Source organism: Mytilus galloprovincialis, chromosome 9 (genome assembly GCF_965363235.1).
Source record: "Mytilus galloprovincialis chromosome 9, xbMytGall1.hap1.1, whole genome shotgun sequence".
Classification (NCBI taxonomy): domain Eukaryota; kingdom Metazoa; phylum Mollusca; class Bivalvia; order Mytilida; family Mytilidae; genus Mytilus; species Mytilus galloprovincialis.
In genome coordinates, this window is record NC_134846.1 from 22,442,066 (window position 1) to 22,586,244 (window position 144,179).

A 144,179-nucleotide genomic window follows, 5' to 3' on the forward strand; every position below is an offset into this window, starting at 1 on the left:
GATGTTTTCTAAATGTTGAGTTACTTGGGGAAAAATAAAAACAAAACAATAAGTCATAGACATGATAGATGAATATAGTCAGATTTTGAACGCCTTTTTTTACAATTTTGATTTCGATTGTATTGCCGACTTGGAGGACATATCCCTCCATACAAATGCCACAAGACAGCTAAACAAATCTATTGCAATAAAAAAAAACTAAATTCAATAAGAAGCAATTATCCCCTTTACTATGCGTACAAATTCATATATTTTGATTTAAGTTTTCCTTTGATGCCTTTTGATTAAAAACAATGCAAAACCTAATAATAGGCACGGAAAAGTTTATAAGCATGTGACCGTGACTGAGAAAATGTGTCCAGATGAGATTTATATTCATGTGCTTACCATGAATACAAAATATTTGATGATGATTTCTCAACTGGTTCCGACAATACAGCATGTTCATATTCGGTGTGCATTTGCGAACATGATATATAATCAGAAAAATATAGAAATTCAAACAAAATCCTGTCTAACTATTTCTTTGGTAATTGGAATGTTGTAAATGTTTTCGACCTCAATATTTCATAATCTTTAAATGCTGTAGAATTGAATACCTATATTGATTACAAAACTTGTTTTGTATGGAATATTTATATGATAAATATGTGATTTTCGTGGAAACAAAGCAATATATATTTGAGAACTTATTTTTTTCACATATTTTCCAAAATGTTTACACATATTTTCTGTGTTGTTTCTGGTGGTAATGTACTGTCTCCATGTCATTGTCACTAAATTTGTATTTTTTCACAATGATACTTTGAAATTAAGTGTACTTTTTTAAGTTTTGGTTTGTTTTCAACGAGTTTCATTTCTTTATCGCATGCTTTGAATGTGTGTGTGACATATCAACGATATAAGGTTGAGGCTTAGAAACGGGGAAATGTGCCGAGCATTTTCCCCGTTTCGGGCCGAATCCTTATATCGTTGATATGTCAAGTCAATGGACTATTATTGTCTTTATACTGCAATCTTCAATTGTTGTTTATTGTGTTAATGTTATTTATTTGATTTAAATATTGGGAAAAATCCCCCTTTAAAAAGGCCTCATATCACACAGACGGAGAAATATAAAACACGATGAAATGTACATCATTACCGCAATCAATGATGAACGAATTCGTTGCAGACTAAAATATCATCAATAAACATAAAACATAATGATTTATAGGTTGCAAACAAAAAAATATTAATAAGTGAAATATGTTTTCCCAAAAATTGCAAAAGAAACAAGTTTGAGTCGTTAAACGCATCGTTGTTTACATTGGAAACAAGAACAGTTTGAAGAGGTCGTATGAATAATTAAATATAATTTCGACAATTTCTATTTAAATATTCATGAGGAAAAGTGATATCAGGTCAGTGACCGTATATGACATAGAAATATACAGTCAACGCATTTTGACTGCTCAAATAGAACGAGTGCAGTATAAAAATGATTAAGAGTCAATAACATTTGATTAATTTCAATGCGTACATGCTTTTCCACATATGTTTTGAATCTAAAAATTACCAGTATATTTAACAAAAGGAAAGTACATTTTTGAATGCATGTAATTATATACATACAGGTAATACATGTATATTATGCATACATTCTTATTCTAAATGGATACATGTCATATGTTAGTTGTGAGTCACATTTTCATTTACTTTGGCTATTGCATGGGGTACATAGCCTGATTTATCACAAATCTTTGCTGTTATGTATACCTGGGAGAATGGTATAGTTTTCATTGCTGGAAGAGCACAAGTCTTTTTATTCTGTTCCTTGCTGAATATGTACATGTGTAATCTAGTAAATCATGTTTTTCAGTACATATTTTTGACACCGCAATGTTTGGAAATCCTCAGAAAGAGTCGAAACCAGGGGGTAATGGTCTTTTCTGAGCTAGAAATTATTTTTTTGCGAATGATTTTATTTAGTTTTTCGACGCTACGTTAAAACATTTTTTTTTCAAAATTTAACACTATAAGGTATGGGGAAAATCTGGATTCAGAATACATTTTTTTGTCATCTGCTTGACCAGATATTTTTTTCATTAAGTTGGGGATCAGAATATTTTTTTCATTTCACCCCCCCTCCCCCCCTTTTCTTTGAAATTAAATGGTCGTTCCATTAGAAAAATGAAACAAAACTAACTTTAGACTCTCTCACTTGGTCAACTTTCGTTTTCGGTAAGGAAAGCCGTGTTAACATAAATATTGCGGACTTTCGAGAAACAAAGGCGTATGGCATATTTATATACTATATATTCGATGCGTTTTCGAAGTGTATAACATACAAAAACATGACAAATTATGTAAACACAACATAATACATTTGGGAGGTACCTAACTGGTAATGATAACGTTGAATGGTACAAATTTTACGGCACATCAGATTTGTATTCAGAAAATAATGTATCTTCAATAAGTATTACAAAAATACCGAACTCCAAGGTTATTTCAAAAAGAGGAATTTCATAAAGCATTGTAAAAACTGACAAGGTCAAACGTTTTCTACCAACGATACGCGTGGAAATGAATTGAAGTACATGTATGCCTGACTTGGTATGATGGGTTAAACCCGGTTTAGTAGCTGTCTTAATCTCCCACTTATGAATTATGAAAAAATGATGATTGAGAACAAAATGTATGATAATCCAAAACCAATCGTATCTCGTTTTATAAATGCTTTGCATTAATGGTTTTTATATCATAAATCAATGTATGCGTACAGTATTTTTAAGCAAACAAATGTCATCTGCTGATGGGCTGTTTCTATATCAAAACAGTACATATTCAAATGACTGTTTATATCACAGTGCATTTTGATGTTTTGTGTTCAAACAAAATAGATTTTTTGAAAGGTATGGTTATGAATGATAAAACAATTATGAAGCGTAAACTTTAAAAAAGAAGATTTGGTATGATTGCCAATGAGACAACTATCCACTAAAGACCAAAATGACACAAACATTAACAACTATAGGTCACCGTACGGCCTTCAACAATGAGCAAAACCCATACCGCATAGTCAGCTATAAAAGGCCCCGATAAGACAATGTAAAACAATTCAAACGAGAAAACTAACGGCCTTATTTATGTAAAAAAATGAACGAAAAACAAATATGTAACACATAAACAAACGACAACCACTGAATTAAGGCTCCTGACTTGGGACAGGCACATACATACATAATGTGGCGGGGTTAAACATGTTAGCGGGATCCCAACCCTCCCCTAACCTGGGACAGTGGTATAACAGTACAACATAAGAACGAACTATAAAAATCAGTTGAAAAAGGCATAACTCATCAGATAGAATTGCAGGATATAAACTTCTCATGCACTGTAAATCTACCTGACGCCTGACGCGTCCGGACGCGTTCAAAATTTGTGCACCGAATGTTCAATATTTTAACGTCATATGTTCATGCTTAGAGACGTGTTCAAAGTTTTAACGTTTGTGTTTAAAATATTAACATGTGTGTTCAGACACAGTGTACACCGGTGTTCAAATTCTGATCTGAAAAAGAGGATAGTTGTTTGTCCGATTCTCTATATTTTCTAATTGGCAAATTTACAAAGAAATTCATTTAAAAATATGAATGTACACGCAGGTGATGTTCTTGTGAATTTTTGACAAATAATTTAGTAATTGTGAAATATTAAACTTCCAAGCTGGCATACGTGTATAGTTTATGAACTTATTTTATTATTATTACTAGTTTTACTTATAAGTGTCATAATTATGCATATTAATGAGGCCTGTTATGATAATATCGTAATAAAAATATGTCGATGTTTATCTTATTTCATGATCCGTTTAGTTTATTAACATTATATGTTCAATCAGTGTTCAAATCGCTCGAAATTTTGAACACATCGTGTTAAAAAAAATATACCAGGGTACCAAATACCGGAAACAGATATCGGCTGGTGATTTAGGCGGTTAAACGAAGAAAGGATACACATAAGGTAGAGAACTGGAGAATGGACTTCTATCCCACATGAACACGAAAGAAGTGAGTAACAAGTTAGGATAATCTCCATAGGTAGTTCGAAGGCTTCCTTGTTATTTTCTCATGTCAGATATATATTTGTCAAATATTCATAACTGTTATATCCACATTTTCAATATTCAACATAAACGACGAATTAAAGAACAGTATTTAACGTAAATAACTGTCAGCTTTGTTCTGGTGATTTTCTAAACTGCTGAATAACCAGTCTGTGATCGTCTGTCTGTTATATAGGATAAATGATGATTTTTGACATCCACGTATATTAGCTGAACACTAAGTGTTAAGAACTCTAACATCAAGTGTTCAAAAATGAAACACAAAGGCATTAAAAAATGAACACCACACAATCAATTGATGAACACTAAGTGTTAAATAACTCTAACATCAAGTGTTCAAAAGTGAAACACAAAGGCATTAAAAACTGAACACCACACATTCAATTGATGAACACTAAGTGTTAAATAACTCTAACATCAAGTGTTCAAAAGTGAAACACAAAGGCATTAAAAACTGAACACCACACATTCAATTGATGAACACTAGTGTAAACATAAGGAACACCATTTTTGACTTAGAAAATTCACTTTTTTTTTTATTTTGCAGGAATCGTTAGATTGGAATGTTTGAATTAGAAACCGGTAGCAAATAAGCCCACGAAGGTCATTTCTGCATGCTATAATGTGTTGGAAAAAAGAAAGATGTCAAAAAGGTATGACAATATATGTATATTAATAGCTTATGTAGGTGTATCTTTTCTATATCTGTATACCTTAGGTCAAGAAATCGACTTATGTAATTTATAATGTCAAAACTTGCATTTCACTGCCATAGAATATCAATTTGTACTCTAGTATATATCGAAAATTCAATTAAACCCTAACAACTATTGCATAATTTGACGCTTTATGAACAACTCTCTTCTATTAATTTTAAATTTTATTTTGCAGGATATATTGTTGTGGAGGATTTTGACATTAGAAGTTGATGATTACACATAAATTGCCAAGTTGAACCAGTTGATAGCTTTTAGTGAAGATGCACTGAAAAGTTGAGCGTACATTGTGTGTGATCGTACTAGAACTGTTGGAATTTGAAAACTTTTAAACTTTCATTGTGACAAATATCTATATCATAAACTATCTACTTATCACATTGACATGCTTTTTTGGTCAGGATATACATGATGTAGCAACTATATCTTGTCATGTAGAAGAAAATAATTATTTGTGATATATTTAAGTCGGTTTAAAAACATTATGTATGTGATTTCACTGACTGTTACTTGTGATATCATATGGTATTCTTGTGCACTTTTCTTACATATATGCTCATTTGATTATATAAAGAATTACTTGTTAAAATATGTTTTATTGTTGTATTTTGCCTGATTCAATATAGTTTTTATAACAGTTTAATTAAGTTTAGTACTTATGGCAAATTATGTACGCTTAACTATAGAACATGTTCCACATACCATCAATTTGAACACCTATGTCAACTGTTCTGAATGTTAACGTCTGGTGTTCTGAATCTTAACATTTTGGTTTTTAAACATGTTCTGTGTGTTCAAAAAGTGTTACATGGCTGTTGAACGCGTCGACGTATTAAGATTTTGAACATTCGGACACGTTAAATCGTTGAACACTAATGTTAAGGTCTTTAACATCAAGTGTTCAAAAATGAAACACAAAGGCATTAAACACTGAACACCACACATTCAATTGATGAACACTAGTGTAAACATTTGGAACACCATTACACGTTCAAAAAGTGTTACAAAAAAGCGTTCAAGCAGTGTTCTATTTATTAACACTTAGATTTACAGTGTGTTTAATGTCGGATATTATTAATTTTACTAGCAACAAGAGAAAAGCTGTTATCTTGTTTTTGCTTGTTTGTTTTCTATTTACAAATGATTTTCGATCAACACATTTTATCTATTTTTCAGGGTTATTTAAAGATTTTGCATTTAAATATATTCAAAAGTGGCTTAGACGCAATCTGAAATGGCTGCAACAGGTTTAATCCACCATTTTCTACATTTGGAAATGCCTGTACCAAGTCAGGAATATGACAGTTCTTGTCCATTCGTTTTTGATGCGTTTTGTTATTTGATTTTGCCATGAGATTATAGCGGACTTTCCGAATTGATTTTCCTCTAAGTTCAGTATTTTTGTGATTTTACTTTTTAAAGGACCAAAATTGGTTGTTATTTATGAAGAACTTTTGCGGAACACAGTTAGTAAACTGGAAAAACTAAACAATTTCTTAAATGTTACAGTTTTAGATAACACGTATTCTTGTGTACTTAAAAACATAGAAGGTGAGTACCATCGCAGTTACAAATCACTGAATGGGACATCAAATCCCATGCAATATTATACAAGAATGCTTAATGCAACCGTGGAGTATGCAATTGAGCAGGTAAAAGAAAAGGTGAGATAGGTAACCGTTTTTAATAATGACATTGAACGTTTTGCTTCTGTATTGAAATGAAGCAACGTTAAATTAAAATGTCTTTGACATTGAAAATAAATCAACATATAAAAAAAAAGATTTGCCATATAATTCACATTCGATCAGATTTACATGATACATCAAAAATACATCAAATGCAGTGACATATGTAGCTTTTATGTGTCTGTATGTGCTTACTCCATATAACGTTTTATGAATGAAACATTTGTCTGGTGAACAATCAGTCCAAGTATTATCATCAGCTCATTAGTCAATATTTGGTACTGACATGATTTATTACATATTTCTTAACTTATCAATTATAGTATAAATGTTAATTATCAAGAAACTAAGGTTTCAACTCACAAAGGCAAAGTTGACCTTAGGTGGATTTTACAGCATTTGAGTCCAATGTGGTCATATAACTCTTCAACTGTGTCTATTCTTAAATATTCTTGACTTGCAAATATTCGGATTTCAGCGTTTCACTTGAAGTGGAATACAGACGCATCGAGCGAATGAAATTAACGAACATGATAGACTCGACGCAACGACATCCATTGAACTACAGGCCCCGACCGGTGACAGACACGTAAATAATAATGTGGAGTTAAACATGTCTGTGAGCTCCCTACCTTTTCGGGCCATGGACAATGTGTACCTACAAACTGTTAGAATCGACAGTAGTTAGCTATGGGTATAAGGCATTCACACAACTAATACAAAAAACATTGATATTAAGCACTGAAATGAGAATACTCGCAGTTGCTGACAGATACCCAAAAATCATAATATAACTAATACAAGTTTATTCAATAATGATTTTTTTGTAAGGTCGTTATACTGTCTGCTGCAAGTCAAACTTCCACCATACCCTAAATAATCTCTTTTCCTAGCGACACTCTTATATTTTTCACTGGACGTCAGGCAAATAAAAATCAATCATCATTTTTTTGGTATCATATTATATATGATAATTTATGAACAAAACAAAACAAATTTGGTATAATTTTCCTCGGATTAAAGTCTACAATTCAAAATAATGTAGTATAATAATGATGATTGATGTTTACACGTCCATTGGTAAATATTACATTTATATCAAGGAAAGAACATGTTATTGCAATAGGAAGATTAATTCTTCTTTGTACTAAACAGACACACGTAATACGATTTTTAACATGCTATCTTAAAAGGTTACACTATCAGTGACATCTGTTCTGCAGTCAATAATTCGGTTACGGCTTGAATTATAACACAGTTAATCTTTCTTAGTTTGTCTGTTTTTAAATATTTAAATTTTGTTGGGAAAATAAGGTTTAAACTCCGTCAGGAAAAGGCGACCTTAGAAAGATACGACAATCATTTTTGGTTCTTTTTGGTCCTACTACTCTTCAATCTCGATCGGTTCTTATGCATCCTTGGCTTTTTACATACTGTGGATTCATTAATATTCGTTGGATACCAATTTTCGTGGATTTCGTGGGTACAGGAGAACCACGAATTCAAATGTTCAACGAATTACAAATTTTCTAAAGGAATGAGTGTAGACTTTGCCAAAACCACGAAATGAAATATCCACGAATATGCAAGTTTTCCTCAAACCGCAAAAGTTGGTACCCACGAAAATAAATGAATCCACAGTATTATACAATTTTAATTGTTCATAATGAAAGCGTTTCAGACGCATGTAATTTATGAAGCATTCTAATTTTGTGTAACAGTCCACAGGTAGGCATGGCACACACCCTGAATCATTATTCAAACTTCGAAGAAAACAGACTTTTCTTTTATCCTCAATGCCTACCTTTTACAAAAGTCAGCAAATATCATTTTGGTGGTTTCATCTAGCTGAGAATCGAAACCATGAACATATTGAGATGGTAAAGCTCCCACGATACCCTACCATAAATATAATATGCAATGCACGTCAAATAACATTATGATAGTTGTTAGAAATTTGTTTTTCATTTTGTTGATTGATGTCTTTTGTAAACGTATTCATGATGTGTGAATCCTCCTTTTTAAAGTAAAACTTTTTTTTTTTTACAAATAGTTTCATTTATAATTACAGTTCGTCATGTACATAAGAAACACAGAAATTATTTAACTCGTTTCAATTTATTTTTATAAAGATTTTAACAAAAACCCGGAAAAAGTATTGTAAAGTTCAGCTGGTGCACCAAACAAATGGTGACCAGAATAAGATGCAGAGTCGTGATTTTTCACCCAAACAACGTCACCCTTTTCAAGAGAAACAATAATAGTTTGACTCATTGGCGAATACCGCCCTGCCTGTTCGTAAAAGTAAACGAGCGGATTTCCGTTTTTCACAAGTTCTATATAATCCGAGTCTTCTGCCTTGTTGAATAGTGTGACTGAAATGAGATAAAATCCTTTAACTGGTACAATCATGTGTCCATGTCTAGGGTCGTATGCATTTCCAACATTTGTAATTATTTTTTCGAATTGGACTGCTTGGTTAGGGCCCAGTGTTAAGACCCGATTTACGGCTGCAGTGAATGCCACTGTCTGTCCGTCTGCATCACCTGTGAAGTAATACAAAACATCTCAAAAATAGACTAAATGAAGGACTTTAATTTTAGGTTGATCAACAGCTTTTGAAGATCTTAAGTATTTACATATTCAGTAAATATTAAAAAGATAGATGTCGTAAGAAACGTTATGTGATTGATCGTCCTGTCCTATCCAGACTTTATTATTTAATTTTCTTCTAACCTGCTCGTTAACGCTATTTCATTAAAATTCTTTGCAGTTTTTTATTGTTTTTTTTTTATTATTGTATTGGTCCTTTCAATACAAATTTTTAAAGGTGCATTGAAATTCACATGTTAAATAGTCTTCTACAGAAAATATTATGACGTTTAAACTAATATATATGCAAATACAATAAGGGATGAACAAGAGAAAATATATGTACTATAAACGTTTTATCCCTTCTTTCATTCGGGTGCTTATTTGGAGTAGTTTGTTTTAATCCAAGCCGGAATCAATTCAAAGAAATACATATTATAAATTTATTTGTACCCTCACTTGGTATGCGGAATTGAGAAGAACTACTTTGCCCGCAGTCAGCATTTGTTTCAGATAAGTTGTATTTTCTTTCTGTTTATTATTACGGTGTTTGCCTTTTACTATTTTTTTTTAAACCGGTCAAGTAACAATCAGGTTATTTAATTTGACATTCTCACGTCCTGCTAATGCATTTACCATGTTAAAATTGTCTTGGAAGTTAAACATCAATTAATTGATCTTTTACTATTTGATGACATTCGAAGACATGTACCTCTTGTGTATTTTCCAAAGTGATTGTCTTACCATTATTTAACAAAAGCCGCTTAAAACTGGTCAAGGAATTATCACGTTGTTGCTCATGTGAACAACAACCTTTAATTTTGTGTATCTCTGCTCGTAGTTCGTTATTGGTGTCCACAATTTTACGATAACTATTCTGCAACCGTTTGTTTTCAAATTCTATCTCATTAACAGTAGATCTAAGCTGTTTGTTTTCTTCATATACCTGTTTTACTACTGCTGTAAGATGATCTGTAAATAAAGATAATAAGTTCGCGCAAAACATTCTGCCGAAAAAAAGTTAATTATTAGTGTATGATAATGTCTAGAATTAAAAAATAAAATTTTTAAAAAACCACAAAAAATACCGAACTCCAGAAAACTCAAAACGGACGATCAAAGTCCCTTATCAAATGGCAAAATAAGAAGCTCAAACACATTAAACAAACATTGCGAAGATTCTTTACAATAAATGATTGCATTTAACGCTCAAACACTATTGTAAGCTGCAATCATAATAGAGTAAAACTGTCAATAACTGAATAGATTTAGTAAAAAAAAGAAAAGTATCCAAATCATTGTTTTACATCTCCCCCTCTTCTGCCCTTACGTGGGCGAATTTGAATATCCATAACCTGCATTTCAGAGCCACTCTTAAATCAGTTCTTTACCACCAGAGTCAGGATACGTCATTATTTATGATGGTGGGGTGGAGCAGTTTTATTTCAATTTCGTTAATAAAAAACGCGAAAGGTTGATTGATATGACACGCTCAAACACAACACCCCCAAAGATTTAATTGGCAACCCATATCTGTTACTAGGTTTAAACTACACTGTTTTGACGTAGAAATATATATACACGAATAAGAATTGCTGGTGGAACTGCTTGCAATAAGTATTCAGAAGAACAATAAAACATCTAAAAACAAAAATTGGGGAGTTTAAAATCCACATATCACAGTTGGCAGATGCTACCACCTGTTTTCTGAAAGATGTCGTTTTGGAACGTGTTTTATTGAATTTATTTAATGATATTAATAAGTGTTTAAGCCCTTGTTAAACGTACGTTTTTTTCTTTCTTGAACCATGGATTGGAAGAAATATATTGAACACAATATTGTTACTCTCCCATTTAATTGACAGATGGCTTTCAAATTGTAGGTTTGAAATGTAACATGCTGGAGAGAAATTGTTTGTTTTAGTTTGTTATATGTATAGAAAAAATAAAATCAGTTATTAAAGGGGCACTAGCTACGAGATATAAAACAAATAGAATATGATTTCATTTGGTTCAATCGTTAATAAATGTGAAATAACGAAATATTAATTCGGAATTTTGGCAGTCAATTTGGTACAATTTTTTTCAAATTAAACAAAGAATTATCACTGATAAATTATTCACTTGCAAATCATATCATATGAACCATTCTACCTCATTAAATCCGTATTCACGTGACCTTCAATTTAACCCATAAACTAGGGAATGGTTACGCATGCATAAGTTTTGATCAGCCATTAAAAGGAAAAGAATGTCAACATTGAAAGTGAACCATATCGTTGACTGGTTTGATCCACAAAATATCATTAGTCTATTCATACTTATGTTTATGTTTATATCAGGTTATGTGATCATCGGCAGTATTCGAAGGTCGTCTCGATAGATAATAAGATGATGTCTAGACAAATATACACACGAAATTCTAATTAGTATTATCGAGTACATACTTTCTTAACTGTTTGTTTCAGATTTATTGTATTTCGGATATACTTTTTAATATATTATAAATAAAATATAAGAATTTGAGGCAAATTTGAGGCAAATCGGTAAACATGAATTTAACAGCTAGTGCACCTAAAGAGTGGAAAATCAAAAACCTTTCCTTGATCGGCATCATTTTTAAGTATCTTCCAATATCGAGCCTACCGAGTCTGAAACTCCTAAGTTGAAATGATTGACTACAGTAAATAAGAATCGTTTCTTTCTGGGTTTTTTTTTAACACTTTTTTTTAGTATGTGATGTAAAAGTCAATTTTATAGAAACCGAATTTGACTTTATAGCTACAATGAGTGAGTTGGAATAACACAAAATGATTTGGTTGAATAAATCCTTAATGATTTGTTAGGATAACACAAACTGATTGCTTGAAAACCCCTTAATGGTTGATTGAAAATCCCTTAGTGATTGGTTGGAATAACACAAAATGATTTGTCGAAATAGCACCTCATGATTGGTTGAGATAACATTAAATGGGTTGTTGAAATAACACAAGTTGTTTTGTTGAGATAATTGTACTGTTTGTACCTTAAAGCGTAAAATCATATATTAAATACTTTTCTCCAAGGAAAATTCAAAAAGGAAAGTCCCTAATCAAATGGCAAAACAAAACTTTCAAACACATCAAACAAATGTCATATTCCTGACTTGGTACAGGCATTTTCTTAGTAGAAACGGTGGATAAACCTGGTTTAAAAGCTAGCTTAACCCATGACTTGTATATCAGTTGCACCAAATTCCACTATATTGACAACGATGTGTGAACTGAACAAATAGACATACCGGTAATAGGTTGTTTTTTAAAAGGCATATAGACCAAGCATATTAGAAGAAATTAAAGACAAGAATACACAAATTTACCATAGTACAATAATTCAATGATGGAATGTACTGAGCCACGTCATATGTGTATCAAAGAAACATAAATTAATAAGACATAAAGACAAAGTACATTAGCATAAATGAAAGAAAAGAAAACAAAAATGTTTTACGATACTATAGTGCACAATGAATTGATGTACAAGTACAGCGCCATGTCATAGGTATCAAAGAAGCACCAAAAGGCATATAGACAAAGCACATAAGCAAAAACGAAAGACAAGAGTACGAGAAATACCATAGACCAATAACACAATGACGGGATGTACAAGTACCGTACCACGTCAAATGGATATAAATAAAAAAAACAGACTAACCAGTAGAAGTAATATGCATAAAGACAAATAAAATAAATAACACGTTATCAAGATGACAAACAATGTCAGTACCCAGAATCTATACTTCAAGACCATCGTATATTATTTGTGAAGTTGATACGGAATATTTATCAATAAGGTCTCGGTACCTTCCGATTAACTGTTTTTTTTGAAAAATGACGGGACGTTCTTTGACATACCCCTGGTTCATCAACTTTCTGCTCAGACACTGGTGACGTTTTACAAAGCTGAGTAGGAGATGTAAGCTCTAGAATACCGAATAAGTTGTGAAATGTATATATATCCCTTATGCAGGTCACGTTGCATGGTAAATTGCTAGTAAGGTGGGGGAAAATAAATAATTTCAAAATTAAAATCGTCGTTATTCATAGATTTTGGTACTGAGATGACAGTGAATGTGAAATTCCAGGTACAGATATGGTCTAAAAATGAGACGGAGTAAGTTATCGTTCCAATTGGTTTATTTCGAAACATTTATATTTTGTAATGTTCTTACCTAGCTTTCTCATAATTTCTTTTTCTTCATACTTAATATATAACTCATCCCTTGTAGCTCCAACTATTATTCCAGTGAATATCAAATATAAGACATACACAAATCCCTTCATTTTGAAGTGGTAAGTGTATTTTCTTTGTGAAATATGCCATCTGATTATGTAAGATAACGTATGAAGTATTCCTTAGAGAAGGCTTATAGATTCGTTGTTTGAAACAAAAGCAGTATAAAAATACCTGTGAAATGCGAGTCGAAAGGATGCACGAGTGCTGTAAACATACTTATTTTCGCGGATACTTTATTTCGCGTTAAAACCAATCTATTCCTTTTTGCGACAATTTAATTTCAGGATTTTCAAATTAACATGAAATAGTTGCATATGGAACGATCTAAGTTTTACATGTTAATGTGATGTATAATAAATGTTTGAGAATGTTTTTGGTTGAGTTGAATGTATGGATACTATTTTCCCTTATTAGTTATCAAGATTGCTTAAATATGTTTTTACCTTAAACAAATTTCTTCCAATCTTGATAAAAATCAGACGTATACATTTGTGGCAGGATAATTTTACAGGTCTGTAATGAAGGAAGTGAATTATTCCAAAATATCACTTGTGATTATTTAAAATCTACTCTTTTTATTGAAGTTAAGGACACTTTATATCATCCCTTCTATATCACGGTAACGTTATAGGGATTATGTTTTGAAGGAAGTCTTCATTGAATAAGTTAATAGTGAAGTTGAAGAACAGCTGAATTATATGACTTTTAAATAACTTCATATTAAGATTTGTAGTATTTGAAAAATTGCATAAGGAAGCAACAATACGATACATTTTCTGAATCTCGAATAAACAAATAAATATGAAAAAAAAAGATTTTCAAGCCTATATAATGATTCTTACTTCCGGCCTATATACAGTCACAAGTATTTCCGTATGGTCATTTGTTGAAAACCTTCAAGTTGTAAAACTAGCAACATGTGTATTCAAATGAAAAATAACAACATATTTAGTATACTTATTGTGATCTTAATTAATATATCAGTCACAGAAAGCGAAAGGGGTATGTATAGATAACTTATCGTTCATTTTCACTATAGAAGTACATTAATTTATGTAGGGAACGCCTGATGACCACCTCCGGGTGCAGAAATTTCTTGCTGCGTTGTAGATCCATTTGTGGCCTTCTGCTGTTGTCTGTTTTTTGATCGGGTACATTGTAGTTGTCTCTTCTTTGACATATTCTCCATTTCCATTCTCATTATATTAGTACGATGATGATTTACGAAAAATTCAAATACTATTTTAGGTAATTGCCAAGGCGCGAAACAAAACATTGTAAGGTGAAGTGGAATACTGTGAAAATGTTATTTCAAGTCGCCATGATGACCCCAATATATCACCCGACGTGATTTGTTATATAGCTCCTATTCATCTTTAATTATGACCATGTAATCTTTATTATCTTAAATCATAAAGATAAAATCCGAAATTAAGCTACTGAATGGTTGTTGTGTAATGAACATCAATCCTTTTTTTCCCCAGTTTTCCTTCAAAAAAGTTACTTGGCCTGAGATGTTAAAGAATTTATCAATGAATATGAGGTAAACCGCAGCTAATAACGAAAATTCGACTGAAACACGTGTCTTGGCATAGAACATGTACAATCGGAATCTAAAATGAGTATAACGAAAAAAAAAAACCAGGAAAGGGGTCTAAGAAGTTTAACACAAATCACGTAAAAAAAAATTGCCAAAATTTGGTGGGTATATGACATTATTTTTGTCTTTTGGCCTTTTTACCGAATATACACTATTGTAATTATTACATGTAGATCCATGCGTCAAGGCTACATGTATGACGTTGCTTTTTTCTAGTCAGCTCTTCATGGGGCTCAGAGTTACAATCAACCAAACATGTCAGTGATTGGCTGCCAATGCAATCTCAGAATGACAACATGTCACAGGTCGAGTGGCACCATGGGTTGAAGGAAATACCTGTTAAAGTAGACATACAGGTTAGACCCTGGACCACTGGTGGTGAATCGGAGTACTATTTTCCTGGCGTAGGTTCTGGTCAAAGGAGCGACGATGTAAACAGTCCTTATGGTGGAATTGTTTATAAATACAGCAAAGAGAGTGTAGTATTGTATGCCCCTAACAGACATGATGGATATCCGTCTGGATATGCAGTCTACACAGGTTAGTTATTTTCTCTCAAAAATTACGACAGATTTAAGAAGAGAGGCTACAAACTTGTTCCTTCTGTCTTTACGTAAATTTTCTTGTTTTACATATATGATATAATACAACAAAGGTTGTTGTCTCTTTGACGCATTATCAATTTCCGTGCTCAATTTGAAGAAAGAATATGCACGTCTTTTTATACTACAACTAGTTGTGTTTATTTCCTAAACATAGTTACATAGCTATATTTTGTATAATGTCAATTTCATCATGGAACACTTTCTCAATAGTAATCAGGGGTTCATTAAGGGATGAAAAGAAGTTTGACATTTGTGTTACTTTTTGAAAAGCTGTCAATGTATTTGTTTAAGTTGCAGTATAAAAACTATATTAGGTCAATGTCATAAAAATATAAACTTTTTTGTACTCGGCACAAAACTGTGGAAGGGCTCGGTAGAACCTCGCCCTTTACCAGTTTCTCAGCCTCATACAAAAAAGTTTATATTTTTCTTTCATTGGTCTAATATTGTTTATTTATTCCTTCCTGCAGAACAAATATTGCACACACAAGTCATGGTTTTTGTCGATTATCGATCTGCTACATGTACAGGAGAAATCATGAATCAGCATGAATTTTGTACTTTGAAAACTTTTGTTACTTACATGTATAAGCTGCTTTTACGCTTTATCGTTCCGTTTTGCTCATGGACAGCGATTTTTACTGTATTTTAAGAACAACATTTAAAAAAAAAAAACATGCAATGTCTGATGATTTTGATTTATTACAGCAGATTGCAACGAGTATGAAGCTACATGTAGATTCTTTGGTTAGCTTCCTTGCTAGCTCAACCATGACATGATTATTACCTTATAATTGGGAGGAGCATAGCACTTATTCGTCATCCAATGAAAACACTCATATCAATGGTCTGTTTATAATAATAATGTATGTTTCATACAAACAGGTTTACCTAAATAACTTTGCAAATTAAATTTTATTTCTTATAGTCGTTGATTGAATTAAAAAAATCTTTGTATTACAATAAATTAGAAGCGGAGTTACGGTTTATTTTTTGTTCAAGATTGATAATATTTAGTGTTGATTCAATGCTAAACAAATAGAAATTTTATAGACCACATCATTTCCCCGTTGTACTCTCGTAGTTGGCAATTTGGTACTTGATAGATGGAGGATTATTGCAAGCAGTGCTAGAATTGATTTCCTAAAAAACAAGTTTAGAAATTTAGATATTTGTTTAAACAAATATATATAAATATGGACCGATTCAAGTACACCTTCTAGGGTGCGCTCGACTTTCGTGACTTGGCACGCTTTTTTTTAATTTAAAGGTTGTAATAGGACATTTTGTAAACTTTAAACGCTAGCACATCATAGAAAATCAAGAGAGTAATCTATGCTTAAAATTTTATAACAAAAATATCTGTAAATTTTCTACAAAAAATCTTGTTTTTTTGCCACAAAATCTCGTTTACCTTTAAAAATGCATTGAAACTATAAATAATAATGCTTGCTTGAAGTTTCTCCTTTGTATATGTACAAAATGACCCATCTCTATTATTCATTATCTTTGCTGTTTTTATACTATTGCAGTTTGAAAAATTCGTAATTCAAAGGCAACAAAAGGATATTTACGCAGTGATTGTACCATTGTAAAGTATATACACATAACTGTATTTATAAATGAACTAAGTAATTGATTGAAATAAAATTGGCAATTCAAACACACCTACAACATGCTTGTGAATCAATAAATTTCAAATTTAAATTGAAAATTTATTTTTTCAACTTACTTGTAAAACTAGTTTTACAATGTTTATATTCTGTCACTAGTTCTGATTGGTTCTCTGTTTTAACTATTGACTCCACCCACAGGCTTGTGTACCTTACCTTATAATGATTTCATGGTTGAGCTAGCAAGGAAGCTAACCAAAGAATCTACAAATAGCTTCATACTCGTTGGAATCTGCTGTAATTAATTATGATGGCCTACAATATATGAAGAGTTTAACCATGATGAAAAATTAGCGAGATTTGATTTCAAAAAAAATATTTGGAAATATTTATGTCAATGAATATAAAAGTACAAAAAATTACACAATATAGTACAACATACTACAAAAATATTCATATTTTTTTACTTTTTTTTTCGTTTTCTGTTAGGTGGATCAAACTGGAATGGACCTATACATCAAGCCGAGTCTAATGTCTCTGTCCGAATAAGAGTATGGGGTCAACAACACTTTCCTGAGCCGGATTTCTTTACAAACTGGAAGTCTATCAATATAGGTACGTTTCAAGTACGCTTATGAAGTTTTCCTTCTTCTGTTTTCTTTTCTGTCGTTATCTAAGGTCCTAATAATTAGACAATTTTGGATTTGGACTAAGATAAAATAAGAAAAGAGGCTTGGTTATCCTTTTAAATATATTTTAACAGATATTCTATTTCCCCCATCTTTGTCTTTCATAAACCTTTAGTTATTTTTTTTTTTTTTTTTTTTGAAAGGTCAACAACAAAAAATGAAAATTGCATGGACATATGCCAATGTCACTTTATTTGTTTAACTCGCATATTTCAAGTTGTCAAATTCTACTGGATTTTATATTGGGGAGTCTTCTTCATAGGCTTAGAGTATTATTTCACAGTTGCATATTTCTATAACATCAAAATTTTATTCAGCGCTACAAGCTGTTGGTGGCATTTTGATACACATATGCAAATTTCACATGTCTTTGGCAAAGTTTCAGTTAAGAATGAATAAATAAATTTATATCGATCGAAAGAAGATATATAGCTTTAATTCCAACTTTTTTTTTTCGTTTTTGTGAACGATGTCTTTCTTAATCAATTCTGGAATAAAAACTGTACACGATGACCACTTTTTCTTAAAATTGCGGTGTTAGCTATAAGCTTTCTTCTAGTGTTTTTAATTCTGATAATTTTTTTTTAGGTAATGTAATGAAAGAAATTCACCATCAGTTGGATACGAAACCCGAATATGTTGTCCTACAAATCAAACTTGGAAACACAAAATATATAGCAGACGGAATAGGTACTTGTACAATGATAATTACGTCATATTTATACTTTTTGAAAAGGATTTTTGTCAATTAAACGAATATTTTCATTTTTTCCCTTCATTTTCATCAAGTACTATACTTAAATATTATAGATACAGCCCGTAACAGAGAAGTGATCGAATTGATGTTTCTTTACCGTCAAAATTAGCTACGTTATCGACAAACTTAACTGAGTAGTGACCGAACTATTGGTACTTTAACGTTAAAAAGATTGACAATGCTGACAACTTTCATGTGTCGATAATCAAGTTTAATACCGATAATATTGAAAATAATTCTAATAATATGAAACAAAATCTGTCCATGCACCATTTCGATTGGGCGAAAAGTAGTCATTTCTTCAAAGTCAGAACAGAAAAAAAAGATTTATGGAAGGACGTCTTGATAGTATCATTTCCTTTACAATTTTACCCAAAACTAAAAGAAATATACTGGTAAACAATTAAAAAGGTGTTTGATAGGAATGAAGTCCTTTATTTTTTCGGACTACAATGTGTACCGTATGTGTGATGGATTTGAATTCAATCAATAACTTTGAAATGTTTTCTCATATGTATACACAAAAGGGAAGACTGGTATTTGTACTTCTGTTAGAATATGTCTTCGTCCGTTTCACATGCCAAACTTTTTTCTAGTACTGTATGGGACGATTCTGTACTCATACTTCACGCGTAGTTGAGTACAAGTGTCCTCGTAGTGAACGCACCCGACTACGCGTGCAGTAAAAAGTGTACTCTTACGTCGGATACCGGGCAGTTTCTTTGTTATATCTGTATTTTATCAAATACATTACATGTTAATATTTACTTAATATTAAATAGGTAAAAATTATTGCTGAGAGCCTGTTCAGGGTTTCTTTCTTGTGTATGATTATATAATTTTTCACATGCCTGAACTCACTGACGATAATGTAAGGTGCTCTATTAGAAAACAAATAGATTTCTAGTTCGGGTTTGAAAAAGAAATTTCGCCTTTTCTTGAGCCTGTTTTGTACATTTAGTTTAACAGATATGATCCAATGGAAGTTTTCACATGGAACCTTCGGTAAATAGGAAAATGAAAAGATAAGGGGTAATTTACAGAGAGATCACACTCCATCCATGAGAAAAACGGAGGGAATTTAAAAATCTAGAGGTCTCCACAAGGCTTTCAACAAGGGTGGAATCTCACTCCTTCTGAAAAGCTCTAAATCGCCCCAACGTGTACATACGTTTGGTCATCTAGAGATTCTGGTTTCTCTTTTTGTGTGTCATAAACATTCAATTCGGATTTGAATTTAATTTACCGAAACATTTCCGTACATTAAATCTTAGGACGGTCAGAACATTTTAAGGACCAACAGATCGAAGTACAATTTTAAGTAGTTCATAGGTGTGCAATAATTCAGATTCCTGTACATGTTCATGAAGTTCTAAATTTTGAATGTTGATTTCTTTAAAAAAAAACACCATTTTTTTACAATAAAAAATCTCAAAATGTCCGTTAACAATGAAAAAGTTTGACCATGAAAAATCACATATCTGAGAAAAGCAGTCGTTTAATTGATTATAAGAAAGTTTCAGTATATCATTTCAAATTTCTTTAATTTGAGAGTTTTCCTTTAGTTACAAATTAATGTAGCTCCATGTCTGATGGTGAAAGAAAAATGAATATCTCAGAAAGTGGTGAATTAGTTTCCATAAATGACAGATGAATCGGGCCAAGCTTAGTAACTTACAGTAAACAGACTACTGTAACATTGACGCACTCGTCGAACTGTTTAAAAGATTTGTGTTTATGACCAAAACTTTATATACAACTTCATTTATAAATTCATCTGAAAAAAATCTATAACCAGCAGATCTATGCTTCTATAAAGAAAGTATTATTGTACAAAAGGGTATTTATTATAAAATGGTCCTAACTATAGAATAGATAGTTTACCACAGAAATCTTAAACGGAAGTTTCGACAATTTTAAACAGAAGAGATTTGAAAATAAATTTAACTTTAAATAAACACTGAAATAATTTTAATACCTCGAAGGTGTAAAGAATAAACCAACAATCTCAATCTTTAAAAGTGTCTTCATTGCACTAACCGACGAGTTCATGTTTACAGTAGAAACAGTGGATGTGACTCCAATAAATTCATTTTCATTGTAGTCATGAATATTTATCGCTTATATTAAATTGATAAAGATTATATCGAGGTCACACCAACTGTTTCTACAGCTAAAGCTAGGTTCACACTGCCGATCAGATCAACTCGATCAAGCCCGATCAAGACAAATTACGTGATCGGGAGACTGGTCTGACTCAATCGACAAGGATGTTCGGGTAAGTCTACCCTACTCATCATCGATCTGACTACATGTCAAAAACTCTCGGGTAAGGACCGAGAAGCAAGTCACTCGAGAAGAAATCGATAATTCGTCGAGTACGTAGAGATCGAGATTGATCGGGAAAGGATCGTGTAGAGATCGAGATTGGTCGGAATACAACGTAAATTTTGTTGTATTTCGATACACGATCCTTTCCAGATCAATTCGACCGCTACTCGACGAATTCTCGATCTCTTCTTGAGTGACTTGCTTCTCGGTCCTTACTCGATTGTTATTAACATGTCAAAAACTCTCGGGTAGATGGTCAGATCGATGAAGAGTAGGGTAGACTATCCCGAACATCTTTGTCGATTGAGTCAGACCAGTCTCCCGATCACGTAATTTGTTTTGATCCGGCTTGATCGAGTTGATCTGATCGGCAGTGTGAACCTAGCTTAAGATCAGTTACATGTAACATGATCTCGTCGATTCGCACGACGAAGCCATTGTTTATGACAGAACACACATTCTAGATTATGTATTTTTGTTTCCGTCAGTTCGAAAGTATTTGATCATTTCAACTCCTTTGTATTTCATAATATGTGTCATGAACAAAGACATATGTTCGATTGAATAATGATTTCCCACGTAACAAATGATAGAAATTTCGGAGATCCCGTATTTGATCCTTTACCGTTAAAATACTAGTGTGAAGCTAATGAAAATGCCAATGACAGAGGTTGATTATAAAAAATGTTTTACTGTGTTAGTGGGAGATATTATGGACATAATTGTGCAAATCGTGATACAAGCATGAAATTTGGTATAAAGGTTAACTAAATGATACTTATAAAAAATCCGCTGCTGGCCAGAAAAAAAAATCATTTTTTCAAGATGGCCACCACACATTTTGAAAATGGCGTCATATCAAATTAGCCATTATTTGTTAATCCTTTGAAAGGTGTGTTTTATGTAAAATCCATTATAAGTTTTGATAAAAAGCAAATGACAGTTCATAAATAACCACTAGACAATACATTAATGAAACTATAGGTGACTTAAGAGTAAAAAATTTCGATTTTTTTTACTTTCAAGCAATTTTACAAGGGGTTTTAATCCTTGAAAGATGTGTAATGTATAATCCAATGTAAGTTATGATAAAACGTTAAAAACAGCTCTTTAGTACGACAAAACAACACTTAAATGAAGAAAAATAGTGGTTTCCGGTTCCTAATTAGAGCCAAAAAACGTAGAAAATATTTTAATAATTTTCATCAACTTAACAAATAATTACACAAGCATGAAATACAAGCATGAAATTTGGTATAAAGGTGGACTAAATGATAAGTAAAAGAAATCAGGTGCTGGCCATCAAATATTTCCATTTTTTCAAGATGGCCACCGATAATTTTGCAAATGGAGTCATATCCAGTTGAAATCCTTGAAAGTTGTGTTATAGGTATAATCCAATGTAAGTTTTTATTAAGCGTTAATAACAGTTCCTAAAGTACGAAAAAACAACACATAAATGACAAAAAAGAGTGATTTCCGGTTTCAAAATGGCGGCCAAATTTTTTAATTTTTGTTAAGATTAAATGTCTAATTTTGATAGAAAGACAGGTTCGTTATCTTATAATTATCTGACAGTAGCCAATAACAAACCTCGTACAATGAAAGACAGAACGGTAGCATTTACAGTCACCAACACAACTGGAATTTTCGCCTCCGAATTTCAAAAGTTCCCGACAGGAGGATGCAACTTTAACGGCAGCCGTAGAAGTCCTTTTTGGTTCCCAACTGTCATCGATTTTTTTCTTTCATCCAACCCCAGTGTTCATGAATTGGTACATAAATCAGGCTGAGCCCAAACTTATCCGCCTTGATACGCTGCTCTTTGGATGTGCTCCGGAAAAAAAACTCTTGTAGGCGGAACGACATCACAATGCCGCTGCTACCTGGGTAAACATTTACATCGTGCCTCGTTAACAACAAGTAGTGATGTTGTTCTGTCAGATATGATGCAAACAAATGCTTCATTTATGTCCATGTATGTGTCCTTATACTTCAGTAAAGAAATAAGTACGTCCCTTACATGTTGAAATACTTCCCATGTCATCCAAACTGACTTATTACCTTAGTGTCACATCCACTGAATGAATGAAAGGAAGAGTAGCTATACGAGGACAAAACGCATTTGATATATCACGTACAGGAAGTCATCAAAAGTCTTCATTCCTGCCAAAACCTTTTCTCAGTTTGTTCCACCACATTTTTGGAGTGCTGCAATTCTTAATACTACTACATCTGTGTCGGTGCTACCTTAAATAACCGTCTTACAACAATTTTCATAATCATGCCGATCATGGACAAACATTCGTATATCTGCTTCTCCATGCTTACAAGGGGTAGCTGGAAAGTATCCTTATTAGTCTATATAAAAGCATTTCTGTCGGCAAAAAATTCGTTTCGTTGTCATCTTCATAGAGAAAACTACTCCAGAACCCAACTTTTGTCTTTTTAGTAAATCTAACACAATGTCTACTCTTGAATACTTATCGATGAAAGATTTTATTTAAGATCGTATGACACAAGTGCAAAATCATCCAATATTGTTGCCCTACAAGGTGGCCTGGAATTAACCATTGCTGACCCATCAACGGTAAATGCGTCAGAATTGGATCTGCAAATTGCAAAATGTTTCAAGTGTATCCATTTGCACCGATTTCATACCACTGTTTAAAATGACATCCGAAGACAAAAACGGAGGAGCAGTTTGTCTTTATGGATAAAGAAATATTCCAAATCAGTTTGTCCACTGCGACAAGAAATAAAAGTCTAGAAAAGATATCTACAAAACGTTTACAGTTTTATTTTACCGACATAATAGGAAGTTGTTCTTTTTGATCTGGTTATAAGAAACCGGTTCTCCTTCGTTTTGTATTTGCTTTAAACGATCTTCAAATTATTTGCCTTTGATCTTTTAAGAGAAATCCTTTGTGTTCATTAAGTCGTTCATCTATTATAAAATGCCTCAAACCACTAGATCTTGCAAATTTATCTGATAGTCTACTGACTTCTGGTCCAGCTACCATTAATACGTCTAAATGGGGTCTTCGGTTAAACCTATGACAACATATCGCCCTTTACAATTGTATGATTTTGAGTTTTTTGTCTGATCAATTGTTTTATAAGAAAAATATTTGCTGGTCTTACGTACATTGAAATTATCATTTTCAAAATCAATTGCCACCTGTGGGTGACGTAAGAGAAGGGAAGCCATATCTTGAAAAAGGTCGGTAGCGATCGAGAATATGTTATACGATCAAGACCTAAATGAATACGGTATCATGCTTTATATGGACTGTTTGTACAAAATCTGACTCATGAAATGAGCATACTACCAAATTCACAAGAAGTTTTTATTTTATAATTGAACGCCAGGAATTGAACTGTGGTAGAGATGACTATATTTTCTTACACCAGTCTATCAAATCATTTAACGTCACAGAGTCATGACATGATTATAACTTCTGTGTTTACCTTTCTTAAGCCGATATATACAATCCAAGCTAAAACACATAGAGTTATCTGATGCGCGTGTCTAGTGCTAGGTACATTTGAACATACATACAAGAATATGCCGTTCTAGGTGTTGCAATAATGGTTTTAGTGAGGACATATGTCTATCTACTTTCACGTAATATATCACCCAGAATTTTATAACAAGTCATTTCAATGTGAAATCCACCTCAAATGACGATAAACTTATCTTCTTTGTACAAATCAGGCGATTCCCACTGATTATCCATTACCAAAAGTGACTGATCTGCCGTTAATATTGATGTTTTTTTCGTATAAACCACATTTTCCGTCTTATCCATCAAGTGCCTGATCATTGCAACTGAATGGGCTTGTTTTTAAACAGTGGCATCATAGATTTTACACTAACTTGCTTTTTAAAGTAATGAGATGAACTACGGTTTGCCCTGGTAGTGCATAAAAATGACTCATTATGTCTATAAAGAGTTTGCGCATGCGCAAAATTATCATTCGTGTCATAAACTTGAAGAATGTTATTAAACCAAATCATAATATCATTGAAAATCCCAAATCACTTATTTTATAGTAAATAGTTGAAATACTTTTTAATGAATTTTGTTATTTTTTTCGCGCATGCGCAAACCCTGTATATGTTAAATACTCATGTCTAGTGAATTATTCACATGTAAGGAAGGTAGCTACCAAACCTGACAGCTGTTTTTCACTAAAAGAAGGTAAACGAAATGTTTTCCAGAAAAAAATCAGTATTTTCAAACTGAAAAAACAGTCATTTTAGAAAACGACGGTGGCCATCTTGAAAAAATGATTTTTTTTAATGGCCAGCAGTTGTTTCTTTAAAAGTACATAATAATGATGCTTTGTGGTAATTTTCATGCTTGTATCATCATTTGCACAATTCCCTCGATTTTGCCTGCTAATATCTTCCACTATGTTAAAAAAACTTCGACTTAAACAATGAAAACTTACACGTTGGACAAGAAATATTTTGTCGATGAAGAATTAAATTATGTCACTTCTGAAATAAGTTTGTCGATAACGTAACTTATTCTGACGGTAAAGAAACGCGAATTCGATCACTACTCTGTTACGGGCTGTATTAGTTGTTTGAAACCAAATTCAAGTTGGACTTATAAAGTTGAAAATCTTTTAAGAATTCCTTACTAAGCAAACTGGCCCTTTATTCTATTTACGTTTTCAAGAATAATTCTGTTTTGTATGCCATGCATCTTTCAAATGATTAATCCTTATATATAATTAGTTCTTTATTGCTATAAGTTACTAATGACCAATTTAAATTGTCTTATAGGCTACGTGATGGCATTAGGTGACCAAATGAAGTACAATAAATGGGGAGGAGTGTTATATGGATATGACAACAGTACTATACGTATCTGGACTAATACTATAGGAGGTTAACAATATTTCATATACATTGCAAAGAATGTAAAAAAGACAGAAGTTTATGATTAACGATAATCAAAACAATCTGGTATTTTCTCACAGAAAAAAAAACACACAACTGATTATTTTTTAATTGTTCAAGCAAATAAATTAACCTTCCAGAAATGAATGAAAGGAGATGCGAATTCGTTTAATCGAGACAACAAACCAACTACAAAAAAAAAAATTCACAGTGAGATCAACGTGAAGTCATTATTGGGAATTCTTCACAGTTTGTCTAGCTTTAAAACTTATTTTAAAACACTTGTGAATATATTGATTGAATTATGGTAAAAGATTTGCCATCGACCCTAATACCTGCATCCTAATAAAAATTAAATCCTTGAATTGCTCCCGTTCTGATATGCCGATCCTTGAATTGCTCCCGTCCTGATATGTCGATCCTTGAATTGATCCCGTTCTGATATGTCGATCATTGAATTGCTCCCGTTTTGATATGTCGATCCTTGAATTGCTCCCGTTTGATATGTCGATCCTTGAATTGATCCCGTTCTGATATGTCGATCATTGAATTGCTCCCGTTCTGATATGTCGATCATTGAATTGCTCCCGTCCTGATATGTCGATCATTGAATTGCTCCCGTTTTGATATGTCGATCATTGAATTGCTCCCGTTCTGATATGTCGATCATTGAATTGCTCCCGTCCTGATATGTCGATCATTGAATTGCTCCCGTTTTGATATGTCGATCATTGAATTGCTCCCGTCCTGATATGTCGATCCTTGAATTGCTCCCGTTCTGATATGTCGATCATTGAATTGCTCCCGTCCTGATATGTCGATCATTGAATTGCTCCCGTTTTGATATGTCGATCATTGAATTGCTCCCGTTCTGATATGTCGATCATTGAATTGCTCCCGTCCTGATATGTCGATCCTTGAATTGCTCCCGTTCTGATATGTCGATCCTTGAATTGCTCCCGTTCTGATATGTCGATCCTTGAATTGCTCCCGTTCTGATATGTCGATCATTGAATTGCTCCGGTTCTGATATGTCGATCCTTGAATTGCTCCCGTTTGATATGTCGATCATTGAATTGTTCCCGTCCTGATATGTCGATCATTGAATTGCTCCCGTCCTGATATGTCGATCCTTGAATTGCTCCCGTTCTGATATGTCGATCATTGAATTGCTCCCGTCCTGATATGTCGATCATTGAATTGCTCCCGTTTTGATATGTCGATCATTGAATTGCTCCCGTTCTGATATGTCGATCATTGAATTGCTCCCGTCCTGATATGTCGATCATTGAATTGCTCCCGTTCTGATATGTCGCGGATCACCTTGATGCACGACATTTCAGAACGGCAGCAATTCAAAAATTTAATTCTAATTAGATTGCAATACATATAGTTTTTTATTTTTCTATTCAGGTTCATTGTTTTATGCAAAAGATGGTTGGGGTATTTCAAATGAGTCTTTCTCTGAGGGATATTATAGGATTTTTGCATGGTCATCAGACTCATCACTTACTAGTGACAGAGGGCAGACGACACTAAAACTGGCATTACCTTTTATAAACAGTACTAGCAGGGATTTTGAAATCGAGTTAGATCCGATTATCGATTTAGAATGTGACTTCATTGATGTACGGGTATGTCTAAATAACAATGCAAAAAAAAGCAGTATGAAATCATGCTTTGTAGAAAATAGAGGCCTACATGTAAAAACACTGCAAAATTGGAGCAATAAATTTACGAGCTTTTGAACAATCAAACCCATGTTAATGAGAATGGTTTTGATGTTAATAAATTGCAAATGGTTTCCCATCAAAATATTTAATATAACAATCAAAACAGTAAAAACAGTAAAAAGTATATAAAAGACGTGTACTTATTTTATTTAATTAATATGTTTCATATATATCGTATTTATTTTTTTAGTGACTTTTTTTGTCTGTTCTTGTTGTTTTATTATATTTCATTTTACTGCATAACTATTTGTCAGTTTTTATCAGAATACTGTACTTCGTCTATCAAAGTGTGGGTTGTATGTACATTATCAGATTGTTCTTCAAGGGATAGTTATACCATGCACATTGGTACAAGTCAAATAAATGTTTTATTCTTTATAGATTAGAGAAACGGCCTTGGAAGGATCAAATACACGTGGAAGCAACTTTGGTTATTTATTTAAAGCAACTGGAGGGGTTCAAAACACCTTACAAAACAACTCATACTCAGGGGTAGTATATTCTTACTCGAGTACAACGGTAAGGGTTTGGTACCCACCCGTGGAAGACAAAGTCCACTACTTTGTATTCATTGATAAAACATTTGGAGGTAGTACATCTGTAGCTACTCATGCTGAGCTTGTAATAACAGTTTTTCGTCCCACTGGAATATGCAGATATATAACCACTGCAGGTAAAAACAAATTAAATTCCTTTTGATAAAACTGGTAATTAAGGAAACAATCACTTCCAAAATACACTTTTTTAGGCATTTAGGTAACTCTGTGACTTATTTCTTTCACTACTTTTCTCTGGTTATTCTGCACGAAAACTAATTTTAAGGGTCTAAGAGCGGATGTATTATTTTTATAACAACGTGGACAAGACCATTTCTTGGCGCGCTCTGGTTATCAATTGACTTGGTCAGATAAGGTAAACGTTCGTCTGTAACGACCACTTTTCATATCGTATGTGTTTAAGTCATTTATACTGTGGGGTCGTCAACGAACGCCTAAATCGAATAATACGAATAACTAACAAAAGACTAAACATTGTGTGTAGTTTTAAATATTTAATACTAAACTTTCTGTTTTTTCTCATGCAGCTGCATGTACTTGTTTACTCCTTTATTCTATTAAAATCACTATTATCGATAGCAGATGATAAAGAAATTAAAGGTAAATGATTCAGAAGTATAACCATCATAAGTATTGCGATGGTCCACGCTATTATGAAAATGATTATATGTCATATTTTCTTCTCATTTTAGTTACAAAAGAAGTAACTCCTGAAGAGGGAACACCACTAGGTGTGTACAACGCTTAATTTTAAATAAGTTTTAGAAATATTTATTATGTTGTGATCAAGCGATATAAAATTCAATGATACATGTATCTTTATGTCAAGATAAAGAATGATAAGTCCAATGCCTATAGAGTGTATATATTTAAGCCTAGCACTCCAATTGTTTAATTAAGTAACCCCAATATTGCTCATTTCAAAATCCCTTTGGTAGTGATTTGAATTTTAAAATTGGTCTTCTTTTAATATATTCAATAATATTTGCGTTTCAAGCTAAAGAATGATAAGTTTAATGCCAATATAGAGTGTAATTTTTAATGAAATTGAGAATGAAAATGGGGAATGTGTCAAAGCGACAACAACCCTGGCCCCTAAATAAATATGACTTTGTATACTAGTTCAGTGATAATGGACGTCATACTAAACTCCGAATTATACACAAGAAACTAAAATAAAAATTCCTTTTTAAGTCACTCTATATATATTGTTCATTAAGTAACCCCACTATAATTGTTCAATTTCAACCTCTTGATATGGATTTGTATTTGGTCTTCTTGTGATAAATCGGAAACGATGATGTTATCTCAGTGTCATCTAAAATTTTTGAGAACCTTGACATTATTTTTAGATAGTTTCCTAAAAGTAAATAAAGTTTTTTTTTCATTCGTGTTGCGTGTAGTCGATGTCGTTTAGATGCTTGGCATACTTGATGTGTTAAAAGCGCTTATCTTTTATAACCTTACCAGAAATGTTTATGAACAAACTTCAACGCAAGAGCATTGCACAATCCCTTAAAATTAAGATTTTGCCAAAATTCGACGACATCAGTGTTGGTTTATATTAATAGAAGCATGTCATATTTTATCGCATTATTTGTGTTGTACAATAGTTTCTTTATTTTTGAAAAAGTCTCGCAGTTCTGTTGTTTATCAATATTTCAAATGAAATTTCAGATTGATTTCGCTATCGACATTGTGTTTTGTTGAGATAAAGATAATCGTTTTATTATTTGTTGCTTTTTAACACAATTTGTTTTTGTTTTTTTCATACTTATATTTTAGTTTATTAAGCCATTATTCATTCTCATTTTAGTTACAAAAGAAGTTACAGCCACAAATGAGGTAACGCTGCAAGGTGTGTACAATGCTACATTTGTAAATTATAAATAAGTTAAACAGTCATTTATAATTTTTTATAAATTGTTATTTGGATGGAGAGTTGTCTCATTGGCAATCACACCACATCTTCCTATATCTATTTAGTTTCATTGTGTTTGTGTATTTTGAAATACAGGGCAGGCTAAAGAGTGATAAACTCAATGCCTATCAAGCATATATTTTTAGTTGGAAAAGTACCTAGACACTGAGTCTAAAGATTGTTGCTGCTAACCTGAAAGCAACCGAACCAAGAGAAAAAGGTTTGCATTTAAAGTATTTAGACATTCCTTCCACATTATTATTCATGTAATCCTTAAAATGTCTTGGTGGTGCTGTGTAATAGTGTTGTGTTGTTTGATAACAAATGATACAAAAATAATGAGATGTGGTATGATTACCATGCATTTGCGACAATTATCCACCAGTGTTCAAATGAAGTTGTTATAAGCATTTATAGGCCACCGAGCGGCCGTCACAATTGTTCAGAGATACAGACATCGTATAGTCGTCTATTAAAGGTACAAACACGAAAAATGTGAAATCATTCAAACAAGAAAACTGGCATCTTAGTGTATAACAAAACAATAAACAATTCACGAAAAACAGGTATACACAAAATTGATAACTCCAACCACTAACCTAGATTCAAGCTTGGAACGGGCACATATGGAAAGTGGCGGTGTTAAACATGTTTATGATTATAGCTCAACCTTTCTCTTACCTTGGGCAATAGTACAACAACGTATCATATGAGCAAACTATAAATAAATGATATGTAAAAAATACAATAAAATTACTGTAACGTTTATGATTTCTTATGACAAGGTTTATTTGAATTATAATATCTTTGCGAAGTTGTTTCTTTATAAGCCTCTTTTCTCCCTTAATTATTAATAATTTACTATAGATATAATTAAAGTAAAAATTGAGAAATATACAAAGAACTAAGTTTAACGTATTTGTATGTTTCTCAATTTCAAACATCAGCTATTTTTTTTTACCAGAGTTAAAAAGAAGCTACATATGTATCACAACATTTTCCAACATCATTGACGAATGTCAATTAGGTTAATTTAGAATGAGGAAATTAAAACAAAAATAAGTGCAATGTTTATTTCCAGATGTTTATCTAAATTCCATTGTTCAATTTATCCGTTAACTATATACATGTACATCTAAAAAAATTGTTGATAAAAACAAATGATTCTTTTCAGATAACTTCACCACAAAGTCAATAAAATCTCTGGCACGTAAGTAAACTAAGACAGATAGTGTTGTATATATTTTTTGGTGAGACGTTAATTACATGTTTTTCCTCTTTCCTAAATTAATGCCGTATCTTATGTTACAGTAGCATTATAACCCGGTAGTATTTAATTGCTCTAAATCATAATATATATTTAATTGTGGATGGTCAGTGTCCTTTTCACCAAAATCCACATCACAGCAAAATATGTGTAACTTCAATATCATGAATATCATAGCTTACTGTATAGTAAACAAACAATTGAAATCCACAATTTTGGTGGATTTTGAGAAATCATTAACATCGAAAAAATTGTACAAAAAATCCTGTATCTTAATATAAACTATTTTCCTTTGCAGACAAGAATATAAATGCTGCAAGTCATCAAAAGAAAGAAACTACACGTACGTTATTAATTTTAAATTACTGAATTCAATATGAAAATTATGATGTGCATGGTATGCTTGCCATTGATACAACTTTCCACTAGACACCAAATGACGTATGAGGTAACAATTATAATTGATCACCATACGGCCTTCAACAATGATCAAAACCAATATCGCACAGCAAAAAAAAAAAAAACTCAAAATGACAAACGTAGAAAAATTAACATAATATTTCGTTGGGCACAAGACTCGTGGGTGCGGATGGGCGAAACTGGAAATTAGAAAGGAATAATTTTCTTTGGTCGTTGATTATGAGATTTTACGAGGACGACCAAACGGAGCATATTAGTTATAATTGGCAAATTAATTTCTGAAAAAGGTTCTTTGTACAAAGTGCAAAGACAATTTGTAATATGAAATGTGATATGGTTTGAGTCTGCACAATGCGATTTCCTTGAAAAAATACACCTGTTATATGTGTTTTTATTATCAAAAGGCTGATACATGTATGCAGAATCATCTTCGCTAGCCAAGTGTCACGATACACTCCCCTTCTCTCCACCCTTGGCGTATTAAGAGGGATTCAGATCCACAAGGTAATGATCTTCATGTGTTGCAGTCTTAACTGGCTGCATCTAAACAAAAAGCGCCTATAACACGATTACTTGTACATGTAGAAAGTGTAGGTAAACAATTGCATTTATCCAAAAAAAACATACGACGATATTTAGTGACAATTCAAATGTTTTTAATCAAATAATAGAAATCTCTGTGTCAATTTCGTGCACAAATGTTGGAATGTCAACGTATACATGGTAAATAAATGTATATTTTCGTTTCATGCTTCACCAAGTTTGTAGACTCTATACGCTACCTTCTTTTCACATCCACACTGTAGAGTGTTCGAGTGATACCATTGGTCAGGTATAATCTATTCGGAATGGGCGTGTCTTTAATCAACCGATAGTACGCAACATTGTTATCACAAATGTTGGCTTAAGCTGCCAAGGGTTGGAGAGGAGGGGAGTGAGTCGTAATCCTTGGCTAGCGAAGATGATGCAGAATGGTCAGGGGCAATAACTCCTGATTATCTGAATAGAATATAAAAATATTCATAGGCTCTCCTTTCTGAAAAATCTCGGAATCGTAAGTAAAAATTAAATGTACAATTACATTACAAACTTAAAAACAGCCTTTAAAATGTGTAGATCTACGTAGTTAACTTTGCACATAAAAATCCGTTGGTTAATTATTCACTCAAAAACCACGAACATTGGAACATTGTACAACACAAATAGTAATAAATGTACATGTACATACATTTTTTTTGTACTTTTGTTTTCTTTTTACAGCTGAATGGGTTTTGGGAACTGCCGTTGCTGTGGGTATTGCTGTAGTTGTAATATCAGCATCTTTAATAAGCTATTTCGTGCGAAGACATTTTCTACAACAGAAACTAACTAACGGTGTCGACAAAGAAACGCTTAACTAAATATGTTTAATCAATATGAACAATCACTTAGGCTTGTACTGACACCCTTTTTGCATGACCAATTTATAGATTGGGTTGAAAAAGAGAATTGAAAAGCCGCTTGAGTGAAGTTTTAACTTTAACAAAATTCATTGATTCTTTGCCAGTTTAATCATGAAATCAAAGTTCTTCTTTTTGACTTACAATAATTATTGAAATTGATTTAAATATAATCCTAATCTTGAGCTAAACATAATGCCTATCTTTTAAATTAAAGTTGTATACTACAAAGACAGTTTTTTTTTAATGTCCTCTACGTTTTCAGCAGAATTAAGGAAACGACTAACTATAATTGTTTATCCTATCAGAGATGTGTAAGGAAATGGAGAGGGTGGTGTATTCTACATCAATGAGACAATAATTTAACAACTCGAATAACCAAAAGACATCTAGAATTGTTATGTAAGCTCACAAAGCATTCATAAGTCAATATATACATTTACACCGAATATTGTTGTAGACTGGTCACCTTCTGTGACAGGAATACAGTTTACCAAAATCTGTCTTCGGAAAGAGTGACTAATGAAGCGGTGTAAGTTTACAGCGATATATTTCCGCGGATATATTATTATTCCGCTTTCATTCTAAGCATGAATGAAATATTTGCCACTGGAAGTTAAGTTACCAACAATTATATCATTATCTTTTATTTTTTTATATTAATTTCTTTTAGTAAACTAGCATAACAATATAAAAAAATAAACATAATTTTGTAACCGTCCAAATTATCATGAGTATGAAAAAGTTGGTTCCTATGTATAAAAAGTCTTCAGGACTAAAGATTTAAATATCCTTGAAAGGTTAACTTGGTTTGCTACTTAATGTGTTTAACATTTTATATGGATATAGAAAGATGTGGTATGGGTGCCGACAACTTTCCATCCATCTCACAATTTATAAAAGTAAACAATTATAGGTCAAAAGTACGGTCTTCAGCACGGAGCCTTGGCTCACACCGAACAGCAAGCTATAAAGGGCCCCCAAAAATTACTAGACTTAGTGTAAAACCATTCAAACGGGAAAACGGTTAATTAATATGCCTTAATTGTTTTTTTTTTTTTTTGCTTCAATTTCATATTTGTCACAAGATTATAGCAGAGATTTTGTTTGAATAGCAATAGTTGTTTTCTTTTGCATCTATATGTTAAAGAATGTAATAAATCTACAATGTAAATATAATTATAAATAACATTTGCAATTTCTCATAGGTTCCCTTTGTCGAGCGAATTGTTACCACGATTGGTTTTTTGTATCTGACCATGGAATTTCTCGAAAATTTCAGATTTGAATCTTAGGCGATGAGTGTCGATCCGTTCTGATACGATGTTGTTGAAATCTGATGGGATCTATTCGAGATTTCAGGTGTAAATATATCATAAGCTAGGATCACACTGCCGATCAGATCAACTCGATCAAGCTCGATCAAGACAAATTACGTGATCGGGAGACTGGTCTGACTCAATCGACAAGAATGTTCGGGATAGTTTACTTTGTTCGTCATCGATCTGGCTTTCTACCCGAGAATTTTTGACATGTCGAGAAGCAAGTAACTCGAGAACAGATCGTCGAGTAGCGGTCGAATTGATCGGGAAAGGATCGTGTAGAGATCGAGTTTGGTCGAAATACAAAAAATAAATACCGATTAGTACTCGATCATTTCGACCTTTGCGCGACTAATGCCCGATCGCTTCAAGATCACTGCGACTTATATATTTATTTTATTCCAGACCAACTCGACCAATACCCGATCCCTTCGGGACCACATTCGGTCACTAATCGATCTTTACTCGTCCATGCATACACGAGAACACATGACTGCTACACGATTCTCTAAGGCCGTGTCTGTTTTTTTCTTTGTTTTGCGTCAACTGATTCTGAGAAAACCTACCAGACAGCAAGGAAAAAAAACACACACAAAGAAAATAACACAAGAGTCTGCTTAAGTTCTGGACTGATTAACAGTGACTTTAGATCAATACTGTCATATCTAAGTGAAAGAGCAAACATGACAAACAGGAAATTTAGCAATGTACAAACTTGATATGACTATATTCTGAGAAATGGCCTTGGTATTTCAAACATTTCCCATTTATACTGAAGCCTTTGAGAAGAGACATGTTTTGATCTGAGATGTGTCATGTTGTATTAAAACCTATGTATAATCAATAATTCCCTGTATCAAATCAATAATGCTTTAAGCATGAATTATCTCCCATTTGCAGAGTTATCTTCCTATAATTGGAATACTTTATGTAAACTTTTTGGTAATATATTAATATTTTGTTCTGCATACTTTTTTTTCAGAAAATAAACTAATGAAATTATGTTTTATATCTTAATATCTTGTGGAATTAAAAATGTACATACTAATTTATCCTATCTTATCAGACAGTAGATATCATTTAAAGAAAAAGTTTCTGTGCCGGCGAGCGGAAAGGCATATGGAGCCAGAACGTTCCTTTTATCTTTGAAAAGTGAAACACAAACGATCTCGCTCGCCGGCACATTTATACTGGCCATTTCTGCTGTCACATGTATCGAAGTCAAGATCGCTTAAACGCTTTAAATAAGGAGCGTACTTGTTATTTAAAGCGCAAAATAGATTTGAGTATAAGAATACACAAAAACACGGCTGGAAAAAACCCGGAAAATACGGATTTTCTACTGACGAACAAAAAAAAGTTTGTGTTTGTTTTTGACACAAATTGGCCGAAAACCTATACCCGCACGCGGACGCAAAACAAATAAAAAAACAACTATGGCCTAAACGTGTGTGCAGATCTGATAAACTCTCATATTAACACTGCTTCCGCAAAAATATATTGGCAACATTATTTTTAACTGTACAAATATTCCTCCATATTCAGTATGTGTCTTTACTCTTGCAAAGAGAGGTAATATTTTAAAAGAAAGACAAAGACACCAAAGGCACAATCAAACTCAAAGGTCGAAAACAAACCGACACAGCCAAAGCAGAAACAAAAACCGACAAGAAGACACACAGCAGTTCCAATAACATAGAAACCTAAAAACTTATGATATGATACTAAACCCCTCACGGGGAGGATTGTGCCTGATATTCATATGATAAAGACATAATTTTTCAATCAGTTTAATTGAAGTCCGGAGCTGGCATGTCAGTTAACTGCTAGTAGTCTGATGTTATTTATGTATTATTGTCATTTTGTTTATTTTCTTTGGTTACATCTTCTGACATCAGACTCGGACTTCTCTTGAACTGAATTTTAATGTGCGTATTGTTATGCGTTTTTCTGCATTGGCTAGAGGTTTTGGGGGAGGGTTGAGATCTCACAAACATGTTTAACCCCGCCGCATTTTTGCGCCTGTCCCAAGTCAGGAGCCTCTGGCCTTTGTTAGTCTTGTATTATTTTAACTTTTAGTTTCTTGTGTACAATTTGGAGTTTAGTATGGTGTTCATTATCACTGAACCAGTATATATTTGTTTAGGGGCCAGCTGAAGGACGCCTCCGGGTGCGAGAATTTCTCGTTGCATTGAAGACCTGTTGGTGACCTTCTGCTGTTGTTTGCTCTATGGTCGGGTTGTTGTCTCTTTGGCACATTCCCCATTTCCATTCTCAATTTTATTAGCAAAACGTAATCCAACAAAACCTGGGATGAGCTCATGTGTTCCGGAAGGGAAGAAAATCCTGCAATTTTGGCACCGTCGGATTTTTCAAATGTGAAAGTAATTGTGCAATAACATTCATTATTAGACTGCTGATGACTAAGTTATATTATAAAGTTGGTTTATAAAAACATCAAGATTACATATTCTTTTATACATATATATAGCGATGACGTTATTACGACATGTTATGTCGAAATTACGAAATTACGACATAGCGATGTTATAACGATATGTTATGTTGAAATTACGACATAGCGATGTCGTAATAACGACACGTTATGTCGAAATTACGACATGCGATGTCGTTACAACGACACGTAAATTATTTTTTTTGAATGGCCCTTATCGGCTTCCGTATATATCAAAATGTACAATGATTTTTTTTAAATAAAAACGTACACAAATGTATAAACTCCCAGATGTTAATGTTCAATGTGAATGAAACACATACAAAATGAATTGGTCTAATTTATTCAAGAAGAGTATTTTCGATTTTTAAAATAAAACTTGACGGTTGCGCATTACGAACTACTTGGTACGCTTCCGGAATACCTTATTCCAAGTGGATTTTTTCTATGTTGTTTCAATTTTCTATGCAGTGTTATGTTGTCGTGTTGTCTTTCGATGTTTTTCTATTTAAATTGTGTTATTTTTATTGTTTATTTAATCCCCGATTATAAAGAACAATAAAGCAACGGATTTCTGTCTCCTACTCACCATTTGATTATTCCGTCCGTTTTAAGAGGCCTCTTATGGGGGTGTCCAAGTAATCACATAATCACGAATTTGTGTGTCAATATAATCACACAGTCATTTACATTTCTCTTTCAAAAAGATAATCAAATAATCAAAACTATAGTCCTTGCTTATCAAATAATCAAATGTTCATGAAATATTTGGTCTGTTATTTAAAAATTCACTATAAAAAATGGCCGAGTAATTACATAATCAAAAACCCAATGTGGAGGCTCGATCTTTCAAAAACATGTTAATTTATTATAAATGCACTATTCTTTAAGCAATTCTTGTTATAATTGTATCAAGTTATATTGCCATTTGAAAGTCAAAAGTACATGTAATTTGTTTGGAAAAACTATAATTTGAAATGAAATATTATAGGTTTTACGTTTTTGAAATGCTTATATCTTTGTAGTAAGATAGTCATTTTTCAAACATTAGCATTTGTTTGATTGTTTGTTTTGTTTATTTCGGCCTTTTTGGGCTATAAAGATGATTGAATACATTATTTATCACTGAACGTTGACTTACAAGCGACAACATCACTTAATCATGAGTTGCTATAAATGAGGGAATTGGTGTGGTTTACAGAAAAAAGAATATTGGGCAAGATCAATAAAAAGTAGAGAAAATGGGAAAAGAAAAGAAAAAGTAGAGAATAATGGGGTGCTAAAATATAAATATAAATATATTAAACATAATGGCCAGATTGTAAGATAACAAAATGACAAAAAAACAAGAGAATTTACCTCCACCCCCCCCCCCCCCTCCCCCCCTCGTTCCGTCCCTTAATCCATACCCTCATAAATGAAGGCTAAAATATAAATAATATGAATCCCCCCCCTTTTAATCCATACCCTCATAAATGAAGGCTTTTTCAAAAACACAAATCGGTACGCTGAATTGCATACTATTATAACGGTCATTTAAAACTAACGAAGTATAAAAATAAATAATACACAGAAATAATCAATATATGCTACCATGTGATCAAAACAAACTGACAGGTGGTTTAAAAATAAGCATGACACTTATAATACATCAGCATAACTAACCACTGGCAAGCCTGATTGTGACACATTGGTTGTAGTTTCGCGACAGAATTGTGTACAAGAAGACATATTAGGTATGTTTTAATTGAATTTGTCTTTTAAGACAGATCTTGATTCACTTATATATAATTCATAATGATAAGTAAAAAATACATGAACTTTGATTGCTACGGTGTGCTTCCGGTTCACGAAGATTTATATTGTTGTTTGGGTACCTAGTATATCTTTGACTTTTAAATATGCTTAATATTTAATCGAATTTAATTAAAATGCATGGACAGTTGTATTTGTGTAAACGTATAAAAAAAAAAAATAATAAAACAAACAATATTTTAATTGTATAAGCCTATTGAATACGACGTTTTAGTGGAATTTATTTATTGACAGATTGAGATTACAAACAAGAAAATACGTATATGAAAGCAAACACCCACGACAATTTGTGAATACTGAGACGAAATTCCATAAAAATAAAAATGTCACGACGTTGACGCGTGTAAGGGACGACATCAAAAGATCGATGTAGGATAAAAACTTAAATCAAATAGTTTGGGGGTGGGGGGTTTAAAATTTCTGCAAGTTTTGTATATCTAAAAAGGATTTTTACATATATCCCTATTGGTAAATCATTTTTTCCCAAATTAAGTTAAGGAGGGGGTGGGGGGAAGGGGGGGGGGGCTATGAGAAAAAACTATGTGAATTAAATGTTTTATCCTACATTGAACCCTAACAAGTATGTAAAAAATGTATACATATAATATTACTTTCTTGTAGGTAATAATTCTATACAGAATATCACTAGTAATGTCATTAGTATTCTGTGAGCCATGTCAAACAGAGGACTTGTCATCTCCTGCTTTAAAATGGTGTACGAACTGTGAAGAAGCATTGTGTGTCGAGTGCGAAAGGTCACACAGGAAAAATAAAGCGTCCCGAAATCACGTATTGGTCGATCTTCTGTCAGCTAAATCACTGCCAAAGGTTAAAGTCCAAGAATGTTTGTCCCACGAAGAGCAAAAGCTCGATTTATTTTGTATCGATGATGATGAACTTTGCTGTAGGTTATGTATGACAGAGAACCACAGAACGTGTGCAAAAGTAGTTCCGGTAGATCTTGTTGCGAAAGATGTAAAATCATCAACAATGGTTGTCCACGTGTTAGAACACGCAGATGATCTTGTCAACTGCTTAGGAAATATTTTGGTAAAGGTAGAAAAAGAAAGTAAGGAAATAGATCGACAAGGAAAAGAAATAAGTGAACAAGTTTCTTCGTATAAAAAGCATATCATAGATTTATTGGACGAGGCAGAGCAATCGGTCCAATCAAAAATTGAGAAAATTTGTACAAAACAACGGACAAATGTTACAAATATTCAAGAACAGGCTCTTGATCAGAAAACCAAAATCGAATCTTATTTAACCAACCTGCAGACACTTTCAAGCACTGATTCGAATGAACAAACTTTTCTTTTTGCGCATAATTTAAAAGCATTATTATCCGAGACCGATAGTTTGATTGAAAGTAAAAGATTAAATTTTCACAGTGAAATCCTATCTTTCGAAACAAATAAAGATAATTTTATATTGAGCTCTGAAAATATCCTCGGTGAGATTGGTTCCACAATTAAGTCTAATGAGATAAATGTTCCACGCCATGGTGCCCAGGCGAGTGGTAGCGTTACTGACAATTCTACCAAGGATATTGTCAAAAAACTTGAATTCACTTCGCGACTTGAGTTAACTGGTTCAGGCAACGAACAAATTCGAGGGATGGCCGTCTCAAAAACTGGAAACATTGTTTTGTGTGACCACAAGAGTTATTATGTCTTACTCTTTTCCGCAGACGGTAGATATCTAGACAAATGCAATGTTAAAAGAAAGCCATGGAATATTGTCATTCTAGATGATCTTAATCATGCTGTGGTATCACTCACAGGAAATATAAATATTGCCAGTTTAGTCTCTGTTTGTGGACATTTGCAATTTATTGACATCAACACCATGACAAGTTTACGAGAAATCAAGCTTGATTTTGTACCATTAGGTCTTGCCTTAGCGGGGAACCAGATTTTAGCGGGAACATGGAACCAGATATATATCTTAAGTGCAAATGGGGTGTGCGTAGGGTCAGCGAAAACAAACCGAAGCAGATGCCCAGTTACGTATATCGCGCCAAAAATGTCCAGTTCAGTGGATGATTTGTATTACTCCACATCAGACTTTTTACTGCTAAGTTCAAAAATCTACGGAAACACAATGCAGAGTTTTCCATTTGTATCAGGTCGTCCAAGAGGGATCGCTTTAGATGACCATGGATACATTTACTTAGCAACAATGGAGGGTCAGCTTCTAAGAATATCTTCAGAAGGCAAATTATGTGATACTTTGATAGAAGGTGTTGAAGGATACGGAAATTTGTGGGCAATATCGTTTAGTTATGACTATAAAAAGCTTTTTGTTGTAACAGAGAACGGAAGTTCTGTGTCTGTGTTTGAACTGAAATAAACTGTAACTTTATATATATATGTATTTTCTAGTCCAATAGTAATGACCAAGTTATATTTTTTATAGGTACATATTGTAATTAGAATTTCCTATTCCTTGGATTAACTAAATATTTTTCTTTATAAAAATAAAAAAAAAAATATTGTGGTTTGCCGAATAGTTAGATCTTGTTATTCGTACATACATCTGTCTTTGAATTATTTAGAATGCATAATTTAATAAACACATGTAAAGGGTATATTACTAATTCGAATTACCGGTGACATTGGGGAGGGAATCAAGGAAAAAACAAACTAGTATCATTGGAATGTATCTCAAATCAAAAGAGGAACTTGTACATTTATGTTCGTTAATGGATTTCTATGTTATCTTTTTTTTTTTGTTATTTTGTTATTTTTTAAACAAATTGGCGTTAAATGTCCAATGCCAAATATTACATGCATTTGTGAGAGCACGTGTTACCATAGGACAACAGAGACGATTCAAAGTTGAAAATTCTTTTTTAACGTTAACGAACTCGATTCAGGTTTATCTTTATTTGAAATAGGTATCACGAGATTTCAGGTTTAAAAGTTTTGCATTTATATCAAAAGGAAACAATCACATTAACTTTTTGAATTTTATCGGAACTGTTTTAGATATTTGACCTCAGCAACATTCCAGCTATTTCTTCAATATAAGTAATATGCTTCCAAGTTGATGGGGTATTCTATGACTTTCTTTTCTTATCACGTTTTTAGTTACAGGGGATCGCAGCTTGCATGCAAGCTGTTTTTTAAAGAACCTTTATGTTGAAGTTGAAATCATCTTACGCAGGCATATTTATATTTCGTTTACGAAAGTGGGTACCGGAATATATGATCACTCAAAGATTCCAATGTGTATTTTCAACTCTCGTAGACACATATTAGGTAGTTGTCTTTTCCTGATAATGGCTGTCATCGAAAGCGACTTATTGTAGTATGATTTTACAGAAACTTGTTTTTGAAATATAAAAAACACAACGATGCCACTAGTGTAACAAAAAAATAAGAGTTTATCCTTTCGAAGCATCTGCGTTTAGTCCCTTTTTTGTGAAGTTCGTTTGGCTCGATTTTAGTCTCTTTTTTTTCATCTTCATTTTGTTTCGTTTTTGTTGCTGTATGAATGTCTACGACTTCTGACTTGCGACTTTATTTTTCGTTTAGTATAATGCTATTCTTGATTTTTTAAACATCCTTTTCTTCCGAAAGGCATTTTTGCTTTCTTCTTGTCTATCCTAGACCAAAAAAGTCTTTAGACTTAAAGAAGGTCAGTTTCGAAAAATGCATAACATGTTCTTAAAGTCTAAATTGTCTACAAAGTACAATGTATCACAAAACACTTTGTTGTAAATTGAGGTGAATGCTCCCGATGTAAATAGAAATAGACTTTTTCGCAAGAGATATTATAGTGATTGATTAACGTCCAGTCGCAAATATTTTATGCACATAAAGAGCGGGAACAAATTAACAATTAAAATGTTTGGAAGGTTCTTATAGGCAGAAAAAAAACCGATCTGAAGTGCGGTAAATGTTGCCTGTCACTAAAAAATGAATGTATGTTGGCTATGGGCAAACTTTTGGTGATTTACAGATCATGTATGGACCTCTCAGAATGTGTTAACCTATGTATTGAGTGTGGTAGCAGCCCTACACGAGATGTAACCCATACCAAACCCATGCATGTTGTAAAACAAAACACATACGAACCCCTCAGAAAACAAAGCTTATACGTGAATAGAGTGTGACAGTTGCACCACAAGAGGCATCGGATTAAATGTCTACATTTCGAACAGGCGTGGTTGCGTACATATACATCTCGCAGAGCATAACGGATATTCCAATTTATTGGTATTTAACAGGCGGTCGGAAAACTGTAATTCTGGCTAGTACTATTTGATTTTTACTATAAATTATATTTAACCTTTTAAACTTGAGGTATGGTAAAGTTATAACTTTTGAAAGAAAAAAAAACGGCTGCGATTTCTAATTTTCATGCATTTTTTTTATTTCCTATTTCGAAATGAAAGTACAATTCTAGATTTAACAAACAGCTAAAAAATCTAAAGTCTAATGAACAGATGTGGAATGCTTGTATTTAATAGCAGTCAGATTTTTAGGAATACAAATCAAACGTATTTCACATGAAAAGCTACATAAAAATACAGCAAGTAGAATATGAGAAATACAATAACAATCTTTGAACCGTGTTAATGATGAATGATGCCATTATTATAATGCTTTAAAGAGAAACATTGCAAACGTAACGAATGTTGTATGAATGTGTTTTGGTAAGATACCAGTAGCTCAGATGAAATCGAGGCTCCATGCTTCCTTCTTTGTCACACTAGTACTTAAACTTGTTTTTCTCTTTTTGTCTTCAATTATGTTAGTTACTTTGCTATCTTTAGAACGTAAACAATACCAAGAAAGCCAAATGATAGACACAAGAACCAAGCAACTTCCAAATCCGATAAGTATATATACCCAGTAATCTGAAATGATAGGATAAAAAATATTATGATATGAATAGGAATGCGTCAACATGGCAACGTCCACATCGCCAATATAAATCGAAAGACGTTTATTTATCGAAATTTGAATTCTTTAATTAATTGAGCTAAAATTATTTCTTTTTAGGGATAGTGATCCGGCGGCGGCGGCGGCGGCGTTAGTTAACTTCTTAGAAGCTATATATTTTCAAAGGTGGAAATACCTGGATGCTTCATACTTTGTATATAGATGCCTTATGTTACGAAGTTTCCGTCAGTCATATGTCCAATGTCCCTGACCTCATTTTCATGGTACTACTTGAAAAAAAAAAGTTAATTTTTTGTGTGATTTTAAATTGAAAATTTCTCTCTTATTAAAAGTAATAAGATAACTATATTTGGTATGTGCATTCCTTGCAGGGTCCTCATCCCCGTCAGACAGTGTTCACTTGACCTCGATATATTTCATGGATCAGTGATGAACAAGGTTAAGTTTTGGTGGTACATAGTTTATTTTAACCAAATGAATGTTTAGTTTTCTTGGTTAATGTTAAGTTTATGTGACAGTTGTGGTAAAGCTTTATATATAGGACTATCAACATAATATCAATGATTAGTAAAGAAGGCTAGACATTTCAGCGTGTGCACTCTTGTTTTTAATCAAGACGAGACAGGAAGTTACTAGTACATATTCTAGCATTTGTATCATGTACATTTGGACACAACATAAGAAAAATATTATCTGTTTTTATTTTATTCATATTTTGTGGGTTTTTTCCCTTACTATTTTCATTGAACATTTTTACCGCCTTTTTTATTGATCGAAAAAGTAGTAAAATATGTTTTCAACAAGCTTGACGCTAGTTTGATAGCTTCGAACAACAAATGGTTAGTAATATTTTAATAACGGAATTATCATGTCAATGAACTCATGCATAATTGTATTTTATTATTTAAAGGTATATTTTACAAGATACGATTTTATTCCGAAACTTCATAACACTTACCAAACTTCAATTTACACAGTTTAACAGTGTTTGATGAGATCTGTTTGTCTGAAACAAATTATAAATTATAGCTCAATTTAAGTTATATACATGTAGTTGCAAAGAATATATACAAATTATGTGCATTACAGATTCAAGATATATATGTTAGCGGCAATAAGTGAAATTAGGCATTAAGCTTAAATCCTAGACAATAAGCTAACGCCTAGGCAGTAAGTTAATGCCTGAAATTTTCAGGCATTAAGCTTATATATTGCCTGAAATCTGATGATGATTATTCATCCTAATGCCGAACATAAATTTAGGCAATAAGTAAACTCTGGAATATATGCATATCTAGTGATTTATTCTTGATTTAAAGTCGTTTCTTAATTATATTTCTAATAATGCATGTATAAATATACATTCATTTGACAGATCTTCAAAAGTAAGTTTATTTAGTAATTTTAAAAGGTTAAAAAAACAGAATTAACTCATACTTTTTTCCATGTTTTTGAGGTATTACAAAAAAATATGGAAGGAAATTCTATAAAATAATTATAATATTTATTTACTAGTCGAGCTGGTTTGAACTGGTCAAAAGTAGACAAAATTAAGATATGATTTTTTGCTCACATCATTTTGGATAAGTAATTTTTCTTTGATAACAGTTCCACAATTTGTGAAAACAAAATGATTTTAACACACATGACACAATTTCTATCAAGTTTTCATATTTTTAAATTATAATTAATTGATGCATTTTAATATAAATAACATATTTTATTAGTGATTTTATTTCCGGTTTCTTGTGGACAGTTGTCTCATTGGCAACATCTTCTATTTTTATATTTAGGATGAAACTGGGCCCAGTAGTTTTGCATCAGTAAAATTAGATTTTTTTCTTTTGCTCATATTCAAACGTATGATAATTGCAGTAATAAAATAAAATATTTGAAGTACTCAGTACTTATATGAAAGATGCACGATTATATATTTAATTTTAACTATTTATGATTAGTTTCTTCAATTCTAATATAAAAAAGTTATATTTTTTTGACTAGTTATTTTGTTTTAAATAGTTTAAATGTACAAATATAATTATATCAAAATTACTTATTACCCTTAAATTTAAAACTTTTAATTATTTTCTAATAATGAATCGGTTTTTGAATTATAGTTGTTGGTTAAATTTGATACAATATTTCAATTTTTCATTGGCTATTTTCTTTTACGTCAATACTAAGAACAGCGGTTAGGACATCCTAGCTAAAATGATCCTCAGATGGATTCGATGTGCATGCTGAGACATGTCGTAAGTCGGTCCCAACTTTATCCTAATTTCTGTCCTAAGAATATTTTGTATTTCTAAGGATAGTTTCGATAAACAGGCCCCAGTTCTCATAATCTATGTACAAAATTTAATATATTTTTATTTAGATAAATAAATGTCTTTTATTTACTCGCATTTATATTTTAGGTATTAAGCTTAATGCCTGTACACATTTTTCAGGATTTAAGCTTAAATCCTAGGATTTAAGACTAATGCCTAACATCATTTAGGCAATATACTTACTGCCTAGGCGTTAGCTTATTGCCTAGGATTTAAGCTTAATGCCTAATTTCACTTATTGCCGCTAACATATATAAAAGACTGCCTATTGGACATTCAAAAACAATATTTTGAATTCAATTAAAGTTAACAACAAAACCAAAAATACCCACACAATTCAACAAAACACTACACAAAAGTTTAATATTGAAACACTGGACACTTTTAATTTGCAAAACACTCATTTGCAAATCCGCCGCCGCCTCAAACAAGAGCTACAATATCATGTATATAACCAAAATGTGCGGAATTACATGGGATTCAATAATTTCATTGGTTTTATACTGTTACTTTCATATTTATTTTGCAATTTGAATTATAAAAACATGGGATTTTCAATATCCCATGGGACAGGGCAAAATCCCATGGGATTTACCATTATCCCATGGGATTTTGGTTAAATCCCATGGGATTTTTTTTGGTCCCATGGGATTATTGTAGTCCCATGGGATATTTGTGTCCCATGGGACAAAAAAAATCCCATGGGACTATAATTATCCCATGGGATTTTTAATATCCCATGGGACAAAATAAAATCCTATGGGATTAAAATTATAAATATATATAAATATAAAGTTATGTGTATGTTACAATGAATGCTGTTTGGTAGTATAATGTTTTAAATGTATACGAGTTTTTTTTATATTTTTTATATATACATATATATAATTTTTTTTAAATTTTGTCACAAACATGTTTTTTATTTGTTTATATGACAATAAAGATTATTCTTATTTTGGAATGTATAATAATAATATTTTACAGTCAAAGAATAAAGTCCTTTCACTGAAACAAAATGATGAAATTTCTAAATAAATGAAAAAATATTGTTTTGAAATCTTTGTCTTGTTTATTCTATTATGAAAAATAGAACTGAAAAAATATTTCATATTCTGACTGAATAGTTCACTCTTTTCATGAGGTAAGATTTTCTTTGTTATAGGTTCATTGCAATTCTTGTATAGGCAAACGATTTGAATTATAATATATAACTTTGTGGTGTACATAATAGTATGCTTATATTTGCAAATTTATAATATAAACACTTTTTGTTAAAGTTTTTGCTTTCTTTATTCACAACTTGCTATGTACAATTATTCAGTCCACTATATAAGAGTGAAGTCAATAAATAATTTCATTCACTAGAATATTCCTGCAATTCTTAGACAAAACATTTTTTCAATCTGTTCTTCAAAGATCTTCCTCTGTACATCTTTATTGAATCGAGAGATTCAAATGAGAAGACACAGCAAGTTTATTTGGACAACAACATTCTAATATCTTGTTCATTCGTTCCATCTTTCAATTGATAATTACATTGTTGTATTTATATGATCAAGTTCTTGTGCATCAATGATCGTGATGATATGACTCCTTTTTGTTTATAGTCATCATGTTGAAATTTCCTCTTTCAAATAAATGTAGGAAAAAACATGTTCCATTTCAAATTAATAAAAAAAGTCGCACTATGGAGAAAAATATCAGCCTTAAGTTTTCCGTTCAGTATTGATCTGTGAATGATGACCATGAAAATCCAGATTTCTGACCTACAAATACACAAACTCAAAAATTATCAGTGAAGAGATCAATAAAATGGCTATTTTATCATGTTTATGATTAATATGATAAACTTTCATTTAAATATTCAAGTACTAAATTACAGAAATCGCTTAAATTTTATAATAGTTTAGTTAAAGTACAGCTTATTTAAAATTATAATAAAAAATATAGGCCACCGTTGAGTTAAATAAGATATTACATTTTTAATGCCAAAAAATGGCATTTTTGCACCAAAGGGAGATAATTTGGAGCTTTTTCAATGATATATGCATTTTAAAAGTCATCTGGGGCCAAACCGAATTGATTGTTTTGAATGATTTGGTGTACCATATGATAAAGATATAAATAAATTGAGTTATGAAAAAAAAATATTAAAACATTTTTCTGAAATTGTTATACCCTAGAGCCTCCTTAAATGTCATTTGATCTCTATTGAAGAAATGTCTCATTGGAAATCAGACTGCTAAGTGTTTCTTATTTTTATATCAACCCAGCCATATTATACCTGTCTAATATCAGGAGCTTGTACATAGTTCAGTGGTTGATGTTGGTTCATACCCGTCATTTTTATTTTTCATAATTTTTTGTTTTTATAAATTAGTCTGGTATATTTGACGTTTGAATTGATGCTCTGTTTCAAATTTGGTTAGTGTTGACTTTTATAGATTACTATAACATGTATAGGGTATGGGTTTTCTCATTACTTACAGGTCATCAATGGCCTCTAATAAGTAATTACAATGCTTACATCCACTAAATTGAACTCTGATGGATAGTTTTCTCTTTAATCATACCACATCTTATTTTAATAAATATTTAATTATTATTCAAGGACAAAAAATTTTATAACAGTGGACTTACCATTTAGGCTTTGTTGACCTCTGTAGATCTTATTTTGTTGATAATTTCTTCTGTTTATAGTTTCCCCTTTATCTTTCATGTTCTTGCCCTACACATAAAAGGGTAAACATCATTTAATGACAAAAATAACTACTACATGTATTACATAATTAGTAGGCAACTGAAAATTTTGTCTTATTTGTATATAACATCAACTTACTCATCATTCTTGCTGTTCAATATCATGAATATTATCATTATTCTATGAATATGAGGTCACAGTAAAATTAACCTTGGCAGGCAGACATCTTTTTAGCTCACCTGGCCCGAAGGGCCAAGTGAGCTTTTCCCATCACTTTGCGTCCGGCATCCGTCGTCGTCGTTAACTTTTACAAAAATCTTCTCCTCTGAAACTGCTGGGCCAAATTAAACAAAACTTGGCCACAATCATCATTGGGGTATTTAGTTTAAAAAATGTGTGGCGTGACCCCACCTACCAACCAAGATGGCCGCCATGGCTAAAAATAGAACATAGGGGTAAAATGCAGTTTTTGGCTTGTAACTCAAAAACCGAAGCATTTAGAGCAAATCTGACGGGGTAAAATTGTTTATCAGGTCAAGATCTATTTGCCCTGAAATTTTCAGATGAATCGGACAACCCGTTGTTGGGTTGCTGCCCCTGAATTGATAATTTTAAGGAAATTTTGCTGTTTTGGGTTATTATCTTGAATATTATTATAGATAGAGATAAACTGTAAACAGCAATAATGTTCAGCATAGTAAGATCTACAAATAAGTCAACATAACCAAAATGGTCAGTTGACCCCTTTAGGAGTTATTGCCCTTTTTAATCCATTTTTAACCATTTTTCGTAAATCTTAGTTATCTTTTACAAAAATCTTCTCCTCTGAAACTACTGGGACAAATTAATCCAAACTTGGCCACAATCATCATTGGGGTATCTAGTTTAAAAAATGTGTGGCGTGACCCGGCCAACCAACCAAGATGGCCGCCATGGCTAAAAATAGAACATAGGGGTAAAATGCAGTTTTTGGCTTATAACTCAAAAACCAAAGCATTTAGAGCAAATCTGACATGGGTAATATTGTTCATCAGGTCAAGATCTATCTGCCCTGAAATTTTCAGATGAATCGAACAACTCCTTGTTGGGTTGCTGCCACTGAATTGATAATTTTAAGGAAATTTTGCTGTTTTTGGTTATTATCTTGAATATTATTATAGATAGAGATAAACTGTAAACAACAATAATGTTCAGCAAAGTAAGATCTACAAATAAGTCAACATGACCAAAATGGTCAGTTGACCACTTTTAGGAGTTATTGCCCTTTATAGTCAATTTTTAACCATTTTTCGTAAATCTTAGTAATCTTTTAGAAAAATCTTCTCCTCTGAAACTACTGGGCCAAATTTAACCAAACTTAGCCATAATTGGGGTATCTAGTTAAAAAAATGTGTCTGGTAACTCGGCCAACAAACCAAGATGGCCGCCATTGCTAAAAATAGAACCTAGGGGGTAAAATGCAGTTTTTGGCTTATAACTCAAAAACCAAAGCATTAAGAGCAAATCTGACAGGATAAAATTGTTTATCAGGTCAAGATCTATCTGCTCTAAAATTTTCAGATGAATTGGACATTCCGTTGTTGGGTTACTGCCCCTGAAATGGTAATTTTAAGGAAATTTTGCTGTTTTTGGTTATTATCTTGAATATTATTATAGATAGAGATAAACTGTTAACAGCAATAATGAACAGCAAAGTAAGAACTAAAAATAAGTCACTATGACCAAAATAGTCAATTGACCCCCTAAGGAGTTATTGTCCTTCATAGTCAATTTTTAACAATTTTCTTAAAATTTTAAGATTTTCAATAACATTTTCCACAGAAAGTACTGTTATAGATAGAGATAATTGTAAGCAGCAAGAATGTTTAGTAAAGTAAGATCTACAAACACATCACCATCACCAAAACACTTTTTTGTCATGAATTTATCTGTGTCCATTGTTTAATATTCACATAGACCAAGGTGAGCGACACAGGCTCTTTAGAGCCTCTAGTTTTATTTGATACCTTGTAGTCATTCCATACAACAAGTAGACCTATGCTTAAAAAATCTAAGGCCAAAATTAAAAATATGTTTGTTTCCCCTCCCCCCACACGGGTCAAAAATAAGAGCCCGGGTCAAAAAATTATTTTCCACAAAAAAATCGAAATTATTTTTTTCCTGAAAATAATTTGTTTCCATTTTTGGAAAGTGCTTGAAAGCAGAAGGATTGATAATCTAAATAAATACACTCAAATTGAGCACAAACAACTGATAAGTGGCCTGGACTGGACAAGTCAAACCATTCATGTGACCATGCTATGACAATCACATCCAGTTAAAAAAAACTAGAGGCTCTCAAGAGCCTGTGTCGCTCACCTGTTAATGTGTTTACTGATGTCGGCCATCTTCGTTGGTAGGCGGGGTCATTAGACACTTGTTTTTTAAATAGATACCCTAGTATTATGATTGTGGCCAAGTTTGGTTAAATTTGGCCAAGTAGTTTTAGAAATGATTTTTATACAAGTTACAAAAATGACGAAAAGTTGTTCAATATTGACTATAAAGGGCAATAATTCCTTAAGGGGTCCTCTAACAATTTTGATCATGCTGACTTATTTGTAGATCTTACTTTGTTGAACATTATTGCTGTCTACAGTTTATCTCTATCTATAATAGTATTCAAGATAATAACCAAAAACTGCAAAATTACCTTAAAATCACCAATTTTAGGGCAGCAACCCAACAACAGGTTGTCCAATTCAACTGAAAATTTGTGAGGGGATATATCTTATTCTGATGGACATTTAAATCTTGAAAGATTTGCCCTAAATGTCTTAGTTTCAAAGATATAAAGCAAAACCTGCATTTTACCACTATGTTCTAATTTTAGCCATGTCGGCCATTTTGTTTGGTAGGCTGGGTCAGCGGACACATTTTTTAAACTACAAACCACAATGATAATTGTGGCCAAGTTTGGTTAAATTTGGCAAAGTAGTTTCAGAGAAGAAGATTTTTAAAAAAGTTACAAAAAATGATGAAAAGTTGTTAAAAATTGACTATAAAGGGCAATAACTCCTTAAGGGGTCGACTGACAATTTTGGTCATGTTGACTTATTTGTAGGTCTTACTTTGCTGAACATTATTGCTTTTACAGTTTATCTCTATCTATAATAGTATTCAAGATAATAACCAAAAACTGCAAAATTTCCTTAAGATAACCATTTCACAGGCAGCAACCCATCAACAGGTTGTCCGATTCGTCTGAAAATTTCAGGGCAGATAGATCTTGACCTGATCAACAATTTTACCCATGTCAGATTTGCTCTAAATGCTTTGGTTTTTGAGTTATAAGCCAAAAACTGCATTTTACCCCTATGTTCTATTTTTAGCCATGGCGGCCATCTTGGTTGGTTTGACAGGTCACGCCACACATTTTTTAAACTAGATACCCCAAGGATGATTGTGGCCAAGTTTGGTAGAATTTGGCCAAGTAGTTTCAGAGGAGAAAATTTAGTAAAAGTTTACGGACGACGAACGCCAAGTGATGAGAAAAGCTCACTTGACCTTTCAGGTCAGGTGAGCTAAAAAAAACCTGCCTTCCTGGTCTGTTTACAAAGGGTAGACCCGGGGGAGGGGAAACAGACATTCTTTTAAATGTGGCCTGATAAAATGACAAAACCAAGAAAACTTATCATTGACCAAAGAACAATAAAATGCGGTCATGGTTTATATATGAATCTGCCATTCAGACATGCACACCTTACAATTGTTTCATATCTACCAAATATAATCTACCTGTAACTTTAAACATATGATAAACTGACAAAACAATGCAGTGTTTCATTGACCAATGAACCATGCATGAAAATGAGGTCAAGTTCATATAAAATATAACAGACAGCTAAGTGCATCTTACAATTATTTCATTCACTAAATAAAGGGGCCTTATTGCTTACAGTATCCGGAAAATAGACCAAACCACAAAAACTAAATATTTTCAAAGTTCCTTATACCCTGCCAATTTGTTATGGTTGTGCCTGTTCCAAGTCAGGATCCGATAATTCAGTGATTGTCGTTTGTTTATGTGTAACATATCTGTTTTTCAATTTTTTTGTACATAAATTAAAGCACAATACATTTGTACATGAAACACAAAGCTCATCACTGAGATAGTAGTCTCAGATAGAGGGAGGCGGGGTCAACCAAACTCCCCTATTCAATCTGAATGCAGGACAGAAAGTCACAGTCAAAAAGTCACACACTGTCACAGGACAAAAAGTAACAATTTAGTTTTGAGATTATTTTTCTTTGAACAAGAAAACACTCTTTTCGTATTTTTCTTGAAGTTTTATACATGAACATGATGTAGCAACTTTTAAATTAAAATTTATTAAAAACAAATAAATCAGTGCATTAGGTTTGCGCACATTACCATTACATTTGCACACAAAAATCATTACGTTTGTGTGCAGCTTTAGATTACATTTGCACGCATTTTTTAACATGTAAATATAAAAAAAAAGATATAGTATGATTGCCTTTTACAGCTGACTATGCGGTATGGGCTTTACCTCGGGCTTTGCTCATTGTTGAAGGCTGTTTGGTGACCTATGGTTGTTAATGTCTGTGTCATTTTGGTCTCTTGTGGACAGTTGTCTCATTGGCAATCATACCACATCTTCTTTTTTATATTATGAACAATTTCCTAAAATTAAAAATGAATATATGTAATAAAAAGAAGATATTTCAAAATCTTTTTTCATTTATATTCAATCAATTGTCAACAAATTGTTTGTGACTTTTTGTCCTATCAACTTTGTTACTTTATGCCCGAGTTTGACATGTGTTTGACTTTTTGTCCTGTGACTTTTTGTCGGAATGTCCTGTGACTTTCTGTTCGTTTACCTTCCATCTAAATCAGTGAACTGAATAATTGTTTTTTGCAGAAGTCCGGGGAGTGTTAAAAAATCACATGTGCAAGTTGAGAGGCAACACTTACACAGGGACTACACAATACTTTTTCAGAATGTCAGCAAAAAAGAATCACTGGTGACAGGGGAGTGTAACCGATGAATAGGGCTCTTCACGGTTAGTTCGGCCATATTGGATAGGGGGCAGATTTTCATAATAGAGGTAAAAATGGTGTGAAAAATACGGGAAAACATCATTAAAACAGAGCTGTTGCTTGGAAACACACATAGGATTTCCCACACTTTCATACCATTTCCACCTCCTTCCAAAAAATCTGCCCCCTATCCAATATGGCCGAACTAACCGTGAAGAGCCCTATTGATCCTGAATCAGATAAGATTTTCCCGGTACGTCTAAACACCGCTCAGGAGGACCTCCTGGGTGCACACATGCAGGACATACAAAGTGCACTCATGGCAGACCCTATATAGTCGCCGTCGTATCTGCACACATGATGGATGTATATATTCGTTATAGATCGTCATACACATCTCATTTTAGAGTTAAATTTGCAAGCAACCTCTTAAGATTTTAAAATAATAATGCTACTAAAAATATATTATTTCTCCCAATTTCCGCAATTTTTTCGCCATATAAAATATTTAGGCGACTGTGCTTTTAGTGAATATAAACGATTACGAGGCCTCACGAATAAATATAAATATGAAATATACTGGAACATCGATTAGCATAGATCGAGCAGCAGAGTAAACTTCCACATAAATCTCGAAGTTATTTACGCCGGATAATATAGACTGTGCTCCTGAATAAAGTTGTCAAATACATTAATTTGTGTTTTTTACTTCTACAAGAAATTTGATTCAAATGCTAATTACGCACCATTTGCTGAGCAGAGAATCATTCTAAGCCAGGAACCGTCTATACTAACTGATAACAGTAAGAATAGAACTTGAAGTCTCTGTAAAAAGGCAGTCAATCCTAACAGAACTGTATTAACTTAATGATACATGTACATCAAGTTCCAGCACCTCACCAAGCACCCTTGCCTTGCATACTGAGATGGCAAACTGGTGTGTGTCAGTATTTTAATATAAAACTGCGTAGGTTCATATCGTTTGATTCAACGTTTGTTTGGTTATTTTTTAAGGATCGATCGTTGTAAAATTATATCTAAATCTTTGTTAAAATACGATTTTAAATTGTTCAATTCTTTCTATTTCATAATTTTGTCAAAGTCTACTTTTTAAAGTTTTAAATTTTACAGAAAAAATGAATATTCCATTTTGATTTGAAGAAAATCTTTTTGAACTGTCATGACATGGTGTTGCAAAGCTGATTACAGGTAACTATAACATACAGTAATTTTCCATTTCGACAGTGCGTGTATTCTCGGGTGTGTATAACGTATAGTTTTCTAGAGAACATCCTGTCTACGTGTAATACAGATTGATGACATTATACAACATTTCTTTGGTTAAATGTGATAAGGTATCTGTGTCCATTCCCTATTTCAACACCACTAATTTTTCGAAGAAAAAAAATAAAAAAAAAATTTATATGAAATTAAGAAGAAAAGTAGCAAATATAAACTTCAGTAATTGCGCATTGAGTAAACATAATTCCAATATTGCATGAACAAATCCGTGAGAAAACGTATATATACATGTATGAATAAAGATGTGTTTTAAAAGACCTATATATATATATTGGCATTATTTCACACTAGGACCTAAGATAACTAGAACTAAGCAATGGTTGATCCAGAAATTTTCATAAGTGGGGACTCATTGACTGCCTTAGAGTGTTCACGTCCAGTCATGCTTCCGTGATTCCCTATATAATCTACCATTTGTTTCCAAAGATTTAGGAGGGGGCTGGTACACACATATATATATATAAATATACCTCTGCGGCGGAGCCAGCCATTTGAAAAGGAGGGGGGTCTCAACCCAGGACAAAAGGGGGAGGGGTGGTTCCAACCATATGTCCCCATTCAAATGCATTGATCGTTCAAAAAAAAGGGAGGTTCCAACCCCCGAAACCCTCCCCCTGGATCCGCCACTGATACCTAGTATGCATATATAATTAAGAACAGCTTTGAATATATGCATATAAAATAATGGTACGTTTAAAAACCGTTCAGGATCTCCTGGTTGCACACAGGACATTAAGTAACTTAGGACATATATATATAATAGTAAGAGTTCAGGGTATACATTCGATAACTAACATATTTTATAATTTTGTTATTTTTGTTTTGATAAAATCAGAGACATATAATACATGTATTGAGACAAATATATATGTGTGTCTCTGAAAAAATCAAACCATCTTTAAAGAAGTTATTTCAGTTTGAATCGACTGTCTTTTGCATTAGAATTCCAAAACGTTAATGTTATTTACAAATGCCAAAACCTGCAAGAAAGAAACATTTATATTCGGTGATTTTTACACTAAACGTTTTCGTAATTTGTTTTAAAAAATATTAAAAAGTACATGTACATCGTTTTTTCAAGATTTGTATAGTAACTGGTTTAATTAAGTCCCCTTGATGAAATTTAAATTGCGAGACGCTAATTAATAACAGTGGCGGATCCAGAAATTTTCATAAGTGGGGGCCCACTGACTGACCTAAGAGGGGGCCCGCTCGAGTCACGCTTCAGTGATTCCCTATATAAGCAACCAATTTTTTTCCCAAAAAGGGGGGCCCGGGCCCCCTGCCCCCCCCCCCTAAATCCGCCTCTGAATAAACTATGATCTATCTATCGGCATGCGTCGTTATTTGGGATACGTCACGGATGACCGATGATCATATTCAATACGATATACCAATCATCATTTGAATTTGGTCAATTGATCTTTAATAATTAGGACTAATTGGTGATGGCAGAGAAAGGGTCGCTGGTGATGGTTAAAAACACATAAAAGTAAACTTTACAAAAAAAAAAGGTTTCCTCGGAAAAAATTATGAAAATATATGAATATGCTAAATATTTTTTTTTCCGAAATAATAATTAAAGACGTTTAGAAATAACAAATTTTCACAGTTGGGAAATTTTCAATTCAAGTTATTTCATTTTGAAAACGTTGAGAAATATAGATCTTATTATATGTTAAATGTGGGCCGCTTGGAGATCAACTTGTGAAACCCTGCATAATTAGGGTTTGTCTACTTCCGTCTTTTTCAATTGCCAAACATTCTATAATCAAGGATTTGTACAAGGCCTTGTTATAATGAATATTATCGCCAATATCACCATAATTAAATAAAGAACAGATACAATATTCGCCTAAAGAGTTTGCCATCTAACAATTCAAAATGAAATGTTGAGTCGAAACTGAGGTACCAAATCCATAAAAAGAATCACTATTTTAGTCGAAATTAAACTGTATATATTCTTTTTTTCAAAACTCCTGAAATAATTTAACATAATCTATAGAGAGCTTACATATGCAAATCTGTTTAGAAGTATGTGAGCGTAAATAAAATTTGTTTATTACCCCCCCCCTTTTCCTTCTATAAAATTTAATTGTAAACGATTTTCGTTCTTAATTTGTGTTTGCTCATTAACTGGGGTTCATGCTGTCAAAAAATAAAAATGTCTCCTTGTGTAAAAGTTATTGATAAAAAAAAATTGAAGCTTCCAGAAGAATAACGGTACGTCTAAACACCGCTTGAAGGACCTCCTGATTGCACTCATGACATACGAAGTGCACTCAGGACCCTTTATAGTCATCGCACATAGGATGGATGCATATATTCTTTATACGCTTCTTATTTTAGAGTTAAATTTGGTAGAATTTGAAATCGAACTTAGATAGATATGTTACATTTGTAATTCTTAGAAAATAATAAGGGCACGTGTCACTGATTACACAACTACTGAGCCATGAATTATCCAATCAACAAAATTAATTGGATTATCTTTATTGTTGTTTTATACATTGTGTTGTTAGTACAGTGTGACCATGCGGGAAGTAATATTGTGACGTCTAGAATGAATATCACGATGTTTTAAGATTTTCGTCTTTTATTAAGATTTCGTTCCATAAATTTTTAAGTTTTATTCTTAATTTTATTATCATGTCCTGGACCAGTAATTAATTCTTTGCACGAGTTTGAAAAGGGAAATAAATGTTCATACTTTAAAAGAATTTATATTAATTAAAGTTTTGTATATGGAATCCGTTCTAAACGGTAAAAGCCGTACTTTTCAAACAATCAAACTCATATACATGTAGTTAGATGTTATTTCTCATTTTTATCGAACTTGTCCAGGAATTTTATTTTTGAGTTATACGAATATTTTAAGCAATCCGTTTTTATTAAGTTTTTTTTCTCTAATTAAAGTCGTTTTGTCCAGTTTCACAAGCCTGAAACGAATTTCAATGCGAAAATAAATTCTGAAAATGAACTTGTCTCCGTTTTCGTCTCCGTTTTTTAAAAATTATGATATTTTGGGTATAATTAAAAAATATGTAAGTTAGATTGTAGTAGCGAGAAATTATAAAAAAGAAGATGTGGTATGATTGCTAATGAGACAACTATCCACAAAAGACCAAAATGACACAAACATTAACAAAGAAAGACTATTTCGAAGACAGTTTATTGACACGAAATCCGTTCAAACCACGACTAAGTCTTCGTGCACAGATTTCCGTTAAGGTTAAACTGAATATTGTACATAATTGTCTTCTCTTGTATAATGGTTTGTTGAGAATAAAGATATACAAATGTAATAAAATTGATATTCAGTCAACATTGTGTTTGTTTAAAAACTTGATTTAGATAGATAGAGAGAAAAGAATCACACTGAAAAACAAAAATCGAACTTGTTACAGAAAAAAAACTATAAAATAATTTTCTTTATTCGTGAACTGCAAAACACAACAAATTAATTTACCCGTGGGCGTCATCATGAAAAATAAACTGAAAAAGCACATCGAATGAGATATATATTTTATTTTTTCTATATGCAAATTCATGTTAAAGGTAAAACTGAACTAAACAATACAATTCCTAAAAAACAATAAAGATAATCCAATCAATTTTGTTGATTGGATAATTCATGGCTCAGTAGTTGTGTAATCAGTGACACGTGCCCTCATTATTTTATAAGAATTAACATATCTATCTAAGTTCGATTCAGGCGCGGATCCAGAGGGGGGAGGGGGTTCCGGGGGGTTGGAACCCCCCTTTTTTTGGCCGATCAATGCATTTGAATGGGGACATGTAGTTGAACCCCCCTTTTTTTGCCCTGGGTTAGGACCCCCCCCTTTTTAAAATGGCTGGATCCGCCCCTGCGATTTCAACTTCTACCAAAATTTAACTCTAAAATAAGAAGCGTATAACGAATATAAACATCCATCATGTGTGCAGATATGATTACGGTAATGGGTCCTGAGTGCACTTTGTATGTCCTGAGTGCACTCAGGAGGTCCTGAGCGGTTGTTTAGACGTACCCGAAGAATAAATCATTTCCTGAACCTAAAATACATTTATCTGTAATTAAAGAAAATTCGCCTAAAACATTCTCTCATATATTTAAACAATTAATTGTAAAATAATTAATTCAACGTCGGATTTTCTGTCTGTTTACTAATACTTTTCTTGTTCAGTTTAGTTTATACCCATAATAGATGAACGGAAATAAGTACTTTTTTAGGAAAATTTACAACTAGATGAACGGAATTAAGTACTTTTTAGGAAAATTTACAACTCAAATTTTCAAAAACAAAATTCTACACTTTTTACCTGGATGTTTTTCTCTGTCTCGAAGCCGCAACCTTTGACCCCGTATCAAACGTAGCGACCAACACCTCACATGACGTATTCTCGATGTTGAGGTATTGACAATATACAATCACATTTATCAATATACAGCAAGTAAGTAATTTGGTGTTGAATGCCAGTAGATCAGAATTTGTTAATTGAACTTTACCTGTTTAAGGGGCACTAGCTGCCAAATTCATGTTCTTCATCGATTTTAATAAAATTCACATTAAACGTGTATATAGTGTTGAATTGTTTATTAAAATGTTGCGCACAATCTTGGCTGATATGCATAAAACCATTATATTTCATGACACTGCATGAAAAAGAAATTGACTTATCGTATAATACCAGAACCAGAGACATATATATTGTATCTAATATCTCTGCCAGAACTAAAAAATAAACTACAGTAAGTCCACATACACATAAGAGGGTATGGATGTGAATTAACAGAATAGAGAACTAAGGACAAAGAAAAAAAAAGGAATAAAGAATAGTGAAAGAAAGAGAATAATGGAAAAAAGTGTAAGTTATTAAAAATATAACTAAAAAAAGAAGACAGAAAAAAAGACACCCCTCCGAGACGAGCCTTACATGCACTGTTATTACCCAAGGTTAATTTTACGGCGGCTCATTTTATTTTGGCTTAGAAATAAACATAATTGACAAGTTTCCTTCCCCTGCATTCTCGATCCCACATGTAAATAGCACGGTGATTTTCAAAAAGACATTGATACATCATTACAACACACACTTGCCGTCAGTATTTGAATATATTGATTAAGAAGGTATAGAAGATTAATGCACGCACACTATTATCCACCACTGACCTAAATAGTTAGTCCGCAAACAACGAGGGTAATAAAAACCCAGCACTTTGAACACAGCCACCGGCATGGTGTGAATCTGAAAGCTTCCCACTATCCATTTCTACCCATAGAAAACTTTTGCCTTCCATTTATCAAAAATGAAATATGCTGATATTAATGGTATATAAGAATTATTGGGGAATTCAAACCATTCCTATTGTAAGTGATAAAACTAAATTTATATCAGGGTGATTGAAATGAGGAAAAAAAAGGGGGGATCAGGAGTTCAGGGCCCCCTGTTTGGGAAAAGAATTGGTTGATTATATATGGAATCACTGAGTCATGGCAGGAGCAGGCCCCTCTTAGGCAGTCGGTGGGCCCCACTTATGAAAAATTCTGGATCCACCACTGTGGTCAGGGTGGTCTTCAGTTGTATTATCTTTTTAAAAAAAAATTACACCTGTATAGTGTATATTCTTTAGTGTAAATCAAGGGAAAATACTGTGAACTATCTGTGCATTGGGGCTTATTAAAAAGTATTTCGGGGGGGGGGGGAGAAAGAAGGGAGGGTGAGTCCATGGGAGGTAATCCCCACCCCTTTCAATTTGAGAATATGCTATTATCTTGTAAACGGTCCAGATCCCCATCCCTAAACCATATATATTCTTGAATGGGACGATAAAACAAATCAAATGAAATTAAAAGGAGGTCTTTGGGGGTTTCACCACTCTGTTCAATTTGAGAATGTGCTATTATCTTGTGAACGATCCAGATCCCCACCCCTAAACCATATATATTCTTGTTGGGGACAATAAAATTAATAATGAAATAAAATAAAAGTGAAGTCCCACCCCCTCTAGTTTGAAAACTTGTAAACGGTCAAGATCCCCACCCCTAAACCATATTTATATATTCTTGTATAGAACAATAAAACAAATAAAAGGAAATATAGGGAGAGTCCATGGGGTTCACCCCCACCCCACATGTTTGAGAAACTTTTAAATGGTTGAGATCCCCTGTCATCCAGTGGTTAGGTGAAAAAATTTCAGGATCCCTGATCCCCACCGTCAAACCATATATATTCTTGTATGAGACAATAAAACAAATCAAATGAATATAGGATCATCCCCTTTGTCTTGGGTTGGGAACCCCCCTTTAAAAATGGCTGGATCCGCCCCGGCATACCATCTAGCTAGCTATAAAGGCTTTAAAAATATGAAATCAAACAAGGAAATTAACAGTGTAGGCAACTGTTTTGAATTTAAAAAAAAGTCTTTTACATATATAACAATGTTAAATTTTTTGTGCATTTATTTTTTCTTATCGTATTTTCAATAATGGACAAAACTACATGATTGAATATTGTAATTTAAGAAAAATCAGCATACATGATATAAAATGGGAAGTGGAACATGGGAATTTGACAAAGAGACAACAACCCAATCAAAGAGCAGACCACGGCCGAAGGTCACCTATGGGTCGTCAATGCAGTGAGAAAAATTCGGCACTGGTCTTCAGCTCATAAATATGTATCAGAAATGAAAACGAGATACAGCTTTCAGTTGTATTAATAAAAACCTCACAATAAGTTCTGAATATCAGAATATACAGTATTGCAAGATTCTCTCAAAATGTACACATAGAGCTGAAAAACTGTCAGTGACTGTAAAATTAATCATGCTAACATTAAAGTCCATGGAGTCCATCTTAATATGCATACTCTCGTACAAAGGAATATAAGTATGCAATAGACATCAAGTTTTCAAAAATAAGAGTATCTATGCCATTAATTTACGACAAGATCTTAATCAAGTAATAATTTCGGTTTGTTTAAATATTTCGGAGGTTAGTATGACCTCCTCTTTGGTGATGATGTTTTCGTTTTAAAGTTGGGAAAATTGTTTGTACATGTACCAACAAAAATAAAAACACAAAGTCAATCTAGAATTATGTTTTTATCATTTTTTTATGTTTAGGTTGTCAGCAAGATGAAAAGGACAAGTATGCAGTTCAAAATTCAAAATGTGGATAAGTTGAGGTTCTAGGTCTTACCTTTGCAGATTTTCATATTTTGCATGAATGAAATCAAAGGTTATATGATGGACAGCAGAGAAAGAAAAAAACAACTTTTCAATTATCCTGCTCCTGGATAAATGTAAAACATCTTGTTTTTCGGTAAGTTTTATGCTCTGTTTTGATAGTGTTAGTGCATTCATCTTTCCAGTCTTTCCTCTAAATTGTAAGTTTTTGGTGAGTGTTCACCATGAATTTCAGTAAGTAACTTGTGGATTTACATGTATATACTCAAAATTTAGTACTAATATTAATGGGATTTTAGCATGACATCCTGCCAAATGCTTGTTAATCATGTTTATGTTCCAGAACAAACAAGTATTTGGACTGTACGCTTGCCCAATTTTAAGAAGTTGGTCAAGTTTATTACAAACAAATGTACAGTACAGATCAACATAACTGAAATCTTTAATAGATTAATACAAAAAGTTTAATTGCAGTTAAAATAAAAACACAGGTTTGGTCGAGCTGGTACCAGACAGTACAAATATACTTAAATGGTCTGACTGTACACATATGGTGGGACTGTAAGTTCTGGACCGTAAAAGTAACATCCGAATACTGATATGGTCTGGAACATTTATACATGTCTTAAAATTAATATCAAACACATTGGTGTTTGATAGAATTATAATGTTTTGGGATATCAAAATCAAAAATATCCCATTTTTACTTTTAATAAAGAAGAAGATTATTGATGTATGTTTAAATGTATATTAAAATGAGACAGCAAGCCAACAACACAAAAAATAAGGATAAAACATACATATTTTTTTTGTATCAATGTTATAATTTCCAATATGTTCAAGGTATTTTTTCATTGAAATAAAACACAAATTGAAATCTGTCTGAACTTCAAAAGCTTAAAGAAATATTGTTTCTGTTGTCTGCATTTTGTATAATATATTGCAAATTCTTGTGAATAATGGAATGTTATTATAGTTGTCTAAAGTTTTAACATTGATCTTTATACTGTAAATTCATAAATTATTGCGTGCATTTATTATTGCGATTCTGTCATTTTAGACTTAAATGCGATTTTAAATTTTACGATTTTGAGAAAAATCCTGTTTAATCCATATAAAATATTTCATAATGCGAGTTTAAATTATTGCGTTTACAACTCCGTTGCATTTTTCGCAATAAAAAAAAACTCGCATTAATTCCGAATTTACAGTATATATATATATTATGTATATGACTTGGGAAAATACCCAAATGTTATAAAGAAGAATAAATTAATTGATTGTTATATGGTATTAGAATAGGAAGATGTGGTATATTGCTAATTTGACAACCCTCCATCAGAGACCAAAGGATGTAGGCCGTTAGCAACTGATGACACTGGACAACCTTTAACAATCAGTAAAATCCATATCGCATAGCTATTTTTATTGAAAATCATATTATTGCTACATGTATGAAAACAATTTTGTATAATCCATTACTTTAGATTTTATTGGTTCTTTTTCAGAAGGATTGAAATTCACCACCTAGAATAAATGGAGAAAACATAGAAACAAGACCAGAATAAATTCAAAGACAAAAGTTGGATCAGTTATTATTTTCATCACTCAGTCAATGATTTGAAGTTCTTTTAAATTCAAAAAAATATTGAAACCACAATAATGTCAAAGTTCTGTGCTGAATGTCCAAAAAGTGGACTATACCATCAAACAATGCTGGATGATAAGAAACTATTAATGTTTTGTGTTGAGGGATATTGTGAAAAAAATAGATTTACTTAAATAGCTACTAGTATGTTAAGCCTAACAATAGAGTTTTTATTGATTTCAAATGGCAAATAATTGTGTTTCAAGAAAGTATTCTATAATTCATGAATAAACATATATTGATACTTACATTATCTGCTTTGTTGTTTAAAAGTTTAGTTTTGAACAGTTAAAGAACAATATGCTAAATTAACATTTCCCAAGAAAAAAAGATATTCAATTAAAAAGATTCATCTTATAATAATTTACTACCAAATAGAAAACATTGTAACATACACATTACTGTTTATTTATATCTATATATTTACAATTAGAATCCCATAGGATTTTAATTTGTCCCATGGGATATTAAAAATCCCATGGGATAATAAAAATCCCATGGGATTTTTTTTGTCCCATGGGACAACAAATATCCCATGGGACTACAATAATCCCATGGGACAAAAAAAAATCCCATGGGATTTAACCAAAATCCCATGGGATTTTGCCCTGTCCCATGGGATATTGAAAATCCCATGTTTTTATAATTCAAATTGCAAAATAAATATGAAAGTAACTGTAGAAAACCAATGAAATTATTGAATCCCATGTAATTCTGCACATTTTGGTTATATACATGATATTGTAGCTCTTGTTTGAGGCGGCGGCGGATTTGCAAATGAGTGTTTTGCAAATTAAAAGTGTCCAGTGTTTTGAGCTTAACAAACCCAATCAAAATCGATGCAGAACAAACATGTATGTTTAACTCTGAGTTATCGAACATCCATTCAGAAAATCGATAAAACAGATACTAGTTAGTACACACTCGGGCAAGATCATTCAAAATATTGGATTTAAATCTGAAGTTTGCTACTTGAATTTAGAAAAACGACATTAATTTGAGAAAAAAAAACCCCAATGAAATAATAAAATCAGTAGAATAATCATTATATTGTGCAGATCTGGTATTATATTCAGCACTTTAATCAATATACTTAGCAGTTTTAGCTTTATGTTCAGTAGGTAAATTATTCTATTGAGTAGATTTGTCTTTATATTCAGTACTTTTGAAAATATTTTATATCATGTAGATTTCTAATGATGTTGACTACAGAAATCGAAATATTCAGTGGTCAAACATATAATCAGTACTGTTATCATTATGTTGAGTGAAATAAATATTATGTACAGTACAAACAACTTTATGATCAGTGGTCAAAATGTTTTATGTTTGGTTTAAAAAATATTATACTAGGTGGTTAATCAATTATTTTCAGTGCTTTTTTCATTATGTGGTGGTGGTAGATCGTATGTTTTCGGTTATTTTCGGAAGTCGAAGCCGGACAATTTTTTTCTCGGTTTACTGCTCAACATAATTGTTATACTACTGAACATAATGAAAAGGGCACTCATAATCAAGAAAAACCCGCTGAAAATAATTAAATAATCACAGCATATATATACTAATTATGAACAACGGAAGACAGCTATGGCGTTCCATAGATTTGTATTACTACAAATTTAAGTATACGTAAAATGCATTCAAAATATATGTTTGTTCAATTGTAAGCTTGCAAAATTACCGTAAATTTATATTCAACATACTAGTAACTCCATTAGTTAATGTTGTTGTAGACGTTACTATTGTACTTGTTGGCTTTGATTTTGCTGTCGTTGCAAGTGTTGATGTTGTCGTTGTATCTATTGGCGTTGTCTTGGTTGACATACTTGTTGTTGTTGTACTAGTTGGTAATGTTGATGTTGTCGTTGTACGTTTTGGTGATGTTGTAGTGGAGATACTAGTTGTTGATTTTGGTGTTGTAGTCGTTGGTTGCGCCGATGTTGTCATTTTTGTTGTGCTGGTTTTTGTTGATTGAGTGGTAGAAATCGTTGTTGTTGCCGTTGTAGATGTCATTGGTGTCGTTGTAACTGTCGATAAACCTGCTGTATATCAAATGCAATATTTTCGTCAAGACCGAGTTTTTATTATTAGTCAAATATATCTTATATTTTGCTTTTCGTTGTCATTTTAGTGAACTACTATTATATCAGTTAGCATTCATTATGTTGAAATTGTGTCATAATACAGTATAATCTAAATACTTGTACCTAAATTGGAAACTAAACATGAATTCGAAGCCAGACTGAGTACTTTTCAACTTTTGAAATCCACCAGACCAAGAATGTATGTTCTAATATAATCATTTTGTTGATTGCATTTACATGATTACAGTCATGCTTTCCGAGCATTTTGTTATAATTACATAAGATGTAATTTCATAATAGTGCGTTATTCTGATTGGTTACCCCAATCTCGCGTTATTCCTTAGTAAACTCTATTTTAAAATGAATTGTACCATTCATGTTGACACATGCTCCTATAAAGAAAACAACTTGATAGTAATCATGTTTTCATGATCATAGCGAAAAAATGTAATTATAAGTATTGAATGCTTTATTTTGTTATTTCATAGGATTTTAAAAGCGTTGATCGTGTGCACATTTTAAGACTGATGCGCTTCTGCGCTTCATACCAAATATACTTCGGTCAACGCTTTTACACCCCAGTGAATTTACAAAAAGAAGCATTCAATTCTTAAATATGATTAATTTATTATACTTCACGTTAAAATGCCATATTTTGATTGGCTAATACGAGGGTGTTAATTTACTCTATCACATGGCAGAGCGGGTGACAATTTTTTGAATGTTAACCTCTCGGTTAGACCAATCAGAATTCGATAATGTAAAGGACAATGAATTGAATTTACATCAAGTAATTAAATGCAATGCTTAAGTTCTTCGTTTTGGTTCAGATTTTGTTATTTGACTGTTAAATAAAAATAATAAAACATCTTGCTTGACTTTTTTTTTCTAACACCCATAACGTTGTTTTGAACGTGACGTCAAAGAAAATACTTACTTTTAAAATAAAAGTAATCTGTAAAAGACAATAATGATAGCACATTCAGTATAATAAATTAAATAACACATAGGTGAGAGGGTGATAGAGCAGATGTACCCCTCGAAAAAGCATTGTCAACCTTGGCTTCGCCGCACTCGCGGTTGACAATGTTTTCTCGGGGTACCAATCTTCTCTATCACCCTCTCAGCTATGTGTTATTTATACAATGATTAAATATGATAAGTATCTCATCAAAAAGAGAAAAAAGCAATGCTCGGTTTGAAATATTTCATTTAATAATATGAAATGAACTAAAGGAAAGTTTGAATTAATTACGTGAATCATAAGGAACAAAAGTTGTTATTTCCAACTCTGCCAATATTGCTGTTGATGATGGAGATCCAAACAGAGTGTCGATATACATCAAGTACTGTTTCCCGTGAGCATGAACTGGTGGATACCATACACGCGAAGACTGATTTGAGTAAGAATACACAACTCCTCCGTATGAACTGTTTTGTGTATTTTGCACGGCACCTGTTGCTTTGAATAGATAGCCGGCATTTTGATTGTGACCAGAACTGCCCGTCAATTCTTTAACCTAGACCACAAATAGATGCAAATGTTTATATTCGAGTAATGGATAAATACAAAGCTATATGTCAGCCAGTTAATTACTTTGAAGTTGGTAATTCCTTTTGTTTGTACAGATTTGAACTTGGCATGACGTAATCATATATAGTTTCATATACTGATTTGTATGACTCCGCAATAGCGGAGGGTGCATTAAGTTTTACCCTTGTCAGTCTACATGCACATGTACGTCAGTCCATTCGTACGTCCATCCCGAAATTGGTTTCAGTTCTCTAACTGCTACTTTAGTTTGCCTCAACCTATTTGAAACTTATACACAGTGCTTGTTACCACAAAACACAGATCAAATTTGAATTTGGATGGCGTCACTTATACCATTCTAGAATAATACCCCTTTACAAATTGAAATCTTGTTGAATTTTTGGTTTCTATTCTAAATTTTGTTTTCGTCAACCAAATGTTAATATGATTCTTATACACGATGCTTATAACCACAAAACACAAACAAGTTTGAATTTTAGTACCATGATCAACTTTACCGTTCTAGAGTTACTCTCCTTTACAAATCACAAATGATTGCTGATTTTGTTTATTTCTCTTTTTACATTAAATTTGTCGTTAACAATGTTATTAAACTTAAACACAATGCTAATTACTACACAACACAAATCTTTTTAAATTTGGGTGGCGTCACTTCTTCCGTTTTAGAGTTACAAATAAAAAAAAATGCTGATGTTTTGGTTTCCAATGACAATGATTATTACCACATAACACAGAACATGTTTGATTTTCGTGGCATTTACGGTCAAGTTAAATTAAATAAGCCTTTTTTTCAAATTTTTATAAGATTTTGCGTACAGGTGCAGTAAATTAAAAGGAACTAAATAAAATAATACATGTTCTCTTTTTTTCCCGGAAAGATTTAATTCAAATAGATGTTTATTTAAATAGACGTATATTTGTATATTGATAACTTTTTTTATACATGATTCATGACTTGGACGGAGAGTTGTCTCATCGACACTCATACTACATTTTCTTATTTATAGTACGGTGGACATTAACAATTTGCTTGTATCTTAAAGAAAAGAGTGATTGCATGAGATAATAAAAAGACTTCAGTCAGAGTTAACGGAATCGATTGTCGAACCTTAGAACGAAGCATATTGCCTGTAAAGTCACATTTTGTACAATATTTCTAGTACTAATAAAACTGAACGGCAAATAAAAATATAAAAAAATGTTTTGCGGACAAAATTGCATTTGTCGTTCTATATATATATATGTATATAAAAAACACAAAAGAAAAACAGAAAAAATATAACACCAAAAGCTGATGCTTATTTATGGCACAAAGCACTTCACACCCATTAATTAGGAAAATTTAAACTTGTTTATTGAAAAATTATGCTCATGATTTTCTGTACTATGACTGTTTGAAGAATACCGTGTCTTCATTCCGACACTATAAAGATAATGCTTACCATAACCTGCACAATATCATTGTTCTTGTTAATTGGAGTAGAAAATCTAAGTTCATTAGTTGACGATGAAGGCAATTTTAACTTGTGCACGTTGTGTGATTTTGCCCCCAATGATTTCCAAGCAAATATTCTGTACTGGCCAGATTTGTGCTTTTCCTGTGTTTTTCCCCAACCCTCAGGAATAGTAAACAAAGTTCCTGTAAGAAAGATGTACAATTAAAGAACCTTAGTGGGCGCGCTCGCATACCCCACGCCCCCCACATAATTGTCACTGGACAAATAAAATAACTATAAGAAAAAAAAATCAATCATAATTTAATAATAATTTTCAGTTGATATGCACATCTACATAGTATGTCCTTGAAATCTAAACGGTTTCATGAAATTCTTTTGTGAGGTTTCAGAAGAGTTTTGATGACAAACTGTTGCAGTAGTATATTGAGGCAAATAAGTTCAAAGGGGAGTAAATCCTAGAGATTTATTTTTTATAATTGTCTGTCGATATGCACATCTGCATAGTATTTCCTTATTATCTAAAAAGGTTTCATTAAATTCTGTTGTGTGGTTTCAGAGGAGTTGTAATGACAAGCAAGAACATGACTGACGGACGGACGGGTCAAAAATATTACACCCTCCGCAACTTCGTTGCGTGGAGTATAATAAATCAACGTAAATGAATATTTTATACAACATACTGTTTATTGTATTTACTCAATATTTAAGATAAACATAATTAAGAGAAATATTTTTTTTAAAAAGATCATAAAATTTCTAACATCCACCTCACACTGATTTGAACTCCTGTGAAATATTTGTGAATGGGCGTAAAACAAATAGTTACAAACAAACAAACAATCAATCAATTTACAATTAAAAAAGAAAAATAGGTACATGTATAAGCGACATAATAGAGCTTTCTTACAAATTGACGAAAGGTACGAACGAACGTAAAGGGAGCACGTATTTCATTTCTACAATAACAGTTAAACGACTCTTTGTTTTATCCAGTAAAACAGCATTCTTTTCTAAATCAAGTTTATTTTTTAAAAAAATAATGTCGCAAATAATACACGATTTTAATATAATCAAACAGAGAAAAATGGTGTCAAATACACTTACGTCCGATACGTTACTTTAGTGGAAGATATTAACAACCAAAATCGAGGGAATTGTGCAAATGATGATACAAGCATGAAAATTACCACAAAGCATCATTATTATATACTTTGTAAGAAATAACTGCTGGCCATTCAAAAAAATATTTTTTTCAAGATGGCCACGGCCATTTTCTAAAATGGCTGTTTTCTTTAGTTTGAAAATACTGATTTTTCTGGAAAACATTTCTTTGAACTTCTTTTAGTAAAAACCAATTACCAGGTTTGGTGGCTACTTTCCTCACATCACATATTTATCAAAAATGAATATTTGACATATCCTGTATTTGCGCATGCGCGAAAATGTAACAAAATTCTTTCAAAAACATTTGAACTATTTACTATATATTTAGTGTTTTTGGATTTCTAATGATATTATGAATTGGTTTAATAACATTTTTCAAGGTTATGATACACATGTGTTTCACACTTTTGCGCATGGGCAAACTATTTATAGACATCAAGAGCGATTTGTATGCCCTACCAGGCAATTCTCAGGTATTCGATGGTTAAGGCGAAAATGTAGTTAATCTGGAGAAACATCAAATGTAACTGCAGATCAGCCACTTTTGGAAATGCCTAAGCAAATTCAGTGGGAATGGTCTGATTTGTAAGGTAAATATAAGTGTATCATCATGTTTGGTGGATTGCACATTGAAATGACTTGTTATAAAACTCTGGGTGATATATTGCGTGATAGGGGATAGACATGTTGTCCTACTGAAGCCAATATTGCAACACCAACAACAGCAGATTCTTTTTATGTATGTTCAAATGTACCTAGGACTAGACAGGCGCATCAGACAACTGCATGTATTTTGCTTAAAAAATGTTAATCTCAGATTATGAAAGCTAAACTCAGAATATATATTTATGTCATGACTCTGTGACGTTCAATGATTTAAAAGACTGGTGTAAGGGAATAGAGTCATCTTGACCACAGTTTAATTCCTGGCGTTCAATTATAAATTAAGAACTTCTTCTGATTTTGATATTATGCTCATTTCATGAGTTTTGAGTTAGACAGTCCATATAAAGCATGATAGCGTACTGTTTTAGGTCTTGATCGTGTAAATTATGCTCGATCGTGACCGACTCATCTCCGAGATATAACTTCCCTTCCTGAACACCTCCCACAGGTGGCAATGGAATTTGAAAATGATAATTTCACTGTACGTAAGGGAGCTACCATTTGATTTTTATGGGGGGGCTAGGATGAAATTTGAAAAAAATAGGCAGGACAGGAGTTTTGAGTAAAAAAAAAAGGCAGGATGAGACACTTGCAAAAAAAAAAAGTCAGGACGACAATTTAGGTAAAAAAAAGTCAGGATAAACTTTTAAAAAAAAAGGCAGGACTGAACAGAGTGAAAAATAAAAAGGCAGGACAGAGATTACAGCTAAAAAAAAAATGCAGGACAAAATTTTTCATCCTAGCCCCCCCATAAAAATCAAATGGTAGCTCCCTAAGACCAGTAAATTTCTTTCTTGTAACACAATTGATCAGGCACAAAAACAGAATAATGCAATTGTGAAGGGCGATATTAGTGCCATAAGATTAACCGAAGATCCCATTTAGACAAATGGATGGTAGCTGGACCAGTTGTCAGTATACTAGAAGAATAATTTGAAAGATCTAGTGGTTTGGGTAATTCTAAAACAGACGAACGACATAATGAAGACTCTACGAAAACACAAAAAGATTTCTTTAAACAGCTTTAAAGGCTTTGCAAGTATGAACGAGTTTGGAAATTTATTTCTAGAAGAGTCGTCAGATTTGTAAAAAAAATACTTTATTTAGGAAATTGTTGATTCGGAAACAGGTAAGATATGTAAATAAACTCCAAGATATTGGTCCAAACAATACGAAGATCTTTTAAAGCTAATGCAAAACGAAGGAAACCCTGCTTTTTATAACCAAATAAAAAAGAACAACTTCCTATTTTGACCGCAAAATGAAACTGGAAACGTCTTTGTCAAAAACAAAGCTAGAGAACCTTAAAAGTAATTGCGATATCTTTTCTAGACTTTTCATTTCTTGTCACAGTAGACAGTTTTACTTGAAATTTTTCTTTATCCATAGAAACCAAACTGCTCCTCCGTCTTTATCTCAGGATGTCACTTGCAATAGTGGTATTAAATCGCTGCAAATGGGTTTACTTGAAACATCCTGCGATTTGCTGATCCGAATTCGGACGCATTTATCGTTGGTAAGGCAGCAATGGTTAATTCCAGGTCACAAAGTTGGGCAAAAATATTTGATTATTATACTAATGATGTCATACTGCCTTATGTAAAATCTTGCATCGATAAGTATTCAAAAGTAGACATTTTATTTGATGTTTACTAAATGAATAATTTAAAGGCTTTGACAAGACAAAGGCAAGGTTCTTGTGCAAGATGGAAAGGTGTTGGTTCTGGTAGAACACCAAGGGTTTGGAGTAGTTTTCTCTGTGAAGATGACAACAAAATGAAATTGTTCAAGTTTCTTGCTGACAAAATTGCTTCTTAAGAGACTAATACAAATGTGTATGTTACTCATGGTGAATATATTCTTTGCAATTTCAATAAAGATACTTGCTATCTATCCCCTTGTAATCATGAAGAAGCAGATACACGAATGTTCGTTCATGTTCGGCATGATTATGAAAAGTGTTGTAAAAGTAATTTTAGGTAGTACTGACACAGATGTAATAGTATCAAGAATTGCAGTAATCGCAAAATTAGGTAGAACAAATTGCGGATAGGTAATGGAAGGAATAATGACTTTTGATGGCTTCCTGCACGTGACATATCAAATGCGTTTGGTCCTTGTGCTGCTGCTTTTCCTTTCGTCCATGCATTTAGTGGATGTGGCACTTTGTCAAATTGTCATGAGAAAGGCAAAAGGTCAGCTTGTCTTACAATGGAAGGTTTTCCAGATGTAAAGGATGTTTCTTTAGGCTTAAGTATGGAGCGAGGCACGATGTGAATTGTTTGCCAGGAAGCAGCGGCATTGAGATGCAATTCCGCCTACAAGAGGTTCTTTTCCAGAGCACATCAAAAGAGAAGTATATCAAGGAGGAGTTGCTTGGGCTCAGCCTGATTCATGTACTCGACAGGTACGTGTTCCAAGTCATGAACACTGTTGTTTGATGAAAGAAAGAATCAATGACAGTTTGAAACCAAAATGGACTTCTTTGACTGCCGTTGCATCCTCGTGTCATTTTGAAATGCGGAGCCGAAAACCGAGCTATGTTGGTAACTGTAGATGCTACCGTTCTGGCCTTCCTTGTACGGGTTGTTGTATAGGCAACTATCAGATAATTATAAAATAAGCAACCTGTCTTTCTAACCAAACTGGGCATTTAAACTTAACAAAGAGTGTTAACACTGACTTGTTAAGTTGATGGAAATTATAAAAATATTTTCTACGTATTTGCCGCCATTTTGGAACCGGAAGTCACTATTTTTCTTCATTTATGTGTTATTTCGTCGTACTTAGGAACTTTTTTTAACGTTTTATCATAACTTACATTGGATTATACATCCCTTGTGAAGTTGCTTGAAAGTATAAAAATTGAAATTTTTGACTTTTTTGCCGGCATTTTGAAACCGGAAGTAACCTTTAGTTTCATTGATGTATTGTCTAGTCGTAATTTAGGAACTGTCATTTACTTTTTATCAAATCTATCATTGGAATTTACATATAATACACCTTTTAAAGGATTAATGAATTATTGTCAATTTGTAATGACGCCATTTCCGAAATGTGTGGAGGCCATCTTGAAAAAAAAGACTGTATAAACCAAGAAAATCTACAATTTTGCACCATATATATTGTGGATTTTATAATGACGATTTAACAGTACACATGTTTGGAAGATGCGAAGTTGTCACTTATCGTCCAGTGGCTAATATTTCATGAATGTTCAGGACTATAGGCAAAACGCAGTTATACATGTACTCTAAAATAACCGTCCCATTTCTCCGGTGTATCATATATACACATATAGGGGGGGGGGGGGCAATAAATATTACCAGTGGAGAGTCGATGATTCAAAAGTTATGAAACGAGCAGCTGCATATGACATAGTATGAAGATCATCTTTTTTTCTTCATTTTCATTTTATTATTTTCAGCTTTGCAAATTTTGAATCAAGGAAGTAAAAGAGTTTCTGTTAGGGGAGAAGACAAAGTATTTGCTTTGACATTTTCTTAGGTTAAACAGTGCAACATTGTAATATTGAAGAATGGGTAGGGGTCGGTTTTTAGTCTTCTAGGGGCATTTCTTTCGTGTGACTACTCTATATTTAGAATATTTTGTAGTGTTATCTCCTCCAACCTGGTGGTATCAATAATCATATTTTAACCTATCGGACGTCCCGAAATCCTAAGAAAAATCCAATTTAATAAGTGTCGTTGCATGCACGATAATTGTCTGAAGTTCTGATTATTTAAATATGTCAAAATAAAGGATCCCTAAAACGAGTCTTACGTATGATTCGTCAAGCATACGTACCTTTCGTCAATTTGTAAGAAAGCTCTATTAAGACGAATAATAATACCAGAATAACCCAATAGTGTTTTAAGTAGTGCTAAACACCAAACACTATCGAAGAACAAAAAACTAGGTTTAAATCCCAGGTTTAACTGGCAAATGAAAGAGTCGTACATTAAAAATAAAAAATTCGGAAAGTTTAACGTAAATGAACTTTAACAAAATCAATGTAAAACTAATGCGGAAAAGAGCACTACAAAAATGCGGAAACGTAGTGCCAAATTGCGGAAACGTATAAACGCCGTTGTAGAATTAGTTCTAGTATACAAACCACCACGAAAACGAGTCCAGACACGTATGTTCTTGTCATTGTAAGCATATGGTACACCTCCCCATTTGTCTCCGTTAAAAGACGACTCGATTGCCATCATGTATCCTGAATTAAAAAAAACCAACATTATTATATTTATTAATAATTAGTAATTAGTATGAAAAACAATACATTCGAATATATCTTATTTGCAATTTTTTTTTAAAACTGATTATATTTTGTTTTTTTACTAATATTCCAAAAACAATCGATTTCTATATCTTAGTCCTCAATGGAAAACGTGGTCTAAATGCAAATTTTAATTCGTTACCAACATTCGTATTTGCCGCAACTCTTCTTCTTACATGATATTTGTAATAAGAACAAAGACGGATGTTTGGAGATACATGTATGTCTACCTGCGGCTAGTTATCTTGAGACCTTACACGTTACACATACGGCTAAGTAATTCGGTCTATTACAAATAAGGTCATAGTTATTTGCATTAGCATGAATGTGTATTTGACTTGCCACAGGTCGTTCAACAGCCATTCATCAATCTGCATCCTTGTTTATAAGGAAGAACATGTATCTCAAAAAGTAAACAATACAGAATATAAAATTGAGACTGAATTACTATTAGTACCTATTCCATCAGCAACATCATCAGTTGATCCAAACTTAATCTGTAGAACAACATATGCTGGTTGTACTCCAAAATTATGTTGGACAACCCGTGGGGATCGTTCACCTAGATTAATATGAAGAACGAATTTGAATGTTCAGAAATATTAGCTTAATTATCAAAATAAAATAAAATGAAATAAAAACGTTTCTTGAACAGAAACGAAAATGATACATTAAAAGAATGAAAGAATGAATAAATGAACGAATGAATGAACGAACGAATGAATGAACAAATGAACAAACGAAAGCACGAACGAACGAACGATATTTATAGTTAATGTACATTTAAGTTAACCTTTTTAAAATTTAAGTGCATGCTTTATAACTGGCTATTATTATTCATATACATTGTACTAGCTGTATTCAGAATTATATACATGTAACAAGATCTTATGAATCAAATTAACTCAATCATATTATTAAAAAAAAAAAAAATATTAACATTTTCCTTACAGTAACTATAATATTATTTAAAACCCTACACTAATTACATACACTGTTTTAAGGAATATGGGCGTAATTAAAATCCCCATGTCTGTTTGTTTGTGTGGTTGGTTATCTGCCCGTCCAAGTGCCTTGTACTGATGCGCAACTTCTTCTAAACAGCCAGACGGGTATTATCAAATCTTTCCACAGTAAGTTGTTGAACACATTGTGCCAAACTAAGGCTGTGCATTTATAATGGAATTCCTGAGGCCCAACACTTTAAAGGGACAATGACCAACATATAAATAGGAGATTGCGTACATGTGTGATCCCCAATGAGACAGAACTATCCATCAGAGTCAAAATGACGAAGATACAAGTAATTACACGTCATCGCACGGCCTTTACATTTGCTTACTTGTACACCAATATAATATTAGTATTGTGCACCGAATAGAGCCAGTGTAACTTTCTTCATACTTCTAGTTTGTCTAGCACTTACACGTACTATCAATATTATACACGTGAAACCTGAAACACCTGGACAAAGGATGGCATATGAGGTTTCCATTCGTTTGATGCTTCGTTTGAGCTTTGGACTCTGTCATAAGTTAATGGAATTTCTGTTTTGAAATTTTTCCTTGGAGTTTCGTATTCTAATTAATTTACTTTTTTATATCTAGAGTCTTTGGCCTTGGAATATCTAACCAAAGAAATATGTAATGCGATTTATAAGCTAGATTAAATTTAAAACTAACAATAAATAAAATTGAAAGCAATTTGTTTTCTTATATCCCTCAATAGTTGTACTCGTTTTTAGGATGATGAATGTTTGTTCGTTTCGATATGAGCTATAGATTTATCAGAATTGCTTGTAGCAGGTGCAAGGTCAACTCTATTTCTAAAAGTGAACATTCCAATGATTTTTGTTTTGAATACATGTACTTATTATGATATGATAATCACTTCGTTATTCTATAGAATTCATTTAATTGTTACAGTTATATAATTACCCATTTGAATTGGTTTCCAATCATATGTAAAGTCTGGTTTTGGGAAATGTTGTTCTCCCCATACTCTTACTATCGTTAGTACATCAGATTCCTGTTGCTGTTTTGGACCGTTCCATACAGATCCACCTAAATGGCGAAGATATTCACGTATAAAACAGATTTAGTTTTGTTCATATATGTATGATATTCGTGATTATTTTTCGAACGCTTACAAAAAGTAACTAAAAAGTCAGATAAAAGCGCAACACGGCTTTTATAAACACCCCGTAAGCAAGCGATAGTTTCGTCAATAACTATACATGGATACAATAGATACATGAAGGATAGGAGGAATGAACAAACAAAAAAACGATGGGTTATTGAAATAAGCTCGCTAATAGTTTTATTTCCAATTCAGTAAGAAAAATGCGATATATACAGTTATCGCAATTTGTATTTTTTAGTGAACAACATCCCTCGTCAATAGATCAGGAAATAATTTGTGCTTTTTATTATACTACTTAATATTTCTTATTAAGAAACAAAAAAAAATATCGATATTTTGATATTCGTTAGTTTTTTTACCTGTATATATTGCATGTCCTGATGGCTTCCCTAAATGTTTATTTGGAGCGAACAACATAACAGAGTCTTTATTGTACTTATAAACAATGCCACCATAAGGAACCTTTAATGAATCATCCCTCTGTGCTGCAGCTATTCCAGGGAAAACATAATCCGTGTCTGTTCCTGTTTTAGGTTTAACTTGTACGTCTACTCTAACAGGTAAATCGTTTAGGCTATGGTTCCAAACGTGGTACGAAAGACTGTTGTCTTGAGAGCGCATTGGTATCCATCCGCTGATATGGTTTGTTGTTTGTAACTTTGTGCCCCAAGAAACAACTGAAATACAATACTGATTTTTAAAACAGTCAATTCTTAAGACATATACAGTTATACTTAATTAATGATCTTAATCATATCAATGATATATTATAAACCAATTCTTCAGAGAACAATTGAAGGTCTTTCCACCTCGATAATAAGAATGAAATTTAAAAAAACGATGTTAGAAAATGTCACTCCTTGTTGATGTAATTTAGTTCTTCAAATTGATATAAAAAAAAGATTAAAAGGTATATGCAGAAGACTTAATTGTTTTATTATGAACAGAACATAATTTTGAGCAAAGGTCAAAATCTAGAACGTCAAATTGACCTTTGACCTTGACCTCAATTTTAAGGTCATAGGTCAGTGATCTCAAATCAAAAGACCCCAGGTCAATCATTTGTATGGTTGAGGAGAAATACTGTTTTCAAATACATAAGGGGAGAAAACTCCTATAAGGGTTAACCAAAACACTTCGACTGAAATAGGTTGAAGTGGCGCCTTTTTGTAAACAGTAATTTGGCAAACAAATCATATCATTAACTGTACATGTAACAGTTTCTTTTGAATAACGATAACAAGCAAAATTCAAAATTTATAACATGACTTTCGACCTTGATCTCAATTTCAAGGTCATAGGTCACTGAACTCAAAATGGAAGACTGGAGGTCAATCACTTGTATGGTTGAGGAGAAATACTGATTTGAAATACATAAGGGGAGAAAACTCCTATAAGGGTTAACCAAAACACTTTGACTGAAATAGGTTGAAGTTGCGCCTTTTTGTAAACAGTTATTTGGCAAACACATCATATCATTTACTGTCACAGTTTCTGTGGAATAACGATAACAAGCAAAATTCAAAATTTATAACATGACCTTGACCTTTGACCTTGACCTAAATTTCCTTCAAATGGACCAAGGACTTCATATCAAAAGACTGTAGGCCTCTACGACTTATAACGTATGAATTTATCCAACAAATCGTCTATCTTAAATTTTCAAAGGGAAATAACTCCCATAAGATGTCTTCCGATCACTCTAGTCAAAATAAACCAAATCATTCTCAAGAGTAGACGAACAATTTGATGAAAACAGTTTGCTAAAATCTTTTACGGTTTTAGAGATATAGCGATAACAACAAAACGGGGATGCGGGGAGATAACTCCTATAAGAATATTAAGTGTTCGGTCACACAGGGTGAGTTTTGAAACCCTCATTACTGTACAACATCATTGGCAAAAAAATCCATTCGATATGTTGTAAGATAAAAAAGCATCTCAGACGGCAGAAGAAAAAAAAAATAATCAGAAGAAAAACAACAGGTCTTTCCACGAAAAGTGGAAAGACCTAATTATGGTGTTAAACTTGATTTGACCAATCTGTATACAATGAAACCTGCTTTAAAGAAAGTCTCTAATAGTAAGCAAAACACTGTCTAGTCGCGTCATTCTAAGTCTTCTTGCTTAGTTGTAGTAAAACCATTGCATTTTAAATCCCAAGTTAGAGTCCATCCCTCTTATAATGTCAGTTTTCTCTGATTGAGAAAGTGACTGATTAATAAATATTTTACTGTATCATGAAACAATAATTCTGTTCTGAAACGCAATTATTTTTCCTCTCGTGATATTGATTTTGACGCGATCTGTTTTCATGATTCCTTATAGACATTTGAATTATATGCAAATAACAGCAGAACAAAACATGGTACAAAAACTAAAGTTACATGGTCTGTTTCAAGAATTACAAAGCGTGCAGTCTTATTATTTGGATGAATTACTGCATTGTTCAACGTTGCTTAAAAAACCTATCATGTGAAATGTAAAATACTACAACAAAAGAAAACTTCATGCATTTATTAATTTCCAGCATACAGAAAAAGGAGTTGCGTGTTCCGAAGGTAAAGTTACATGGGTTTGGCTGTGCTTTGTCGCAACCATTTTGGTTTTTTAGGCTCGCAAATGTTTTATATCTTTGGTTTGCCAAATTATGGTACTGGTACTTAATGTAATTTATCCTGAAAAAAGGTTTGACCTTACAGTTTAATTGGCATATTATGTATATTATATTTGGTTTGTGAGCGCATGGGATACAAATAGAATATTAAACCGGTTTCTGTGAAAGAAACAAAACATTTGTTTTCCTAAAGCTGCCTTATGGGTATATGCAGAGATGATTCTGATCATGGATGACATTTTGTGTTCCAAGTTTTTATACGACCGCCAAAATTTAAAAAAAAATATGGTATATTGCTATCATGTTGTCGTCGTCGTCAGCTTCGTCCGAAGACAGATGTTTTCTGAATAACTATAATAACTTAAGTATAAGTATAAAGAAATCAATATCACTTTAACACAAGGTTTGTAACCACTAAAGGAAGGTTTGGGATTGATTTGGGGCGGGGGGGGGGGGGGGGGGTATGGCTCAAACCATTTCGGAATTAGACGCAAAAAAGGGGAATTATAAACAGATTTATCTTATTTCAGTTTTTTTAGATTCCTTCACGCAAGACGAATGGAAAGAAGTTTTCATAATTAGCACATTGTGATAAAATAGTTTATGAATCAGTTTAAAATAGTTTATGAATCAGCTGACTTCGGTTCTCCACCGATGGCGTATGTGTGAATAATGGTCGTTTAAAACATATAGAAAAAAATTACCAACTATTTCACGAATAATGGGAATCAATAATGAACATTATAAATTCGTGCCAATGAACCCGTAGAAAATAATGTAAGTTTGCCATTATGAAATTTTAATATTTAACATGCACAATGACATATAATGAAATAAAGATTAATTTTATGAAATCAAAATTTGTTACATATGAAAATGTAAACATAACATGTCACCTGTGTAACATGTACTAGTAGAAGACATTCATAATTGCATGTCAGTTGTTAGGCACAGTATAAAGATATACTTTATTAAATCTTAATCTCATAAAACTAACCAAAATATCTCAATATCCACCTACTAAATTTATGAATAGATTAACACACTTTCAAATAACAAAACCGTTCAAATTATAGTTCATCAAATATTTCCAAATTTGAATATTTATCAAATAAGTTTTTATTTGTAAATCGATTTATCAACATCTTTGGGATATAACTATTGTTATTTCTTAAAACAATTGCACATTATGAAAAAGTCGTTAAGAAATTTATTTGTTTTGATAGAACAGTCAGTACAATTTATATTTTTTAACTTGGTGGACTGATGTATTTTTTTTATTTATTTTTTGGAAATGGCATAACAGTTGAAATAGTTCACAGACGCGCGTGTCATCTACACAAGACTCATCATTGACCCTCAGATCAAAATATTTATAAAGCAAAAGAATTATAAAGTTGAAGAGCATTGAAAACCCCAAATTCCCCAAAAGTTGTTCAAATTACGGTCAATGTAATTTATGTCTGGGATAAAAAAATAAAAAACATTACGGTATTTCAAAAAATTCATACGTTAGAAAACAGGAAAAAGTAAAATCACAAAATATTGAACTCAGAGGCAAATCAAATCGGAATGTCCCTAATCACATGGCAAAATCAAATGACAAAACACATCAAAAACGAATGGACAACAACTGTCATATTTCTGACTTGGTACAGGCATTTTTAAATGTAGAAAATGGTGGATTAAACCTGGTATATATAAACTTATATATATAAAATGACCACATAATTGATATTCAGTAGTGGTTAGCGCATCGGACTACTAACACAAATGTTATTGGTTCGTTCCTCGTTCCGGGGAGAATTTCAGAGGTTAAATATTCGGCTCTCTTTTGACACCATTTGCGAGTATGGTCTGGAGAAACGATGATAGTCTGTCGGAAGGGGATGATAAAAGGCTGACCCGTGTCGAGAGAGATCAATATCTCTTGCGAGTAAGACACCCTTGTAGATATCGAAAAAGAGCATGCTTATGCCGCTACAAGGCAGCACTCGCGTATAATTATATATATATATCTTTATTCTCATAAACCAAAGTACAATGGTACAGAGACATATACAAATAAATTAACATAGTATAAATTTTAAACACAATTGTAAATTAGAGACATAAAGTGATTACCGAGGAGATTCTAGGCATTTAATAATAATTATTATAAACTTGAACAGGTTGTTTAGTTCAGACGGGTTGCTACTATTCATTAGACCTTGAAATTTTAAAATATTTTGTCTGTTTATAAAATGATGCTATAGTAGCAGTTGTCTATTGCCGAGCATTCTAAAATATAATGGAACTCGTCGCCAATGTCACCGGAATTGCACAAAGTACAAATACGAATTTTCGATAGGAATTTTTGTGTTCAACGCTCTAAATCTACAAAAATACGCAATATTTTTGTCATCTAAAATATCAAAGTAGGTTTCGAAATTTATATTATTTTTGAATAATTTATAATTTAGAGCTTTTGGAGAATTCTGTACAGTAGCATACCATGTCTGTCTGAATTGGTCAGTTAATCTTAATTTAACAGTATCATACAACCAGTTTTTACTTATAAAATATTTAGAGTTCCATATATTTGATAGTCCACAATTATCAAGCACAGATTTTACATTCTTACACCAAGCTATATCTCCATTATAACTATCAGTAACAAGATTGTATAGAATAACAGGAAGTTTCTTATTTTCCCCAGTTACAAGCTTTTCCCAATAATTAACAGTACGTAATTTAATAAAAATATCCAGTGGGAATCGGCAAAGTTCCCCATATATCATATAATCAGGCGTTGATTTTTTTAAGATTAAGCAGTAATTTACAAAATTTTAGATGAACACGTTCTATAACAGAGGTGTTACCCATTCCCCAGACTTCACACCCGTATAATAATATAGGCTTAACTACTTTGTCAAATAATTCTAGTTGACATTAAATATTCAAATTATGTAATCCCCCCTTTTTTAGAATATCGTACATAGCTCTTCTTGTTGCTTTATCAGCCTGTTCCTTTTTTGCTTTTGTGAAACTTCCTGTTCTAGAAAATAATACACCAAGATATGTAAATTCTTCGACAATATCTAACTCAATATCAGCATATTTAAAACTAACATTTTGTAGTGGTCTACCTTTAGAAAAAAATACCAGTTTGCTTTTAGGGACATTGAATTTTAATTTCCATGTATCACAATATTCTTTTAAAGCGTCTTATTGTTTTGTAGATCTGCTTGTGTTTCTGACATAAGTACAGTGTCGTCTGCGTACAATACAACAAACAGTTTTACTTAAATAGAAACTTCGTGATACTTAGTTCGTTCTCTATTTGATTTGATAAAGTTTTCAAACCATTTCTTTTTTTGTTCTGAAAAAAGCTAAATCTAAATCATTTAAATAAATAGAAAAAAGTATGGGAGATAAATTTTCTCCTCTTCTTACACCTACATTACATGGAAAGTAGTCTGAATATTCCCCATCACTAAAAAATCGTGATTTCACATTTTTATACATATTAAATATAGTGTTATTATACATCCTCCCATTTACTGTATGTACAATGAGTTTTGACCAAAGACCAGATCTCCAAACTGTATCGAAAGCTTTAGCAAAATCAATAAAAGCACAAAAAAGTTTTTTTCTTTTTTTGTCTCAGTAATTCAAATAAAATATGCAGAGTGAATATACTGTCTATAGTAGAATGGCCCTTTCTGAAACCAAACTGGTTTTCATTTAACAACAAATAATCTTCTAAAAAGTTACTCAGTCTTAAAAAAAATGTAAAATTGACGTAAAAAGTGTACCCATACAGCTTAATATAGTTATTGGTCTGCAGTTTTGTGGATCTGACTGGTCACCTTTGTTTTTATAAAAAGGTATAACATTACCAACAAGCCAAAGTTCAGGCACTTTTCCAGTATCAAATACAATATTGAGCAGTTTTACATAGATTGGCATGAACATCTGAGTGGTGCTCTTAATATATATTAATGACGAAGTCATCGCCACAAGCTTTGCCATTCTTAAGATTTTGATGCATTAAAAAATTTCATTTTCCGTAATAGGACTGTTTTAATAGTGAATTAAGTTCGTTATTTTCATCTATAATAACTTCTTCGCCAGCGTCAGGATCTGACGTATTTAAATTTTTGAAAAATTCAAAAAGTATATATTCAACAGGAATATTATTCTTTTTTTTTTCTATATACGAGTTCAATATCTTCCAAAATTCTTTAGAATTACTATTTTTTAAAACATTCATCTTTTTTCTCATGACTTTTTTATGCTTATTAATAGAAATCTTCATTTGCCTCTTATATTCACGTTCTGTATTCTTCATCTCCTACCTTTTTAAACTTGTTTTATTGTATTTATATCTTCTTTTTGATATTCGGAAGCACAGCCTTTTTTCCTAACATATTTGGTCAAACCAAGGTTTAATAACTTTTTTTCGACATTTCTTTCATGTCGTTTATAAGTAAAAGATCCAAACACCTTTTCGGCTGAATCCAGCATTAAACCATTTACAGATTCAACTATTTTATTAATATTTTCTTGAGCCAGTATACTGGTTTTCAACATAGTTAAATCATTATTTAATTGATCGATTTTATTTCTATTTCTCAAAATTTCGGCTTCTTTTTCACAATCCCATTTTTTTAAGCCTTTTTTTCATGACATGCCAAATCGTTAATTAAAATGTCATCGCACTCGACGATGTTATCAATCGAGTTGAAGACTAGCTTACAGTTCAGAGGCGAATGAACATCGGAAAAAAGAGCACAAAAAATCAAGAACAGACATATTTACAACACATGATAACAAATTGTATGTACAAATAAAATAGTCAACCACACTAGACTGGCGACAAGTAAATAAACCTTCTTTATCGCCATCAACTCTTCCGTTTAAAATAAACAGATCGTTATTTCTGCACATTTCTAAAAGTAGATTTCCAAAGTGGTGTTTTGTTTTGTCGCAACTATTTCTAATACTCGCAACTGTAAAGTGGAAATTTGTAATAACTTGTTTCCCAATTAACTACAAAATAAATACATGTACGTCTAAACTAATTGTTATTCATGTCAACATCGAAGTGCTGACCACTGGGCTGGTGATACCCTCGGGGATGAAACGAATGAGTTGGTTTAACACATTATCTCCAATCGTATATTTATTTTTAGATAATATTTTTGAAAGCAGTTAGTTTTGTTCAATGTTGTAAAAATATTTCAATATAAGAACGTCGAAGAAAAGTTAAGATATTAATCATAATTTGTATTAACGTTCAGATTATTCGCTTAACAATGATCATGATTCATTTTCTAATCATAACTTAAAAATATTTCCGTTTTTTTTAGTTGGAGTTGAGCTTTTTAACATGTAAACTTTAAAGATAACATTCAGAAACGACTCTTATTTTGCATGTCATTTGTCAGGAACAATATCAACAAAAAACTTCATTAAATGCATGTTTTTATCAAATGCATGTATTAATAAATATGTTATCATTTTAACATATGTTAGAATTATCAAAGATACCAGGTCTGATATAATGTATAATGGGGTTAACACATATTCAATAAACAACACGGTTGAAAATATAGTGAATTAAATATTTATAGTGTATAAAAATGCATTGTTATTGTAAATCGGTCAGTCAACATAGGTTAAATTGAAACGTGCTGAAATTTATAAATTTGAAGAGTTAAGTTTATTTGGCATCTTTATGAATTACCACTGTGGTTTGTTTGAAGCATGCTTGCCTCAAGTTTAAGAGGTCTTGGGTTCGAATCATGTTGCAATTACTATGGTATAAAAAGAAAAGCAATTGTATTTGCTGATTCTCGGTTAACTTGGCGGCTTTTAGTAGCAAGAAATTTTTTTAAGAACAATGAGCCCAGTAGAGTGACATTTACTGGCGATCTGTTATTTTGTGAAGTATTACGTTACAAATATGGCTGGCTAAGCATGTCGGTCTTGTACAACAAAGTAGTCGTCGCAGTATGCGAGACAAAAGGATTACTATCCAACAACAGCAGCGGCTGGCGATAAAAACTATTTGTATAAAGGTTTATATTTCAGAAGGTTGAAGACCTAGATGCTTAATACCTTGTATCCATATACTTTATGTTAATAATTTCTGTCTAGCATATGTCTATTGCCCATGACCTCATTTTCATGGTTCAGTGACCGCTTAATAAGAGTAATGATTAGTTGTAATTTATATATGGGTTCTTTACAACGTTGTCATATAATCAGGTGTATGGAATGATTGCCTTGAGTACATGTCAATTTGGCAGGTTTCATTTCACCGAGTCAGACCTTATTTTCATGGTTCATTGTTCAATGTTAAATTTTGTGTTTTTGGTCTGTTTTACAAGTACTATGAGCTATATGTTAACTATATTTGGAGAATGGAACAATTATAGATGTACATGCCTGTGTGACTGTGACAGGATTTCTCAGACATATACCTAATTGTCATGGATCTTTAAAAAAAATTAAGTTTATATGATACTTGAAGTAAAACCTTGATCTTTAAGACTTGCAATATAAACTCAATTGTCATTAAATAAAATTGAGAATGGATATGGGGAATGTGCCAAAGAAACAACAACCCGACCATAGAAAAAAACAACAGCAGAAGGTCACCAACAGGTCTTCAATGTAGCGAGAAATTCCCGCACCCGGAGGCGTCCTTCAGCTGGCCCCTAAACAAATATATACTAGTTCAGTGATAATGAACGCCATACTAATTTCCAAATTGTACACAAGAAACTAAAATTAAAATAATACAAGACTAACAAAGGCAAGAGGCTCCTGACTTGGGACAGGCGCAAAAATGCTGCGGGGCTAAACATGTCTGTGAGATCTCAACCCTCCCCCTATACCTCTAGCCAATGTAGAAAAGTAAACGCATAACAATACGCAATTAAAATTCAGTCCAAGAGAAGTCCGAGTCTGATGTCAGAAGATGTAACCAAAGAAAATAAACAAAATGACAATAATACATGAATAACAACAGACTACTAGTAGTTAACTGACATGCCAGCTCCAGACTTCAATTAAACTGACTGAAAGATTATGATTTCATCATATGAACATCAGGCACAATCCTACCCGTTAGGGGTTTAGTATCATACCATCATAACATATATGAGAAGAACATAACCCGTGTCATGCCAACAACTGGTTTTTGAATAAATGTGTTTAGTTCCGATGCAAAGACCCTATAAGTGAATCAATATTAACGCCAAAATATGCAATCTTTAATGACCTGACAACAGTATCGTAACTATATCCCTTCTTAATAAGTCTATTCAAAGGTTTTGTTAGTTTTTGTGGTGAATACTGACACCTTTAAATTTGTGCTTTATAAAGAATATTTCCATAAAAAATTGGATGTGAAATACCTGAACGTATAAGAAGTCTGCATGTTGAGCTATATTTACGAATGATGTCCTTATACCGATGATAAAATTTAGTAAATGTTTTGACTAGTTTGTGATATCGAAAACCCTGGTGTAATAATTTTTCAGTAATACATAAATTTCTCTTGTTAAAATCTAAAACATTGTTACATACACGAGCGAATCGTACAAGTTGAGATATATAAACACCGTAAGATGGTGACAAGGGAACGTCACCATCTAAAAATGGATAATTAACGATAGGAAATGAAAAATCATCTCTTTTATCATAAATTTTAGTATTCAGCTTTCCTTTAGTGATATAGATATCAAGATCGAGGAAAGGACAGTGGTCATTGTTAGTGTTAGCTTTATTTAAAGTTAGTTCAGCAGGATAAATTTCTTTAATATACATACTGAAGTCGTCATTATTGAGAGCCAAAATATCATCCAAATATCTAAAAGTATTATTAAATTTGTTTATCAGATGTTGTTTCGATGGGTCTTTGCTTATTTTTGTCATAAATTGTAACTCATAGCAATACAAAAACAGGTCCACAATAAGTGGTGCACAGTTAGTCCCCATTGGAATTCCGATAATCTGACGATATACGGAATTCCCAAAGCGAACAAAAATGTTATCTAGTAAAAATTCAAGGGCATATATAGTATCAAAGCATGTCCAATTGACATAGTTTTTTTGTTTATTGCTACTAAAACATGCTAGACATTTCGTTTTGGGGACAGGATTATAAAATGAAGATAAATTCGTCTTTTTTTCAAAAGAAATTGTGGGAAACGCTTTCCAAATCTCCATTAAATAATAAAAGCATAAATATTATTTAAATATACTTGAAATGTCTAAATATGGGTTTCATTTAACTTGAGGTATCGTGTCTCATAACACTTACCTCACTTTAATTAAAGGGTCGTAACTACAATGAGGCAAATGCCTCTTTTGGGAAATTTCAAAACCAAAAGCTTGTCTTTATATCAAATTGTTTTCTCGGTGAGTGTCTTGCAAAAAGCAAGTTCTGCTCTCCCTCGTACGTAGCCCCTTTTTTCGCGATCCATGTTTCTTAATTATTTTTAGTTTTCAGTGTAATTTGTCTTATTGTTTGTCGTTTGGTGTTTTATCTGTTCCTGTGTTTGTCTTTTGTTCGTTGGTCTTCTGTATTCACTTAGTGCAGCCATACTTAACTATAATAATTACATTTTTGCTTTATCCTACATATTGGTCTTTTGATGTTGTTTCTGAAAACTAAAGTCTTACACTGAATCTATACATTTTGCTTAGAGACAAAAATATTGTCAAAAAATGAAACTTTGAAAGCGATCTTTATCAGACGAGGCAACGGTACTATTAAGCAATTAAAACTTATATTGAGGATGTGCTTTGTTTATTATTTACAGCTAACGACCGTTTAAAGTCTCAATTATAGAATTTAACAATATGTTATTTCTGTTGCTGCTATAAGGAAGTGCCTACGAAAAATATATTCTAAGATAACGTATGGATTGCTCTTTGTTAATCAAATAACGAAATAAAGTATGAAACAGAACAATGAGACGGATTACGATGATATCAGTTTTGTTGTTTCATGATAAATATAACGTTTATTTTCATTCCATATGAATAAATAGATTAATGATAGAAAAAATGAAAAATAAAACAAATATTGAGGATATTAAATGCAGTTGCAGACAAGGTTCTTTTTCATTATTTTTATTAGACTTGGATGGGTTTTGCTTGAAACATAGGTTAAAACATACTTTCCGTGATTTTCCTGTGAATTTGCAAAATATAATGGTAAGATACCAAAGTCTGCTAAAATATACCCCTTTGGTATACGTATTTCGTATCCTGAATTCCTTCTAGCGTCCGGTAGTAAAACCGATGCTGATGGCTCGTCCATCTAAAATTGCGGGATGAATAAATACGGACCCAGGTTCAGTCGAAAATGCGTAAATTCCAATGCCGTTTTTAAGAGTGTCAACCTCTTTTCATGCGAAAAACATGCAACAAAATTGATGGGTTCGGTTGTATACAAAATACGCTGCTATTCAACATTTTTGTTCATTTTATAGCGACAGACAAAATTGTCCGTCCATCCATTCGGTCGAACTATTCTTTTTTAAAACCTACTCACGGAAATTGTCAATAATTCATTTTTTTATTTTCGTAAATGTTATTGAAATATTATTTTTTTTGCCACTGAATATTAAGCAAATAGCAATCAATTATAAATCGCTTATCATTCAGTAATGCCAGCCGACAAAATCTGAACCAACGAACTTTTTTAAGTCTGAAATATTGCCGATGCTTCCCTTGTACGATATGTGGTGATGTAGTGATTCCTATTGTCTATTAGGGGCTGCGAATTTTTCTTATGCAAAAACAACAAAAACAAAGGAGAGTACAACAATAACCTTCAAACTTCAAAGTCAAACTCACGAAAAATTCAACATTAGTGCTGGGAGCAAATTTTATATTTTGTTAATTGGTTGTTACATGTATTTTTAGTTTATTTTAGAGGGGGTGATAAAGTGGTCAGTTTCTTTTACATTAGGATATTTACAAAATGAAAGTGCAATAAGACACGAATTTGATACAGGTACTGGTACAAACTAGTCTGTTTCCCGGTCGTTATTGAAATTCTTGACAATACGTTAATATTTGTATATTCCGAAGGCATACTGAATGTTTTACGGAGAGGACCAACCTAGGTACAAACACACTCACACATAAAAATATAAAAAGCAGTTCAGCTGTATTTGTTTTTTGTTTGTTTGTTTGAGTTTTATTTTCCTGTCATCTTATACTAAGACTGTTTCTATTATTAACAATCTTTTTCATTTTGAGTTTCTTTTCTATAGGAAAAAAATATTTACAAACAAAATATGCTTGAAGGTTTTTTTCTCTGTAATTGAAGAAACACACAAAGTTATAAATTAATGTTACCTTCATCTGGGAAAATAATCACAGAAAATAGTATTAACAAACTTTCATACGTGTAAGCCTTTGTTAAACCTTCCATTCCAATATAAGGGACAGAATGAAGTTTGAGATCAATAGCTCAGTTATGTTATTAAATGATAACGTTTTTAATAATTTGTCATATTCAAATACTTTTTCATAATATGAGGTCTTAAGAACGGATTTCATTGTTCAGATTCGTGCGCGGTATTAATCATATTTATTTACGTTATCTTTCGATCTTGCAACTGTGTTTTTTTTTAATTCATTACGACATTTCAATTGCACATTTATTTCTAATGACCGCCCCATAGAGGTGAATTAAACAGTACAATAGATACAATATAGACATGTTGTCATATGTATATACATTGGAAAACGACGAAGGCTGCTAATCGTTGTAAGAATTTTAGTATAGTAACTTACAAATTCTCATAACAGTACATCCTATATTTTGTCTTACCTACATTTGATAATTTTTATCGAGGTTAACAGATGAACTCCACTGATCGTGTCCTTGGTTTGTTCGGTTAGCATCAAAGGCTTATCTATAATATCTTTAAGAACCTGCGGCCGTTAAGAAGTGTGGAGGCCAAATAAGTTTTTTTAGAATACCACCATGTATGCCCGTGACAAATGTTAAGGAAGCTAAAATTGTAAAAAAAAAATCATCGTTACTCACCGAAATCCATAGAAAAAATTACAGACAAAGGTAAAATGACACTAAATGGTAAGCTTTCCCTCCTTCTAGCTGCCATTTTTTTCATGCAAATAATATAATCAGATCAGAGCAATTTTATTATGCAAAGTCATGTAACGTCTTTAAACATTTGGTTACAACATCTTTTTCTGTAGACAAAAGATGTAATTGAGTATGATATAAAACCGGTCGTTCTTAGTAAACTCATTAAATAGATGTCAACACAGACATTTTACAAAGAAGATGAGCCTGGAAATTAGTATGAAATGAAAACAAATATAATATAGTAAGAAACAGTTTAATTTCAACAGTTTATATCAGTAATTTTATGCTCATCAATCAAATTTATAATCTTTTGGTTAGGTCCTTATCACAATTCATCTTATAAGTTATGATTGTACTTTTCATGAAAACAGTGAAGAATTTTGTGACGTTAGTAATTTCATAAAGTACATCTGTTATGAACAAAAAACAAACTACATTTCATCATTTGAAACAACCGCCAGTCTCAGAATAGAAGAAGTGAAAACTCTTTTTTGTTTCATATATTTGCTCTTTATAAAACAGAAATGATCATAAAAATAATCATGATGTTTTTTTACTATCTTATTGTCTTTTTTGACAGGAATGTGACCTAGATATTCTTTATTAAAAAGATTCTCGCATTAGTAACCTTGTCTATAGCCACCATCACATTACATTGCAGGTTATATTTTACTTCTGACATTTACAAAATATATATTCCTTCTGTTAGTTTAAAAATGTAGTCTTTATCTACCGATGATATAAATAATTTGGTATGAGGTGTCTTTGTGGTAAGGATACACATTTATCTTTCATGATAGTTGGTTCTCGTCATCATTAATGAAGATCACTACAGAAAATGACGAATTCAGAGAGTATTTTTTTTTATTATGTTTCTGGTAGCGTATTTAGTTAACATTTTCTTTAATCATAATTTTATTCAATGGTTTAATAGGGGACAACACATACAAGTTCTGCTGGATTACAACTAGTTATAAGAATTATAACTACTTCTGATATTAGATACTCCGAAGTACATTTATCAAAACTGGAGACAATAGTATGTTTTCTCTCTAGCTAAACATAGATTATCTCCCCCTGATTTAGATATTTGCTAATGGTTGATTATTGTTTGTTTAACGTCCACTGAAATATTTGCTACTGGACGTCAAGCAAAAAGCATAAATGTCTATCCAACATTTCAAGGCAAAAGGTGAGTGACTGTCGAACTCTATTCTAGTCACTTAGTTTAATTCATTCTTGTACGCGAAGGTTCCGAGTATAAATTTAAAAATTGTCGAATATTATTTTCTATCGGACTTTTACCTATGAAACCTATTGTCAGAGCAACACGAAACAAAAACCGATGTGGATGATGGTGCTCCAGAAAGTAAAAACAGGTTATGTTCCACTAATTGCACACGTCGAGGTACATGTAATTTGAAGAACTTCATCGAAACGTAGCTTTCCCAACTTTTTTTTTTTTGCAATTTCAGCATGACGATGAAATATATAGTGATTGCGTTTCAACAGCAGTGGATATTCGTGTACAGTTCATATGTAAATAGATATAATAAGATGTGGTATGAGTGCCAATGAGACAATTCTCCATCCAAGTCACAATTTGTGAAAATTAACCATTGTGATTATAGGTCAAAGTGTGGTCTTCAACACAGAGTCTGATGACTCACACGGAACAGCAAGCTATAAAAGGTCCCAAAAATGACTAGTGTAAAACCATTCAAACGGGAAAACCAACGGTCTAATTTATGAGTCATTCTCAAAATACGTCAATTTTTCTGTCTTTTGGGTTTTTCTCTGTAAGAAAACTCATTATGCCCTGATTTAAAGAATGCATTTATTGGCTGGTATTATTTTATGAACATTGAAGAAGAATTTTATTTATATTGCATGCATCTTCTTTACAAAAAAATGTTTTAGGTGTAGTCAATCATATAGAATTCCTATGTCTTTTGTTTTGTTTGGTAGAAAGGAATGTAAAATAAAGAAGAAATTAATGTAATTTTGAATAAAAACTTTTGCCTAATTGATGAACCAATCATTGTAGATTAATAATTAGAAAGAATAAATATTGTTTTCATTGATTAAAATATAAAAGAAATATCATTATGGTTCGTCCATCAAACATTGTTCCTTCCCGTAACAATTTAAAAAAATTGAGAATAATAAAGGATCCCATGAGTTTCTGATGCTGGAACTTCCTGTAAACCTCATTCTGATAATCCTGAAATTGATGGATGTAGCTATGACAACATTGTGAAGCAGAAGAAAAATATTCAACATTCAGAGTAAGTACTGTTACAAAATATATTTTAATACTTTCCTTACTGTAACTGCTTAAAACTGTATTTAAAAAATCTCAATTGTGTAACTTTAAAGAAGTTTTATTACTTTGTTAATTATAAAACTTTCTAACATAGTGGGAAATCCCTACAGGGAGCATTTATTTTTCAAAGTTCAGTAAATATAAAATTCTTCTTTCCTGTAACACTCCTTCCTGTAACACTGTTTTTTGTTACAGGAAAGAAAGTTTTTGTTATTGGAAAGAAAAATGTATATACATGTAAGATTTTACAATTAAATATGATTTGTTAGACTATCTACATCTAATCACTGATTATTATTCTGTAACTTACAGATGTTTTATAGTTATATCAACATAGCTAGTCCTTGAATATTCCATTTTCTCATATTTCTGTTACGGGAAAGATGAATATTGTTACAGGAAAGACTAATAGAACTTAATGAAAGATTTTGAAGGTTTATCAATACTGTTTTCAATATGTTTACCCTTAATCTTTTTAGTATACTAAGTGATGCTTATTTGTTGATCTATTTTTTTTCTGGCTAAAAATGTTCTTACGTCAAAATTTCTTCGTCTCTGCATATTTTTGTTACAGGAAAGAACTGTTTTGTTATAGTAAAGAATTTTGATCTTTTTTAATTAAAAATAAGTTATGGTTTGAACCATAATAATGATTTGAACCATAATATGTGTAGTTCTTTCATTTCCAAAGTGGAAAGTTATTCAAAGACAAATCTGATCTCTTTCTAAGAATCAAATAACTAATGTTTACAATAAAAGCTTTAATCTTTTCATAACAGAAAAAAAAAAAACGTAACAGGAAAGAAATCTTTTGATAAAGGAAAGCCATTTTCATAGAATTGTACATTATGAAGTCATCTATAACGACCTAATATTATTATTGAATTTCAGTTAGATTCCTTCTAACACATTTATCAAACAATCTTATCAAAATTATATACCATTACATAACACATCATACACAAACACACTGTTACAGGAGAGAATACTATGTTACAGAGAGGATATTTCACATAGTTACATGATTTAAAGCTTTTAAGGGGGAAAATACAAAAAAAGGTTGATATACTTCCTTGTTAACTATATTTTAATGTGCTATATTATATTTTTTAGGACAATGGCTATGTCAAATGCAGAACGCCAAAGAAAGTTCTGGCAAAACAGATACAAAGATCCCCTAAAAAGACAGACATTTTTGAGAAAAAAAACTGAATGGAGAAGCGTCTTAGAAACAGAGCAGAATGGAAGCTAGTGGGAAGGTGTAGTTTGTAAGGAAAAACCGGGTGGAATGGAGAGAGTAGCTCGAGAGGAACCAAATTGAACGGAAGGTGTGGCTAGTTAGGAAAATGTGACTAGTGGTGAACAGAGTACAACAGAAGAAGTCGCCAGTGAGGAACAGAGGGAGCAGCTAGTTAGGAAGATGTGACTAGTGGGGAACAGAGGGAGTAGCTAGTGGGGAAGGAGTAGCTAGTTAGGAAGATGTGGCTAGTGAGGAAGAGGGAATAGCTAGTTTTGAAGGAGTAGCTAGTTAGGAAGATATGGCTAGTGAGGAACAGAGGGAGAAGCTAGTGGGGAAGGAGTAGCTAGTTAGGAAGTTGTGGCTAGTGGGGAACAGAGGGAGTAGCTAGTGTGGAAGATGTTGCTAGTTAGGAAGATGTGGCTAGTGAGGAACAGAGGGAGAAGCTAGTGGGGAAGGAGTAGCTAATTAGGAAGATGTGGCTAGTGGGGAACAGAGGGAGTCGCTAGTGGGGAAGGAGTAGCTAGTTAGGAAGATGTGGCTAGTGGGGAACAGAGGGAGTAGCTAGTGGGGAAGGAGTAGCTAATTAGGAAGATGTGGCTAGTGGGGAACAGAGGGAGTCGCTAGTGGGGAAGGAGTAGAGTAGCTAATTAGGAAGATGTGGCTAGTGGGGAACAGAGGGAGTCGCTAGTGGGGAAGGAGTAGCTAGTTAGGAAGTTGTGGCTAGTGAGGAACAGAGGGAGTAGCTAGTGGGGAAGGAGTAGCTAGTTAGGAAGATGTGGCTAGTGGGGAACAGAGGGAGTAGCTAGTGGGGAAGGAGAAGCTAGTTAGGAAGACGTGGCTAGTGGGGAACAGAGGGAGTCGCTAGTGGGGAAGGATTATCTAGTTAAGAGGATGTGGCTAGTGGGGAACAGAGGGAGTAGCTAGTGTGGAAGGAGTAGCTAATTAGCTATAGGAAGATGTGGCTAGTGGGGAAGGATTATCTAGTTAGGAAGATGTGGCTAGTGGGGAACAGAGGGAGTAGCTAGTGCGGAAGGAGTAGCTAGTTAGGAAGATGTGGCTAGTGGGGAACAAAGGGAGTAGCTAGCGGGGAAGGATTATCTAGTTAGGAAGATGTGGCTAGTGGGGAACAGAGGGAGTAGCTAGTGTGGAAGGAGTAGCTAATTAGGAAGATGTGGCTAGTGTGGAAGGATTATCTAGTTAGGAAGATGTGGCTAGTGGGGAACAGAGGGAGTAGCTAGTGCGGAAGGAGTAGCTAGTTAGGAAGATGTGGCTAGTGGGGAACAGAGGGAGTAGCTAGTGGGGAAGGATTATCTAGTTAGGAAGATGTGGCTAGTGGGGAACAGAGGGAGTAGCTAGTGGGGAAGGAGTAGCTAATTAGGAAGATGTGGCTAGTGGGGAACAGAGGGAGTAGCTAGTGTGGAAGGAGTAGCTAGTTAGGAAGATGTGGCTAGTGGGGAACAGAGGGAGTAGCTAGTGTGGAAGGAGTAGCTAGTTAAGAAGATGTGGCTAATGAGGAACAGAGGGAGTAGCTAGTTAGGAAGATGTGGCTAGCGAGGAACCGAGGAAGTAGCTAGTTATGATGGAGAAGCTAGTTAGGAAGTTGTGGCTAGTGAGGAACAGAGGGAGTAGCTAGTGGGGAAGGAGTAGCTAGTTAGGAAGATGTGGCTAGTGGGGAACAGAGGAAGTCGCTAGTGGGGAAGGAGTAACTAGTTAGGAAGATGTGGCTAGTGAGGAACAGAGGAAGTAGCTAGTTATGAAGGAGAAGCTAGTTAGGAAGTTGTGGCTAGTGAGGAACAGAAAGAGTAGCTAGTAAGGAAGGAGTAGCTAGTGAGGCTGGAGTTTCATTTTCCCATTTTGAAGTTCGTGAGGGAATTTGGAAAACAATTACAGAACTTTTATAAGAATATTTTAAATAAAGTTTAAGAAACTCGATACAACAAGGATATTATTTTACATTTCTTTCCTGTAACAATATATTTCCATCCTGTAACAAACATCCTCAAACCAATGAAAAAATAAAGTTAAAGCTACAATTTCTTCTTAAAACAAAATCCTGAAATATCTTGAAACTGAAGAAAAGTTATTTTTTATTTAATATTAATGACAAAACAATATTATTGTTATTTTTTTTTTAATTTCTTTCCTGTAACGATATTGTCCCTCCTGTAACACAATTGATAAAAAATGGAAAGAAAACAAAGACAGGCTGACAAAAACTACCAGAGAAGATGATATAAGATATTCTTAATAATTCTTGAAGCTATCATTTGTATTGTGAAGTCTGTAAAAAGTTCATTTAGCAAAAAACGCATTTTATTTCTCTCCTGTAACAAATCAATCCTTCCTGTAACATCATTTTCCATCCTGTAACATCACCATTTTTTAGTGCCACAAAGTTGCATTTGTATTTCATATGAAAAAGAAACACTGGGCATGACAATTTATAAACTAAGAAATACTATCAGGTCTATTTTTTACTTAAATAAGACTTACATCTTTTTTTAATTGAAAATTAAAAGAAAATTTTAACACATTTTTTATTAAGACATGAACAATGTTTGTTAAATTTCTTTTGCATTACTTTTTCCAATTTTTTATTTGCTTAAAACTTAACTTTCTACATGATATTATTTGTCTGGTTAAAAAAAAACAATTTGAAATATCAAAATTCATTTTTTGGGGAATTTCAAAATGTGTTACAGGAAGGAAAATTTGCATGGTTGCCGAAGGTATATTTGAGATTTCATGTATAATTATGTGAGATTAAGATGACATTTTAGTGTTTTTGTACTGTTAAAATGTTACAGATTTACATTCATTATTAAAACATCATTTTCCTTTCATTCAGTTTTTTTTATTTGTCATCTTTGCATATTGACCAATTCTGAGAATGACTCTTATATAAAAAACGAGAAAACGAGAAACACTTATGAACCACATCAACAAACGACAACTACTGAACAACAAATTCCTGACTTAGGACAGGTGCAAACACATGCAGCGGGTTTAAACGTTTTAATAGGTACCAACCTTCAACCGTATCTGAAACAATAGTGTAACATCACAACATAGTCCGTTCTTTTTTTTTATAATTGGGTAATTGAAAACAAGACTTTGTCTTTCTGATATTAAGTTATCACTTCCAATTTTCACCATGAAAAGCTAAATTATCTAAACCATTCTGTAGACCATGTAACCAATTTCTAGTCGAAACATTTAAACGATCATCGTTGATCGTCCTCAAAGATTTTAACAATTTTGTTCATTAACTATCAAATAACGAAACTATTTTCAAAAGTGAACAGCGAGTTTTTTTTCGAACTGTTTCTTTATCTTATATATTTCATCTCTTTGACATAATAATGCAATGAATAGGCAAGGACGTCAGCATTGCATATCAAATCAGAACAGTGAATTGGTACATAACATTAATAATATTTATATTACAAATGTTTTATTATAGTTAATTTGAGGTCATAAATTAGTGCAAAGCGGTTTATAATTATTTCTCAACGTCTTCTTCAATTCAAATTGACATGTTACCGTGGTGGTGAATTACTTATCTAAAATGCAACTCCAACAAAAGATATAATTTATAACATGGTTTATATTTAAAATTATTTGTAAAACTTCATTTAAATGATAAATGTATAGATTATTAAGTGGAGGGAAAAATTCAGAGCTCTTTATTACGTATTATATTACATTCGCTAAAGCCCCATTTACACCAGAAAACGATCGTAGCACGCTCACAGCCTTCCTAAATTAATTCAGATCGTGGTGAGGTCGCGGTATGAGTGGTATGAGCGGCATGAAAATGTTAATTTTTGTTGCTTGCACTATGATATACTACATGTACGTCCTCGTTACACTTCTACAACAATCCCGCTACGATTATACCACGTTCTCATCACGCTTTTTCATACCGCGATCTTACTACGTTCTCAACAATAACGTCAATATCGTGTTCCATATCAAGACCGTTCCATTCCTTTTATTTCTGATTAATATGTAGAATTCTCGGAAACAAGACAGTCATATCACAAACATATACCAGAACACGTGGACGTGGTGGTAGGGGTAGATGTAGAGGCAGAGGGAGCTCTGACAATAACAAATCCTGATCCAGCAGAGATGTCGGACCGCCCAATCCAACCTGAATTACAACCTATTTGCTGGCCCATCAAGCTGAAATAACGATGTTTAAGTGAACGATAGCAGGGATAACACAGATGTGTCAAGCATGGTTGGGCCGTTAGAGGAAAGGGACAAAAGGTCCAAATTGCATACAGACAAACAAAATCTGGTATATCATATCAGATGTATTATCAGTCCAAGAACCGAAGGCTCGAGGGCTGATCATGGTATTGACCGAGAGCTGATAGGGCATCTGATATTAAAAATACATTTTGTGATCTTTTTATCATAGACGTATGCTTCAACAATGGAGAGAAAGAACAGTTTGATATATTGATCCTTTTTAGTGGTTCTCATGTAGAAATTCAAAAAAGGAAAAGTTTACGGACGTAGGACGCCAAATATAGTACATCGGATGACCCGATATGAGCAATCAAGATGAGACTATTCCTCGTTAAGGTACGTAGGCACCTTAACTACTCAGAACAATTTTGGGGAAACGATATTATATTTGGCCAAAATAAAATATCATAGCCCAAAACGAAATAGCGTTATGTTGCCTGCCCAAGTTGCATATTGAGTAACCCCAGAAATTGAAAATGTTGTGCCTGATGAAGCGTTGTGTCTTGTTACAATGACAGTTGATCTAGAGAAAAATTCAATGTCAATATAAAATTCCTTAACCACAATATTGAGATCAACGTGAGAAGAAAAGATACAAGGCTAGAATGGAGGACAAGTTACAAAGTTATAACCGACTGTAAAAAACGTTTTTCTGCATTGTATCTTTGATATTTAATCTTTTCCAGCGCGGATTTAATATCCTATTAGAAGTTCTAATGTGGCGTTTAAAACAATCTGATTTCCAACGTGCCAGTGTTTGTATCATGCTGTTTAGGTTGTCTTACACTCATCAGCTGGGATAGCATTTATACGGACTGACGACGCCCTCTATCTTGAACAAGAAAATTATAATACCTTGTCGGAATATATCTGTCTTTGTAGCTTTTAAATTTACAGTTACTTCGCATTCTGAAACGAAATTTATGTCAAAAACGCATTAATTTCAATCTGGATCAAAGACAGTTCTACATAAACTCTTTGCATCTCAGGAAACCATAAAATACCAGAACACACTCTATTTGACATGTTAAATCCATATAATCATGATTGAAAAATCCACATTTTAAACAAGTTACTATTTCCTGTAAAATTTTAAACGTTATTGGTAACTTTTGTTGTAATGACTTACTCTCATATTTTTTTTAACTCCATTTAACACATTTTGCAAGCGTTGGTATGTATGACAAAATTTATCACAAAGGGGGTTCACATTTTCAAAATTAACTCCATGAAAGAGATATAGTTTGATTGTTGAATATTTCAGTTTTATTAACCAACTAAGTACATTATTGCCTAAAATGACTATTTATTAAAAATCCTAACTGTGCTTAATATAGACAAACCGGGCATTAATACAGGGCCATTACAGAAAAAAACAGGGCCATTACAGAAAAACAGGGCCATTACAGGAAAACAGTGTTAATATCAAATATAATAAATTTAACTGGCCCCCGATTTTCAAAACGGATCGCCTCGAAAAAAAAAGTCATCCTAATTTTATTCTGTTAATACGATAATGCAATATGGTTTTCGTAAAATCAATATTTCTGAAGTAGACTATAAGTTGACCTAGTTGCATTGACATTAAAACCGGAAGTTGACATTTTGCAGACGATCATGGCAGGCAATGCAGGAGAAGGAAATTCGTTTGCTCGGCAATCTAAGTTTCCTACAATTACGCCTAGAAAATCGGACAGAGGGGTAAAATCAGGCGCGGAAATGATGGATATTTTAGTTGATGACATTATGCGGTATGAAAGTCTAGCCGAAATGGATGAAATGATGGTATTGGACGCCTTGATTCATGGCGACAAAGTTGAAAACACTGATAATGTCGTAGAACTTGTAGAACTAAAAGTCATGCCTATCACGGAAGTTCCAGATAGCGATGCACAGGGGGTGGAAGCTACGGAAGAGGAAGAAGTCCTACCAGAAGTGTCAGATACAGAAACTAGTTCACGCTATAAACCAGTAACATTGGAGGATACTGACAAATTCCTCATGGACAACAGAAACAAAAATACCCATACAAAACAAACTCTGACTTGAGGATGTTTTATGACTGGTGTAGATCAAATGGAGATTTAAGATTGGTTGAAGATGTTCCAGCAGAGGAGCTTGATGCGTTGCTATCTCGTTTTTATATAGGTATTTATTGTTTTATTCAAACGTACACATTTAATAAACATGTCATGAAACAGTCAAATGCATGATATATTTCAGCCCCACAAACGTGGCAGTCAAATATAATAATCTCTATTTCTCTATTAATTTATAACTTGTTCTCCTCTTGAATATACCTGATATTTGTTTACTGGATTTAACAAGAAAGACAAATTATTTGACCACTCAAGAAAAATATTGGAAACTAAACGTAAGGAATTGAAAGGCCAGGGAAAAGGCAACAAAAAAAAAAAAAAAAAAAAAAAAACAGAGCAGAAGCAGTTGAGCCTGAAGACGTGAAATTGTTGTACAATAAACAGATACTTGGAGCTGGTATGTCTATAATGTCATCCTAAATTTTGTTTTGTTTTAGTTTGGATGTTACATGTAGATATATATATATATATATATATATATATATATATATAACTCGTCTAAACATCAACCCAACAATGTTAGATCTGTAAATTTGCTTTCGCAAATTTTTGGTTCTTCCCTCGCCGGGATTCGAACCCATGCTACTGTGATATCGTGACACCAAATCGCCTGCACTGCAGCCGTCCCGCTAGACCACACGACCACCTGGGCTCTCAAAAAAAGAGCTTTCGCTGACCGTGTGTTACCTTTCCTCGTCAGTTTTAATCTAGCGGCGTACTACAGTACATGGTATATAAGGCATGAAGATGTTATTGTTACAGATCAGCTAAATTATCTATGGTAAAGGATCCTACAAATTAATGTAATATACAGTCACAGAAAATAATTATATTCATAAGTACGTCTGAGTCAGTGACAACTCTACAACAGATGTATCCATCGGATCGCCATCAATGATGGTGATACATGGCTGTGTACATAATGTATATACAACTCGTCTAAACATCAACCCAACAATGTTAGATCTGTAAATTTGCTTTCGCAAATTTTTGGTTCTTCCCTCGCCGGGATTCGAACCCATGCTACTGTGATATCGTGACACCAAATCGCCTGCACTGCAGCCGTCCCGCTAGACCACACGACCACCTGGGCTCTCAAAAAAAGAGCTTTCGCTGACCGTGTGTTACCTTTCCTCGTCAGTTTTAATCTAGCGGCGTACTACAGTACATGGTATATAAGGCATGAAGATGTTATTGTTACAGATCAGCTAAATTATCTATGGTAAAGGATCCTACAAATTAATGTAATATACAGTCACAGAAAATAATTATATTCATAAGTACGTCTGAGTCAGTGACAACTCTACAACAGATGTATCCATCGGATCGCCATCAATGATGGTGATACATGGCTGTGTACATAATGTATATGACGTTACGCACGGTATTCGTGCCACTCAGCGTTACACGACGTTCCTAATAAAACGATGATTTTGACGTTGTTCCACGGAAAGTTTCAAACGTTGACCTTATATTCTACTCATGTGAAAATGCCGCTTAAAGTAAAGAGATGTTCGAAGTTGCTTCTTTAGATCTATATGGTTTTATTTTTTCAAGCCGGTGCAAATGCAACAAAGTTTTAGATACTGATACATGAACAATTTTTAATTTGCGAAGAATTGTCTGCAACAATAGCACAAAATGACAATTTGATGTCTTGTTACGTAAAATGATTTAAATATATAAAAAGACGATGTGGTATGATTGTCAATGAGACAATTCTCCACAAGAGATCAAAATGACACAGAAATTAACGACTATAGGTCACTGTACGGCCTTCAACAATCAGTTTCTTCTATTTTTTTAAATTAAACAATGCTCTCTCTGCCAGAAGACGTCCCCTATCTTTGCTAGTGAAATCGTAAATATTTCGTTTCTTGTTTCTGTCTCTTTTCCCCAATTACACGTTTATATATGTTTGTTGTAATTTGGTAATTTCGCTCCCTCAATTAATATTCAAATGCTTCTTGATTTGTCTTTGATTATGTGAAAGATGTAGGTAGTATATCGCAAGCTATTTTTTCATAATCTTATTTTATCAATACTTTAATCCTGGGACTATTATACTGTATACTAACGTTAATATAAAAGTCCAAGAATTTGGTTTTATTTAATTTTTCTTAAACAGTGACTTATAATTACATCAAAATTTATATTATTTATTTTAACGTATAAGTAAGTCCACAATCTTAACATCAATCCCGATTTTATGGAAAATGTTAACTATATCATTATTTAAAAAATCTCTAACAAAAAAATTTATAAATGTGCATCATGTTTAACAAGAGTGCACACACTGAAATGTCTCGCCTTCTATACTAATCATTGATATTATGTTGATAGTCCTATGTATAAAGCTAAGCTTTATTACAACTGTCACATAAACTTAACATTAACCAAGATAACTAAACAAAGACCAATGAACCTTGAAAATGAGGTCAAGGTCAAATGAACCAAGCCAGGCAGACATGTACAGCTAACAATGCTTTTATACAACATATATAGTTGACCCATTACTTATAGTTTAAGAAAAATAGACCAAAACAGAAAATGAGGTCACGGTCAAATAAAACCTGCGCAAACTGACATAAAGATCATAAAATATTTCCATACACCAAATATAGTTGACCTATGGCATACAGTATTAGATAAAAAGACCGAAACTCAAAAACTTAACTTTTACCACTGAACCATGAAAATGAGGTCAAGGTCACATGACATCTGCCCGCTAGACATGTACACCTTACAGTCCTTCCATACACCGAATATACTAGAACTATTGCTTATAGTATCTGAGATATGGACTTGACCACCAAAACTTAACCTTGTTCACTGATCCATGAAATGAGGTCGAGGTCAAGTGAAAACTGTCTGACAGACATGAGAACCTTGCAAGGTACGCACATATTAAATATAATTATCCTATTACTTATGATAAGAGAGAATTCAACATTACAAAAAATTTGAACTTTCTTTTCAAGTGGTCACTGAACCATGAAAATGAGGTCAAGGACATTGGACATGTGACTGACGGAAACTTCGTAACATGAAGCATCTATATACAAAGTATGAAGCATCCAGGTCTTCCACCTTCTAAAATATAAAGCTTTTAAGAAGTGAGCTAACACCGCCGCTGCCGCCTGATCACTATCCCTATGCCGAGCTTTCTGCAACAAAAGTTGCAGGCTCGACAAAAAAATACGTGCTGTGTGCCGTTGCCAATTTTCAATAATTTAAAGTTGGTCGGGGTCTAAATTATTTTTTTTAAAAAGAAAACGTTTTCATTGATTAATTTTTTTAAATCAGGATTGTTTTACCAGGGAAATAATTAAAAAAATTCATGTTATGTAGGAATTTACACATTTTGCACATAAATCAGGCCGTTAGTTTTCTCGTTTGAATTGTTTTACATTTGTCATTTCGGGGCTTTTCATAGCTGACTTTAAGGTACGGGTTTTGCTCATTGTTGTTTGCATATAGAAATTATTAATTGGTTTCATACGGCCACATCTTCTACTTTATTGTGAAAATGAGAACCGTGATTCTGTATTGTATTGTTTTTGCTTTCGGAAACATATTTTGCAAGCTATCCTTTCATCTGATATTTTTTCACAAACTCAAGCTTCAAAAAAGGGTCGGCAATCAATATTTTTTTTTTTTTTAAATATTAGAATTTGGCAAAGTATGGAAAACTTTTACACAGACCAATACTACATCACAGATTACCAGCAGTTCGAAATCCGATTTTGAATAATACAACTTTTTTTTTTTACTAGATGTGATTTTTTTTAAGTAACTGCTATACGTGCATGTTTGCATAGTTCAGTTTTTTCTCAAGCGAACAACTACGGACCGTCAGGAATGCATTTCATGCATTTTTTATACTATACAATATTTTTGGTTCCGCGCTTCCATTTTCAACATATAACAACTGAGTATCGGTTTACACAAAATCTTCTTTGACATTCATCTGATTATTTTTATGTTTTCGGTTTCAATCTTTTTGATTTCGTATTTACATTGTTTTAAAAGTATAATCAAAGTACTGAAGTACTGAACCTCGGATGACCGCAAGTTCTTGTGGATGGTCACAAGCACTTGTCTCAGAAAAAAAATCACATTTCTATACCGTAAAACTGAGGTTTATGTACAGAGATATATTTTTCTGAGACAAGTTCGTGCGTGGATGATGAATAAATGACAAGGCATTCAGCTTCACTGCTTTACTATCTATTATATTGTGGTGATACAAATACGTATACTCTTGTTTGTTGTTATATATTATATTTATAATTGTATATAGCAGTTACATGTATGTATAATTCTCATCCAATTGTATATCATTCTATTCTACGATTCTAATACAAGTGCAGTACAAGTGCATGGTGGACACTCTTCTATAACAATTCGATTTTTCCAATAGATTGGATTTGAGAAGACATTCATATTTTCCCAAAAAAACTTTCTTGTGATATTCTTCCGCATGTGTTAACACAATTTTTCTGTACGTGTGCATTTTTTAATGCATATAAATATTTGTAACGACATAATATTTGCGTATTATAAATTTCTGTTCTTATGAGTATTCATTGAAGAAGTGAATTTATAACAAGCGATAAGAAATGTTATTTTGCACTCGATGATATCCGCGTATTTAAACGATCGGTTACTAGTCAAAAACGAAAGTCAAATCTATATGGCAACAATACATCGGAATGTCCTCACGGTCATCGCGATGTAAAAATTAAAATTCAAGCTATGTGGCGTTCTGCGAAGATAAAAAAAAATCTACTTTACACCGCAGATTGATTGGTTGATTTATTTCTAGAATGAGTTGGGAGTGTCTGTAAATTAATACCTTGGAGCTGGCTGCTACATGTTAGTGTGCTATCTATCATATATGTCGGACAACTACTCTCTCACTCTCTCTCTTTCGTTCTTTCTCAATTATGGTAAAAGAACAGTTTCAATTTCAATATACTAGTTTCATCACATGCCTATGTACCAGGCAATTCTGTTGGAGATTCGAGAAAATAATCTTCATTCTGCCACACTACTTCTAAATGTAATAACCTTATTTTTCAAACACATATTGGTAGGTAGATGACTAGGAATTGTTCTACTCACAGTAGATAAAAAATGATCGTTAGCTATACTGAAATGTTTATGACATACAAGTATTTCTCTGATAAAACGTTTTGTTAAATGAGTCGATGCGACAAAAAAATGATTGCACGTTTTACTGAAATGTTTTCGACTAAGGTGTACTTTTTCTCATAAATGTTTTGGGAGAATTTTCATTCATGTGTATAGCTTCGAATCTTTTAATAGCAACGCTAGGAATTACAGATACTATCTGGCTTAGGATGATAATTAAGAAGATCTCACTTTTGATCGCATTTTCTTTTTCAATGTATCTTGCTTTTATAAAGTGGGAGTGCGGTTATTAGTAAGTTATCTCTTTGTTATACCTCCGGGGCCTTGTCTTTATGAAATATCCGAGTTAAATATTTCGACATCTTATATGCATGAATTAATGCAGATCTGTATTTTAATGCATATTAAACGAGAACTTTATTTTATATAGATCAGACCATATCATGAAATTATGTTATGCCAAATATGCAAGAAAATTCGTATACAGTTTAACGTTATTATAACGCTAACGTCAAATTACGGTTACGGGGACATTTCATTGGACATCTTAGATCGTTTCGGATTTTCTAACTGCAAATCAAACAAAAGTACATATCATATCATTTTAAAGGTAATTAAATGTATTTTCCATTCATATCAGTTAACAGGTGTTAAAAAATTGAGATATAGTAGAATTTCGTTTGATAAAAAGCCTCTGAATTATTCTTTATGTTATTTTGTCCATCGGGACATTTTATTGGACACGGGAAAAATGACGATGTTTTTAAAATAAGACCGCAGTTACTTAATGATGACTTCAGATAGCTTCTTCGGGACATGTATAATTTTTCAGATATTATTAAAATCCATTTTCGTCCGTTATATCTTATGAAAGTGAAGACAGAAAAAAAAATTACGGGTTGAGCAGCTAATTGGGACATTTTTTCTCTTTTTTATTTAAACTCTTTTGACGATCTTCCTTCTCTTAAAGTTAAAACCGTCTGTTACTTCATTTTAAGTTAAATGTATACAAAACAATTGCAAATTTTTTAACCAGTCTACTTACTAATGAATCCGCACTGGGATTTTAAAGACTCACATAAAACAAAATTGTAACAGCGGGACACCCTTGAAATGACGTTATAGGCATCGAAATGAGCAAAGTTTTTCATTAAAAAATCGACAAAGCACAAAATCATCTATGTTATTGTTTTCTGTGGTTTATTTCCTTTCGAATGATATGCATAACATGGATATTTATTGTATAGGATAAGAGCTTGAATTTGAATAACCCGCCATCTAACCCATATTTCCAAAGTGACACCAATATCGTGCGCAACGTCATATACAACTCGTCTAAACATCAACCCAACAATGTTAGATCTGTAAATTTGCTTTCGCAAATTTTTGGTTCTTCCCTCGCCGGTTTTGACCCCAAAACAATGTTGAAGTTATGCACACCTAACATGCCTAATAAAACAAAAAATATAAATATAAATATACCAGATATATATATACATTTTGTATGAAAAACGTTCCTAATTTTACTCCTAACTGAATCTTAAGTTCCCTCATGGATGGATAAGAATTTGAGTTAAATGTGATCTCGCCACATTCTATTTTTATTTATAAATGTAGTTGAAATATTGATGAAATCGGCCTAAAAAAATCAATCATTATCATGTATGGTTCTTTTGCTGTAACACTTATAAAATAAGAAAAGTACATGGAAAAACATTTGTTTTTTTACTGATTTATGTGAATTGAATTTCCATTTAAAAAAAAAAAAACTGATATATGATATTTTTATATTCTGCACAAATTTAAAAATGTCTCTCAAACTGTTGATTAAATTTTGTTATCATAACATGTTCATTACACACTCCTAAAATTTACATATTTGTACTATTTTTCTATGTTTTAGCTAATCCAACATCCTTGTTGAATACTGTCTGGTTTAATAATGGAATTGTCTTCGCAATCCGTGGACGACAAGAGCATTCAACCTTACTACTAGGTGATCTTGAGATAAAAAAAAATGCAAAAGGCTTAGAATTTGTTGAATTTAATGGTAAGATATTATATTGATAATTATATTAGGCCAAACAAAAAAGTATGCGTGTTTACTGTTACATGTATGCTGAAAAAAATAGGGTATGTAGGTAGGGATTTGTTTTTTTTACATTGAGTCTTATAGGAGCAACATTGTGACTTTAACAGTGCTTAAGGTGGTACCCAACACTTTCACTAAAATTAATTTGGTTCGTTTAATTTTCATAAAATTTTGACAAAGTATTTACTTTGACCCTTTAACAAAAATATAAAAAATTCAAAAAATTTGAACCAATTGCCACAAATCCGAAACATACACAAGACATAAATTACAGAAAAGGCTCATTGACTTTATTGCAGTTCCATATCTTCAACTTGAAAGTTAAGGTTAGATGTTATACCGAAGATAGATTTCTCACCGTAATGTTTTTGCAATTTTAAAACAGACCCTATAACCGGGCGGTCTATTTGATTATTAGGTTATTGAAGACAAATTGAAACTGATTACTGGTATATTTATATTTATATTTTTTGTTTTATTAGGCATGTTAGGTGTGCATAACTTCAACATTGTTTTGGGGTCATTTTAATCTGCATATTATGATGTGAACAAATGATAAAAGCTATATTGCAACTATCAATAACTTTTTTGCATTGACATTTATTTTATTTCAGAAAGAACAACAAAAACCCGCACTGGAGCAAAGGCTGGGGATGAAAGACCTGTGGCCCCAAAAATGTTTGCACAAGAAGATAATGACAATTGCCCTATAAAGTTATTAAAACTGTACTTGTCAAAGCGTCCATCAGATTTGAAAAATGACCCAAAATCAAGATTCTATTTACGACCACTGGTCAATGTTAATGTGGATACTGAAGTTTGGTACAGCCATCAACCATTAGGAAAAACAAGTTGGGGGAAATGATGAAATCAGACTCAATTGTCAGGTAGAAAAGTAAATCACTCAACAAGGAAAACATTTGCCTCTTCGTTACTGCAGTCGGAACGGCCAATTACAGAAGTGGCACAGTTAAGAGGTTGGAAAAGTGTTTCTACCCTCACTCATTACAACACTCCTTCTAATAAACAACAAAATATGGCTGCCAAAATCATAGCACAAACTGCTATTCCAGATTTGAATGAAGATACAAACAGTATAAATGAACACTCATCAAATATAGAAAATGCTGATGTTACATGTGATACTGCTGTCAGAGATGAAAACTTTAACATAACTGATGATATTACAGTTGAGAGGTACTGTACACCTTCTTCACAAGTCCACAGTGTCAACTCTAATATGTTAGCAGTAAAAAATCGACAGGAAACAAACCCATTTAATATTCTTTGTGGTGCATCTGTAACTGGTGGAACTGTAAACATTAACATTTTTTCCGGGAAGAGAAAGTTTGAATCATCACAGGAATAGACATTTTCAAACCAACTTTACTATTGTTTATGTTATATTAAATTTAGTTATGTTTTAAAAATAATATAATTACAAGACTTTTTTTTTGTATTTTATTTAATTTAGTGACCAGCAACCAACATTAGAGGAACCATATATAGGGATCACTGTTCATCCTGCTTTTTAACACATAACTTCTGTCAATCTATCTTAGATATTTGGTATATAAAAAGCTTTATTATGGTGAAGTACAAAGTATTTTTTTCAAAATTAAACTGTCATTAAAAAAGAAGAGAGTACATCAGTCATCAAGTTGGCAGCAACACATACACTTTTGTTCAGTTGGTTAATAAATGTATTAAGAAATGGGTGTTTTTATAATGGCCCTGTTATATGTCCTCGGTCAGTAATAATGGCCTCGGAAGTCTGTAATGGCCCTCGGCGTTGCCTAGGGCCATTACAGACTTCCTCGACCATTATTACAGACCTTGGACATATAACTGGGCCATTATAAAAACACCCATTCATTAATACTATATTAACACTGATTGGCAATGGGCCACAAAATATATCAATAAATCTTCCGAAACTTTAAACATAATGATATTGAAGCTCCTTGAGTTGAATCCAGTGATATGATCGCCACAAAATTGAATAAAACATTTATATCCTGTTGAATAAACATTGCGGGTATTCACATTGACACTTTTATTCCATAAGCTGTCGACTGCTTGATCAAACTCCACAGAATTTCGGAATGAGGAGGGCAGGTGCATGGATTTGGCGAAGCGTCCTGACCCAATTGTCGAAACCGATTCATCTGGTAACGAGAAAGAGCATCTGCTATGTTATTTTTTTCCCTGGTACATGTACAGCATGTACAACAAAATTAAATTTAGCCGCACACCAAGTTAAACGGCGTACAAGATTCATAATTACGTTACACTTTGAACGACCCTTATTAATAATGTACATACTAGCCATATTATCACAATGAAAAAAAATGCGTTTAGTAGACCATTCATGCCCCATAAAAAACAATCGGATACAATTCTAAGTAAGCAATTGAGAAACCTAAAATAACCTCCGTATCCGATTGTTGATGAAGCATCCGTAAATAAATGAAAATCGGACGCATGTATAACGTTATTGCTGATAAAAATGATACACCATTCTACTGACTTAGGAATTTAAACCACATTGCCATGTCATATCTACACCCCTTTGTAATTGTAACGTGATGATTAAGTTCTTTAACGGAGTGTGCTAATGTCAATAAGTTCGACACAAACGATCTCCCTGGTATAATTACTTTACATGCATAATTGAAATGACCACATAAACTTAATTTAGCAATCATATGCATTGAATCGAGAATTATGCCGAGATATTCTAATGAAGTAGATGGACCAACTGTTTTATGAGCGCTGAGAGGAATCTTTAAACTATCAAATACAAATAAAAAAAAAAAATATTTATTCAAGAAAACTCACAAAGAGCATAAAATGAACAATATAAATGCATATGTACATAAATATTGAGAAAGAGTTATAGCTGACAAAAGGATCTAATACACACATAAAAAAGGAAATATTATATTATATGGTATGATAAATATCAAGGGAGACAACCCTGTTCTTATGTAAATACTCTACTAAGTTACCATATCCATACAACAAATAAATATATATATATATATGACAGAACACTAAGATGATAATTTTTCTGTTGCTTTGCTATCAGTTTTGTAAAATATACTCAAACCTAGAAATCTAGATATATTTCTACATACATTGGCATGTTCATTACTCATAAGCCAAATAAATTTGTTATCTGTGTTCAGTTTTGAACTATTCTTATTATAGCAAATGTCTATATAGGTTTGCCTAATAGTAAAATATTTTTGGCAATCTAATAAAATGTGTTTTTCATCTTCTACTTCACAAGAGGAACAGTTCTTACATGTTCTGTCATTAACAGGTGTTTTTGGTATTGTATATCTACCCAATTCAATTTGCAGTCTATGATTGCTGGTTCTATATCTACTCATGTTATATTTATCATTTTCGTTACAAATATTAACAAGATAATTTTCAAATTTGAAAATGTTTTTGAAAGTTCTATATGTTCTCAGTTTCTCACTGGTTTGAAGTTGTTGAAACCATCTAGATTCAAACTTACTTTTAGTAGATTTTATTATCCTTTGGATATCACCATTTTTCATAGAAACATGTAATTGAGTTAATTCTGACTCATTAGAGTTGAACATATTAAATTTCTTGAGAATATTTTTTATTGAGCTTAACCAGCAATTTTGATTATTTTCAATCATGAGTAGATTCTCTGCAAGTGCATGAGATAAAAGTTTATCACCTGTTTTATCATTTTCAAGTCTAGTCCAATATTTTAACATAGACGAAACAATATCAATATAAATTGGATATCGACCTAATTCACCATACAAGGCCAGTTTGCTTGTCTTTTTATTAACTGATAAAATATATCTACATAAAGACAAATTAAGTTTCTCCAATGGGAGATATTTATAAACTTTTTCAAATAAGTTATCATCTAAAGAGGGTTTAAACATCCCCACTATCTCAGATGCATATAAAAGTACAGGTTTGACAGTATGGTCAAATACATACAAAAAATTTTCTGCATCACAAGACATATTTTTAAATACATTAGTTATTTTGAAAAAAGCTTTTTGGCCTCGGGTGTATAGGTCCTTTAGCGCATTATTAAAACTACCATTTGCAGTAAATATAACACCAAGATACTTGTATTGTTTTACAATTTCTATTTCTGATTCACCAATGTAGAAATTAACTTTAGGAATTCTACTTCCCTTATTGAATATAAGTACTTTTGATTTCCGATAGTTGATGCCAAGTTCCCACTCATTACAATATTCAAACACTTTATTCATGCTGTTTTGAAGACCCTCTTTAGTTTCTGACATCAACAATAAATCATCGGCATATAGCAAACAGTTAATAGATTTAGTTCCCATAGAAACTGGTGAACAGGAGCAATCAAATATCTTGGTGATATCATTGATAAATACATTGAACAGGTTAGGACTAAGGTTGTCTCCCTGAAAAACACCAATATTTGAAGGAAAGGCTTCGGTTATACTTTCATTGTTAAGTTTTACCCTTAATACAATTGTATACATGGATTGTAGAATAGATAGATATTTCCCACCAATACCAGCTTTTGCAAGCGTAATAAAGGGCAGGGTGGATCACAGAGTCAAATGCCTTTTGAAGGTCTATAAAACAAGTATAAAGTTTTTTTGACTTATTTAAATATTTATCTATAATAGTTTTAAGCTTAAAGATGTGGTCTGAAGTTCTACATCCCCTCTTAAACCCAATTTGCTCATCAGCGATTATGTTATTAACTTTAAGAAATTCTTCGAGTCGTGTATTTAAAATGGAGTTGAAAACTTTGCCCATACAACTAGTTATAGTTATTCCTCTATAGTTGCCAGGATCATGATTATCACCCTGTTTAAAAATAGGGATTATTATACCATTTGACCAACTTTCTGGATAAATACCAGATGACAAAATACTATTAAATAATTTAATCAAAGATGGCATCAGTGCGAACTGGCCATACTTAATCATTTCATTTAAAATACCATCATGACCACTGCTTTTATTATTTTTAAGCTTTAGGCAAGCTTTACTAATTTCTTTTATAGTGATTGGGTTGTCTAATATATCTGTTCCATTAGGAATTATAGTTGTATTTAGACAGTTCTTAAAATAGTCATTAATTAAAGATTTTTCACCTGAGACCTTATTTAACTCCTTAAAGTGATCCAGTAATACACTGGGGTAATTGGTATTTCCTCTTTTTCACTGTCACAAAATTTGAGTGTATTAACAATTTCCCAAAACTGTTTGGGGTTTTTTGTAGAGAGGTTTTTCATTTTATTAACTATATCTTTAAAATGGTTCCGTCGCCTTTCCTTCCTTAGTTTATTATAATACATATAGCATTGTGTTTATATTCCTTGTAGCATATACGTAAGGATTGTAAATCAGGAGAAAATCGTCTAACAAATGTAACACGTGTCGCAAACCGTAATTATTTTGTAAGATCCAACATATTGCCACTGATAATGTATCGAATATCTTTGGACTTGAACGGCAACCAAATGCTAAACGAGCATAAAAATAGTACATGTCATTCCATTTTAATCCATAAAATTGCCATAACAAATTATGTACAGGTATTAATTTGAATACATCGGTTACGTCACACTTACATAATTGACTTTTAATTCCTAATGACTTAATTATATTTATAGCGTCGTCAATTCTTATATAGGTTAATGCATTGTCTTCCTTATTTATTAAATCATTGATGCTGTGATGCTCATCATTGTTGTGAGGAGCCGAAAGGTCTAGAATTAATCGTTTCTTTTTTTGAATATTTTCCTTCATCAATACCTATCGGACTAACTCTATTAGTATCAAACGGAGGTTTTGTAAATGGTCCAATAAGGTATCCTTTACGAAGTTCGTCATCTACCAGTTTCGTAACGTCATCGGGAATTTCTTGGTAGACAATAAATTCTTACATTCCAAAGATTTACTTGATAGTACGTTTATGCCTGTGTCAAAACCATATCGAAGTCCATGAATTAAATTAAAAACAAAATTTTTATCTGGATAATGTGTAAGTTCAACTTCAAGTTGATCGATATCAATAGGCGTAGACACTAGTCAATTCTTAGCCTGCGCTTGTTGTTGTGACGGCATTCTGTTCAGAGTAGCACCACTAGATGATTGACATGGGCGAATGAACAGTTTGTCCCCTTGAAACATTTTCCTGATAAGAAATTGTTACACACTTCCCGACAGGGTGTCCTCGTATATCTGTACTGGAATCATCACGACCGTTACTCCCAACTTGTAATTTCTGAGAATGAGTTTGATTATAAGTTGGTTTTGATCGATTATTCGATTTACCAAAGCTTGGTAACGTTTGACAAACAGCTGTGAGATGCCCATGACTTCCGCATGTTTCAGATACCTTAATAATTTGTCCACTTGTGATGGATGAATAGAGTTTTTCGTCTCTGATGGACCAATCTACAACTTTACCGTGGGTCAGTTTGATAGCAGTTACCTTATTTGCGAAAGCCTTGTGATACTCGTAGAAAACGGGACCTTTATATCTTGCAGAGATACCAATGACATCTTGAATATGCATATCGAATTCGATGCGTCAGTCTTGCTTTTCACATATAATATTTTTGTAAATATTAAAAGCTTCTAGAAATTCTTGAATAAACAAGTTTCTTCCAAGGCGAGGATCGCGATGTTTGATTAACAGAAGGGACCCGTCAGATCGTCAACGGTTTTATAATCTTGTACATTTTCTTGATTGGTAAGTAGAGTAGCCAGATTAATGTACTTGCCTTCTAAAATCTGCTTCCGAACGTTCGGTGCCATTGTTTGAACATACGGAAACATGCCTGAGGAAACCTTGGCAGTGTGATAAGATCCTGTATCATGATGTACTCCATTATTTATATCACTAACGACTGCAGGTTGACTAATAATATTTATTTCTCGAACTAAAAGCGACTGAATTAGATTTCCTTGATTTTGAACAGTTTGCTCCATGTTGTTTAAACTGGTGGTAAGTTGAGTTAATGCTGGAATTTCGGGCATAACTGTATTATCCTGTCCTGAATTCTCATTTAATAGTTCCAATAACTGCTCTTTGGTGAAAGTTGATGGAGACCTGATGCTTTTCGTTTTTCGTTTTTCTTTAACTTCGTCAGATGTAAATTCCGTATTACTGGAATTCTGTACAACTGGTGTTACACTTGTCTTACTTTTCTTACTGAAAACACGCTTTTTACGAGCTGGCGGTATTTAGGAAGTTGTGAAATGTTGTGAAATAACCAAATAATGTTGATTTGAATTTTTGCACTGCTATACTGCTACTAACTGATTAATGCAACTGACTGAATAAACCTAACAAAGATTGAAAAATTAACACGTGCACCAAGTCCATGAAACGGTTAAGAAAACATTGCCGTCTCTACCACAAACATCATAAATCTAGTAATAAAATGTGTATCGTCCACCTAAATAAATAATAATTTTGACAGAAGACGAGTCGGACAGAACATGAAACATTGATATAAACATCAGTTAAAAATTTCTAATATAATCGTAATGTTTTTCACGGAAAACGTACCATTGAGGTGTATTTTCAGGAGTTAGCCGAGTATCTCCGGAATGCCATGCGATAAATTTAAAAAAAGGCATGTGATAATAATCGAAACATGTGATAATAATCGAAACATGTGATAATAATCGAAACATGTGATAATAGTTATCAAAGGTAAACAGGAAATTTATAAAAATGACCACATTATTGATATTCATGTCAACACCGATATGTTGAGTACTGAGCTGGTGATACCCTCGGGGACGAAACGTCCACCAGCAGTGACATCGACCCAGTGGTGTAAATAGTTATCAAAGGCACCAGGATTATAATTTTGTACGCCAGACGCGCGTTTCGTCTACATAAGACTCATCAGTGACGTTCATTTCAAAATATTTATAAAGCCAAACAATTATAAAGTTGAAGAGCATTGAGGATCCAAAATTCCCAAAAGTGGTGCCAAATACGGCTAAGGTAATCTATGCCTGGGATAAGAAAATCCTTAGTTTTTCGTAAAATTCAAAGTTTTGTAAACAGGAAATTTTAAAAAATGACCACATTATTGATATTCATAAACTTTTCATATTAGCCCTCTAAGCACCATTTCGAAAAATATGGAATTTACGTATATTTAAAGCTATTATCATACGGTAAAAATCATCATAGTATATGATTAAACAATAATATTGATATAAAAAAGGTCTCGATAAAAGAAATATTGAACAATTCAATTGCGAAAACTAATGGTCTAGTTGAATCAAATAATTTGGAATACATTAAATAAATTTTGAATCAAACTATCTCCATGTCTTTTTTTTAACACTCTAATTGATTCTTTATTGCACACATTGCTGTTTATTATTTAAAATGGTGCACAGCATTTCATCAAGTTTCGCTGTTAAATTATTATTGAATACCCATAGGAATATTCAGTAAAATTAATTTATAAAATACATTGGTTTAATTGTATGAACACATTTAACACTATTATTATAGTTTTTACAAATAGTCTTTGCTGCTTCACAAAAAGTATTTTCGGATATATTCATAACAATACCTACACAATATTTTATTACGCAAATTGATCATTCATCCGGAAGGACTTTTGGAATTCTTTTATTACTTAATCAGAAACGAATTACGGTCAGTGACCTTGCACGACTTTTCTGATCCTGGTGATGGTCTCCTTGTCTTACATATATATTAGTCATGAAAAAATCTGTTCTGAAAGAATAAATTTTCACAAAAATTTCAGGGTTTCTATACAATTTGTATACTTCAGCATATTATATTTATATTTCTTCATGTATAAGTATATTGTTAAATCAACTCATTTTCTTAAATTTTTGGATAATAGGCCAGATGAAGTTGTAGAAAAGGAACACAATTTAGAGAAATATATTTCTTTTTTTGAGAGAAAAAGAGTGTGTATAGATTTATTGAAAAAAGGAACCTTTAGCTTAAATTAAGCTACTGCAATCCCCTTGAATTTGTCAGTCTAAAGGTCTTACTGGATCATATTACAATGACAAGAAATATTTGACAATTTTCGTATGAATGTCAATAAGACAACTCTCAATCCAAGTCACAGTTTATAAAAGTAAACCGTTATACGTCAAAGTACGACCACAAAGATAGCACTAAACTGACGAATTTAGAAATACGGGATATTAGTGTCAAAGTCAATTTTTGTTTTTATTTCTTTATTCACATTTCAACTTGAATACCGAAACACAAACTATTTCATGTTCATTATTTATAACTTAACGTTGAATAGTGAATAATGAACTATTTCATTATTCATTCTTGAAATTTGAATAATGAAAAATGAATAATAGACGTACTTCAGCGCGGTCAAAGTATGGTCTTCAACACAGAGCCTTGGCTAATACCGAGCAGCAAGCTATGAGGGGCCCCTAAATTTGCCATTCAAACGGGAAATCAAACGCTCTAATCTATATAAAAAACGAGAGACCTTGACCCTTATCTGAAGCAATAGTGTATGATACAATGTTACTCCAAATTCAATAAAATAATTAGGGATACTAATTAAAGTAACAGTATTATACTGCTGTGAAATGATAAACAATTTCAGAAAAGCAACAATAATCCGCCATTTCCAAAAATATACCCAGGTAAATGAAAATAAAGTTGTTGTTAGGTATACAGTGTAAATGTAGAAAAGAAATGTTTACTCATTCAGGGTTATATCTAGTCTATATACCAGCTTTTATAATAACATAAACGGTACCAATTTTCCTGCACCAAATGCGCATTTCGACAATACATGTCTCTTCAGTGATGCTCGTGGCCAAAATATTTGAAATCCAAAGCTTATATAAAAGATGAAGAGCTATAATCCAAATGGTCCAAAAAGTATAGCCAAATCCGTGAAAGGAATCAGAGCTTTACATGAGGTAGATACATTCCTTAATTTATAATAATTTCTAACATTTTGAAACAGCAAATTTTAATAACACAAAAAAATCCGTATTTTCATGCCAGTACCGAAGTACTGGCTACTGGGCTGGTGATACCCTCGGGGAATAACAGTTCACCAGCAGAGGCATCGACCCAGTTGTAGTAATAACATAAACGGTACCAATTTTCCTGCACCAGATGCGCATTTCGACAATACATGTCTCTTCATTGAAATATATTGGCCAAAATATTTGATTAGGATTCACACGTTTAGGTTTCTGCCTAGTTCCATACATTTAGGTTTAAGGAAACTGGGTTGTCATGTTTTGGATTTTTTGTCAGATTTTCGGAATCCTCTGGTTTTATCCATTTGAATGCCTTGAAAAAATTTGCCCGGTGACCCCCATTTTTTTTTTGGAAAATCTTTTACAGGTATAATAATAAGCCATCTGTAAAAGTCTTATAAAATTTTATTTACTTTATAACAGTTTTTGAGAACATACACTTGTCAATGATAAAGCTATGAAAAGTCAAGAGAGAATATTTTCCCGCCAAAATTTCAATGGCATATATCTCGAAAGCAAGCACGGTGACCTATATAGCTATATATATGTTTTGCTCTTTGGATTCCTTTTTTAATTCTCTATCAATATAAACTAGTGTTTTGAAAAGTTAATTACTTTGAAACTGAGAAGCGAACTCCCTTAAGCATATAGTTCCAAACATTTGGTTTAAACACGTATCAGTCTAAAATGAATTTAAACGTTTAATTTTCAAGGGTTCGAGTTAAGTTGATTGTGGGTTGAAATTCAATTTACGTAGTATTTGTTTTATATTAAGTAGCATAGCGTAAACTGTTAGAATTTAGAAATTTTTCATTGCTCTTTACATTCTAGGAAACTGAAACGAACCCGGAGATGAAAATATTAAAACGTCTCCTCCCGGTTATACGTTCTTCAGTGAAGATAGATCCAGTTATCGTTTGACAAGACTGTGAAATCGTGATACTATTTTTACCACCTTTTAATCAAATGAGAAATATTTGACATATTAGGTGTGGTTTCTATACTGTTCATATTTTCCCTTGATATCACTGTTTAAATAATCATCTGACAATTACCGATTAACATAGTTACCTAGTACGTTTATAAAATATTTGTGTAATGTTGGTACATCAGATCCCCTTAAACGTTAATAATTAAACTTTAGATAAATGATGGTAGACATAGACAATTATAATTTATAAAAAAAATCAAAGGTCTTACTATAAATTGAATACAATCAGTATCATTTAAACAACTATTAGGTAGCTAAGACAAGTGTAAATATGTAAAAACAAAGTTAACATACCACGAAATACTAGACTAAGAACAATAAATACTGTGTATGCATATCTTTTCATTGCGGTTCTTCGACTTTACAGTTGTTGTATATTTGAATAGTATTCCGCTAATAGCATGCATACAAGACTATTCTGTCACGTTTTCGCATCCCCATATCTCCTTTTATTTTTGTTAAATAATGATAATAAAATTAACATCATTGTCAATAAAAAACAATTTCAACACATTTATTTTAATAAGGTATAAAAAGACAAAATTTCTAACTAAGTCTAAATAATCATGGTATTGCGAAATTAAAATAGTAATATGACATCAATTATTCAGTCTATATAATGATACTGAGTACTTTTAATTATGATGTTTCATAGTGGAAACTTTGGTACTCTTAGATCGTAGACATAACCAACAAAACCCAATAATAAACACAAGTACCAAACAACAGCCAAATCCAAACAGAATGTAAATCCAAAACTCTGAAATGAAAAGCAAAATTGTATATATTTTTATAAAAGTAACCTGCTGAAATTTGTACGTTTATAAGCTAGTGGACCCTACTGGGTTCTAGCTGTTCAGGTAAGGTTATCTGTTCTAGATGTTTTCGTTTTCTTCTTTTTTTCATTTTGAGGGGAACAAGGGGGGGGGGGGGTGTTATTACAATACAAAGCCTTGACAATTTTTATTACATTATTACAAAAGAACACGCTAATTACTATCATTTGTAAATATGTGTATAAGCATGGGATGATAATCTGTCTAGATAGGTTACGAAGTACGCATGCGTAAATAATAATGATGCAATATCCTATCTACATTAATTTGATACTTAAAGATCAAATGCTATACAGATTTAACATAATATCTTCAACATTGAAAAGAAAGAACAATCTATACTTAATATTTATATTAATATTGATTCACTTATAGGGTCTTTGCATCAGAATTAAACACATTTATTCTAAAACCAGTTGTTGGCATGAAACGGGTTATGTTCTTCTCATATATTTCATGGTGTAAAAATACTAAACCCCTAACAGGAGGGATTTTGCCTGATATTCATATGATGAAGACATAATCTTTCAATCAGTTAACTTGAGATCTGGAGCTGGCATGACATTAACTGCTAGTAGTTTGCTGTTATTTATGTTTTATTGTCATTTTGTTTATTTTCTTTTGTTTCATATTCTGACATCGGATGCGGACTCGGATCAAAAACCATGTTTAACCCCGCCGCAATTTTCCGCCTGTCTCAGGTCAGGAGCCTCTGGCCTTTATTAGTCTTGTATGATTTTCAATTTTAGTTTCTTGTGTATAATTACGAGTTTAGTTTGACGTCCATTATCTATGAACTAGTATACATATTTGTTTAGGGGCAAGCTGAAGGACGGTTCCGGATGCAGGAGTTTCCTGCTACATTGAACACCCAATGGTGGCCTTCGAATGTTGTCTGCTCTATGGTCGGGTTGTTGTCGCTTTGACAAATTCCCCATGTCCTTTCTCAATTTAATTTATATTTGTATGCAAAACTCTAAGTAGCTGCTTATCTAAAATGATAGTGAACAAGTATATACATAGACTATGAAGTATAAAACCCGTCGTATTTTTGCGCCGGTACCAAGAATATGTATCTTTGCTCGTCTTATATCTTCTAGTTAATTTACATGTTTTGAAGTTTGATGTGCCATTCCTTTAACTGAATTAGTACACAATTTTGTTTGTTTGGGGGTCAGCTGAAGCCCGCTTTTGAGTGCAGGATTTTCTTGTTGTGTTGAAGGCCCAATGCTGGCATATTTCTTTCTAAATTTTTGATGAACATCAAATTCCATAAAACAAAAATACTTAAATATGACCAAAACAAACCGTGTAGATTCTTATTTAGGACTGACACTGTCCGGTTGGTTAAACTATCTTAATAAGATCTTTTACTTAACCCTAATAATGACCTTAATTGAAATAACCGCAACAAAAAACCCAAAATGACACACATCAAAGAAAATCGGTACTTCAATTAACAAACAAAATAAGGAAGGCTTTACCTAATAATATTACCATGATAATAGAATTTATAGACTATAAAGAAACGTGGATAAATCACAAATAAAACCACATTGAATTTTCAATACTTTATTAAAGACCTCCCAGTTACTGAGGCATTGTCAACTACGCCAAATTAAAGTTATTTGAACATTAGTTGATAGTTCCGTACAATGGCAATCATCCCGCATCTCTGTTTTTTTTTTTTTTTATTTGTATCTAGGTATACTTAATCTGTTAACATGAGACCAAATCAGTGGTTGTCGTTAGTTGATATGCTGCATATTTGTTTTTTCTTTCATTATTTTGTTCATAAATAATTTTGTATGTCTTTGGTTTTCATGATAGACACATTAAAAGCAAACCATTTCGGGCCCTTTAATGGTTTGATGTGTTGTATGAGCTTTGTTAATTGTATTTTGTGAAGAGTTATATCATTGGCAATCATATCACATTTTCTTTTTCATAATAACAAAAAATAATTGTATATTCAAAATTATTGACAAAAAGTAGCTTCCAAGTTTTATTTCTTACAATGTTTTAAAATAGTCTACTAAATTGAGTTTAGCTATCGGATTTAGCAGCACAAAATTTCTTCTTTCGTAGATACTTAATCTTGCTATTCCCATAATAAGAAATAAGAATTAAAATCGTGACTTATCTTCAAAAAACAATAATCATCGTTCGGTCGAAATCAAGCGTATTTACAAAAGTATCATCAACATTGTACATTAAATATATAAAAAAAATCCTTCAGAAAATCATTGAATTGTGACGGAATGACACAATTAATGAACATATGTTTTAAATCTTATCTAGATATATTGTGCTCATAATGGCCAAGTGTTATTTTCAACATGTTACATTTTAAAAGTTTAACTTTGGTAAACAAATTTCGGTGAAGCACTTGCAAATTAAGTACCCTGCATTCACCAGGAAAGATTGTAAAGGAGAAGGTTCACGAAGGGTTAAAATTGGCCCTGAATTTTAAATTCGGGCCAAAAAATGACAAAATTCACATAAAAATACTTGTGATAATACTATTAAGACAAAAATATTTTTTCTTACGCTTTCCTTTACAATTTATGGAGCTATGACCCCTTCAATAAGCATAATTTGTATTAAGAGGTCAATTTTGGGGTTTTTCCCATAATTTTAATTGTTTTTGGCATAATTAACCTTGGCCTCTATCTACGATCCAAAAAGTTTTTATATTGATGAAATCTATATCAAAATTAGAATCTTTTGGTTACAGCATATTTTGGATCGTAGGTGGCGGCCAAGCTGTTTTTAAAGCTTTTAGGTCTGACAAATGCACAAAATCATCATATTTTGACAAAATGTCCAAAATGGGCTTACTTTGGAGAATATTATGTACTCTTATGAACAGCACTGGTATATTTAGCATTTAGACTTTAGAAATAGACCCATTTATGAACCAAATTGAGACCTTTCTGGTGGTTTCTGATAAAGTTGATATTTTAGGCCATTTTGTGCCATAAGTGAACCTTGTCCTTTGGAAATATATAACACTTTGAAAGTTCTAATTATGGATACTTTTCAAACCAATTAGATTCTTTTAAAGGAGATTTTCCAACAATACAACTACTTAGAAGACTTGGCCACCGAGGACATTCGTATTTGTTTCATATCATTGTTACACTATTGTACACTTTTTTATAAGTCTGCTTTCTTCCATTCCAATATTTCGGTTGTTGATAAAGTAATTATTTGAAGCATACAGTTAAATTGACCGACCATTGTAGATGTATATGTCACAAACAGCATTTTGTATTTTTTGTTTCCATTGTGCGTGCTTAAATAAGTTCAGTATTATTGCTATTTTACTTTTTAGTATAACCTTACCGAAATGGCTAAGCGTGTTTAACATGCCTAAGTCCTTCGTGTCCTCTCTGTCTAAAAAATGAGAAAAGCCATTTTTATTTCAGTTTTTTACGTCAATCACGTACCTTTTAAAAGTATGAGGAACTAAGTATTCGTGAACAAGTACTACACTGGTAGTTAAATCAGCATTTAATTGATATTAACTAGTGTAGAATTGAAAATGGAAACAGGGAATGTGTCAAAGAGACAACAACGCGACAAAAGAGCAGATAATATCCGAAGGCCTACACTTGGTCTTCATTGCAGAGAGAAATTACCACACCCGGAGGCGGGCTTCAGCTCGGCCCTAAACAAAAATGTATTCTTGTTCAGTGATAATAGTGTGTCTTTCTACGTTGCGATGTTTCATTATTATTTCAGGCTAAGGTGAAAGTTGGCGTCTGTTAAAACATTAAAATCTGCTGCATTTGGTAGATAAATCAGTATTTAAATAGATATTGTATAGTGTTAAAATGAGAACGGAAAATGGAAATGTGTCAAAAAGACAACAACCCGACCAAAGAGCAAATAACAGCCGAAGGCCACAAATGTGGCTTCAATGCAGCGAGCAATTTCCACAGACGGAGGCGTGCTTCAGCTTGACCCTAAACATGCAAAAATGAATACTTGTGCAGGGATAATAGTGTGTCTTTTTACATTTTGATGTGATAATATTAGTTCAAGTTAAGGTGAAAGTTGGCGCCTGTTAACACATTTAAACCCGCTGCATTTGTTAGCACCTGTCCTAAGTCTGGTATCAGTTATCTAGTGTTTGTTGTTTGTTGATGTGGTTAATTAATGATTCTCGTTTCAAATTTTAATATAGACACGCCTGTTAATTTTCCTGTTTGAATTGTTTTACACTAGTAATTGGTAGGGCCTTTTATAGATTACTGGTTGGGATTTGCCACGTCTCCTTGTTAAAGTCATAGTCTGACTTCTAATGGGCTTACACACTTTGACTTTGATAGAGAGTTGTCTTACAGGTTCTCATATCATATCTTCTTGTATCTATTTATATTATAATATATTGATTTATTATCACTATTAAAGCACACTAACTTCTGTTGATACTGTTTACACATGTTGAGAATACAAAAAAAATAAATAAATACAAATGAATTTATTAATCTCAAGCAAACGGTTCTTGTATTGTCTTTTATACAATCTGATAAAGGGGATGATTACAAAACAGAAATATTGATAATTGAAATTATAACCTTGGTTGCAATGAATTTTGCATGCAGAAATAACGTGTGTAGCACTCCTGTGACGTCATGCAACAATAGGTGTTGCCAAGACGTCGATAACATCGGATCAAAACAAATTGTGAATGCGTATATAAAGATAGAGTTCCTCACATTTTTGAAGTTTAATTTCATAAAAAAGCCATTTGCCAATGTAATAAAAAGAATACTAATCAAATCATTCAAATATAGAGAAATATTCTACTCGTTACCGAACAACAATGACAAGAAGCTGATGCGCTACGCGCATTCGTGAGTTGTATGTTGTTCGGTCTCTTTTTGAATACTTTTCTCTATATGCATTCGTCCACTTGGCAGATAACTGTATACTAATGTATTTTCAGGTTGGACTTCGTAAAACTGTTCATGGCTTGGTACAGACATTTTCTTATGTAGAAAATGGTGGATTAAACAAGGTTTTATAGCTAGCTAAACCTCTCATTTGTATGACAGTCGCATCAAATTCTGATATAATGATTATAATGACAACGATGTGTGAACTGAATGAATAAGTAGGTATAAATGTCAAAAAGGGGTACAGCAGTCATCATTGTGTTATAATACTTACTGTTCTTGTTACGTGTAGGTCTCTGTGCTAATTTCAGTGTCGTTGTCAGTTCAGTAGCTGGTACTGCTGCTGTTGAATCAGAAGGGACTAACAAGAATAAAAACAGCATTTGAAAACAAATATGAAATTAAAGTGAAAATAAACATATGATCAATTTTATTGTATCTTTCATACATAACTATCAAGAAGACAAAAAATAATACTAGACATAATTTTATGTCTTTCGATGGTTGCTGTCTTTCATATTAGGGTTTCGTCTATTATTTTATCATTAATAACATAAATAAGGCTGTTTTTATTAATTTCATTTCAAAGCCTTCTATTTATAGCCTGATTATTCGGAATGTTTTCTTTTCTATTCATTGTTGAAAACTTCAAAGGAGTAAGTTCAATCAGACCCCTTTTTGGCCCCAAAATAAAGCAGTTTAACAAAATTGTTTAATTGTAAACTTTTAGCTATCTATTTGAAAGTAAAATGCTTTTGCTACATAAATGTGGACTGTTTTTGACAATACAATGCACATACATCGGGTACTAGCATTTGTTCATTCATGATATGGAAATTTAAGTTGTATTTTATAATACATACAATATATAATGGTTGAGGGTGAACACGGATGCAGCCACTTGCACTTTTGACAAAAATCATCTGAAAAGTAAGTTCGGTAAGAGGGCCATATTTGGCCTCAATTATAAAGTTCATAGTTATAAGACAATAAATGTTTTAAATTGCCTTAAAGACATGTGAGAAAGTTAAACATAACTTTTTTTGTAAAAGTTTAATTCTAATACGTTGATTTTAACATCACAAAAAGGTCAAGATTGTAGATTTTGGTGAAATTTGAAAAAATCAGCTGGATTTCAAAGAAATTAAGGACCAGGAAACTTAGAGCGCAGGCGTCGACAAACTTAATTTTCAAATGAGACATGTGAAATGTCTTCACAGACATTACTTTCAAAGATCTTTGTTGTCGACGTATGCGCTCTATGTTTCCTTTCAATAATCTATGGAAATTTACCCATTTTCATTGATTTTTCGTGAAAAATCAATTTAAGTACAACTTGTGACGTCATAATGAAACGCAGAAACGTAAAATTTCAACAAAATGGCTTATTTCCTATCTAGTCACTATATTAGCTATAATTGATTGTAATATTGGTCAATAAATCCGAATTTGAAATTTACGCTAAAAAAGGGGACCATTTAAGGATCTTACCGAATATACTCCTTTTTCCAATTTGGGGCGTTTTAAATGACAATCTTTCACATAAACTATTAGTTTAACTAATTGAATCAACCGAAATAGACACTTTAATGGTTAAAAAGTGTCCGAAATCTTTCGTCAGATGAACCGGAAATTTAAGGCCAAAATCGACCCTTTCCGGACCTTCTCCGTTAAACTTGCTTGAATCATCAACGTTTTGACTCTTGCTAAGATAAATAATTGGCAACTATATCATATTGCTTGATTTTTTATTGAAAATACATATCCTATAGGATAAAATATTTTAAAGTAAACTTAATAAACATACAAAGTGGTCCACAGGGATGTTAATGACTACCTTAAAATATCGAGGTAATTGATGTAGTTATGATTAATTTTATTATGTTTATTGAAAGAGAGGGCGAAAGATACCAGAGGGACAGTCAAACCCATACATCGAAATAAACTGACAAAGCCATGGCTAAAAACGAAAAAGACAAACAGACAGTTTATATTTCACAAGACACAACATAGAAATCTAAATACTTAGCAATACGAACCCCACTAAAAACGGGTGCTCTCCGAAAGGGTAAGCAGATCCTGCTCCACATATGGCACCCGTCGCGTTGCTCATGTGATTACAAACCCAGTAAATAGTCTAATTCGGTAGGTCACATTCATGAAATGGGAAGAGGATTGTAGTAGTTTGCAACGTAAGTAACGGAAGTAAACCTAATATCGAGCGAGACAATTTCAACAGAAAAAGCTTCTTGAGGATTGAGGTTACTCATCAGTGATGCTCGAATCCAAAAAGTTAAGTATAAAGATGAAGAGCATTGAGGACTCAAATTCCAAATAAAATGTGCCAAATACGGCTGAGGTAATGCCTGGGATGAGAAAATCCTTAGTTTTCGAAAAATCAAAGTTTTGTAACAGGAAATTTATAAAAAATGACAATATAATTGATATTCTTGTCAACACCGACGAAACGTCCACCAGACAATAAGATAGACAAGCAATCAGTTAAAGAAAAAAACTCACCAAGACAGATATCATTGAATAAACTATCACTCAAACCAGCCAATTCATCAAAATCTTGTAAACTGAAGCTGTTTTCCGCTGCTGGAACTGACACCATGGCATACAACTCTTGATTGTCCTTTAAACCAATACCAATAGTATATATATGGATTCCATCTGCACGAGCCTGCTCTGCCTCAGGAATAGTGTTTAGTGGGTTTATATTTGACACACCATCAGTTAGTATAAGTAATTTATTAGTCACACCATTACGATCACCATTAGGAGCTGTAAACATTTGTGTACGCATTATTTTCAACCCATCAGCAGTGTTTGTAGCTCCAGATCTATAGCGAATGGCACCAATAGCCTCCATAATGTCTGGTGTCGTGTTGCAGTCATTCAAATGGAACTCAACGTGAACAAAAGTACTGTAGGACAAAACTCCAACACGAATATTGCCCGAATCTATGTCCGCATGTTTTAGGAAAGCTTTGCAGAAATTTGTCATTTTCGTGTAGTTGTCATTACCCACACTGGTAGAAGAATCCAGCATAATTACAATGTCAATTTCAGACTGACCACATGCTATTGAAAAAAAAAATGTATTTTTTAACACTAAGGTAAATAATTTTGTTTCAATTATTATTAAATTATATGACCTAGCGAGTTGGACTATTTACCGGGTTCGTAATAACAAGTGCAACACTACGGGTGCCATACATAGAACAGGATCTGCTTACCCTTTCGGAGCACTTCCGGAGCACTTAACATCCCCCAGTTTTTGGTGTGGTTAGTGTTGCTTATCTTTTAATTTCTATGTTGTTTCTTGTATACTATTATTTGTTTGTTTAATATCTTTTTCTTATCAATTTAGGATTATAGATAAGTTAACACATGAAATTTTGATACAACTAATTATGATTTAAAGAAAACATTAAAAAATACATGCCTAATGTGTCTAACGGCAGCTACATCCCTGTATAATAATGCAGAAATCAGCTTCCTATCTGATAGAGTAAGAAAATAAAACTCTATTAATCATAGCATCTTTTTGAAGATATGACATGTAATACTTACTTTTGTTGTTTACCGTTGGTCTCTGTGGTATTTCCGTGGTTGTTGTCAGTACAAGGGCTGGTGGTGTTGTTTTTAAAACAGCATTGACTAACAAGAAAAAACACAACATTTCAAAAACAAATGTAAAATCAAATTGAAAATAAACAAAACATGAAGATAGTGACTCTTTCATAAATAAATAGCAAAAATTCAAAAACAAAATTAGACAAAATGGTATGCCTCTCGATGGTTGCCGTCTTTCATATTGGGATTTCTTCTTTTATTTTGTCATGAACAGATGAATAAGGCTTTTGTTTTGGTTTTTTTTTTTAAATGTTTAACATTTTGTCATTTTAAATCCTTTTATTTATAGACAGATTATTTTTAATGGTTTCTTTCTTCATAGTTGAAAATTGCAAATTTGGCTAATTCTTCAACGTTTTGACTCTATTGCTAAGTAATATAATTTGCAATTATATCACATAACTTGATTTTCTATTGAAAATACATTAGCTGTATGATAACATGTTTAGAAGTAAACTGTAAAATTGGTCCACAGGGATGTTTATATATACCTTTCAATATCGAGGCACTTGACTTAATTATGGTTAAGTACATTATCTTTATTGACGCTGTCCCTGTCAGAAACATTTTCAATTTTTCAAGACGATTTCCAAAGAAAAAGCTGGTGAAATCAGGTGCAACCCGTTCTGTTGTTTTAATAATTACAAATATGGTTAAAAAACTAATTTGGAATATCAAAATCGGGGATTGAGGTTACATGTGAATGTTGAAGATAATGTCTGAGGTCATTTGTGAGAAGAATATTCATTAACGGTGAATTAAATTATGATGGCCTTCAGAAAATTTGGTTTTCTGGCATTTGATGTCTTACCCTGAGACGAGAAAAGTCTGTCATTCTTTATCTCATTTTAGCCAATGAAGCTGATGCTGTATCTCAGCCGCATCATAAAGCAACCAATCATAATCTATGTTATTAATTTAAGATGGCGTTATATCGAGCTAAACTAATGGCTCTGCAATGTGCTGCAAAGCAAAAAATCATATGGAGGATAAATGCAGATGCAGACCAGGTAATTTGTTATCATTTTTACTAGACTTAGATAGGTTTCGTTTTCAACATAGTTTCATGATTTTGACGATATCGGTGGTATACATAATACGCTGCGCTTTTTTTTTTATATAAACTTACTCACGTGAATTGCCGATCATTCTTTTTGCTATTTTCGTAAATATTCTTAAAATATTTGCCGCTGAATATTACGTAAATAACACATCAGACAAATCTAAACCAGAATACTTCTTTAAGGTAGCACAATACAAAGATTTTTCATCCCCAATCAGACATCTTTAAACTGATGTAAGTCCACTCATCTTTCTTTAAATTTTATAAATGAGGTACCAAAAGAAAGAAGAAGGATTAATTTTTCAAATTGTGATAATTTTATTATGACATAATTATAACATAATTAATTGTTATGTAATTAGTTGCCATATTGTGATGTCCATACTTGAATGAATTTAGCTTCTTTGTTATTCATACATGTAGTATCCCAAAATATTTTATAGATTCTTGCACAACACAGTTTGACCTCCAAAACTGTGTCTTAGTTTTTTCCTTTTGTATTTCATTCTCTCATAAATCTACAATGAAATTTACAACATCAATTCATAAGAGACCACTAAATTCGATTGGGTATAAAATTTGTTCTATTGATGTTTTTGGAAATCTGAGACACAGTTTTGGAGGTCAAGCTGTGTTGTACAAGAATCTATTAAATGTTTTGGGATACTATGAAGAACAAAGACGCTAAATTCAATCAAGTGTGGACATCACAATATGGCAACTAATTACATAATAATTAATTATGTAATAATTATGTCATAATGAAATTATCACAATTTCTTTTGGTACCTTATTTATAAAATATAAAGAAGAATTAAATGAATTACATCAGTTTAAAGTTGTCTGATTAGGAGTGAACAAATCTTTGTATTGTGCTACCTTAAGTCTGAAATATTGCCAATGCTTCCCTGGCATAATTCGTGTTGATGTATTCATTTTGTCTATCAAACGCTATGTCTTTTTTTCTTATGCAAACAAAAAAACAAATGAAATATACAATTAAACTGTCAATTGTTCTTGAACAATTGAGAGGTCTTTCCTTTTGTAATGTAAAATACATGTTCCAACAGACGTAGAATATATTGAAGAGGTCAAGGTCAACCTTAAAAAGCTCGAAAACACATTAAAAATCCTTTATATAAGGTTAAAAACACTAAATTCGCTATTTTGGACATGACCTTGACCTTTGACCTTTTGACCTTTGTCAAGGTCATTAGTCCCCAATGCCATTACTGAAGACCCCAAGGGTCTAGGACCTTTGGTTATATAGTAAAAGCTGATTTTGTCTTTTCAGAAACCTAAAACAGGGGTTATGCCCCTTATAGAAAGGTCAAATCTCTTTGGTCAAAATGTAACAAAGTTGCGCCATAATGACCCAAACATTTTCCACTATTTAAAACTTCTGTAATTATAATGGTTTCTGAGATTATCCCATAACAAGGTGTTAGGTCAAAGGTCAAGGTCAACATACAAATTTGACCTTGAGGTATTTTTTAAAGATACATGAATTGATGATGATTGGTGAAGATCCTAGGTGTCTAAGACTTACGGTTTCTGAGTTTTGGTGGCCAACCGACACCGGTTAATTTTGATAGGGGCATAACCCTACCAATGAGTCGTTGAATCTTTTCGATCCAAATGTAACGAAGAACCGGGGTCTGGTCCTGAACAAATTTCACCCTTCGTTTTTTTTCTACCTATTACGGTTACGGTGTTGGAACGATAACAAGGTTTTTTGGTTTCGGAGGGATTACTCCGAACCGACAAAATATTTCGACTCACAGGGTGAGTTCCGGATAGGTATTCATGAAACCAATACAAAGTTTGAACATGAAAGCGACTTGGTTTACGGTTACGGAGGGAAATTTTGTCAAAGTTTGGCGGAACAAGAAGAATAATAATCAGAAGAAATACAGTAAGGTCTTTCCTTATAGATAAAGGAAAGACCTTAATAATCTTTAACCTCCATATTCAATGCAAACTAACGAAAAAAATCAGCATAAGTGATCATGTCTTATATATGGTAAATGGTTATCTAATTTTATTTTAAAAGGGGATGATAAAGTGGTCAGTTTCTTTAAAATAATGATATTTACAAATCAAAAGTGAATAAGACATTTCATATAGATACTGTTACATATTGTCCATGCATCCATAAAGAAAAATCTAAAAGCATTTTTTGTTTGTTTGATTGTTTGTTTGTTTGTTTGAGTCTGTTTTGTTATTTTTTCTGTCATCTTATTTAAAACTATTTCTTTCATTTACACTTGTTTTCATTTCTTTTTATACGAAAAAATATATTTAAAAACAAAATATGCTTTAATTTGTTTTCTCTGTAATTAAGGAATTACACAAAGTTATGAGTGAATATTACCTTCATCCGAAGAAATTATCACAGAAAATATTATTAACAAAATTGCATACGTAAATCCGTTTGTTAAACGTTCCATTTCAATAAAAGGGACAGAATGAAGTTATAGATCAAGAGTTCAGTTATGTTATTAAATGATAACATGTTTAATAATTTATAAGATTCAAATACTTTGTCATAAAATGATGTCGTAAGAACGGATTTCATTGTTCAAATTCGCGCGCCTGATTAATAATATGTAGTTACGTTATCTTTTGATTTTGAAACTGATTTGTATATTCATTACGACATTTCAATTGAACATTTATTTTTTCTATGACCCCACCAAAGACGAAATTTAAACAGTACAATAGATACAATGTAGACATGTTGTCATATGTATATACATTTTGTTTCAAACATCAAAGAAGTCTTGTACCTACAAATATCGACCTAAGCATTCCACAAGGAATGTTGCAAAACGATAGTTAGAATTTCAGTATGGATCTTACAAATAAACATAACAGTACATCTTTGACAAGGTCATTATCACAATTCATTCATTCTATTAGTAAGGATTGTACAGTGGAGATCCTTTCTTACCTCTAATCAAATCTGTTAGAATTTGTCAGGGGAACTGTTCTAGGACAGTATGTAGAACTGTCACCCTGAACTCCTTTTAGACGGTTCTAGCTAGATTAGTTTGAACCTAAAACTGATTCAGACAGTTCTACCTAGAACTGATCCTGACAGTCATTTCGAACTGTTCTTCAATCAGGTGTGGTCAGTTCTACGACTAGAAAACTTTTAGACAGTTCTGCTGACAGTTCTACGGTTAGTACGGATTTAGTCAATGTTGATGACAGTTCTACGCTTAGAACTGATTTGGTCAATTCTGCTGACAATTCTTCCACTCATTATATATAATTAGTTATAAATGTTTTTAACACAAGCTTGAAATCAAATATGACAATATATACAATTGAAATGATAAACTATAAATTTATGAAGAAGAAAAGTTTGCTCTCTGGTAGAGTATGAATATACAACTTTATTAATCATTGCATCTTTATGTACAACACGTAAAAAGTAAAATAACAAATATACTGTACCTCGAGGTAAATTTATAAAATGCAAAATCAAAAGCTAACACATCAAAAGAACAAATACCGATTGTCATATTTCTCATTCGGTACAGGCATTTTCGTATGTAAAAAATACTGGATTAAACCTCGTTCTATAGCTAGCTAAACCTCTCACTTGATTTTTTATTATTGAAAATGAAAATGACTGAGCTGTAGGATAAAATATCCGTAATAAACTTTAAAATGGGTCCACAGGAATTTTTATGTGTACCTTGACATATCGCGGCACTTATGATTTAATTGTATTATGTTTATAGAAATTGTCCCTGTCCCTGTCATAAAAAAAATAATGATACTTATCAGTTGAGGACTTTTATGATTTTGGTCCTCAATGCTCTTCAACTTCGTTCTTTATTTGGCCTTTTTAACTTTTGTGAAATTGAGCGTCTCTGATGAGTCTTTTGTAGACGAAACGTACGTCTGGCGTAAATACAAAAACATATCCTGGTATCTTTGATGAGTTTATTAATAATTTACATATCATTTGCATTTATTTTTTTCATTTTCCTATTACCTGTTTTATATTTTTTTTTTCTCCATATACATACTTTTTTATAACATAATCAAACATGTTCGTTACAGTTTCATTTAACTACTATTATTACCAATATGTAATACTTAAAATTAAGGACTGAACGTATATAAATATATAATATGTATGGTGAAGGCGCGTGAATATCGTAGATAATACATGAGGTCATTTGTGAAAAGGATATTCAGTAACGGTCAATTAAATCGTGATTGCCTTTCAAAAATATTTTAAGCGACAACTTCACCTAGATCACAACTGATACAATAGCTGATTTGTAAGTTATTACCCTATGTTTAGACAAATAATTTACCCTTCAAGAGCATCTGAGATCACCCAGTTTTTGTTGGGGTTCGTGTTATTTATTCTTTGGTTTTCTATGTTGTGTCATGTGTACTATTGTTTGTCTGTTTGTGTTTTTTTTATTTTTAGCCATGGCGTTGTCAGTTTATTTTTGATTTGTGAACTTGACTGTCCCTCTGGTATCTTTCGTCCCTCTTTTCTAACGCGGTTAAAATGTTTTCTACACAGACACGAAAGTATCACAATGTCTCAATTAGAATGATCTCTTTAGTCGTATTTTTCTCCATACGACTCAATTTAATATTTCTAAATGTGAGTTAATATATAGGGAAGTAGAATCGGTTTATCACATTATTCAACCACAAATCTTTTCAACCGCACATCAAATCTGGACAATTTCTTCAGTTCTTATCTTCAAAATAATTCCCCACTCTCTTTGTTGGAGATTAAGTAGCCAATTTGGACATTATATCACCAATTGCTATATTTTTGCAGAGCAGTTGTGAATTCGAAACACAACCTTTTTTTATTTCCTTCTCAATTTTTATTATCTTTATTTTTTTTTATCATTATTTTTACAACTATTATTATAATATTGTCATAAATAATATAATAATCATTTAGTATATCAAATATTGATGATGTATTATCTTTATTTAACTATTTTATTCATTTCCATCATGACTAAAAAAATGTAAACTGTAAATGAAGCACTGACTGAATTAATTTTGGTCAACAAGACTCACCTATTTCCAGGGCAAAAATTGCAATGAACATTAGTGTTACACAAATGTAAGAGGATCGTCTTACAGTTTCCATTTCAAAATGAAAATGATAAAATTATATCGGAGCAATAGTTATTGAATCCTTACATTATCCAGAATAAGTTAAAAGTAAATATGTTTTTACTAAATCTTATCTGTCGAACAAATATACAGGAATTCTATATAAAATCCGTTGTTCTTAGTTATTTCATTTTAAAAGATGTAGTTGATAAAAACTAATCCTTGATATTTTAATAATTTAATTTAGGATGTAACGCGTCTTCTGATTGGTTGACGTTATTTTGTTATCAGCCCATGGACCAAATTTAGTCACGTTTTTCATGGTTTTCTACAGTTTAAAATGGAATTTAGAATTAAATTATAAGAAATGAATGTAATATTTTTTCTGTCTATTCGAAATAACATAAAGAATGTGATGCACACTGTTAAATAAACCGCTTCGCACGTTATTCAGTGTGCACCAAATTGTTTTATGTTTTTTCTTCATAGACAGAAAAAATATTACAGTCATTCCTTAAATAAAATGAAAAAGAGCTTTTTTAACGAATTTGTTTATGAAACAAGAATGTTTGAAAAAAGCTTATCAATGTTCATCAATTAAAATTGTAACCCGTTAGTTCCTAGTCAAACACATCTTGTTTTTGACCATATTTGTATCAAAATCGTCAGTGCAATATATATCGATCATTTGATTTTGTTGGAATTTCATAGACATTATATTGTCTCCTAGACGATAAAAACATATTAGTTGTTATTTCAATTATTCTTTTTATTTTTTTTTGTACCTGTTATGTAATTGAATATTGTTATTATTTTCAAATTATAGATCATAAATAAACATTTTTCATGACGTCACAAAGAACATCGGTTTTTAGAATTTCGAAAAATAACCGTGCAATATGCTTCCTGCTATTTACAGTTTTCTATCTGTCTTGTTATTAAAATTGCTCTTCGTCCCATTGTGAAAGCATAGTGTAAAAAGGATTTTTTTTTTTTAAAAATCACTTCATTCCAATTTTAATAAACTAGGAAAAACACTACATGAAATACTTATGTTGAATGGTGCGAGTTGGTCATGGGTCGAGCTGTTGGGCAGTACGCCAACTAAGCATGCGCAAAAGCGTAAAAGACAGGGATCGAGAACAGTCTCCGAAATAGATATTTTCCCAGAAACTGGCGTTTTCTGTGAAAAAAAATAGGAAGTACAAAACATTTCATTTATGCGTCATATCACAAATCACGACCTTGTATGGTTTCAGAGAAGTTGCGGTTCGTGGAATTTGGTCTTTTCCTTTAGTAGTACAAGAATGTATAGATGTCTGAATATTGTTGAGATTCGCAAATCACATATCCTAAATAATTCAGAAATAAATAAACGACTAGGTAAAACGCCAATTTATTGGATAACAATAAAATTCGCTACTTGCAAAGTGTTTTGCATTTGTTCGTACCGGCAGTCAAAAGCATACACTGTGGTGGTAGTATGACGTATATACTACACGGAAGTCCTTAGAAATCAAATTATACATTCAACTACATTCGAGGACGTACGCTCTTCCCAGCGGCATAGAATAAATTATCAGGTCTCTTTTACGGCTGAACGTAAGGCCTCCTCTGAATATTTGAAGGTCCCTGATCTGTATTAGTTACCTTAACTACACCGTAAAATATCGTTTCATCTCAACCTCTAGTTCGTGTTCTACTACTAATAGTTAAGTATGGCTCCACCTAAGAATCATGCAGAGGGTGATACAGTGATAGTTGTCAAATTGACTTTTTTGGGCTTCATATGTTCTATTTTGATAAGAAACTAAAAAAAATAACAATTACACATGTGTTGTACATTTGGTTGCTATGGTTACGATGGCACCATAACAACCCTTTAATTTCAGTCCTAAAACCTTAAAAATTTCTGTTTTTCATCACAGATTTTTTTATAAACTGCTAATTAATTTCGATAAAACAAATATATGTTATCATAGTTCCTCATTTGTTCTAAAAATTAAAGTTAATAAATAGAAGTTGAAACTATGGCAACTCTTGTTTCCATGGCAACCAATTGTTGCAGTTTTTCATTTTCTTAAAAGGAGTCAAAATTACGTTTTTCAAATTCTATTTTCTTCCAAGAGCAGGGTCCTATGGATAACCTGTTTGTTTGAATTTGTTCATTGGACCTTTGTCTATAACATATCAAAAATAATCGTTTGTAGCCTCCTTTAGATTTTTCAGAAAAAAAAGTTTTTTTTGTCTCATTTTTTTTTTTTGCATTATTTTTTCTGACAATAAGCTAAATTATTTTCATGTGTTTATAGCACAATTCATTTGATTGTGTCTTTTTAGCTTGTATAACACCTAAATATTGAAACAAAGTAAAGAAAACAGTTACTTATTTATCATTATTCTCAAATCAAACTACCAGTTTCCATGGAAACAGAACACACCAATTTTGAGAATTACACATTTTTGATAAATGTATGCTTTATAATGATAAAATTTTAATCAAGCATTTTTTTTTTTAATTTTTCTCCATGTAATACATGTATTGTAACATCAAATTAATCAAAATAATGAAATAAAGGAAATTTGGTCGTCATGGAGACAAATGCCTACATTTACAAAATCTTCGTTTAAAATCACTTAAACAATATTTGTTCAAACTATCATTTTCTGTACAAAATCATTGTAAGGAGCAAAAACATTAAATATTGATGCTATACTTAAATCTTTCAAACAACCCTTGGAAATATTTGTCCCCCCTCCTGACAGTTAAGCTCTATATTTCATCACTGAAAGCTTTTCAGATATGTTTGTAGTGCAAGAAATAGCCTTTAAATCATTAAAAAATGAACTTATTCCTTAATTTTTTCTAGAGAATTCAATGTGAAATTTTGACAAGAAAAGGGGGGTATGAACCCTATCAATATAGTAGTAATGGTTCAAAATAAAACTCAACACTGTTTCTAAAAAGGACAACACATTGGTTGCTCTATAGGATCAGAATACACATGTATCTCATCAACTAAACATTTTTTAAAGATCCATGACAATGAGCCATTGCGGTCAAGGTCAGACAGACATGTACACCCTACAATTGTTCACTTCAGTACACTAAAGTAGTTTTATCTTGTTTTGCTTATGATAATTGAAAAACATACCAAAACACAAAACTTAACATTGACCAATGAATCATGAAAATGAGGTCAAGAGCAGATAAAACTACCTGGTAGGTCTATTTTTTATGGTTTTGTTTAAACATTAAAATGTTGTCAAGGAAAAGGGACACCTGACAGAAGGAAACTTCTTAGCATAAGGTATCTGCATAAAAGGTTTGAAGCATTCATGTCTTCTCCTCTCTAAAATATAAAGCTTTATACAAATAGTTTACACTGCTGCAGCCAGATAGTAATCAGTAAATCTTTAAGTCTCCCATATATAGAGCTCTATTTTCACAGGCAATACAAAAATCAGTTAGCATTATTTTCTTTATAATTCTATAAAATTTTTGTTTTTACAAATAGTCAATCAAGTCTTTTCCTTTAAAGATGCAGACACACACAAGTTAATTCAGTCTCTTCTAAACAAACCACTTGAAGCATTAAGGCAAAAATTGTATGGCCCAGTCCTTAATGTCAGATCAAAACTTCTTCAGGCTATAATTCATCCAAAAGGGTAGTATGTCCACTGTCGTATTGATATCTTATAAAATGCTGCTTCCAAGACATTATATGTGACTGTGATAGCTCTCTGCCTGTTATGTAACTCTCTAGAAAATCTACAAAACAGAAATGAAAATATTATAATACATGCAAATTAATAATGGTACATGTATGATCATGTTTAAAATAATTGTAAGAATAAAAATCATAGAAATCAAATGTCGTACTTACATTGTATAAACGCCTGTTTACTCAACAAGCATGGGACATCAAAACTTGAAACCGTTAAATTTAGTTTAATTGCTTTGGTAGAGGAAAGTGAAAGTAGACAGTCATCAGTTATGAATAGATTTGATAAATAGTAAAAAAAAAAAATCTATATTTATCTGATCCAAGTTTTCAAAATAAAAATTGACTCTTTAAAGTGTTGTTGTAATATATGTATTACCTATTGTGATGTATTTCATTGTTATAACACAAATCATTGTAATCATTGTATGAAATTTAAAACTGGCAAGGGTCCATAATTGGTTTAATAAAGTATTCTTTAATATTCTTATTCTTATTACCGGTAGTATTTTAAGTTCAGCTAATTTTTCTAGTTTTCATTTATTGACAAACCTCAGGCGTATATAGAAATCAAAAGGATCAGTACTAGTTCATTTGAAAAAAAAAGGCTTTAAAGATAAGAACAAGAGAACAAAAGTGGCACAATCTACTAACAGTTCTCTATTTGTATGTTTGTTTTAACAACTAATTTGTCTAATATAAGAATATCTTTAAAAAAATATTTTCTATTGGTTAATTACCATGTATACAATGTATCACTTTCTTCATGGTTTAAATTTCTGCTCTCGACTAGTAACTTTAAATGACACTGGATGACTGGTAGAAGGTACCTTAAAAGCAGATTAATAATAAATATTCATATGATTTTTAAATTAAGCTAAACAAAAAAAAATAAATATAGAATAGGGAGTTCAGTATGGCTTTCATTATCACTGAACTAGTATATATATTTGTTGAGGGGCCAGTTGAAGGACATCTCTTGATGCGGGAATTTCTCACTGCATTGAAGACCTACTGGTGACCTTCTGTCTGTTCTATTATGTGTCTATGGTCAACACATTCCCCATTTCCATTCTCAATTTTAACCTTCATACCTTTTCTCAAAACATATTTTTGTATATATATTGGCTTATGTTCTTATGTTGTACTGTTATACCACTGTCCCAGGTTAGGGGAGGGTTGGGATCCCACTAACATATTTAACCCCGCCTCATTATTTATGGATGTGCCTGTCCCAAGTCAGGAGCCTGTAATTCAGTGGTTGTCGTTTGTTTATATGTGTTACATATTTGTTTTTGGTTCATTTTTTTATATAAATAAGGCCGTTAGTTTTCTCGTTTGAATTGTTTTACATTGTCTTATCGGGGCCTTTTATAGCGGACTATGCGGTATGGGCTTTGCTCAATGTTGAAGGCCATACAGTGACCTATATTTGTTAATGTCTGTGTCATTTTGGTCTCTTGTGGACAGTTGTCTCATTGGCAATCATACCACATCTTCTTTTTTATATTAGGAATAGAAAAAAAAGTGAAATACAAATGCAATTCCAAGATTCCTAAAAGTGAGTCTGGCAACAGTAATTATAAAGAGTAATATAGAGTCAGTGATGTCCACTGTGATATATTACAAACAAAAAAATAATGTATGTATAATTTCAGTTGCTCACTCTGACATATTAAGAAAAATAGTTTCACAATGCAAAGGCATCATGACATAGTAATCAAGATATTTAAGATTTCTGAAAGTTTCATACAATATTAATCCAAGTCCTGGTCTTTCATTGTCTTTGTGGAGTTGCATCCATAAATTCCCAATATACAACTACATGTAAATGGCAAAAAAAATATAACATAAACGAAAACAAGAAAGCACACAAATTACACACTTAAATTGACATATAAATCCTTAAAACATGTTAAAAGCAGCCTTAAAAGTCTGTAATACATATAATTCAGTGCACGTGGTTGTCCTTTGTTCATGTTGTTTATGTACATATGTACATGTACTAACTAAATGTTGTATATACATGTACATGTATATCATGTATAATATACATGTACATGTATCATTACAGCATTTGTTTTTTATATAAAAAAAATGGATATTAATCAGACCGATTAATAGTTTTCTGTTTGGAATGCTTTACATTTGTTATTTCTGGGTTATTTAGATCTTACTATACAGTATGGATTAACTCATGGTTGAAGGATGTATAGTGGTAATGACAGTATCATAGAAAGTATGTGACTATCAATTGATCTCTAGCATGTCTACCTGTTACATCATGTACATGTAGCATGGTAATAAAGAATGCTTTCATTGCTATCGGTTCCGTTCGCCCTAATAACATGTTCACCCTAGGTTCAGTCGCCCATACATGTAGAGTCTGTTCGCCCTACTAAAAAAATAATATTGAGAGCATTGCAGTTGAACAAAAAAATGATAAAGATATTTTTATTCTTTAAATTTATGAAAACTGTGTCATGGAAATATTTAAAAGCTGATGGCTTGTTTTGATCAATTAGTGATCAATGACATAGCAAATCAAAGGAAAAATAATAAATTGGTTTCGGCTATACATCATTTGTACATGTACAAATATTAGGATAATTTTTCAACAAAATTTCAACATATTCTGTTCACATAATAGTCATAATAAACAAAGAAACAAGAAAAATTTTGGAAAAAAAAAATCAGGGCGAATGGACCCTGGGCAAACAGGTACTAGGGTGAACGTGAATCAGGGCGAACGGCAATCATTCCAAATCATCCTATTTGGATATTTCAAATATTTAGGTTTATTTAATATTAATGAAATTAAAATAAATAATTCAACTAAACAGGCTGACTATCATGACAGTCATGACTTCATGTCTAGCATTTCACTGGGACCAGCAGCTTGAAAGCTATTGGTCACATACATCAGCTGTACATGTACATACTAAATTGAGTCATTGCCCCTCCCCCTTTCCAAAAAATAAAAATATCCTATTTTATGAATGTACTTTTATTCCACATTTAATAAAGAAAAAGAAATCATGTTGTTAAACCTACCACTTTCAACTGGGAGAAGTATTTTGTATTCCTTCAGGCTCCTTTGGCTATGAAAAGGCCTCTGCTCTGACTGTCTGTATTTTGTCTTCATCATCATGTCAAGTTTCCATTTGTAACTTTCAATTACCCTATTGAAACTCTATACCAAGTTTGTAACAGGATGGTGTATAAACTCTGAGTGAAATGTAAGTAGTAAACATCCATTCTCTGTGGGATAACACTATAAACAAGTCTGCTTTCTTCAGTTGTTATTTCTTGATTGTAGTAATTTCTACGGAGCGATACTTTTCAGTCCAAAAGCTAATTTCAAATGATATTTTACATCTCTGTGACACAAACTTAGCTTTAGTTGTGTCTTTAGAGTAACATTAGTAAAGAACACAACTAGAATTTCTTTGATGACATCTGCATATTGTATGATAAACAACATCGTAAATTTGCCTCCACATGTTGTGAAGGAAGTACACCACTAATTAATGGCCCCATTGCTTTCTATGTTAAATTCCTCAATTTCGAGTGGTCACAGCTCTTTTATCTTAAGTTCAAATAAAGTGACAATCATTGCATGTCAAAGCAACACCTTCTGGTGTCCTGTACTGAAAAAATCAACATACCTTACATTGCATATAAGAAAGAACTGGTTCCCGGAACTTCGGATGTACCAAAACAGGTACTTCCGATCTGACAAAAAGGCAAAATGTACCCTCCTTTTTAAATTTCATGCCATTTTTTTATTATTCAAATTTATCAGTCAAAAATTGTTCTACAATGATCACCAGTCATGCAGCTTTCATTTGATATAAAAATTAATAAAATACTCTAAATATTTTGAAAGTTATGTCCATGCGTAGGAACTTTTTTGTGTTAAATATGTACTACTTTCTGGTATGTGCTTTCTGGCCGGGCCCGAATTAGTGGTGTTACACCTGAAGCAGAACCGGAAGTGATAAATTGTTTACAAGACACGATGCACTGAACAAAAATCATCAGTAAAAATGATTAATCTATCCAATTTAACGCATTAAACAATGAATCTTTACTAAATTATCAATTTCTCAACACTGTTAACTGCAGTTTTATAATAAATGCAGAATACATTATGAAATATTTTTATTTACTTGTTTTGAAGTTCAACAAGAGTTGTCTTTCCTTGAAATAGTAAGAAAAAGCGGTTAATTTAAAATGAAAATAACTTTTTACTGATCATAGGCTACAAATATAATTTTTTGATATGTTGTTTGGGAGATTCCATATTTTCTGAAATGCTAAATGGTTTACTACAACTCGCCTGCTCTCAGCAGATATATATTATAGCATCCATCATATTTCCAATACTTATATAGTGAGAAAAACATGCCCATCTGAATTTTTATTAGGGTATAAATGACATTAATAGTAGGCATTAACAATTATGGTTGAAAATATGTTAATTTTTACTCAAAGTATGTCACATAACCAAATATCAAGCATATTGGTTACATAGGGTAAATCACTTTTTCTTCATTTTGCATGATTCCTAGGTGGAGTGATACTTTAAAAAGTACTTTAACACGAATTCCTTAACTACTACCAAAGAACTAACCATTGATTGTTGCAATAAAACACATGAACACATGGCATTATTAATTAAATTTTGGAATGAAATAAGTTTCATGATGTTTTAGGTAGATTGTGTCCTTTTGATTCGGTTGACAGTTTTGACTTTCCACTTCTGTTTTGACATACATTATCATTGATATGGTCATAATTATAAATAAACTGTTTACAAAGCTTTATTTTTTTCAATTTCTAAGACTTTTCTACCTCAGGAATAGAATACCTCTGTAAATGGAAAAACTTTAAGAAATTTTGGTTTCAATGCTCTATAGAAACGTGCGTCTTCTGCAAATATCAAATTCCAATACTGGTATCTATGATGAGTTAATTTTCACAGTAAAACAATCTGTCGATACTATTTTTTTTAATTTCACAAACTCATGTTTTTCTCTGACTATTAATGACGTCTTTAAAATAAATTAATATAGATGTTATACGTGTATTTGAAGAAGTGTTTATCAATACATTACTGTGGATGTATTTATTTTCACGGGATACCAATGTTCGTGGATTGAGGAAAACTTGCATTTTAAAAAAGGGACATTAAAAGAGGGACGAAAGATAACAAAAGGGACAGTCAAACTCATAAATCTAAAACAAACTGACAACGCCATGGCTAAAAATGAAATAGACAAACAAACAACAGCACACACGACACAACATAGAAAACTAAAGAATAAACAACACGAACGCCACCAAAAAACTAGGTGTGATCTCAGGTGCTCCGGAAGGGTAAGCAGATCCTGCTCCACATGTGGCACCCGTCGTGTTGCTTATGTGATAACAAATCCGGTAAATAGTCTAATTCGGTAGGTCACATTCATGAAAGGGAAGGGGATTGTAGTTACGACGTAAGGAACATATCCGATATCATTTGTGAAACGGTTATTCCATAACGGTCAACCAACTCGTGATGGCGTCCGTAAAATTTACGAAGGGATGATTTCAACTTCACCATTTGGAACTCTTGGTTTAATAGCTTCCTTGTG

At 32.4% G+C, this 144,179-nt stretch overlaps 3 protein-coding genes and 5 long non-coding RNA genes across 10 annotated transcripts; 4 read left to right on the forward strand and 4 right to left on the reverse strand.

Annotated features, from left to right (window-relative positions):
• Positions 1 to 8,614: 8,614 nt before the first annotated feature.
• Positions 8,615 to 13,458, reverse strand: LOC143046702 (uncharacterized). Its single transcript, XR_012969237.1, has 3 exons — positions 13,318 to 13,458; positions 9,852 to 10,079; positions 8,615 to 9,061 (listed from the first exon to the last, which is right to left on the reverse strand). It is a non-coding gene; the product is annotated as an uncharacterized LOC143046702 (long non-coding RNA).
• A 1,769-nt stretch (positions 13,459 to 15,227) lies between these two features.
• On the forward strand, positions 15,228 to 28,889 carry LOC143046516 (uncharacterized). Its single transcript, XM_076219670.1, has 6 exons — positions 15,228 to 15,522; positions 17,690 to 17,815; positions 18,478 to 18,579; positions 25,776 to 25,880; positions 27,306 to 27,526; positions 28,875 to 28,889. Exons 1-6 carry the CDS (start codon positions 15,258 to 15,260, stop codon positions 28,887 to 28,889), a joined length of 834 nt encoding a protein of 277 aa, XP_076075785.1. The 5' UTR covers positions 15,228 to 15,257.
• A 9,722-nt stretch (positions 28,890 to 38,611) lies between these two features.
• Positions 38,612 to 41,185, forward strand: LOC143044632 (uncharacterized). The gene is made up of 2 exons (XR_012968738.1): positions 38,612 to 38,742; positions 39,443 to 41,185. It is a non-coding gene; the product is annotated as an uncharacterized LOC143044632 (long non-coding RNA).
• Positions 41,186 to 43,269: 2,084 nt separating this feature from the next.
• Positions 43,270 to 90,414, reverse strand: LOC143046703 (uncharacterized). Of its 3 annotated transcripts, none has more exons than XM_076219803.1 (10): positions 90,290 to 90,414; positions 77,664 to 77,981; positions 77,100 to 77,225; positions 75,620 to 75,724; positions 74,995 to 75,099; positions 69,033 to 69,229; positions 67,291 to 67,555; positions 65,655 to 65,978; positions 44,693 to 44,740; positions 43,270 to 43,688 (listed from the first exon to the last, which is right to left on the reverse strand). In XM_076219803.1, the coding sequence occupies exons 1-10, from the start codon at positions 90,363 to 90,365 to the stop codon at positions 43,501 to 43,503; spliced, it is 1,752 nt and encodes a 583-aa protein (XP_076075918.1). In that variant the 5' UTR covers positions 90,366 to 90,414; the 3' UTR covers positions 43,270 to 43,500. The 3 variants fall into 3 exon arrangements, with proteins under 3 accessions (XP_076075918.1, XP_076075917.1, XP_076075919.1); XM_076219802.1 differs by having other exon boundaries at positions 65,655 to 65,993; XM_076219804.1 differs by having other exon boundaries at positions 43,553 to 43,688; positions 65,633 to 65,993.
• Positions 47,111 to 53,800, reverse strand: LOC143044633 (uncharacterized). Its single transcript, XR_012968739.1, has 3 exons — positions 53,653 to 53,800; positions 48,705 to 48,792; positions 47,111 to 47,830 (listed from the first exon to the last, which is right to left on the reverse strand). It is a non-coding gene; the product is annotated as an uncharacterized LOC143044633 (long non-coding RNA).
• LOC143044634 (uncharacterized) lies at positions 59,996 to 64,201 on the forward strand. The gene is made up of 3 exons (XR_012968740.1): positions 59,996 to 60,243; positions 62,241 to 62,439; positions 63,812 to 64,201. It is a non-coding gene; the product is annotated as an uncharacterized LOC143044634 (long non-coding RNA).
• A 10,881-nt stretch (positions 90,415 to 101,295) lies between the features above and the next one.
• LOC143044635 (uncharacterized) lies at positions 101,296 to 109,547 on the forward strand. Its single transcript, XR_012968741.1, has 3 exons — positions 101,296 to 101,371; positions 108,035 to 108,181; positions 108,838 to 109,547. It is a non-coding gene; the product is annotated as an uncharacterized LOC143044635 (long non-coding RNA).
• A 9,665-nt stretch (positions 109,548 to 119,212) lies between these two features.
• On the reverse strand, positions 119,213 to 132,190 carry LOC143046517 (matrilin-2-like). The gene is made up of 6 exons (XM_076219672.1): positions 132,078 to 132,190; positions 128,578 to 128,664; positions 127,519 to 128,085; positions 125,273 to 125,359; positions 123,440 to 123,490; positions 119,213 to 119,292 (listed from the first exon to the last, which is right to left on the reverse strand). Exons 1-6 carry the CDS (start codon positions 132,151 to 132,153, stop codon positions 119,213 to 119,215), a joined length of 948 nt encoding a protein of 315 aa, XP_076075787.1. The 5' UTR covers positions 132,154 to 132,190.
• Positions 132,191 to 144,179: the final 11,989 nt, after the last annotated feature.

Coding starts and splice junctions, on each gene's coding strand:
- LOC143046703 (XM_076219802.1), bottom strand. CDS start 90,365: ATGGAAGGTTTAACAAAGGCTTACACGTATGAAAGTTTGTTAATACTA. Junction 77,226..77,663: donor AGGACATGCAATATATACAG/GTAAAAAAACTA, acceptor TTCGCCATTTAG/GTGGATCTGTATGGAACGGT. Junction 75,725..77,099: donor TTGGAAACCAATTCAAATGG/GTAATTATATAA, acceptor ATATTAATCTAG/GTGAACGATCCCCACGGGTT.
- LOC143046516 (XM_076219670.1), top strand. CDS start 15,258: ATGCAATCTCAGAATGACAACATGTCACAGGTCGAGTGGCACCATGGG. Junction 18,580..25,775: donor ATATATAGCAGACGGAATAG/GTACTTGTACAA, acceptor ATTGTCTTATAG/GCTACGTGATGGCATTAGGT. Junction 25,881..27,305: donor CTGGACTAATACTATAGGAG/GTTAACAATATT, acceptor TTTTCTATTCAG/GTTCATTGTTTTATGCAAAA.
- LOC143046517 (XM_076219672.1), bottom strand. CDS start 132,153: ATGGAACGTTTAACAAACGGATTTACGTATGCAATTTTGTTAATAATA. Junction 128,665..132,077: donor GATAATTTCTTCGGATGAAG/GTAATATTCACT, acceptor TTTTCTTGTTAG/TCAATGCTGTTTTAAAAACA. Junction 125,360..127,518: donor ATTCAATGATATCTGTCTTG/GTGAGTTTTTTT, acceptor TATTCTTGTTAG/TCCCTTCTGATTCAACAGCA.